Genomic DNA, 116,611 nt, shown 5'->3' with positions numbered 1-116,611 from the left:
AATACAGTCTATTAGTTGGATCAGTTTCGAGCATCTTGACGGCAGACTTGGACAACTAGATTTTTTTCAGCTTTTTAAAATTAGATTAGAATTAAAATTAAAGCATTTCAGTTTTTTCAAATTAGATTAGAATTAGATCTTTTTGAGTTTTCTCAAATTAGATTAGAATTAGAATTACCAAATTCTTAAAAAAAATGGAATTGGAACTACAATTACATTTGAATATTCACAATCAATTTCAGTAAATCGCAAATTATTCTAATAAGAAAGTATATGGTACATATATGTTTGCTAATTTTGATGCCTTTTAGCATAGAATATGCTTTTCAGACTGTAAAAATTACGTTCCAACCAAAGAGTTTAAGTTCAAATTTTTTGTTTTGACTGAGAGAATAAAAATGCCTTTGGACAAAGTAGCATTTTTTGGTAAAATCCGAATTAGATTGAGAACTAGAATTAGAGCACACGAGCAATTCACAAATTAGATTAGAATCAATTTCACAAATTAGATTTGCGACGTTTCGGCAGAAGATACTAACTGACGACATCAGGGTTAATAATTAAAACGAGAATAAGCTTATTTACTGCAGAAATAGTGGAATAAAAAAGATATCGCACTAAAGTTTTCATTTTTTTTCTGCACAAGGACGCTGTTGCCTCGCGAACGCTTTAATTTAATGGTACTGCGCAGCAGTTGAAGGTTCGCGAGTTATGTTTAAAATCAATCTTATTCTAAACACAAGCAAGCAACATCTTGGATTGTGGCGTACAACCAAGTTATCACTTTCCAGAAAAACTTTTTTTACCCATTTTTCTCTAAATTGAAATCGCAATAAAATTTAATAAAATACTTATTCATACAATTGCCGACCCTTGAAAGCAAACAAAATGTTTCACAGGTCAAATTGAATGTGTTTTTTTTTTTCGTCTGGGTAAAGAGCAAAACTACCTGGCTTCTCTCAGTAAAGAGCAAACTACCTGGCTTCTCTCGTGTGATCATACAGCATTCACATATATCCTCGTTAAAAAGCGCTGGACTCGTTTTATTGATCTACCCAATTCAGCCCTTTCTATGTCTGGCTTGTTTATTGGTGGGGCTCTACTGTGGCCTTTATCAAGCATTGCATTATTACTCTACATTGCTTAATTTGACGTCACTATGCACTTGACTGGTGTTCACTGAGGTGTGACCCAAGAGCCGAATCGACCGTTATCAAAAATATTTGGAAACATTATTTTAAAAATATTATTTAAAAGTGACAAAAAATAAAAAAAAATCCTGCCAGGATGATTATTGTCCGTTATCAGCGTTTCGCGATGGATTCTACTTTATACGGCTTTAATACTATAGCGGCTTGAATCACCGTGTTACGTTATCGTGTGTACTGAGATTTGTGAATCAGTGAAGTGACTCTGTCTTGAGTTCAAGAAGTTAAGGACGGGTAGTTTAGCGGCCTGCTCCTTTAAGTCAGAAGGAACGTGTGGAAGACTTAGGCAGCCATCGGCTCTCGCATGAAGCCAGTGCTACTTACCCGTGACTACATCCCTTAATCGCTAAATGCATTGCTGCCAAACGAATTCGGCCATTTTCCAACCTAATCTGTTCCAAGTGTGCTGAAATAATCTACAGCTGATTTTAGAACGACAGAGTAAAAATGGCACCAGAGAGAAAAATCGAAGTGAACTTTGGAAGGTCTGTTAACTTTCCCTAGAGGTTTGACAGCTTCGATGAGGCACAAACCACAATGCTTAACTCAGACTTGTGGCATGAGGCAAACGGAAATCACAGTTCTGCAATAGTTTCTGTCTGTGTGATTAATTACCAAGTTATAATTCGAGCATTTCAGCTACGATTTGGATCTAACATAATATTTTAGAAAGTGGTTTAAATATCAACAAAGTTAACCATTATATACCAATAAACAAAAACAGTTCCTCCGGTAACTGTAATTGTTAACCAACGTTTTGGCAACCTATTTAAATCTATGGTGAATGACACTCCAGGGTGAATGACACGTAACGCTCGTAGAACGTTAACTATAATGTACGTTTTTCATCAAATCTTGGCTTCACAGACGAAAGACATTACGCTTGTTCTACATTTATCAGTATTGCTTTTGTTTTTAGGGTGGGACGTTTTGACCAAAGTATAGGATATCGATATTGTTCTAAATCAAGTATCGGGCCATCTCACCTTATCACACACGTTTATAACTGGATAACAATGCAAGTTAGACTTAATCGGCCACGCAATAACTTCCACCAATGCCGATTGATGTCACTGCACGCGGCCGACATATGTCGGCTCGACGACGGAAGCCCTCCATCACATTTTGACGGCTCGCTACCCGTAACAGGACGGAGCGTCGTTGTTCGTGACAAAAATGACGGACAAAGATGACGGACGTGGTGTTGTGTTTATATAGGCCTGATTTAAACTATGGCGTATCACTATTATAGATGTAGTCCTACGAAAGAATCGAATCGAAGCTGAATATTACCACCACGTAGGGTTTATGATACGCTTCCTGAACTGAGGTGGTAGGCCTATCGTTGCTGCCAACCCGCTAGCAAGTTAATTTTAGTCGAATTTCAATGTACAACGCAGCGTTGTTTAACTGGAAAGGTAAATTTCTCAGAAAATTTTAAGTTTTCAATACAAGGTATCTAGGTTTTTAAACTTTCTAACGCTAAATTGGTTATTAAACCTTAAAAATTTACCGTTGTAAGTTTAAATTTGATCAGTTTTCAATAATAACTTTATTTGATATATCAGTACTTTTTGTCCAAAGTGTCGGGTTCCTGTATCGAAATTAAACCAGAAGCATTGGACATTTTCAATTGTATCATGAAAAAGCAGCTTAAAAGGTGCATCCCTTCAAAGTCACATAAGTTCCACTACTCAACAAACGTCATGTGTGGGACAAACGTCATGGCGCCTTAGTTTTGAAAGGAAACCAAGTGCGATAAAACTTGAAGAAAAGGAATATACTAATCCCACGCGACCCGGCGGTGATCAACGATTGGCGACCGCCCTTGTTTTCAACGCTCATTTATCCTTTTTATACGGGACACTACACTCTTGACCTATAGCGCGTTGATATTTTTTATGTATGGAAATGCTTCTCAAGAAACGTTAGTTACGTCTAACGCAGTGGTTCTCAACCTGGGTCTAGCGGCACTCTATAGGGTGACATTTTTCCGCTCAAGGTTGCAGAGTGATATTTCATTTTTTTAGGATTTCAAGTTTTGTTTTATTGGTAAGCTTCTTGTTGCAATAATTCGTGTACGATAAAAGTGCCAATACTTTAAAAGTTTTAACCTCGTTACACAGTTAATGTGCTGTTTCAATCTCGTTTATTGTAACGTTACAGTTAACCACAAAAATACGAGCAAGGGTGCCGCGAACTATTTATATTTTCTATATAAGGTGCTGCAAGCAAAAAAAAGGTTGCAAAACACTAATCTAACGTGTGCAGACCAGGCTTGGTTACCGAAAATGAGGTTACCGAATTTCAAACGTGCCTATAGTTACCCAAGGCCTTATAGGCCCATTTTGCCATTTCAACAACAGCAAATACGAAATTTAAGTCAAGGTAGCGGGCGCTTTTGCAGCAAACAAGCACTGTGAAAAAGACACGTTGGAAAAGGGCGTCTAACCCGGGCGCCAGCTGCGCATGCACCTATACGGCGCAATTAGAGTGGGGGAGCTTTGCGTCAAACGCTTCGGCATGCGACTGGCGGCCGCGTAAGCTTGCGTAGACGTCACAATTTCAGGATGCGCGTGGTAAGGGACTTCCTGGCTGCTAGCTCGAGCTGCCGACGTCGGTGCTGGTTCGACAGTCTACTGCGAAAATCGGTCGTAGCCGCCGCCAGACCATTTGCTGGAGCTAACGAGGCACGAGAAACCTTGCTGGATTGCTTTAGCGCTGTTACGTTTGTTGGTACTTGTGCGCTTTCGAGACGAAGCAAGCTGTTTAAGATACCCGGTCGAACTTTGTAGGTTCGATGCCAAGTTGAAAAGCTTACAAAAAAGTGTGTGAAGCGTTTAGTTTAGAAAGTGAAAGTTGTCGCCCTGTTTGAGAAAGCTTGGGCGCTTTTCACAAACGTACCTGCAGCAACTTGTGTATTGAATTCCGAAGGGCCTTATTCCCATTTTACCTTGCAGTTTTTGTGCGATGAAATAGCCTAAAACAAATTTTCTATAGTGGTATAGGCTACTGATATTACATCAATTCACGGGAGCCTTACTTAACGACCTGTCGGGTGCAAAGCGCTACACGAAGTGTCTTAAAACTGTATTAACATAGACTGGACGTAAATGAAACATTATAAGGCGTAAATATCAAGAATGGCGTAGAATAAAGCGCCAATAAACGAGGACTATATAAACTGGTCGTGGTCGTAACCCCAGCCTTGCCTGACTCGGCTGTTGACTCTTACGAAGCCTTCCCTAAACTGCAGACAAGGAGGAATAGGTGTAGGGCTACATCACTGGCGAAATAAGGCAACAGCAAACGTGATAAGGAATTCAGCCATGCCCCACCAAAAAAACTGAACTTCTGCCCATTTTAAATTACATAAATGAAAACATTTAATATTATATATTGGGTTTTACAATGCCTTATAATATAATCGCCCATTTCAACAACATCGTTTAACCCAAAGGCGTGTGTCTGATAGCACTCTCGAAAATAACATTTGTGCAACTTGAACGATAAAAATGCGTTTTTGCAATTTGCGCCAATTGATAACACCTTGGTAATGTAGCTTTGGTCTTCGAAATAGCACCTCGAAACCTACGAACCGTATGGTGTTAAGGTTACTTACGTCATATTTTGACGTAACTTTGTGGCGTCATCTCTAAAAAAATTGTCATAATCCCCCAAAATAAAATTCTGAATGCGCGAATGGTGGAGGGGTCGTTAACCCCAACACCGCTAAATGGGGTTGATTTTAGGTTCGAAATTTACAAGCCTATATCATGTTAGAAATTGAGGCCCGGGTTAGTCCAATCTTTAGGCAAATGTGTGAAAAAGTGACACCAAGTATGCAGATGATCGTTTTAAACAAGCTTCTTATAGTATAGAAAGATGATAAGTGTTCACACTATTTGCTTGTTTGACAGTGTACTACTATTCTCTATACGAATCGAGGTTGCCATGTATATTTTAATCGAAGTTGTCATGCATATTTTAATGAAAGTTACTATGTTTATAATTATTTCATCATATGATGTTTATAATGCTTTTTGTATAGATCAAAATCGTGATTCTGTAGCGTTTACCAAATAGTTGAGTATCACGATTTTGTGTGGATGTGTTTTACAGCGAAATCCGCATGTTGTAGGTAAATGTTATTTATTGTCAACGACTTTGAAAAGGACTCGCATCCAGCTTTCTTGTGTCACGTTCGCTCGTAACATACGTAACAGACCGGCATTCGTCATCAATGCAAGCGTAATATCCGACAAGTTCAACTTGGCCGCCATATCGGATCAGGATACCGGATACAGGGAGCTATGACAGCGCCGGCAATCAGACTGGCCTTCAATTTCACCGGCTTGCCTTCAAACGGCCAAGTTTACCGCCTTGAAGGCGCGACAGAAAACGTAAGGTTTCGATCATTTCCCTTGATGGCTAGTTTGGCTCTTGGCCTATGGTCGAAAATAGCACGCACTTGCGACAGGCACGCTTGTGGCGAAATAAGGCAATTCTCCCACATGAGTATAGATCTTTACAACTGTTAGGTGGAATGCACGGATCTGTAAAGTAACTTGAATACGAGTAGTGAGGTAAAATAAGCTGTGTAACTTGACATTAGTGTAAAAGAAAACTTTTGATAAATATTTGCATCATCTTCAATTAGAATTGACTACGATGTATTAAATGCTTATTTATAAAATTTGAAACGCATAGGTTCAATGTATTGTAGTCGGTTCTAACTAATGACAATAAAAATCGTATCGAAAGTTTTACCTAAAAATGATTTTGTTTACTCAACCTATTGCACCTTTTTATTCATATTCAACTAGAACTCGTCCAGTTTGCTATATTCCGCTCCTCAGAAGACAACTGTTTTCACCTTTTTTTCTTTGGTTTTCTTAGTTTTGTAAGGCACTTTGTTTCCAAGAATTGATGGTACAGGTTTGATTTTTGGAATTTTAGAGAAAAATCATCCAAGCCTATTTAATCTTGGGTTCAACGAACGAGGCTAATCCCGAGTTTATTTACACTGTGCTTTATTACCGTATATACTCCTTTATCAGTTTCCATAAACGCTTATGAAAGTTATTAGCGTTTTGACGATGAATATAGTGCAGGAACCTGGTAATTACAGATCACATGCGATACTAAGTAATAGTAACGGTACTCGTCCGATACAAGAAACTTATTGTGTTACATAACCGATTTGCATATCCAATTTAACGTTATAGTGACAGGCCGATAGTATATTAGGATCTTTTCGTTAATGCTGATGACAATGAACTGGGCCCACAGGGTTAGCGGAAAGTATAGGTTGATCTTGCCAGAAGTATAAAGAGCTAGCCCATTAATTTACCCTATTCCGTCACGCGATGTAACGCGCACAACTTGTTTCAGCTAAAACATCCGTGATTTGCAAAGGCACGAGGAAGACCAGTGCCAATAGTTTAAAAGCCATACATCAAATCAATTATAAATGTGCGGCCCAAATAGTCATCACTGTCCGTACGACCGTACGTTATTTTGCCAGGGTTGTTACAACTTAAGTTCCTGTTTTTAATTGACTTTTACTTGACTTGAATAATAGTAAAACAACCTGGATTGAAAATAAGTGTTTTTTTAAACAAAGGCCTATGTTGGTGAAAATTCGAATGTTTAACCAACTTTTAGGACGAAAACAGTTATCTTAGTTTTTGTTGGTTTCTATATAAAACAGGGCCTGTACCAGAATGGGTTTATCAGTTAAAAAAACTGTAGTAAACAGTTTTTATTGTCTATTTCTTGATATGCTATGAAAAAGACATTGACTGATACTTTAATTGAGTTAGTAGTGACTCAGACAAGACTGGTTATTATTCAAAAAAACTTAAAACTTTGACTTGAGTCTTTTAAAGTCATTTGTTTACAGCATTAGTTTTCTCGAAACGAAATACAACCCGGTGTTACGTAAAAGATTATGGTCAAAAAATAGTTTCCCGGAAATCCTGCATTTTCCTACAACAATTTGCGACTTTCAATGCCGTTTGGGGTCGTGACAATAACTCTTGTCGTCACTTCGCTTTCAGGTCACGTCAACGTATGACGTCACGTCGTATGCGTTCACCGACAGTCGAGTGACGTCACCGCTGGAGTACGCCACTGCCTTCGTGTCGATCTTCGCCGTTTTCGTCAACCTCTGTGTGTTGCTGGTCATTTTCATTGGACCGCGAGCTTTCAGGTGATTTGAGTTAAAATGCCGCTTACCACATTTCGAACACGAAGAGTGAAAGAGCGCCGCATACCACATCCCGGTTTACCGCGAAAATTTGCGCGATTAACAACTTACGATCGGCGGCTTAGGTCAGGGGTTCTTAAACTTTCTTTATCGCGGACCCCTACATTTTTTTGCCTCGCTTGGACAACGGTAGGCAAGAAATTTTCAACAATGACGTGATAAATTGAAGTCACAAAACCAATAGACTTCAGAGTACGCTGATTTCGGCAAAATAATGTAAAAGTAAAATGGAGTCTAAACACTTTCAGTGCAAAACCGTTTTATGTTTAATTAAACTCTTTTTTAAAAAACGGTTTACTTCTTAAATATACACTAGTATTGTAATTTGGCCTTCACGGACCCCATAAAACTAGTTCACGACCACAAAGGAGTCCATGGACCCCAGTTTAAGAAACCCCTGCTTAGGTAAAGTGGCAAGTTGTTAGCATCACTTTGACCAAAGGAAAATTCGTCACATAAAATCGTCAGATTTATTTCATGGCCGAAAAAAACGTTGAACTTATTTTAACTTGAAAAGGTTTAATTATATACCTAAACAAAAATCTAAAAACGCATTGGCCAGAACTTTATTGAAGAAAGTGTACGAATCGTTTTTGCTTTTGTTTTCAGTAAAACTAAGTTTGCGATTGTCACAATTAAAAGAGAAGAACAACTTAACATTTTGTCAAATGTGTAAAACTTTGTAAAACGTCGGTAAATTGTTTTCCAATTCGCCCGAGATTCATTTATTCGAAACCGACTCAACAACGTTTTCAACTGTTTCAAACAAGACTATAAAGTGCATTGGACCCTTGTTGAAAAGACCCGTGACCACAAATGCGGAAACAATTATCGCGGCTACCTTCGCGTGTCAGACGGTTCAAACACAGGTGCTTGACCTTTGCCAGGCACGCGTCAAACTGGGGCGGTTCGACTACGAGATGTCAAAATTGAACTGGCTTGCAAAATCGGGCGGCTCTTTTTATATACTCTGTTGCAAACTGTCGCTCGACATGGTACCATTGTAGGACTTTTAAGCCTTGTAGATATGTATTGATAAAAAACAAAAATAATAAACAAAACTGTCATTTTATCGCCTGTTGAAATTGCTGTAATTAAGCAAAAAATCCTCTTGCAAGTAATTACAAGTGTGATTCGAAATTGCAAACTTGGGTTTACTTGTATGCAAAAGTAACACTAAAAACTTTATTTAAAGCATAGCAAATTGGCATTTTTTTCCTTTTCTTCTTCTATCAAGGTTTTTGGGTCGTTCATTTTTGTACAAAGTCTTCACTTTTTGAGATTTTTTTACGAATTTTCCAATATATTTATATTGTAAACTAAATTCTGTCATTAAGATTGTAATTCAAAACTGCGTTAGAAGTTTTACTACGACAAAGCGTTTATTAAAGCATATTTAAACTTATAAAAAAAACTCCGCTAGACATAGAAACGCCATGGATTGGGCTGGTAAAAATATGTTGTGTCTTAATAATAAATTAATCAATGCATTGTCTTCTGCGATCTTATAAAGGACACCCCAACTATAAACAATTTACTTCCTTCCAAACAATATTGCCATTCTAATATTTTTGAAAGTTTGGCGCACAACATATTGGAGCCAAGAAAGATCCGTTGGTGTGGGTTGAAAGTCAGACCAAGAATCCATGATACCTTCAACGTATTAAATAAAGTGTTATAACCACCTTTTTGAACTAAGCTACTGCAGCACTGTGTATACTTGACATTTCCGAAAAATCGAGTGCTAAAAATGTTGTCCCATTTTTCATTCACTGTAGCGGACTCGACATCGAGTCGCAAACATCTTCACTTTTAAGGCCGCATAAAAACAGATAAAAAACAGAAAAAAAATTAAAAAAAATAAACTTAAAAATTTTGACGTAATTGCATGTAAAGTTAAACTAAAAGCCCCCGAACCGTTTATTAATATAAAAAATACATAATTAAACAGATTAGCTTTGTGCGAAACCGAAGAAAACATTAGGGAGGCGAGGCAACCTCTACATACCACATGGAAATTAAGTAGCATAACAAACGAATATAGCTCATACCACAATCTGCCGAATTCGCGCAAAATACCGCATAACGCATATTAACTAAAACCGATTAAATAGAAGAGAAACTGGCGTGCAAGAAAGCGACGAGTACTGCATAAAGCATAACTGTAGTGGGGGCGCTATCTGCATTGATTATTCAGCAAAAAATCCCATTCTAGGGTTGACGTCATCAAAACGATAAATATCAATAACTTTAAATTTGTACGTCATAAAAATAAAAAACAATATACAGGGTGTCCATAAAGTCTCTTTACAATTAAAAAAAAAATTAAAAAATGAAATGGTGAGATATTGCAATGAGGTTTGTTTTATGTTAATCAGTATTTCATAAAGTTTTTATTGACACTAAAATTTATTGTTTCTGACAACATTTCTAAATTAACCATTTAGATGTGCTTCGTGCAACTAATGGTGCCCATGTAGAAGTGTATTAAATAAAGTAATGATATTTTTAATTATTTTTAATTAAATGTTGATTAAATGTTTAGAAGTGTATTTAATGTGTCAATAAAAACATTATGAAATACTGATTAACATAAAACAAACCTCATTGCGATATCTCATTATTTCACTCTTTAATCATTTTTTAAATTGTAAAGAGACTTTATGGAGACCCTGTATTTTTTAAACGATTTTTTCACTCTGGTTTGTTTGAGACCAATTCAATCTAATTTTGTTTAAGGTAAACTTTAGGGGTTTAGGGGTCATACTCGTGGGAATTAGACCGAAATCGAGTTAGGTTTGGGAAAAGTCAATATAAAACGCCAAAATGAACATCTGTGCCAATAATCTCACGTCTACCAATCGTATGCATGCCAGAGGGTTTTGACACATAGCTGTCCCACTAAACAATCGAAAATTGATATAAACAACCGCCGTCTTTGCTCGCAGAACCCCCACTTTCTTCTTCATCAGTAGCCTGGCAACGGCTGACCTACTGACCGGTGTAACCGTCCTCTTTGCAATTTTTCTTCCCATCAGCGACGGGGTGTGGGAAAGAATCGCCCTGAAGGGCCTGGCTGTGGTCAGTTTCAGTGCTTCGGTCAACAGCCTCGTCGTGGTAGCGGCGGACAGGTGAGAGGTCAAGCCCGGGGTTACTCAGGGTCAACGTGCTTCGGGTATGTCGGCTAATGTCGAATCGGATCAGACACCGTATAAATAGACCAGTTAGTGGTTGTGGTGCCGCTATAGCCAATCCTGAGGTTGCTTAATATCCGAGATCGGGGGCATTTAACCTGGTCTAGTGGTAGGCAATGAAGTAGGTTGAATTATATACCAATGTACTTGTTTGATACTAGGATAGTATATTGTATAACACCCATTGAGAATTTAACAAGCTTATTTGTGTATTTTAGCCTGCGTTTTTAATCTATGTGTTTAACCCTATACAATTCTGTTTGTAAAACTATGTTTTCAATTAAATGCACTTAAGTTTCAAGATTTGAAGCAAATTTTGGCCTAAAAAACTGGAAGATATACATTTGCATGTTCAAATCGGTTTATGTTTGTTTTATAATGGTAATGATATCCTTTGGCTTCGGATGGGGCGTTCATACTTTTCTCTAAAGATTCGATATTCGATATCGGAATAAAATGGAAGCATCACATATCTCTGATTGTCAAATAATATCGGACTATCCGAAACCCGATACCTGATACCAGGAAAAAAAAATACTTGTTTCATCTATTTTTGACCGAGTGATGACAACCATTTCAAGAAATAATAGTATTTTTTGTATAGGGTAAATTTAGAAGTAAGCAATAATGTGGGCACAAAAGCGTTCTGCCTATTATATTAAGAGCACGCCGTCAGGGTAAAACAATAGCTTTATTTAACTGCAAGTTTCGTTCCCTTACAAAACGGTTGGAATTTCCACGCGCTATACTCGTAACGAAAAAAAAATAGGATTTACTGTTGCCTGTGAATGACCAGTTTTACAATAATGGGACGTTGATGATTTATCGTGGGACATTGAAAACTAATTTTGAAATGCCCATATGACCTATTATGAAATATTTAGTTTCGCTTGAGAAGCCCGCTAATGTATAGCTTTCGCCGTGCGAGCTGCGAATTTTTGTAGTAAACCTTTCTCCACAAATAATAATTACTCCACAGTTGTCTGTAATTTAAGCGTGTATAGAGAATTCTTGAAGTTCTAACGTAAGTTTGCTAGCCCCAAAGGGTTAGTCAGTTGTACTCAAAAGACTTCGTTGTTTGGGTGACATTTTGCTTTTTATCCTAGTCTCTTACTTAGCGCCAAAGTATAACTAAATCAAAAGTATATTCATTAAATCAAAAGTATAACTAAATTTCCACATTCACCGAAACCGTTTTTTGTTCAAATAGGTTTAACGAACAGCCTCGTATAGAACTAAATGCGGTTCTTGCCTTAGTTTGTTAATCATTTGTATCTCGCAGGCCTCAGGGTCCGAGCAGAGTTATAGTTGGCCGTTTCCGGTGCTGTAATATTTGCTTCAAATCGACGCGCCGTTTCTTAACTTCTTTCTCTAGAAAAAACGAAATTTCGTTTCAAACATAAAATAGATATTAGGATGGATGGCACTAAGAGAGCAGTAAAAACCTCAATCTAATCACTGTGATAGAAAACTGTAACAATTTGATCGACATAGCGGCATAGAATATGGGGTTGTGCTGGGCTTTCCGTAGTATGATCAATTAGCCAATTCATGAAAACCTCCACAGCAAGCAGAGAGGTGATTGGAGAACCCATTGCGACGCCGTGGATCTTGCAAATTTTTGCTTAATTTGAAACGTGGTGTCATTAAAACTCCAATTCAGCACTTTCTTGAGCTCAGATTACTTAACAAAAAGTTCTTTTCACTTTTAAACGAACTTCAAGCACCTAATCGTAATTTTCACCTCAACTGAGACAAGTCTACCTCGGTTCGCAGTTGGTTGGACCATGACATTAATCAACGCCCGGACTTCTTGTATTAGGCCGTCAAGTTTTTCACCCCGGAGCCAAAAGGTCGCTTCCTGGCCGGTCATCCCTTGTCGTGCTTTTTGGTAAACAGTGGCGGCCCTGGGGTGTTTCCGAAATGCGGCGTTAGCCATCGCTCGGCAGTACTCTATTGCAGTGGTCTCAAACATTTTTATTACCCGACCCCAATTTAATTCAACTGAAATCAACATTTAATTGCGACCCCATTAGTTTGTTTTCAGATAACTATGATAATGCTTAAAACCAGTGCTTGTCAATCTGTTTTGGAACAGTACACACTTTTACGTTTACTGAAGAACTTGTACACCCCAGAGTATGCAATGCACTAAAGTACCTCACAATAACGATTATTATAAGAAATAGTTTGTCATGTTGTTACAAATAGAGTAGTATGTTACACGCTACGTATACACTTAAATACATATTGTGCTATTTATTGCACCCTCCAGTCAGTCTGATAATAAACCTAATTATATATTATGGTACCTGATCGTAGGCTTATTGTAATGCGGTTTGTTGTACATCCCAGTACACACCATCAATGTGGTACACCCTTTAACAATCCTGGTACACCCTGGGGGTATACAATAAACTCGGTTGAAAAGCATTCGCAGTGTTGCAAACAAGTCACTGTAAATGACCCAAGCCTCACAGTCGAGAAGTTTGCAAAATCGCCTATGTTCAAGTCCAATTGAATTGCAACTAAATACAATGTTGCTTGGTATTTCAACTTGTGTACTCGTCCAAACCCGTGCTATAATTGGAATAGACGTGTGAACCACCTGTAGGCAAAATTCAGGTGGGGCATAGATGGTTTGTAAATGGCCGTAAAAATAATGATCACGTAAACGCAACTTATACAAAACCCAGAAAAGTCCTTTTTCGCGCGTATAAAAAAACAGAAGATTTTAGGCCGGTTGTTTGCGCCTTACTGAATCCAGCGGATATCCGCGGGCGCACGTCATGCGAGGCGTCTGCTATAAACGCGCGTCACAACCCCTGCCGTGCGCACTTTCATTGTTATTGTTATTTCTGTCTCCATTGCTGCTAATGCAGCGTCCCTAGCCCAGGCTTCGGCGCGAAAAATACACACGCTTGAAGCGCACTCTTAATAGAAGCGAGACTCCTTTGTTATTTGTTCCCTTTGCTTCCCGCTTCCTGATCTCAATTATTGTCCCCCGAGGCCGTTCAGATGAGTAACGCTTCCTGCAGAATTGCATGATCCCGCTTCTGCCCAGCAATTTTTGTTTTTGTTTGTTGTAAATCTGTAGCAAAGCGGGTGTGACCTTCACTGACAATTAGCGTGCTGCTGTTTTACTTATACTTTCTTGAAAATATACCGTTTATCCGACAAATGTGTTTAAATTGTTTAAAATTGTTTAAAATGTTGACTTTTAATCCGAGCGGATATTTAGAATTCCATGTTTGTTTTTGCATTTAAAAAAGGATTTCAATTGTTTTTTTTGCACATATGCTGCTCACATTTTTCTTATCGCGTTTAGTGTTTTTTAACCCCAAAGGGCTCCGCTTAAAATTGGGTTGCCGATTAATTTCTTTGGGCCGCCGACTGCAGTAATTTATATGGTTAGAATTTAGATTTATCGATTAGTCCTGAGCAGGGTATTTTTCTTTTTAGGACACATTTCGGAAACAATACGAAGAGATGACTTATTTAGAATAAAACCTAACTTAATTATGGCCATGTCATATGCTTCGTTTGCTTACAAAAAGTCCAGGAAAACGAATTGGGTCACCAAAGCTTCTTTGCTATATTTTACTTATCATTTGGGTCGCCGCGAAACTCTGACCCGAACAAAAAGCATTTATCTCGCACCAAGGTGTTAACCGCTTGCTTAGCTTTCCATTTTGTGCTTGTCAATCAAAAAGTGTTTTTTCCTTTAGCCTTTCTTTATTCTTGGCAGCATTTGCGTTGCCTTAAAACGTTGTATCATAAAGTTTTGGACATTTGTTTTGTGCGACTTCATTTTGTGACCATGCCCTCCCGGACATACTTTAAATGTGGTGCCTTAACAAGGTGTTCTAATGATTTCGTTCCGTTTTGTAACGTAAATTTGAGTTGAGTCGTTTAATAGAATGGCTTCACGGGAATGACTTAAGTTCGCAACATTGCCTTTAATAATATGAATGATTACAAACAAAAACTCATGCCGAAGCGGCTTCAATCGGATGCATCCTATATCAGTTAGTGTCAACATTCAGTTAATCCTGTCTACCAAGGTTTCAACTGTTGATCTTTTTTTGGTAAAGTTGCTGGACCTCTGTCGCTTTTTACAACATAGTCGGTTTATTGGCTTGAGTTGAGTAACACATGACTCGAAGAAGACCACTTTAGTCCGGCGTAGGAAATGCACCTGCGCAGTTTGAAGTTGGGAACCGATGAACAGGTATACTGTATAAGGGTGAAATAGTGGGTGGATGAGTTATATGAAAAGCGTAAGAATCGATTAATGGTAATCCACACTAGTTTAGTTATCCAAATGCGCCTGAAGGGCTGCGGAATAGGAACCGGCTTATAGACTCGAAAGAGTAGTTTATTTGGTTAAAGTCAATTTTATCGCTCGAATTTATTTGTAGGCAAGAGTCGGACTATTGTTGTTTTTAAGTCAATTCATCAGCATTGTTTTAAAGCAAGGGGTTCACAGCTGTTTACACCGTGGCCCCCTTTGAAATTTTTGAGAAATTAATGGACCCTATTTGTTTCAACCGTTTGAACAAATAAAGAAATGCCATTTTAATTAAAAAATGCATGGTTTGTATAGTATCTGGCAGTTAAAATGATAAAATGATACAAATACAACATAGAATAAACACGATACATTAATCAGTTATTACATATTAGTTAGTACATATTGCTCCCAAGGGGGTTGGGAATTTCCCTGGTGGGAAATCCCCTGTTGTTAAGTATCCGTAATCGTACGCAAAAATAAAGGCGTGTTTTAATGGTTTCTCCATTCTCAGGTACGTTAAGATCCACGACGAGCGTCGCTACGGGCGCATATTTACCAACCGCACGTCGGCGCTGCTGATCGCAGTAACGTGGCTCATCGCGGTCGGCGTCTTCCTCGTCGCGCCGTTGCTAGGCTGGTCCTGCGCAGACGGGCGGTGCGCATGCGCCAAGGACGGCATGTGCCACTGCGACCCTGACTACTGCGCACAGAGCTTCACGCCCTTCACCCTGTCTTACATTGGAATGGGCGTCGGCTACTTCTACGTTAGTCTGCTGCTGATGATAGTTCTCTACTCGGGACTCTTTATTACTGTTAAACGGCGCGCCGGATCGCAGCAGAAACGTCACGGCGGCAGCGTGATGGGCTCGGTGCCCAACAAGGGACCTTTCGTCATGATTCACAGGTGCAGTTTTAAGGTGTAAAATATTTTCTTAGTGTGCCAACACGACGTTGAATTGTTGGAAAACTCCGCAGAGCATACACTTGACTTAAAAGGTAGCCAAATTACTCCTTAAAACAGCAATTACCAAATAACTAGTTTTTATATGTTTTTTTTAAAGTGGAAAACAATTAAACTGGAAGTAATGTATTTCTTACCTGAGCAACTGCAAAACAATACCGGAAATATTAAATAACACATATTTTTTTTAATTAGCTTCTAGCCGAGCATTGAAAGAGATTTTCCTTAATTTGAATATATATAGGCGCTATAATGTTGTGTCTTTTTCCAAATCTCGTCCTCCTAATGTGGTCGATTTAAAAAACAACAGTTAAACCACATTTTCGTGACATTTCAACCCTTTTTAAGTAAAAGTTTGAAAAAATGGCCAATAAAAAATTGGCCAAATATGGCGGAAAATTCGGTTCATCTGATGCAGTTCTTATCCTGTAGGTTGGCTATTTTAAATGATTAATTTTACTATGATATCATACAATCTTTATCTGCAAAAAAGCAAACAGTAGAATCCAGACATTTAATAGTGTGACGATTTAATGTTTATTTTTATGTAAATTGTTCGATCACTCTTGTGTGGTTTATTTATTGTTCGATTGTAGGCCATTACATCAATTGAAATCCATTAGGCTTGTCTTAAGAGTAAAGCCACTAAACGGGTTGATAACCAATCATTTTAAAGGCAGATTTAACGGATTTTCTAGTCCTTTTATTATTTTGTTTCCGAAGCTTTGGACATAATGGTTGTAGTAAGACGTAGTAAGAATATCAAAGCCCATACAGAATAAGTAGCATTTTGAACGTTTCGAATATATCTTTCTTCCTTGTCAACATAGTTGTCTGTAGTTGACTGTGTTAAAAAGAAAAAAAATATATATACGAAACGTTCATAAAATGCCACCCCTTTCTGTAGGGCATTGATATTTGTTCTATGTCTAAATACAACCTCCAGCCATTAATTTGAGATATATTCCAAACAATAAAATCCAGACTACTTCTGTATGAGCTTTGATATTCTTACTACGTTTTCCAAACCTTGTTTTCTCAATCACGCCTTGGGCAACATTTTACTCTTCCTCTCCGTAAGACGCCGTGAGATCCGACTCGCCAAGACACTAGTGATCGTGATGGGCGTCTTCTTCGTCTGTTGGCTCCCGGTGACGTCACTCTTCATCTATGACGTGGCGACGACGCGCAGTGACATCATTCGTTGGTTCGACTACTGTCTGACGTCAGCCGTTATCCACCCGCTCGCCAATCCGGTGATTTACTCGATGCGCCTTCCAAGGATGTGGATCACCTTTAAGTGAGGATTTTTTAGAAAAAGTCCGATAATATCGGATCGGAGTCGATACCCGATGCCAAGTGGTAATATCGGTACTCGTGCTAAACTAGGGTGGTTTGGTGTCGATCCGAAAGTAAATTAATATATAGAATTTCAGCCATGTTTCACAATCCAACAAAAAAAAAAAAATTATCGGAAATCAGCAGGTTTACAACTCGAAGTAACTAAACCTAAAAACACTAAAGCAATTTTTCGCATCCTAGCCTGATTGCTTTCAAAAGTGTCAATTCCACTTATTTTTCCTATTTGAAAATAGCAATGACGTCATTTGCTATCGGATCGAATCGCAATAGTTATTGCTTTACATATCGGATATCGGAATGGAGTGTAAAGTATCGGACATCCCTATGCTTCGTGTCGGTTTAATCTCCATTCCTATATCCCACATTGAGAAAAGCCGTCTTATCCCATACAAACTGACGTAACTACTGTTAATTAGTAACTAAATTGACGACTTTTTTGTTTCAATATTTTGCAGGAAGTTTTTCGTTTTAAGATAGGAAATGTTACAATTAAACTTCGGCTGAAATTCACAAATCAACTTAATATCGGAATAGCATCGATAAGTACACTCTGCTTTCGAATGAGTAAAGCTATACTTAGTATTGCGTATCGGCTCCTATCTGATGAAATTTAACAATCATAACAAATTTTTTTTTTAGGTTATTTTTAACCCTCGACCTTGTCCTTTATTAATTCAAAGTAACCTTTATTTAACTTGAGTTTCTTTTTGCATTTAAATAGATTATTCTATAAATTTGGTTCACATTGCATTTACCATGTTAGTGTGCTACAAAATGAATTCAAATCGCGCTCGTTATTATTTCTATAGGCACCTCGCCTACGCCCTCTGGCGGCGAACGCTGCGCAAGCCCGCCATCCCGCGGTCGCAGTACTCGCTGCGCCTCTCGCGCACGCCATCAACACGCAGCTACGTCACCGGCGTGACGTCACAGGCCAGTTTTCGCGCCAACGGCAAGTCACCGGCGTCGAGCACGAAAAAGACGCCCTCCGTGACGCAACAGATCTCGATGGTGACGCAATTGCGCGACGCACGTCAGCAGGATTCGTCCGACGGGAGCGACTGCGCGTTTTTGCCTCCGCACAGTGGCGTTGCCGAGCTGAAGCGTTCCGCCTCGGCTCGCGGGGCTTCCCCCATGTCGAGAAGGCCGGCTCGCGACGGCAGCTTCCATGGATCACTGGTTTGTCGCAACTCAGACCGCTTCGTGGTAGGTCAAAGGTCACGCAGCACCACGTCGTCGGCGTCGGTCAAAAGGTCACGCAGCGACTCGGTGAAGCTCTACGACGGACGCGTGGTGGCGCGCGAGAGCGTCGTTATCTCTACCCCCTTTAACGCCGAGACCAAACTGACGTGGAATTGACCAGGGTCACTTGGACCGACCGAGGTTAATTAGGACTAGTCAAGGTCATTTGATGCTGACCAAGGTCACTTGGACCGCCCGAGGTTAATTAGGACTTGTCAAGGTCATTTGATGCTGACTTGACTTTCATTGGACGCTTTCGAGCTGAGTCGTCACCCCTTACCAGTTTATGTGATTACAGTATAAGGATTAAGCATTCGGATATTCTTGTTTATTTTTTGTAAGTTGGCTGGCCAAGATGGGCGGTCATACAAGCAGCAAGTTCCATTATTCAACCTCATTAACCTGTTTAATCCTTTGGTTAGTTTAATTGCCGATTTCCTGCCAATCACAACGTTACAAATGTAAGTTAGTATTAGATTTGTTTTTTTCAGGCCTTTTTACCTGTCTTAGTTTATTTTTCATGATTTTTGCATTCCGAACTTTTTGGACCTTAGTTTTCTTTTTTTAACAGAGGTTTGTTGCATTAAACTTCATTATTTGAAAAAAAAGGTCTTTGGGATTTGTGTTTATAGTCATTGCGAAGAGATATTTAAACCTTGTATCTGGATAATTTAAATCACTTTGCCGTTGTAAGAATTTATTTTCCTCTTTCAGACAAAACAAAAATCCGAAAAAGTTTATTTTTATTTCAACGTTAAAACCTATATGTATTTACTTTTGAACAATTCTTCACCTAATACTTCAAGATTTCGTTTTTATACGTCGTATTATTTAAACATTTTTATTCAACAAGTTCAAACGTTCGTGAATGATTTTCGGTTTCGCTTTCACTCTGTGATAAAAGGTAAATTTTCATTACCATTAGGTTGTTTAGGAAGTTTATTTACGCTCGGGTAAAGATTTATTTTGCTTTTTATAATTATGTTCCATTTTTAGTACGGAAAAGTGAATTTAATCTTTGTTGAAAAGCTGTCCATTTAACTTGAAATATACCATAAAGGCGTTTTATGACCGATAATAAACGTTTGACTCCGTAAGCCTGGACTTTTTTGCCGCCTTCACCGTTTTAAAATTAGAATCCCGACTCCGACTCCACAGCCCTGATCTGATCACCTGAACGGCCGAGCTCGCTGTTTTGTGAGTTTTAAGGAAAACAATGTTACGGCGTACACTGCAGTTTGAAAAAGTTGGTGGTGCTTCTATCGCATCGTTTCTGTCAACTTTGTAAACAAGTCACAAGTTATTTGACAAATAATCTAAGTCCAAGACCGGTCTTTGGCGAAGAATTACACGTTCCAGTCAAGTTCTTACTAGACCAAGTCTACTTTAAAACAAGTCATCAGCATAAAAATAAAACGTTAATCTATTAAAATTGTTTACTCGTCCGTGTATGAGCAAATCTAAACTACAAAAAATGTAACCTACAGCAAGTGCGAGTTATTTGAAAACAGTAAAATAAGTGCACTTAGATGGAGCCATTACAATGCTGGTTCCTGTGTAACATCAAAAAATGAAATAATCTTTCTTAGTCATTTTACAAGTTAGCAATGCAGAAAGGAAAATAAAATTGCGCCACATCCATGTCTATTCAATATTTTTGATTTTAGTGACCTTTTATTTTAAATATCCATATTGTCAGGCGAAGATCTACTAAACTTGTGTTAGAGCTAAAATAAAGTTATGAAACCCTGATATTTACCTAACTGGCTCAGGAAAATGTTTACGAGGGCGTTTTTCAATAAAGCGGAGAAGTGAAATTTTTGACACTATATAATGAACTTTAACAACTTTAATAGATATAGTCGTAAAAGTCTAATTAACATTAAAAATGAAAACAATTCAAGTACATTGTAGTGTTCCGCAGTCAAAAATAAAATCGTATACAGTGTACCAAATTACTCCCTTACACTGATGGTTTACCGCTTCGAGGGTAATTACCCATAGGTTAAAAACACTGATTCAAGCAAAGAATAAATATTACCCAATTGATAAATTGGTACGACAGGGGCAATCAATAAACCTCATGCGTTAGTTTAAGGATCATATTTTAAAAAAATGAGATCGATATCCCAGCTATAGTAAATTAATAAAACGTCATTATGATATGGGCAAGAACAATCCCCTTACAAGACAACAATGACAATGGGGCCTTAAGTACCGATGGAGTGTCCGACCACTGTTTTTTTAACTGGAGTCCGTAGACCCATGGTATCCATGGGCCAATTGCATTATTTTAACGCACTATGGTAGAGGATATTAAATAAAAACTGAATTTTTGTATAAAAATAAGGCGATATCTTACGTTTTCAGAAAGCGACTGATCACTTTTGTTGCTGGCTTAGCATCGGTTTCTGACGTTTTCTGTTGGGAATGTTCCTTGGAAATGGCAAAAGCAAAAAAAATACCACGTTAATATGATGATGACAGGCTACAAAGTGGATTTTTCTTCATTTCTGCACATGTGCCTTTGGTGACCGACCCGGAACAATTGTCAGAAGTAATGGTGGCCAATTTTTCGGGACCAATGCTTTTGCCGTTGAATGGTTCTGTCATGACCAATGCGTCAAATCGAAGTTCCGTGAGGTCCACAGAGTTAAAAGTAACGTAAAAAATAATAAATAAACAAAAAGGTTTGTAGGCCTAATCAAGAAATCAAAAGGCTTCACTGCCTTTTTCAATTAAAATCAAACTGATGAATATGCGATTAGGATGTTTAGTGTTAGCTCTACGGACTGTTAATCGTCTTTCGCACACATTATTGACAGGACATGGGATAGATCAGCAACATGAAGTTCCTATTCAAATAATTATATCGTTCAATCGACGAGACAGGGCGTTTAATTTCATTAATCCGAAATCGGCCGCAATAGCGGTAATAATATACGCAGGGTGTGAAAATCAGGAAAACACCCGCTGACCGTTACTGTTGCTTGTGTAAGACAGCGAAAAGACTTACACCGACAGCTTGTCATTTTCGATTTGGCTAACGTCGGCAATAGGTTTTAATTTTTTAACTTAATAGGAAAACGCTTAATTACCATCATTTGTTGGGTAGCCCAGTGCTTCTTAAACTTTTTTAGTTTCGTTCACCCCTAGCATCTATCTCCAGATTTCATTCACCCTTGTCTCATGATACGATAAAACTATCTCGTCTATATATAACAGCACAAAATGACTTAGATTGTTTCTATTTTTGTTAAGATCAGCTCAAGCTAAGTTTTACCATTGCAAATCTACAATTTCTCGAGTTCAGAAATATAAAGCAACACAAGCACGAAACAAAGTCACCAAATTGTTGTAATTATACTGGGGCTACCATATTTTTAGCACCCAAAAAGAGGACATTTTTTGCCTGAAATTAAAACGAAAATAGAATTGTTGCGTTTGAGAAATACGTGCCATATCCACAACTTTTTTCAGCAGGGGCACACTTTATAATTTTCCTATGATTTGCACCCCTACGAAAAGCAATTCGGAATTTTTAATTGAGGTATCACTGAGACAACATGAAAATAGTGAAGGCTGTTGTCGGTCGCGCGAAGCGCGAAAAAAATGGATTTAAGTTGTTAAATTGGCGCTAAACTGTAAAATCAGGAGGCTTTTCGCAAAACATTTGGTCCCCCTGTTGCTAGCCTGTTATCCAATTAAATAAAATATGGATAAAAAATTGTTCAAGCGGGGGATGACTTTTATCGTTTATCTATAAGTTAGATAAATTATAAATAAATAGGGCCTTTATACCTTCGATGATATGAAAACATGTAATGGCACTCAAAAATACTTTGTGCTCAACAAAGTAAACAAAATTAGATAACAGAAGACTCGCAAATTTTTCTTGGCACTTTTAATGTTAAAGTTGGCAAAAAAAAAGTTTGTACAGCGCTGTAGGAGTGGTGTACAACCAAAACAATACCATAACAATCATAGCAAAAAAATTAAATATTAACTTAGAGCTCGCCCCCCTCCCCCCCAAAAAAACAACAATTCAGCATCTTTCATTGCTTAAGTATTTTTTGGAAATAAAAACAAGTTCCCGCACCTAACTCGAAATGCGAAAAAAGAGGACATTTGGACATTTTTGAGCGTCCTCGAAGGACCATTCATTTTTCTTAAGAAAAGGGGACAAATCCTCCTAAAAGACATATGGTAGGCCTAACTTCTACACTTCGTGCAAACCAACTTAACTATTTTATTACAAATGACGTTATTACTATGGTCAAATAGTCAAATCAAATTAAAAAACTGTTCAAATTGAAAGAAATAAGCCGTAATGTTTTTCATATTTATAGGTCAAAGTTTGCGTCAAAATTTACGTTAATCCATTTGTAATCTATTGTCCTGTAAGAAATTTAGTTCTAAGTATAAAGCTTTACGTTGGACTAGAAAACAAAGTGGAAATGTCCTAATTGATTCCGAACATCGGACGAGTACTGTTAATTGGTTTTGGCCACCGGTTCCGAGAGGGTTATGTCGGAAAAACCTAGTTTTCCCATTATAGGCTTGAGGGTCGTGGTATCGCCTTCATGTCAGGATTTTGTCAGTTGTTAATACGAGGTAACTTCGGTTTTACACAATAAAGCAAGCAAATAGTAATTATGCACTTCAGTGACGAATTATGCTCGCTTGGAAGCCTTAAAAAGAAAGCTCAAAAGCGCAACACTTTATCCACATTAACTTGAAAACACACAACAAACCTTGCCGTTTATTTTAAAAGGTTTTTATATCTGCTATACACGGCCAGTCGGATACAGCTATACAGGAGTTTTCATTTGCGGTTCCGCTCAGCGCAGCCTATTCAATTTACAAAACTGTCGAGAGTGCTTGTTTGAACCGTTCTGCGACTTGTATGAACCGTTGGCGACACTCTGGTGACCTGACTGCGCAGTATAGACAAAATTCTGATAGGGCAAATGCTGAAACTATTATATTTAAAACCCGCTTCCGAAGTTAGTCCTGTTATTGCTGACTTTTTTGTTTTAGTCTGTATACTATTTATTTTAGCGTTAAACCTCAAAACGCCTTATGTGGTTTGGGCTTACCTAAAATGATGTTACGTTAGTCTATAATCCAATGGCAAACTTTATTTTGTAAATGAATGAAGAAATGTTTTAATCGGCGTGAATAATCGCAAACACTCGGTTATATTTCTTCTCGATGATGATGTCATTTAACATAGTTCATAGAACTAAATAGAACAGCCTTTTTATGAAAGTTCATATAAACAAAAATGAACGCGTGTCTACCTCGTTCGCTTTATTATGTTTGGTGCGGTGTCATCAATGTGCCTCTATAGTTTAGCCTACAAATTGTTTTTATGATCAAGTGCCCTAAAGTGGTCTTGTGCCCGTGATATGTAAAGGAATAGCAGTGTAGGTTTAAAGCACCTTTGTTAAGGTACCGAAGGTTTATTAAACGTTTTAACTTCATAGAATATTCGCGCTAGAATTTGTTCAGTAGACTACATAGAAATTGGAACTGTTGGATGCGCGAGTATATAGTGTGTAGACAGACAGCATGTTGTTGTTATACAATAGTATATTTGAAAATTTTTCTCGTTGTCGATTTTCCACCTATAACCTTTATTCAGCATTTTAAAATAATAGATGAATTGAGGGTAAAACTTTACAGCATAATGATTGGAGGTTGTAGTAGACGTAATAAGAATATCAAAGCCCATGCAGAAGTATAGGTATCATTTTGAACGTTTTGAATAATTCTTTATTTATTTTCAACATAGCAAAACTAAGGGGAAATTTTTTTTATTATTAAGGTTGTAAATATTTCTAGAATGACAATAATTCCTTCAGTATCTTAGTTTGGCTATAGTTAAAGTTTCCTGGCTGAACCAACCGAAACAAAATAAAGAGAGTTCGTTATTAATCTGTTGCTCGCTATTCGATCAAAACTTAGTTTAGGTAACTGCAAACACAACATTATAATTTGTTTACTAGCCGAAATACTTGGCGCTGCCCGTGATTCGTTAATACCTGTATAGTATAATGTATAGGTGTGAAAAGTAACACCTTTTTATGAGGTAAAACTTCTTTGTAACCAAAAACAACAAAATTAAACTGTGTGCTGTTCTTAAGGTTACCTCTTCATAATGTCACGTTTTAACGTAACTTTATAACGTTACGTTATGACGTGTACCGTTTCTGAAACAAAATTATGGCCGCCCTAGCAAAAATCCTAGAAGCGCGAGACAAAATCCACGAAACCATTTTTATATTTCGTGAAACTATCAGACACGCCTTTAAGATGAATTACATTTTGTCGGGGATGCGTTGACCCGCGAGTCCAGTGTATCCCCTATAATGTGTGTCCAATAAAAGAAGAAAAAAAATGGATTACTATATAGGCAAGATAACTGCGAATATTGCCTTTGTTTATGAATTTAGTGTTGAGAGGACATGATAGGCAAACGTACAATTCTTATGAAAACTTATAAACACAAGGAAAGTTTTTTTTTGTTTTTTTTTTGTAGGCATGCAAATTTAGTTTAATAAAATTCTTTTTAGTTTTACCAAAAGTATTTCTAAGTTTCGGCTATAAGGTTAAATGTTGCAGCCCATCAATGATTAACTGTTTATTAACCGCGACCTTCCCTAAATATGCGGCCTAAAGCACACAGTCTCTAACTTGGCAGTTAATGTTGATTTGTTGGCTTTGCAATGTCATACTGTAAAAGCTCGCCTCAAAAAGGTGCTAAAATGCATGTTAAGCCTTAATTATTTGTTAAAAGTTTTGTGCTTTGTATTTAAGCAATGAGGTTTTTTCACAAGCTCTGGATGATGATCGTAAATTAAGACTTCTTCCAAGTTCTGTCAAATTTATCAATAAGATGAAACTTGGTTCAAGACTAAGGTTCGCTACTTTCTTTGGTCTGGTCTGCATTGCTGTGTATGCCACCCTTTACCACTACCAACTCAAGTAAGTGCTATTTAGTTCAGCTTTTTGTCCAATAATTACTTCGTGTGTTTAAATGAATCTCGAATAGGAAACTTAAATTCGAAGAAAGGCCTACGGAAATGCACAATTTTGACCAGGATCATAAATCATTTGAAATCGTGTACTAAATTGTTGCAACTTATTTAAGGATAATGATTACACTGGGAAGCGTTGAAACGAGTAGAGTGCTGCAAAGTGTCTGTCTAGTTATTTTAGGTTTAAAATATGACTGTACATTAGATTTAGAACAGGGGCCCGAAACTGCGGCCCGCGGGCCAAGCAGGCCCTCAGAGTTAATTCTACCAGCCCGCAGCGTATTTCCTTGATCAAGTTAAAGAATAGTTAAAATGACGGTAAATGCAATTTCGAACTTCCATGAAAGTTTTAAACTGAGCGAGAATCTATTAAACCTCGATCCTGTTTTTTGATGCATTTCCTCCATTTAAATATAATTCTTCCAGGTAATAAAGTTTGACACAAAAGTGTATATCCTGCCTATTTGGTGACCCCTAGAAGTTTGGTGACCTCTAGAAGTTTGTACGTTAAATTAACGCATTTAAAATGGGGTCGTGTCCCTGTTTATGTCGCGCTACGACCTTTAGAGTCCCAATTAAGCCCCAACAGTTTTGCACAAGTGGTACATCGATTGAGATCAAGGGTTCTTAAACTTTTGGGGCCGCTTCTCCTTGATACAATTTATAGAAACCCGCGCCCCAATATGCGAACAGGCTTTTATGTATCATAGGCACAATAATTTGCACACAAGGCGGTGTTTCAAGTAAATAGAAATATCGTTCAGATAGTGAAAAAAAACGCTCATGTCTTTTGGGCAAGTGACTTAAAATTGAACAATTTATCTAAATTTTTGCACATAAAACAATTTGGTTTACATTTGTTGCGTTTATGATATTTTTTACTTGACTTATTGCTTATATATACACGAGTTTACCAGTTTTACACATTGTTTTGATGACAAGGACTTAAGGTTGACTTGCTCGCCTAATGACTTGACTGGGACTTGACTCACTCCGTATTCCTTTATCACCTGTTCGTGTGAATTTTCTAGCCTCGTGGTATAGCCCATGATTATAAAAAAATGTTGTAATTAACATCTTACCAAGAGTAATGTTAAGCATAGGATAACATATTGGTCAGAGGGCTAAATAATGCGAAGACGTTTTTCCAAATGACACTTTTACTTATGCCTAAACGTGGGCACAGCGTGCCACTGAATGTGTCTGAAATGGGTTAAATAAATGTTTTCCACAATTAGAGTAACTACTTACAGCCTATGTGGAATCGGCTTTTAATAGAATGACGTAAAATTAATTATTAATAAAATTAATTATCGCATTTATCTCCGTGACTGTAAAAAGTCTATCTTTGTAAACTTAGTTCCAATAATGTTTTTTATTTGGGTAAAAAAGTATGGATCGACAAAATAAGCAGCCTGATCCTTTACAAACAGGGAAGACGACCTAATGTCAACCAAATCCATTAAGCTGGGACCTCTTAATCACTAATATGTGTTGTACCATCCTTCTGTAAACTTGCTCAAGCTGCATTGTTTAGCCGTTGATTTTTAAAAAATGTGTCATTTTAAAATTTAAAAAAATTGCTATGTTGTGTTTTATTTGAAATAGAAAGACTAACCCCCCACCCCCCCCCCCTCCCCCATATTTCATACGTAACGAAAACCCATGACATGTATTGAATCACCAACAGACGTAAAACCTTTAGTTGTTTTAGCAATTGTTCGAACTTTTAAAGCAAATACGGAATCCAGGTACCATACTGCGACCAACGTAATAAAAGTCCCTTTTGAAATTTAAATTTGCTTACTCTTCAAACTGTTGCAATGCACGCGATATTTGCAAATTGGGTAAAAATTTTCCCTTGTATATGCATTTAAAGCGGTTGATGCTTTATTGCGTAGCTGCGACATGGTTAAGTCAAGGTAAAGGGGTAGCAAAAGCTCAAACACGCGTTTATAAATGTACAATTGCGAAATAGGAAAAAGGCGATCTACACGCTTCGATGAACGTGGATGCACATCGGTAGGTTCGCTACAGAACCCCCCTCCAGAAGCGGGCATGTGTGAAGTTGCGTAGGTTGCAGGGAAGTTCGTCGGGTTGCTTCGTTAGTCACTTTTGAGAACATTGGCCATGGTCAAGCGACTAAATGCATATGGGCGAGTTCAATTCGCTCTCAACTACGCCACGTCGGTGACGTAGTGAATATATTGCGGGTTGCATCGACGGCGAAAATAGTTGGCGAGCTTGCATAGGCTGTCTTGGGAACGGATCCTTTGAAGGGTTTGTGCGACGTTCGAGACGAGCGAGGAAGAGCTAGCACCAAACGCAGGTAAGCTAGCTTCCATAAGCGGTCTTAAGAACGGAACCCTGTGGATTGGTGCGACGTTCAAGACGAGCGTAAAAGCACCAGCTTTCTTCAGCGGCCTTGCCAATCGAATATCCTCCGGCATGTGTTGTAATAGCCACCAGGGACGAGTGTGCCAACGAGAAACCGTCTCGAGCAGAGCGGGCATCTACTCTCGTGAAACAGGTGTTTCTGTTAACCCGAGAAAACGTGTTTATAAACAAAAAGTCGCGCTGCCGTTCCTGCCGGGAAGAATAAACAACTAAAGCGAAGAGCATTGCGTCTTGGTTGTCCCAAAGTGAAGGCATGCTGATTAGCTGCTGCGTTGCGCGTTCCTATCAGGAAAGCGCAGATGCCGAAAGCAAGCGCTCTTCGATTGCGTTGTGTCGAGCCAAGTAGCCAAAATCCTAGCTGTGTTCCCCAGAACGTGGGAAGCTTTGTAGAACAGGCGATAGTCATTCAACTAACTTTGCTTAGACTCCAGTTGTTCAATTTCTTCTTTTGACCTTCAAAAATCGTTTTGAAGATGCGGGGTCACCAGTAAAGCATCAACCGCTTTACTGGTGACCCCGACGTGATTTGAACACGCAACCTTCTGATCTGGAGTCAGAAAAAAGGCGATGTGCATCCACGTTCATCGAAGCGTGCAGATCGCCTTTTTTCCTATTTCGCAATTGTACATTTATAAACGCGTGTTTGTGCTTTTGCTCCCTCTTTACCTTGACTTAACCATGTCGCAGCTGAGCAATAAAGCATCAACCGCTTTACATTTTTGTTTAATTTAACGTAAAATCCTTCTCAGAGGTGCATATTTAGAACCAATAATATAATGTTTGTAACTGATAAACCGAAAACGTCGCTTACACTTATACGAAACTTAAAAGGGTCGCAGCTGAAAAGCCCTGACTTTGACAACCAGCAAAGCACAATGGTAATGAGTTGTACCTATTAAAATTAATAAATGAAACATCTGTTTTGAGAACATGTCCCTTAAATTCAGCTTTAAATAAAAGAGCAGATTGTAACTGATTTAATTTACTGGAAAAAAAATCTAATAAATGTTTTAATGAGGGTTGTCAAAAAGGTCACTGTCAAACTGGGAAGGAAAATCATTCGCGTAAACGTTGAGTGCAAGTAATTGCTTACCGTTTTCGCCCACTCTACCCACTAAAGAGTACTTATGGCTCTGTAGAGCTAAACATAGTTGGTCTGATATGAAATGTTTTAAGATGCTCGAAGCGGTTGTTTGCTTTTTAATTAGCTCTCTTATCCTTAAGAACACCAGCACCATTAAACACACTAAACTTGGGATGTCCTTGATCCACACCACATCTCTTAATAAATGGTAACGTTATAAAAATAAATGTATATATATATAAATGGTAACGGATAATAAATGGTAACGTTTGTACACCAGTCGGTCGCTAGCATGTGTTAGATTTAGACAGTCGAGAAAATATTTAGTATAACCCTTTCAGACAAAATAACACTCAGCGGTCATCTGTAAAGGGTTAATTATTGCCTTTTCTGTTTGACAATGTAAGTTACATGTTCTTTGATCACACCGAAACAAAAAACATACACCACATTTTGTGAAATTTCTAATTACCGCACGTGTAGCGCCACGAAAAGTTCTACGTTTGGGCATAACTAAAACTGTTATGCCATTAAAAAAATAGTTTTACATGATTATTTAGCCCTTCCGTAACATCACATTTACGAATCCGTAACATCACATTTAGGTTACATGTTAATTGCCACATTCTTTCATAGCATTTAGTCAAGGTATTTCCACAAGCCAAACAAATTTTTACACGGCAGCAAATTTTAACGGACGTGTTACAAAGTAATATGTAATGATCAATTTTCGTTTACAAACGGGATTCTTTGACGTAGGATGCAGTTTGGTGGCACACAACATTACATTTTGGTTGCATACTTTTTGCATTGTACAAAAAACTGTGCCGGAAAAGTATCTTAATAGCATCACAAGACGAAGAATTGAATTTGAGTTTTTAAAGCCACACAGATATTAGCGATAATTATAATTTAACCGCGCCAGTTGATTTAATGTAAATTTCACAAAGACCTTGTCCTAATAAGTAGATTCATAAGCTGGGAAGCATTAAGTTGCCCTGTTTCAAGCACAACGACCAGTGCCCTTGCTGTTTTACAATAGGCTACACGTAAACTGATGTTGGGCGCATTTTTTTCGTAACCGCAAAAATCAAATTAAAGTCATCACTTTTGCGAAGTTAGGAATTATATGATCAGTGTTTAGAAAACAGTGTGGAGTTATAGTTATAAAGCGTTTTTAGTAAATTTGCGAATTAGTTTGTCAGTGGTTGCTTTTCAAATAGCCTATATATTACGGGGGTTTAAAAAAACTTTTCCATTTACCAACCGCGTATCGTAATGTAGATAACTTTAAGGGGAATATATGTTGAAGGCCGTTCGCGTTACCACCTCATTATTAAACATACCCGAGAATAACGTAGGCCTATTATACAATAGTGCGCGTATTGTAATTTATTTGCTTAACAGGTTCAACTATACATTAGTCCTTTATCAGTTGGCAGGCAACTTCTCCGGGGCGTGCAACTTCTCCGGTCGGCGGGCCAGATATGGCCAAATGAAGTACTTGGCGGGCCGGATTAAGTACTGTCAAAGCTTGCATGTTTTGTCGCATAATAACGACTAACGTTGTACTCGTTAAACACGGCAACACTTTAAAACATTTTATAAAATAACCAGCGTCTTTGTTTTCTTCGGCAATTTATAGTTATTTGACTTTTTCAAATGACAAAAATATCAACTAAGGATTTCAATAATTTTGCATAAACCCGAAAAATAGCTGATTTGAGTTAAAAAAAATACCTGATTTGTGTTCGACTGATAGTCAGTAAAAAATGAAAAACGTGTTGTTGACGACGCCAAGACACTAATGCTATTGTTTAAAATAATCAACATATTTATAATAGGTCAAAATTTTGCCAAAAAAATATATGTTTAGGTCAAAATTTCATTTTTTAGGTCAAAAAATAATCGCCCTCACTGATGCTTTTATTAGCGAAATATATTTATCTATTAACATCCAAACATTCTTTATTATCATTGATGTGCAACCGGAATCATTTGTTTTTCACCATTCGGATTTTGTTATTCAAAAGAAAAAACTGATTCTTGCCGATTTGAGTGAAAAAGTACTTGGGCATTCAATCCTTGTTAAATTCGCGACACCCCTTCTCAAACTTACGTTTCTGGGAAAATCCATGGGAAAATATTTTAAAGAAAACGAAACAGTCTATAAATTGACGTAGTAAGCAAGTAGTGGGGGATTGTGGCAGAATGTGGCCGCGGGCACTGTCTGCGGCCGCTCAAAATCTCGTCGCGGGCCGGACCCGGCCAGCGGGCCGTATGTTGCCCGCCCCTGAGTTAGACAATCTATTTAACCTGGGAAACGCCCGGTGTTTCATTTAGCTTTTGTTTAAACAATAGCATAACAATAATAAAGCTTACTAATGTTAATCGAACAGCTCTACGTTTTGCGCGAAATTCTAAAAAAATTTTTTACAAGATATTATACTAGGCTTAACTGTCGAACGTTTTGTCAAAAATATTGGTTATCGGCATCCGAATAAAATACAAGGTGTTGACATCCCTGACCAAAATGCTTCCCCGTGTAAAATATTTACAGTTTTCTTCAACCAAATACCTTAAATATTTTGTTATTTGATAAAATTTTAGCAAACATCTATTTGCGGCTCGGGTCTGACCACTCTAATATTTTATTACATTGCAGGCCGTACGTGCAAAAGACAAAGTCATGGATTGAAATCAAAATGAGCGAAACTGAAACCGAATTGACCAGAATTGAAACTGAAGAGACCGTAATTCATCTGGAAGAGGTCAGGATCGAAACGGAACGGACCAAAGCGGAAATCCCAGTTGATAAAACGTAAGATTGTGTGAACTCGAGGTCCAATTATCATTTATTAACAAGAACGTATTACATGTTAAAAGTAAAATTTTTTGTAGATTGTCATATGTTTTTATTATTCCGTGACGTTTCTTGCTTCATTGTTCTTTGGTAATTTATTTCATTGTGAAAGAAGAACATCGTGATCTGTAAAAAAAATATGGAGGTGTTGTTTTAAATTAATTGAGCTTCATTAACTCTCTTTTCTTCCAAGATAAGTACAGATTGAATAAAAAGTTCGTTTAAAAACAGCTGCGCGTTGGCAAGTCAAAATCAAATAGGTTTATAGAAAGTGAAATGTGAAAAAATGTTGTCTGCCTCTCATTTTTGAACCCAGTTTAAGTTCACGTTCTATTTCCCTACTTTTATTCTTCCTCTTGCTGTGAAATACACCCATACGTTGTACCGAAGTTTCATTTCGCAACAGGTCTAACTATAGGTGATGTTATCGGTAACTTAAAAACACCCAAAAGACGGACAGGACTCACATTGAAATGACTGGCCACGATTCTTTTGTAGCTAAATAAAACAAAACAATATGTTCCACAAGCATGTATAGCTAACTACGGGGCATTCATTGAACTCCAGTAGTAAGAACGAAATTAGCAAAACAGAACTGTAGGCCATAGCTATGGTCGAAATAAAATATAAATCGGAAAAGACGATTAACTAGTCAGAATACTAGTCAGAATAGGTTTGAACAGCCGGAAAAAGCTAACCTTAAACCTCGCCCCATCCCTAATTTCATTGATAATTTTAACCCTAGCCCAAGTTCTAACCCCACCTAATACCAGAGTTATAATAAATTTAGGCCAATGACTTTATTTAGGTTTACTTCAGTCGCTGTTTTGAAATACGTTACTTGACTTAAGTCGTTATAACTAATCAATTGATTTGATATTCATTGAGTCAAATTACTTGGGTTGAAATTAAGTTGTTTTGCACGTAAACAATTATACTGCTAAATGTCGTTTTTTGTCACTTTTTTAGTTGAAGATATGATATCTACCGGCACTTAAAGGTCATATATATAGGCAGTGTTTTAGGTTTTTCTTTTATCCACGTCATGTTGACAAAGGCTGTCCTTGACAATATGGCCTATAGTTTAATATGTAACCGTCTGTGCGCTAATAAAAATTGCGACGCTTGTGTTTACCGAGGTAAAATACATAGGGGGTTCAATATGAAAGCTATTGAATGCACAGTTCGCCCAAAAACGTTAAATCTTGTGCAAATCACAAGCTGTATTTTCCAAGGACGTACAATCGACAATATGTTTTTGTCAACTTTAACGCAATGTATCTTACATCTTTTCATACAATAAAGATTAAAACAAATTAGTTTGAGCAAAATATCACGTGTTAATTTGTAGGATAAATTCATCTGTGTTCGAAGATTCTTGTAAGTTTGGGGCACTTGTTGATAACACAAAATTATATGCCCAGCGTTGAATTTGTTCAAACATATCACTGTTTGCATGTGTCAAATTGACGCGGATGTAAAATTGAAAATCGCGCTCAAACGTTCACTATAGGAAAGACAACTTTTATTTTTAATATTTTGGTTTTATAAGCAGGGCTGGGTTGTCGGTTAAAACTATTCCGATTTCGACTCCGTGTCGAACTAAAGGCAAACTAAGCCCACCTTCGTCTGTTGAGCTGTGTTTAAAAAAAAAAGTGATTCCATAAAAAGCTCTAAAAATGACGGTACACAAAATATGTAACGTATGTGTTAACTCGACGATTTTACGTCATAAATTTGCTTTTGGAGCATGAAATACACCAATTAAGTGTAAAATTTCGTTATCAGCCTGTTTACCACCGCTTCTCGGTTTTCTTCATTTATTTGTCTTTACAGAAACTACACGGAGACAGCGCCTACTCCTTTATCTAACTGCAGCGCACGTCGGAACATCGTTTTTCTCAAAACCCACAAAACAGCGAGCTCTGCTGTTCAGGTGAAAAAGCTCAAATACATATATTAGAAAAAGTTGGTTTGCCTACGCAAAGCGTAGCGGTGTTGAAAAGAGTTTTTTTAACAACAATATTGAAATACGTGAAGACTTTACTGACCAGGATATGATTGACTTGCCATGGATTTTAAGCCTCATATTGTAGTACGAGTTCGCTATACAAGAACAAAGAGTGTTTTATTACTGGTTGTATGTTTGTGGCGTCACCACTGAACATTACAAGCATTTCCACAACTGCTTCGTTCCACCGCTTTGATGCACGTACCTCGCCGATATAAACAGTTTTAAGAGAATACAACACTAGGCTGAAGTGTAGGTGTATTTACTTTACAAACAATCACTTTCATTACCTTCGTGACACCAGATGGTTTGTTATTTTTGCTTTGCCTAGAACAAAGAGAAGCCGTGCGCAGTATTGACTGTTGTTAATAATTTTTACCAGACTGACCTTTTTGGCATCATTTCAACATTGCAGAAACCATCAACGTTTAAAGGCCCTAAAATAAGTTAATGTCAAGATCCCTGTTTGCGAGCCATTGCTGAGAACAGTTCTTTATATCAAGTTAGCCAAACGTTTTAAAAAAAATATGGTGTGGTACAAATGTACACCTGCAAATTGAATTTGTACCTCAGTTTAGAACTAGGGATGTCAGATACTTTGTGATTTGTTCAGATACGGCCATCCGATTCGACACCAAAAGACCCCGTCACTGTTACAAAACAGTTTATGATAGAGTTAAAGCTAATCAAAATTCATTTGTTAATTCACTATTTTAAAGAAATCTGTGTTCAAAGATAAAAAATGTTCTGTTATGTCGGAGACGATGGCTAACATGCACAAAAACGTTCTATCGATTAAGTAGCATTGCTTACACTTGGCATATGGGGTAAATGCTTTGATCGGTTATTTTAGGACATTCCTAGATGGAACTTAATGTCCTTATAATAGAGCCAACTACATTTTGAAGCTGCTATATGTACACTATAGTATTACTTTTGTGTGCAGAACCAGCTTTTTCGTTACGGCTTGAAGCACGATCTTCGAATTGCTCTACCACGCAATAAGCACGACTTCGGATTTCCATCTTCATTCCGAAAAGAAACGGTGAATGGTGGGTTTAAACGTTTAAAGTTGTTTGTTTTCTATTGTATTGTAGTACGAGGTTGGTACTTATGTTCTTTTTATAGGATTTAACATTTCGAATAATCCAGTGGTTTTCAACCTTTTGTAGGAGCGTATCACCTATAGTCGCTACTGTGAACATGTATTAGAATAGGGAGCCCGTTTCTCTTTTTTATTTTTTACATTACCAAATAAAATGCCCATAAATCACACTAAAACACAGATTATAGTAGGAAAGTTCTTAGGCAGCTAACGACCATTTACTTTTGTGTATCACCATAATTTGTTGTTATCGCTCGAAAGTTCGCACTAAAGATCATATCGCAAAAAGCGTAACTATTAATAGTCTGGGCACTTTCGACATATAACATTAATAAATGAAATACCTTGCACACAAAATAACAAAGTTCACAAATGTTTTGCACGTATTATTATTGTGCACTCCGAACCGTAATTGCTCAGGGAAAGAAGTCTCCTTAAAAGCATAGTTGCGCATTTATCACCACCTAGCGTTCAGCAAAAATTTCACTTTTAGCGGTCGCAATTTTACAGACAGCTGTTAACCTGCCAAACGTATGGACCCTACCTTAGAACTTAATATGTATCTATAACGTACTACACTCATTAAACACATTTTCCGAAAAATCTTGTATCTATTAATATTCACATCACAACGCTTAAGAACCACTGAGTCATACTGTAGAGCAGTGCTTCCCAACCTTTTTAGTTTGCGACCCACTTTTAATACAAGTTTTATTGTGCGACCCACAATGAGATATGGCCAAACAAATAAAGTTACATAAAACCGGCATCTTTACCACTGGCGTACGTACTGAAATAGTTAATGCGACACATTACAACTAGTTGTTACGTATTTGTAACTTTGTTGCATAAATAAAAAAATGGCACAAACATTTATTTAAAGACACAGTATTAAGATACTACATGTTTTATTTGTGACAACATAACCAAATATTTCTCGTGATATTAATTGCTATTGTGATGTAATAATAATCGGTATTTGTGATAATTAGGGCGATTTTTTTTTGACTTGTCATAAAAAGTCACGTTGGTCAAAATTTGTCAACTTTTTTTAAGTCAAAATCGAATAAAAATACACATAATCGGTTACAATACTAAAAAACAATAGTCAGCATTTCGAAATTGGTCGTTCATTTTTTTTTTTAATTTATCGTTTAATTTAAAAAAAAAATAGTTTTGATTTATGTTCAAAGTCATTTTAACCGTATTATATCTTCATTAGAGCAATATACGTTATAAAAATGTATGAATAACGACGCCTGGGTTATTTAAATCAATGCATTTCTAACAGGTCAAAATTTTGTTAAAATAAATTATTTTTAGGTCCAAATTTGTCAAAATTTTAACTTTTCAGGTCAAAATTTCCTAATTTTTTGGTCAAAAAATAATCGCCCTATTGATAATTAATCTCGTCACAACGTTCATATTTTTTTTGCAGTAGAGTAAACACTTGTTTAGGTTGTGAATTCTGTCTTTAAAAGGGTGTACTGTTCCCAAAGGTCTATCTCGCAACTTGCCTTCTGCCTGCTCAGTGTTTGAATATTCAACTGTTTAAACAATCACTAATATCATTACAGTTATTTTTTTATGCTAATTAATTCGCATTCTAGCACTAGTGGTTTGTATTTTTGATTGTCGTCTTCGCGATACCCAGAGAAAAGGCAAACGACCCACCTGGGGGTCGCGACCCCCAGGTTATAAACCACTGCTCTAAGCTAAAGGTTGGCTAGCTAGAATGGTTCTGAGGTAAAACAAGCAGTTAAACGATATTTAGTGACGTAAATGTACTTCAATTGGTGTAACTGTTTATATATAATATATCGCATCATATCCACGACATTATAACTTAATTGTTGCCTTAAAAATAAATTAAGTTTAAACTGCTTTTGTAGGCAAGGGACCGTTTAACATAATTTGCAACCACATGCGCTTCAACGCTGCGGAAGTGGAGAAGGTGATGCCGAAGGACTCTTTCTATTTCTCCATCGTCCGAGAGCCAGGGGAACTCTTCGAATCCTGCTTCGATTACTTCTGGGGGATAGTCCCGGCATTCCAGCGCGTTCCGCACAAAAACTCCACCGAAAAGTGGCTGGACAAGGCAAACGAGTTTGTTAACTCTGCAAAGAAGGGTAAAGGTTACTGGATGTTGGCCAAAAGCCCGACTGTGTACGACTTCGGCTTCGATAACTTCAACGAGAACTCGGACTACATTAAAAGTACGATCGCAGCCATCGAGCGCAGATTTGACTTGATAATGGTCGCTGACCATTTCGAAGAGTCCACCGTGCTGCTCAGCGAGGCCCTCTGCTGGCCGCTAGAAGAGCTCGCCTGTCTGACTCTCAACGCCAGAAACAGGGCGAAGATCGACCTCGAAAAGAAGGCAAGAATCCGCTCGAAAGCGCGTAATTGGAACAAGGCCGATGCAGCTTTATTCGACCATTTCAACGCCACACTTTGGCGAAAAGTCGAGGCTTACGGAGTCAAACGTATGGCTGCCGACTTGGCCAGACTTCACAACGCGACTGAAGTGTTGTCTGTTCGGTGCATTGAAGGCGGCAATTCCGTAGATTCGAGAAAACTAACAGATAAGGCAATGAAAGGACATGTGTTTCGGCCAGGAGGTGTCGATGTCTTGGCGTATAATTTAAAAAAGGGTATGGAAGAAGATCCTCTGTGCAGACAACTGGTTCTGCCTGAAAACGCCTTCAACAACTTAGTTTTTAAGCATCAGTTTGGGAATTGATGTTTCGTCGGCGTGCTTGTTATGACTGTAATTATTGTAATGCACTTTTTAATGATCATACTTATACTGTTGAATTTAATTTAGAGACGCACAGGCATGTTTAATAGCAATTTTACAGTTTTGATCGCGTGTTTATGCATATATCTTAGAACTACTATTTGCAACATTTGATAAGCTACTATTTTTTCGACAACCAATTCTGTCCCATTTTGTACTGTCATATCATTGCAGTACGAAAAGAAATGTGTTGGCATTTTTTTTCTGTTAAAATATTCGGAAAGTTTGTGAAGCGTTAAATTTGATTATAGCAATTCATTTTAGTCCATGATTTATTTAGTATACCACTGCTTCATATGTTTCTCCATCGTTTTCCAGTTGCTAACGACTGGCAAATAAGTTGAAGTGCAGGCGATTTATTAAACGTTATATTCGAAAGTAAGTCTAATCAAAATTTTGGTGCAAATAAGGTCGGGCTAGACAAACACTTAAAGCCTGCGGTGAGGTTCGAATGTACAACATACAGCCAAACTGGGACCGTCGCTCTACGAACTGAGCTACACAGGGCAAGACAAGAAACGACCATTGCACCATTACCTGCTGTACCCTGTTCAATTCAAAAGGTTGGGCTATTTATTCTTTTTGCGTTCCAAATATAACAACATGCAGTATGTTTAACGTAAAACGAACACGCATTATAGGAATAACCTTTTAGAAAAAAATATTAAAAAAAACTTCCGTTTATGTAACATAATGTTTTATGTCAAACGCGCAATTTAAAAAAGTGAAACTTAACAAATAATTGGGATATAAACTTTCTGAGTATATAAACATAATATTTTGTGTATCATATAAGTTCATTATATACAAAGTGAAGTATGCAAATAAAAAGAAAAACTAAATTCTGAATATAAAACAAAAGGTTAAGATTGTGTCAAGCATACATTTTTCCGACTACAAACCTAAATCCACTGCGTTTTTGTAAGTTGACAGCATGACGACCTCAGTATAAAGTAAACACGATATTAATTTAAATATTTGAAAATGTCCAATCTCTAAAAAGTTTGCAGTCGCTTGTTTGCAAATTTCACTTTAGCGTTACTGAAAAAGAATTAGGTGGCAAAATTAAAAAAAATCAAAGAAACATGTGAATTCTAGAATCTAAGTTTAAACAATAAACAATTTCCGAATCCCTTTGAAAGTGACAACTTTATTGGTAAAATATTACTATCATTCTTACTGGGACTCAAAAAACATGCCAAAAAATGACTTGTTTATAACATTATGAAGCTTTACAATGTGGTTTAACAAACAAATGATACAAAAAGATATCTGTAACCAATTCAATCGCGAATTACTGTCACATTCGGACGGTGCAAGTAGGCCTACACATATTGTATATACATCAACATTTTTTGTTGGATCAAAACATCATTACAATTCAAATGATTGAGGTTCCTCTAATAACGAGATTTCTTTTGGCTTCTACTTTTAGTGTCCAAGCCTAACACCTTTATGTGGTAACTGTGGCGACTGATAGGTTTATGTATTTATAGAGTGGCCTGCTTATATGCCGACTTTTGGGGTGGCAATGACGAGGGTGGCGCTTTCTTGCTTGACAATGGCGTGTGTGGCGTCTCCTTCGGTGGCAATGTCACCGGCAGTGGCTTGGGTGACGACAAATTTACAGTTTGTCGTCACCCAAGCAATTTTACAGTTTTGATCGCGTGTTTATGCATATATCTTAGAACTACTATTTGCAACATTTGATAAGCTACTATTTTTTCGACAACCAATTCTGTCCCATTTTGTACTGTCATATCATTGCAGTACGAAAAGAAATGTGTTGGCATTTTTTTTCTGTTAAAATATTCGGAAAGTTTGTGAAGCGTTAAATTTGATTATAGCAATTCATTTTAGTCCATGATTTATTTAGTATACCACTGCTTCATATGTTTCTCCATCGTTTTCCAGTTGCTAACGACTGGCAAATAAGTTGAAGTGCAGGCGATTTATTAAACGTTATATTCGAAAGTAAGTCTAATCAAAATTTTGGTGCAAATAAGGTCGGGCTAGACAAACACTTAAAGCCTGCGGTGAGGTTCGAATGTACAACATACAGCCAAACTGGGACCGTCGCTCTACGAACTGAGCTACACAGGGCAAGACAAGAAACGACCATTGCACCATTACCTGCTGTACCCTGTTCAATTCAAAAGGTTGGGCTATTTATTCTTTTTGCGTTCCAAATATAACAACATGCAGTATGTTTAACGTAAAACGAACACGCATTATAGGAATAACCTTTTAGAAAAAAATATTAAAAAAAACTTCCGTTTATGTAACATAATGTTTTATGTCAAACGCGCAATTTAAAAAAGTGAAACTTAACAAATAATTGGGATATAAACTTTCTGAGTATATAAACATAATATTTTGTGTATCATATAAGTTCATTATATACAAAGTGAAGTATGCAAATAAAAAGAAAAACTAAATTCTGAATATAAAACAAAAGGTTAAGATTGTGTCAAGCATACATTTTTCCGACTACAAACCTAAATCCACTGCGTTTTTGTAAGTTGACAGCATGACGACCTCAGTATAAAGTAAACACGATATTAATTTAAATATTTGAAAATGTCCAATCTCTAAAAAGTTTGCAGTCGCTTGTTTGCAAATTTCACTTTAGCGTTACTGAAAAAGAATTAGGTGGCAAAATTAAAAAAAATCAAAGAAACATGTGAATTCTAGAATCTAAGTTTAAACAATAAACAATTTCCGAATCCCTTTGAAAGTGACAACTTTATTGGTAAAATATTACTATCATTCTTACTGGGACTCAAAAAACATGCCAAAAAATGACTTGTTTATAACATTATGAAGCTTTACAATGTGGTTTAACAAACAAATGATACAAAAAGATATCTGTAACCAATTCAATCGCGAATTACTGTCACATTCGGACGGTGCAAGTAGGCCTACACATATTGTATATACATCAACATTTTTTGTTGGATCAAAACATCATTACAATTCAAATGATTGAGGTTCCTCTAATAACGAGATTTCTTTTGGCTTCTACTTTTAGTGTCCAAGCCTAACACCTTTATGTGGTAACTGTGGCGACTGATAGGTTTATGTATTTATAGAGTGGCCTGCTTATATGCCGACTTTTGGGGTGGCAATGACGAGGGTGGCGCTTTCTTGCTTGACAATGGCGTGTGTGGCGTCTCCTTCGGTGGCAATGTCACCGGCAGTGGCTTGGGTGACGACTTTTTAGGTGGCAATGTCGCCGACAAAGACTGCTTAGGTGCCAGTGGCTTGGGTGACGACTTCTTGGGTGGCAATGACACCGGTGACGACTCCTTGGATGGCAATGTCACCGGCGGAGACTGCTTAGGTGCCAGTGGCTTGAGTGACGACTCCTTGGGTGGCAATGTCACCGGCGGAGACTGCTTAGGTGCCAGTGGCTTGGGTGACGACTTCTTGGGTGGCAATGTCACCGGTGACGACTCCTTTGGTGGCAATGTAACCGGTGGCAACTGGTTTGGTGCAAGTGTTTTGGGTGACGACTCCTTGGGTGGCAATGTCACCGGCGGAGACTGCTTAGGTGCCAGTGGCTTGGGTGACGACTTCTTGGGAGGCAATGTCACCGGTGACAACTCCTTTGGTCGCAATGTCACAGTCGGAGACTGCTTAGTTGCCAGTGGCTTAGGTGACGACTTCTTGGGAGGCAGTGTCACCGGTGACGACTCCTTGGGTGGCAATGTCACCGGTGGCGACTGCTTAGGTGCCAGTGGCGTGGGTGACGACTTCTTTGGTGTTAATGGCTTGGGTGACGACTCCTTTGGTGGCAATGTCACCGGTTGCAACTGCTTTGGTGCCAGTGGTTTGGGTGACGACTCCTTGGGTGCCAATGTCACCGGCGGCGACTGCTTAGGTGCCAGTGGCTTAGGTGACGACTTCTTGGGAGGCAATGTCACCGGTGACGACTCCTTGGGTGGCAATGTCACCGGTGGCAACTGCTTTGGTGCCAGTGGCTTGGGCGACGACTCCTTGGGTGCCAATGTCACTGGTGACGACTCCTTGGGTGGCAATGTCACCGGTGACGACTTCTTTGGTGGCGATGTCACCGGTGGAGACTGCTTAGGTGCCAGTGGCTTGGGTGACGACTTCTTTGGTGGCAATGTCACCGGTGACGACTCCTTGGGTGCCAATGTCACTGGTGACGACTCCTTGGGTGGCAATGTCACCGGTGACGACTTCTTTGGTGGCAATGTCACCGGTGGAGACTGCTTAGGTGCCAGTGGCTTGGGTGACGACTTCTTTGGTGGCAATGTCACCGGTGACGACTCCTTGGGTGGCAATGTCACCGGTGGCGACTCCTTGGCTGGCGATGTCACCGGTTGAGACTGCTTAGGTGCCAGTGGCTTGGGTGACGACTTCTTTGGTGGCAATGTCACCGGTGACGACTCCTTGGGTGGCAATGTCACCGGTGGCGACTCCTTGGCTGGCGATGTCACCGGTGGAGACTGCTTAGGTGCCAGTGGCTTGGGTGACGACTTCTTTGGTGGCAATGTCACCGGTGACGACTCCTTGGGTGGCAATGTCACCGGTGGCGACTCCTTGGGTGGCAATGTCACAGGCGGAGACTGCTTAGTTGCCAGTGGCTTGTGTGACGACTTCTTTGGTGGCAATGACACCGGTGACGACTCCTTGGGTGGCAATGTCACCATTGACGACTGCTTTGGTGCCAGTGGCTTGGGTGACGACTTCTTTGGTGGCAATGTCACCGGTGACGACTCCTTGGGTGGCAATGTCACCGGTGGCGACTCCTTGGGTGGCAATGTCACCGGCGGAGACTGCTTAGTTGCCAGTGGCTTGGGTGACGATTTCTTTGGTGGCAATGTCACCGGTGACGATTCCTTGGGTGGCAATGTCACCGTTGACGACTGCTTTGGTGCCAGTGGCTTGGGTGACGACTTCTTTGGTGATAATGGCTTGGGTGACGACTCCTTGGGTGACAATGTCATAGGCTTAGGGGGCAATGACGTGTGTGGCGGCTCCGTGGATGGTTGCTGATTGTTTTCCGGGTGATTTTTACGCTGTTCTTTAATCAGTCGAACAACGAACGTCGGCAGCCATCCTGATTCGATGAGATGACTCTCCCAGTCTTTCCTGGGCTTCTTTTCTCCATAGCTACGCTTGTTTTCTGCAAAAAACGTTTGATTTTATTTCTGTGAAAGACACTTGCCTGTTAAAACGAAAAACTGATTAATCTTGCCGACCAACTGGTAGGAAAGTATATGGAGCATGACAAGTTAAAAGGAAAAAGGTAAATCAGACTTTTGGGAAACATTTATTATTATCGATTTAAAGTCAATAACTTAGAAACGGTTGATCGACTTACCACATTCACACGCTTCAGTGAAGTAGGCGACCAGAATCAAAATCAAGAGAAAGCGCATCAACTTGGTCATCTAAGAAAAATAAAATAACAGTTTGAAAGGGAGCAAATAGCGGAAGTTGATATGTGGACTGTTATATGAATGTAGGCGCGTACCTAGCTATAACTTACGAACGGACTTATAGGACACACCCAGCGGAATTAAATTTTTCAAAAGTAGATCTGTTCTCTGTGTTCCGTTATACTGTTTATACTTAGCGTTTTAAATATTTCGAAACAATATTTCCGTTTCTCATGTGAACCCCCGTAAAAAAGAATTACCCACTCCTTTCCGAGACCCTATAACAGTTGTTTGCAACTTTTCAGTCTCTTTAGCCCTTAAAATAACTCGATTTGGTATAATTAAACAACGCGAGAATGACCTAGTATTCACACTTAAATAAACAATAAATATTTTAATAATTTAAAGCAGGGGTCGGCAACCTTTTTCTAGTCGCGGGCCAAAACCAGAAAAAAACTCGAAATAACGGCGTTTATACTATAATTTAACTGAAATTGGACTGTTAAGTTTGTGAGTTACACGGTGCAAGATGCCATGAATATGCACTTTGGGTTTGCATTTACGAAAAACGGATAAAAGTTCGCACGAAGCCCTAAAAAATTGCATTTTTTAGAATTTTCCATGGCTAATTTATAGTTTAGGGGGAGATGGCCTGGTGGTCGCCTTGTGATATAACAATAAGCAAATATAAAACTCTTAGCCACACTAACTTACTGTACATGAATGTGCGCAGTTATACGGCTAACACACTGCCAACAACCACACTGAAATATTAAAAAAGCTCGCAACCCAATGAACATAGCTAAAAGGCCCACTTTGAATCGCGGCCCACAGTTTGCCGAACATTACTTTAACCTAAATGCATAGACATATGTTGAACTGTTTATTTCTTACTAACCTTGTCATTGATGCACTTAATCACAACAAAATGGTTCGAAATCAGTTGACTATACAGGCCTTCTGTCTTTGAAGTTTTGTAAGTCCGACTGATAACCTTCGATGGAATATAGTTGTTTAAAATGGGTAAGAAAACTTTGAGCAACCTATTTAGTATTAATTGAGACGCAGGAGTAGGACAATGCGATAAAGCTACGTTTTCCGACGAAAATTGTCGTAGTATTGTAACGGTAGCAAGCAGGTTTGATGAAATACAAAGAAAATGAACCGCATGTCTGTTGAAACCTTTGGGACAACATCCTGGGCTTAATCCGGCCAATATTTCGTGTTTGAGGATTGTTCTCTTTAACTCTACACGTAAGTTTCTAAATGTGGAAGAACGGGCTTGTATTTCCTGCCTGTTTCGAGATAGAAAGCCGACTTAGAGTCATGCCCCCTTCCCCCCGTGTTAGTTTCAATGCTAACCAAGCCACGCACGCCATCTGCCTTGTCCTCCGAAATTCGACGAAGTCGTATGGTTTGCAAAAAAACAACGGCAACACCAACAGTAACAAGCCTGACGTATTCTTCTCCGCTCGCACTTACGAAACTGTTTACATTACATGAACAGCTTACTCTAAGATTCAATGCAACGTTTAAGATGCCAAAAGCATATAACATTTTGTTCTAAGCGTTGCATAAATTTTGCGATTAATGAATCCTTATTGTGTCGAAACAACTCAACAAAAACTAAAATAGCGGAATAAAGTAATGGAAAAAAGTTTTTTCACTCATTTGACATTACTTTAACACCTTTTGTTTATCGCGTAATTTTGTTTTACTATAGTAGCGTATATATGCAGGGGCAAAGCGCGGATTGAGAGCCACATGAGACTTTTTAACCATGCGACTGTTACGTTTAGGTTGTATTTCGGTTTTTGGTATGTTGTCTATTATCGTGCGTTTAAATTGTGTCTATTTTAACTAAATTTGAATGCAAATTACTTTCGGGCTATATATGCTTGAAACTCTACAAAATATCTTTACCCGCATTGAAAAACCTACCTAACTATAAAAACCCCGCGCGTCTCATGGCAGTTTGCTATTAACTAAGGAGTGAAGGTTTCTGTCGCCAAACCCTTAAATATATTTATGCTTATTTTGCGTTATATATATGAGCACCAGATCTATTTTATGTCGCCAGGTTTTTACCATGCCCCTTCAAACAAATGTACAGAACGGTAAACAGAATGGCCACAAGTACAAGTCTTAAACAAGTCATTTTGAAATGACTTAAGTTCCAGTCACGTCTTTTCTGAAAAGACTTAAGTCCGATTCAAGTCATTTTGAGCCCAGTTATTATTTGAGCAAGTCAATTTCCAGTCAAGTCCTTGTCATAAAAATCAAACGTTAAACGATTAGAATTGATAAATCAGTTCGATTATGAGCAATGCCCTAAACTAAAAATAACAAAAACCCAACATATTGCAAGCAAAGTGCTTCCCTTAAACAATTGAGATGAATAACTTAATTTTAAATGAAAAATGCTAATTAAAACCTTTTATTTCAACCCAAGTCATATTTCCTTGGTGTGATAAAAAATATAGGTTAAATGTAGCCTATAAGCAAAATTGTTCGAGAAACATCTATACCAGACTTGAAAAGAGGTTCATGCGGTACTTAGTTGTTTAACCCGACGTTTCGGATACCTCTCCAGAAACATTATGCGTTGGTTTGGGCGTGGTGTTGTTACATTCCCTGATGAAGGCTGGATAGGCAGTCCAAACGTCGGATAAAACAAATAAGTACTTATTGTTAGTAGGCTATATATTATGCGTGGTATACCGACAGCATATGATTTATCCATAACAGACGTAGGCAAACTGCGGCATTTTTAAGTGTTTTGATGGCTCTCCTACTTAAAAGAGTAATATCCAAAATATAGATAGAAAAGTGTAGGCCTACGTCATTTTTTAATTTTATGCTTGTTCATTCAGTTATGTATCGTTTATTATTAATAATTTTATTGTGACAAACTTTTTTTGTTTTCATATTATAAAAATCAGTCATTATTATGCGAATCTCTAGGCACTTCAAAAAGCGGCTCGCGTTGCTGTAAAGTTAAGTAAAGAAGAATAAATTGATATGCCTTTCTGTCGAAAATGTTTTTGTTTTTTGTGGTTAACCGAGTAGAAAATGTGCTTCTTGGTCTCTGATTGGCTGGATACGCTCGTTCTATATAGCTTGTAGTCTATTTTTGACATTGCTGGATATCAACAGTGTTAATGAAGTTTACATAATATAGCAGACTTACGTATCTATGTCATCCACACATGTAAAAGGCCGGTTAGCGTTTGTGGATATTAAAAGCTATTTTTGCTTCGGACGCGATAACAGTTTAAACACGAGCGCCGATAAAGCAACGGACAATGGTAGTTTATCTAAGAAACAGACAACCGCAGGCCACATTCCCACATAACATAACGATCGCACCTGCTGGCGTTTCTGCAACGTCGGCAAGTGCTACTGGACATTGCAGCAGTTTGATTGCCAAAGTTTAATGTACGCATATCTTTGCAGCTCCAAAAGCGCGCAGTTTTTCTAAAATTAAATAAAATTATTTTCCGCATATTTCTGTCATCTTAAACCTCTTTCGCCTTTGTAGTAAATGTTTTATTCGCGATTTGTACCGTAAAGTAAACATGCTGACCATTTAATTATTAAGTATAGTAAACTGTACGATTTCTGAATGTGTTTTCAGATTCCACGTAATATCCTATGTAAGTGTGGCGGCAACTCTGCCCTTTCCAGTAAACTTCATCAGGCGTGTTCAATCGTTAAACAATTTTCAGTGGCAGTGAAATACCCAAGATACGATCCCAGCCTTGCCTATACAGAGAAACCTGACAAGTTCGACATACCCAACTTTATAACACTGGCATATGACCCCCTCGGAGCATGCAAATCTCTGTACGGTGACGGTATAGAATGGTGTGGGTTGTGCATCCCTTTAGTAACAAAACTTGGCGACCTTAATCTTTTCACCGAAGTCTCTATGAGCGAACCAAACATAAGAAATTTCAATTAATACATTTAAATTTAATTGAAAAAAATGTAAACGACTATATTTGGCGACCCTATACCAAATCAAACGGCGATCCAATTTCGGGTCGCGGCCAATGGATCAAGAAACACTGGGTATAGGCAAAAGTAGGCGTTGTCGAAAACGTGCACAGTCAGCAAACCTTGGGAACCAAGTTACAAACACCAGCCGTTAGTTCGAAGTGGACGCAGCAAATTAAAACTTTGTCGATCTGTTGGGCTGTGAGAAGATTGCACCTGCCTGAAAGGAGTGTATATAAGCGCACTCATGGCCCACCAAAGACCAATCTGTTTCTCTCACAGAGCTGAATTGAAACCAAGTTGAAAATGATCTCAATCGCAATTCTCCTTCTCGCCGCGGCAGGTAAGTCGGTATTTTTTTCCTTTTTTTTAATGTTGAACTATTTGAACTGCTGTTGTCAGGATAGTAACGTTTATTTAACCCGTCATAGTGTTATCTTATTTTTTTATTTTTTTTAAGCAGCAATTTGTGCCGTTGTCTTGTATATAACTCGTGCCGTTTCTTTGTCTTTGGGTAATTTCCGGGGCAGGGGTTTGTGTGTCATAGGGTTGTCAGTTGATTATCGGGTTGTTTGTGGATTATGGGCCTGTTTATGGGTAAGCTGGTTGCTCGTGAGTCGTGGCTGTTTGTAGGTCATGGGAATGTTCGTGGGTCCTGGGGGTTGTTTGTGGGTTATAATTATCTGTAGTTCATGGGATTCTTTGTGGGCCTGGAGATCTTTGTGGGTCTTCTGGTTGTTTATAGGTAACATGTTCGTCAGTGAGTCACAGTGTTGTTTGTTGTTAACGGGGCTATTTAGTATTTGTATCTGGGTTATGAGGCTATATTTTTGTTTCTGTTTTCTGTTTATAAACCCACCAGCGACGCACCATTTCTCTTTTTAGTCCCCGCCCTCTCCGACAACCGCATCGTCGGCGGACAAGACGTCACCTCGACGTCATTCGTCCCTTGGCAAGCGTCGCTTCAGGTCAGCGGAAGCCACTTCTGCGGCGGATCCCTCATCAGCGCCACCAAAGTCATGACTGCCTGCCACTGCAAACAAACGTAATATATTTTTGGCGAAAGAAAGGCTCGAAAGTCCATGTTTTCTGGTCAAAGTGCCTCGCTTTGTAAACCTATTAGCAGCCGTGTAGGACAGATAAACAATATAGACAAACAGAATAGAAGGGGTAACATAGACCGTTTAAAGGTTTGCCAATTGAGGCTTGGTTCACGCTAACAAAATAAATAAAACCTAAAAAACCGAGGTTTGAACAATTATCATCCTTGTTAGCAGGGAAATCGCCGGTTTTGGCTGTTTAAGACTGTCCAAAGCCACCCAGCATTTTGTCGTTTGTGTCAACAACGTGATTTAACGACTTATCTCGTTTGCGTACAGGTCTCTCAATGTGATCTTGGGAACAACCGAGTACAAAAACCCCGGACAGACCATCTTCACCAGAGATTTCCTCTGCCATCCAGATTACAGCCGCTTTACCATCGACTACGATTACGCCATCATCACCATTGCTCCGGCTACGCTTGGTGACGATGTAAGTGATTGTCATTGCACTTTATATTTGAAGGTTTGAAATAGACCAAAATACACTTTGATGTCATCATGCCCCCCTGAATCCGCCCCTGCATTGTAAATTTTGGAGTTGTAATAATCCACCTTGGGGTGAAAATTTGTAAAACAAAATGGTGTTAAATTCCACATCATGTAAAAAAGGTGGAAATAAAACTCCTAAGCGTGAAATTTTCCACCAGCAGCAATAGCATAAGGTTTATAGCGTGAAAATGTCCACGCTGTGATCCGAAAAGCGTGGTGAAAGTCAATTTGAAACGGTATAACATTATCCGATATACGTTGAAAAATACTGTGCGTTCAATTTCCGTAAAATTTCTTACAAGACATCTGTTGATACAAATAGTTTTTTTATAAAGAATCAAAATTTAATAGTATTATTTTTGTGCTGTGTATTCAACTCCCGATCTGTATAAAAAATTATATTTACACCGAAAGAAAAACCTTGTCGTTATACATTTCTGTGAATCTCTTTTTTCAGGTTACTCCCATTGCTGTTGCCAACAAAGAATACCCCGCTGGAACCGAAGCCCTCATGTCTGGTTGGGGAAGGATTTATGGCAACGGCCCCATCCCCGATACCCTCCAGCACGCTTACACCTATCTCATTTCGAACATCCAGTGCAGAGCCACTTGGGGATCTCAGGTCACCGATCGTATGCAGTGCGCCAATGATGACACCAACAGCGCATGCAACGTAAGTAGCTTGACTGACTACACGGGGGTGTCTTAAACTTTTTCTATCGCAGGCCCTAAACATTTTTTCTGCTTCGATTGTAGGCAAAAAAAAATCGAAAATGACGTCATAAATTGACCTCATAATCAAATAGAACTTCGAAAATATGCTAATGATTTAAGTAAAATGGAGTCTGAATATTTTGGAGCATAATGGTTGGAGGTTGTAGTAAGACGTAATAAGAATATCAAAGCCCATACAGAAGTAGGTATCATTTTGGACGTTTCGAATAACTCTTTATTCATTTTCAACATGTTGAAAGGCTTTGATATTCTTATAGAGTCTGAATACATTCATTGCTAAAAGGTTTTATTTTCAATTCAATTCTTTTCTTTAAAAATTTATTACTTTTCAAATATACACTGGCCTTTTTTTTGAACCACCTAAAATTAATTTGCGGACCCCAAGGGGTACATGAAACCCAGTTTAAGAATCCGTGGACTACACTGATGTTGCGCATAATTAACAAAGCAAGCCGCACGAATTTGGCGAGTGTTATAGGTCAAGTGTTGAATGTTTTCTAGTTGTGAAGAAAGTTTGAGCAAAATATCATGATAAAGTGTTGACAATAAACCACCAATAAAGCTTATTTAAACAATATGTGAACAAAAACTTCATATTTTTGATGCTGTGTTATATATTTCAAAAAAACTTTGACGACATTATTTTACGTATCACACATCCATTTTTCAACAACTTAAAGTTTAAAATATAGGTTTAAAGAAGACCGAAGATATATTTTTTGGCCCGACTTGGTTTGAGGAAATGCGGTTTTAAAGTGCTAAATAATTTAACTCGAAATGTGACTCAAGGGTCCAAACAGTTTTTCCTCGATATGCAAGAATCAGAGTGAAACTGATTTCAACATAAAATGTGATTAAAAAGTCACGGAATTTTAATGACTTGCTTGGGCCGAATGATAACATGTTTGTTTTAACAGGGAGATTCCGGCGGCCCATTGGCTGTCAACGATGCTGGTACCTGGGTCTTGGTCGGAAACACTTCCTGGGGTGTGAGTGGTTGCGCCACCAACTACCCTTCAGCTTGGTCCAAGAACTCGGCGATCTACGAATGGATCCAGACCAACGCTGGCATCTAAATGTCATCCAAGTTTTGACCGTCTAGCAGTGAAATAAATTCTGCCGTGAAAAACCCGTGATTATTCGGTTCATCTCCTAACTTAGTTCTTCAGTAGTTCTAATCTATGGGTCACGATTCCCAAGGTGGTCGCAAGAAGATGTCTGGGTAAGGGGGTCACTGCTGTGTACTATTTGTCAAACGTAAAACCGAAAAAATAGCCAATATATATAATATAAAAAGTTGCAGTACAGCCAGCAAAACAGCCAGTCTAACCATGACAAACTGAATGTATAAAGTAATAAAATATCTCCTCGATCGTCCTTACTCGTAAATGACGACATTGACCTAAATGGAAGCAACTTTTTTCGAATTAAGGGACTGATATAATGCCTTGTTTTGTGGTGAAATGTATTTCTCTTTTAAATGACTAGACCTTATAAATGACTGACTCTGACAAAAGACAGGAAGTCTGAAGAACATTTGCCAGTCTAACAATTCTTTTTATAAGATTTGCTTCAGTGAACCAGTCGTTTTATGACGTTACCATTACTCGTATTCAATCAATAGCAAAAGCATAGATCCAGTCTAATGGTTTTGTCTAATAGAAATCGCAACGGTGGCCTTTCACCCAGCGAAAATCCTTTTTGCGACACTTGATAAAACTGTTTAATACCATTAGGCTATTCACTAATTATGCAAAACAACATTATTCTCGACTTAAAGAAGTCTGAAAAAACTAGCCCAGTAGGAAAACATATAATTAACATGAAAAATACTGCTACAAAACAACTTATTATTGTTTTTGTTTTGAATTTACAAAATAGTTTCTATTGAATGGTTTAATTTTCTATAAGCGTCAACAGGACGCAACTAAACTTAACCCGTAGGCCTAACTTATAGTTATTTATGTATGCTTTTGACGTAAATAAGATCATTCAACAATCTCTTCAGAAATGTTAACATCTTGCAAAATTGTTTTATATGTGTAATATCAACAAATCTGGGAAGTCGCGTAGGTTTTTCAAAACTAAAAAATATACTTTTAATTAACGGTATTTAACGCATAGCCTTTGGCAAAACAACATTTCCAAAAACTGTTTCATCTAGCTCACGGCAATTTAAAATGCAAATAATTTCTGGGCTTATTCTGCATTATATCCATTACATCATATTGCATACAGTTATTCGTAAAAGGTAAGGGTCATATATGCGAGCTGCGTGCTTCATTTAATTTTTAACGGTGTCGCAATTAAAACCAATTTAGGCGCTTTAGGCAGTGGTGGGATTCAAACTTTTTGTCAGCCGGTTCTATCACAAAAGTAAGTCATATATATTTCAGACGAATCTGTAACAAAAAGTCAGTAATCCGCGAAATAATCAAATACTTGAAATAGTTGCAATAACAGGATGCAGCCCCAGGTTCCAGCGAATGTTGCGAACTGCGAACAGGCTGAATCCCATCCCTGCTAACAGCAAGTGGCTGTCAGCCACACTAAAAAGCAGTAGTCGTCTCGTGACTTGTACTTATGATGCAACAATTATTTTTCAGACAAACAATCACAAAGGGAAAATTACTACAATTATAGAAATTAACACAAAATGCATAAGTGTTACTTGATCATTGCACATTTAAAAAAAAACACGTGAGCTACTTGGATCTCAAACATTAATGCATGGAATAAGATGCAAAAATCCAACCAAAGGGAAGTATAAGCAGCTCGATATTCTTTGCGTAATATTTCCGGAAGTAAACAAATATCGATTAGAAATTTTTACACACTACTCAAAGCAACCTAAGCTAGCCATCAATCATACTTAAAAAAACACATTTAACTAGACGGGGGTGCGGTTGTTGTATATTTTGTCAGGGGATATATTTTCAGGGCTTAGTGTTTATTTTCAATTTTTACTTTATTTTAATTTTTTTTTTTTAAATTTTTTTTTTAATATTTTGTATTGTGTACTTTATATTATATATTTTGTTTTTCATTTTCCTTAACTTGTTTCTGCAAGCAAAAACAGATATGGGCCGAAAACTTCCCCACTTAAAATATGCCTTTGATGCGAAAGGGGTTCAAATATGGCGTAGAATTTGGGGAATGATCGAAACATATATTTGATAAATAGAATTTACTTAGATAATGCATATGGCTATTTTATTCAATTTTGACCAGCTTACGTGTTTGAAAATCAAATATTATCATTCTCTTAAAGACTAAAAATGGTTTAACGCCTATGGTTTGCTATACTTTTGCAAACTTTCACTAGGTAATTTTTTACCATAGCTTGGTCCGAGCAATCACTGTTAAAACAGGCTTTAAATCTGTCGTTTCAAACAATGTGAAAAACACTATTACGTGCCTAATACGCAAACTATTAAATCGAAAGTTTTGCTAGATAAGTTTAGGCCTGATGTTGGTATGCTGGTTGGAGCAAGATGCACAACAGGTGCTAACAGAGAGGCGTAGACTGCCTTAAGATTTCGCATTTAAACTTGCGGCGGTAAATACACCCTATTGACACTTAATTATTAGGCGAAGCTTATCGCGAAGTAATTGGTCGCCCCCAAAAATGCTGACGCCGCATTTAAAGCAAGCATTATAAATGTGTCGCCGATATTCTGCCTTGAACATCCCTACTCGAAATGCTTCCCTCCGTTAATTGTACGGTGGGTGAAACTTTATTCACGGCCTTACCTCTTTGTGTATTACCGCGACAATACGATGAAATACGATTTGGAGAATATTGGAAACATCGTATTTGGAGAATATTTGCTATTTGCACCTGTTCTGTATGTTACTCCAATCCAACATATCTACACACAATTATAAGTTGTGTATAATAATATAATAACTTATGGCTTTGAAGCGAAGGGGGTTCAAATATGGCGTAGATTTTGGCAAATGATCGAAACATACATTTGATCAATAAAAATTTACGTAGATAATGCTTACGGCCATGTTATTACATTTTGGTCAGCTAGCATGTTTAAAAAGTCAATATTTTCATTCTCTCTAAATGATTTAACGTCTATGGTTTGCTATACTTTTTCCAACTTTTACTGTGTAAATTTTTACCAGGCCTTGGTCTGAGCAATCACTGTTGAAACAGAGTTTAAATCTGTAGTTTTGAAAATATGCAAACACGTTTATGTGCCTAATAAGCCACGTTTTATATTGAAAGTTTTGCCAATTTAAATCCAATAAACGCAAGATTTATTTATTTATGACGCCATGTTATGACGTAGCTTTGTAACGTCGTCGTTAAGAATGCGTTAAACTTAAGCTTTTTGTTGTTGCGGCCCTTGTATAATTATATTTGCTTAGACCTGGTGTTGATATGTTTGAATGGTGCAACAATTACAACATGTGCTAACAGAGATGTGTACACTGCCTGTAGGATTCGCATTTAAATTTGCGGTGGTAAAATATTTTGTGTTGTAAGAGCAATAGGTTTTTTTACTTAGAGAGGCCTCTTCATGAAAGGTCGCATGTGCATAGTTTTACTAGGCAAGCCACTTCCAACACAAATGTTGCACGCGCGGGACAATAGGGCGCAGCAGGGATGCCAGCAGCCGCCTCGTCGCGACGCGAGCTGGACAAAGCAAGCGAATATGAACGAATTCTGTATGAAAGTTTTTCTGCTGCTAGATGGCTGTCGTTAGCTACAAAGTGCTAAAACGCAATATTTCAGGTTTTTACCCCCCAAGCAAAGGCCCCTGGGAGTGCAGCCTCATAAACTTTTACAAAGCACCTACATACCACTCTACGCCATGTCTGAAAATTTGAAGGTTCTACGATGTCTACTTTTTCTATAAAGCTTCGGACAAAAGTCGGTCTGAAACAAACCATAGGAAACCATAGGAAACCATAGGAAACCAAAAAAGAACAAGATATGTCCCGAAAATAAATTTTCGGCCCATATAATAACGGCAAAAACAAGATATGTCCCGAAAATAAATTTTCGGCCCATATAATAACGGCAAAAACAAGATATGTCCCGAAAATAAATTTTCGGCCCATATAAATAGCGGCAAATACAAGATATGTCCCGAAAATAAATTTTCGGCCCATATAAATATTAATATACTTATTTTGTAATATTCGGCCATTGACAGTAACCAGTAATGCTAACCGGTTCGCTGATCTCATAAAATTTCGTTAGACGGTTCTAAAGAACCGGTGCGAATCGGCTGAATCCCACCACTGGTTTTAAGCATTATATTGTGAAACAAAGTTGGATTGCTGTCTAAAACACGTAGGTACTGTAGCTGCAAGACTCCTATTAAAGTTATTTGATTAATAGGACGCAATACAAAAAGCACTTATAAGTGAAAAGTTAGGACATACCCTACTTGGGCCAGGTTAAAATGCTATTTCTCGGCATTAGATCAATTGATATATATTTTTAATTGACTACAATTTTACCATTTTAGGAGATAATGTTGTTGTTCTTTTTATGTTAAAAAATTGCACTATTAAAATTACGGATATTCGATATTATTAGATCGGAGCTGATACCCGATTTCAAGCACTGATAGCATCGGTACTCATCTAATGAGAGGGGCTCAAAACCGAAATGTGCACATTGTGCGCACAATGTGCACTTGCTATATGTGCACCGCATTCGAAGGTGCACATTGTGCGCACAATGTGCACTTGTCATATGTGCACGAACCAAAATGTGCACATTGTGCGCACAATGTGCACCGCATTCGAAGGTGCACATTGTGCGCACAATGTGCACTTGTCATATGTGCACGAACCAAAATGTGCACATTGTGCGCACAATGTGCACTTGTTATATGTGCACCGCATTCGAAGGTGCACATTGTGCGCACAATGAGCACTTGTCATATGTGCACGAAACAAAATGTGCACATTGTGCGCACAATGTGCACTTGTTATATGTGCACCGCATTCGAAGGTGCACATTGTGCGCACAATGTGCACTTGCGATATTTGCGCCAAATGTACACTAAATCTGCATCTTATGTGCACCTCACTTGAATTTGATGTGCTATTAATGTGCCGGTGCGGCAAAGGTGGCTAAAAAGTTGCACACTCTGTTTTCCGTGATCACTTTTTCCACCGCGTGTGATGGTAAGGCGTTATTTGTCCGGCAGCCGATTATTATTATTGAACTTAAAAACAGACAGACAGGCAGATGTAGGATTTGTACTTTTCTTACTTACCAGAAGATAGACAGATTGTCACAAATTTAATTATTGTAGACCCTTTGTTCCGGACTAATGCGTTTGTCCGCAGGAATCGCCGTTCGGGTCAGCTACCCACCGACTTGGTTTTCCCTCAGGGACAGGACTTAGTGTGAATTTCGAAGTCTCAGTTTTTCTAGCGCTGCTGACAACTTTGTGTGCGGTTGCGTTTTGGATGGCGTTGTGTTGCATTGTCATTCGTCGGGTTGATACCGAGAGAATCGGACGCATTTTGAGCACTGTTTGCAATTTCGTTGGTTAGAGGCAAGAATAATTTTTGAATTGTGAAGTCATTTAAGCTAAGTTACGTGACGTATTAAAAAAACAGCAACTGATTGATAATATATAGAAAAAATGAAAAATCAACGTTTTATTTAATCAATATTCATATTTTTGTCATAAAATTACGAACATGGCGTTAACTTTACTCTGTAAAATACAAGTTGTGACGTCATGCTGGAGTGAACCGCTTTTGTTTACAGGTTGGGGTTCGGTTAAGGTTTATGTTCTTTCAAATTATTCCGTTCAGTTCCGGTTCTGGTCCTTAAAATTTTACAAAAAACGGTGATTCGGTAACAGTTCAGCATTCTTTACCTTTTTGGATGTTGCATAAATGTAGGCCTATGCCTTTACTTTTTATTTTCAGTAATTATTTTTTTCTCTGTAATCTAACATTATATATTTTTTATGTTTCTGTAGCATTTTTTTACGGTCGTCTTTAACTTTTCTTTAGTGTATGGATTTTTAATTTTTTTATTTCGATAGCCTTTCCTTTTTTATTCATTTTTTATTTACTTTACTATAATTTCATTTTCCTTTGTCATTTGAGGTTATATTTAATTTGTTTCTGTCGCATTTTCATATTACCTACCTATCGATAGTATTTCGTTTATAATCTTGCTTAAAGTATTTCGCAAATATTGCTGCTGCAGTTTTCCGTTTAAAATTTTTCTATTCAACCATTTCCAACTTTATATCTTACGAATAGAGTTAGCTCCACCAGGCAACATATCAATAAATATAAATCGCTCTTCTGGTGTAAACGAAGTATAAACCCTAGAATCTACATACCTTAAATTCAAAGGAAAACATTACAAACAGATATTTGGAACAGCTATGGAATCACCGGTTTCAGTAACTGTGGCAAACTTGGTTATGGAGGACATCGAACAACGGGCCATGAATTCATTCCATACCCCCCCGCGAATGTGGCGAAGATACGTAGATGATACGTTTGTCATAATAAAAACAAACTTGATACAGCAGTTCCTGGACCACTTGAACAGCTTGGAACCTACCATTAAATTCACTATGGAAACAGAGAACAAATGCTCAATTTCATTCTTGGATTCATTAATCACTCGTAACCGGTCAGGTAAATTATCTTCCAAGGTATTTAGAAAATTAACACATTCAGATCGCTACTTGAATTTCAGATCAGACCACCCTTTACAACACAAACGCTCGGTTGTGAGTTCCCTGCTACACCGAGCTTCAAAACTTTGCAGTAACTATCAGGACGAAGGCAACGAAATTAAACATGTTAAGAAGGCCATGAGATTAAACGGATACCCCGACTGGTTGTTCAAACCTCGTAACAAAACCAACCATTTAACATCTAAACCAGAATCTAAAGGTCTGGCCATTATTCCCTACATTCCAGGTCTGGGAGAAAAAATAAAACGCATTTTGAAGGGCCACCACATCTCTAAAGCTTTTAAACCAGCCAGAAAAATTGGAAATATTTTACCTTCAACTAAAGATCCAGTCAAACCAGAAAAACGTCAAGGGGCAGTTTATGAGATTCCCTGTGGAGGTTGTTCAGCAACATACATAGGGGAAACTAAACGTTCCTTTCATACCAGGAAACTCGAACACATGCGTGATGTCCGCCACGAAAAGGCATCCCGGTCAGCTCTGGCAGAGCATGCGGTTGAACTCCGACACGGAATTGATTGGGATAACTGTAAAATTCTAGACTGGGAACCGCACTATTACAAAAGACGGTTCATTGAATCATTCCGGATTGACAAATCTCCTAACACCATGAATAAAAAGGATTCATGGTATCCGGCAATCTACTCATCGTTGTAGCTATACGCAATAGCTGATAAACGCCCGTTGTCCGACGGCGCAGTTCTGCACCGGATGACTCCGGCGCGTCACAGCTTATCGCATACTTCAGCGACGTCTAGAATTATTAATTTTAATCTACGTTTTTACAATTTTTTACTTCTCAGTATATAATATGGCTAACGCACTCTCGTTTTAATTATTAACCCTGATGAGGTCAGCTGGTATCTGCTGCCGAAACGTCGGTTTATACTTCGTTTACACCAGAAGAGCGATTTATATTTATTATTTATATCTTACGATTGGTATTTCGCCCTGAAGTGAGTATTGTTTTGTACCCTAATTGCTTTTGTTCTATATGTGTGCCGTGACGCCTTCAATTTTCTGGTTTTATAAAATAAACTTTAGTGTTGAAGTTTTTTAAATTTGATAGAGCCACTAATTACGAGGTCGATAGAGCCACTACTTACGAAAGCTATTTTTAAGATTCATTGATCATTTAAAAACAAACACAAACAATCTAAGCAGACGTATCGCTATTCAATGTTCAACTAATTCTAACCAATTTTTTTTAAAATGCAATAGTGCAGTTGAATTAGATTAAAAATGGTCAAACATAGATCTTTAAATACAAGAAGTGTTGCCTTACGTTTAAAATGTCCTATTAACATGCAATTGGGTAGGGGTGCCCAAAACGTGACATTTTTTCCGATAACCAATATCGTGAACAAAAAGTATCACAATCCGATACCCAATGACGTCATAACCATGCCCACATAAGCAGAGTAGTTAAAAATTATGAACGTTTAAAAATACTTTTACGGGTTTTAAGGCTAAATTTGCAGGTATAGTTACCTCCAGTTGTTGACTTATTTGTTTGGTAAATTTAACCCATATAATCGAAAATCCATACAATTGGGACTCAATTAAAAAAAAAGAATTATAAAAAGAATCGATCGAAAAATAACATGCATAATAAATCCACTCCATATAATCGGAAATCCATAAAAGTGGAACTCAAATAAAAAATATATCATAATAAAAAGAATGGCACGAAAAATAACATGTATTACTTGGTCTTTTCCATACAAAAACATCATCGGAAAAATCGTTTAATATGAAGTTATTTATTTTTCTGTATAACGTTCACTGATACAATGTAAGTTGCACATTGAGCGATAGTGCACAATGTGCACTTAATCGTCGCATATCGCAAGTGCACATTGTGCGCACAATGTGCACATTTCGGTTTGCGTACATATCACAAGTGCACAATGTGCGCACAATGTGCACTTGCGATATGTGCACGGTTCGGTGCACATTCCAAGGTGTGCACGTTTTGGTTTTGAGTCCTGTTGCATCTAATACCACAGTGCAATGGATACCGATCCGACACCAACTTGGTGTAGAAATTTTACCAACAAATTAATTTGCTATCTATTGCGATCCTAAAAGCGATTCCTACCTTGAAAGATAGCCTATACATTTTTAATATAATATAAAAATAACTGAACTTTTTACTCTAAATAAAAATTCGGCTTCATGTTGTGGAAAAAATCACCTGTGATTAATTCCATGTTATTGAGTGTGCTTCTAAGAACATAGTCATGACGTCACTTGGTTTCTAGTCGTAAACATGGGTTTGCCGCCTCTGTGGGCAATTGTTTGGTTGCATATACGGTACTCTTTTTATAGTTTGCTTAGTTTCACCAAAGAGATTATTATAATCTCTTTGGTTTCACAGAATGTCGCACAGTAGCAGCATAGAGCACCAATCTACAGAGGCTGGTCGAATAAAAAGGTGTCGTAATTCTTTATTTGTTTAATTTTTGCAAAACTAAAACTTTATTCCAAAGAATAAAGTTGTTTATTACCTTATTGTTTTAAAAATATATATTTTTTGCTAAACAAGAAAAGTTATGATTGATTTCACGCTTGAGTGAACAATCAGTTACCTCTCTAGTATTAGTGCTCTATGGTAGCAGTAAGACATATACCAGAGAAGGCTGATTGATGTCTGAATGGTCGATTAACTCTTAGCGGTAGTAAATATAAAGTATTTAAACAAACAAATGAATAATGCAGTTAACACGATATATGTCTACAATGTGAATTTATATTAACAGATAAATCGACCGCTATATAACGGTAAAGAAATATTCGCTACAACTGTTTTAAATAGTTAGTTCACCAGATTCTAATTAATTAGTTAATAGTATTGATGTTGTTTAGCTTTTTCCATGGTGTAAAAAAAAGATAAACTGCGTAAATTTTTTATATTAAATTGAGCCTTGGTTAAGAATTGTATGAATGCAATTCATGTTTACTAATTTCTACCAGTTTCTATTGTTCTGATTTATAGCTTTTTTAAAAGGTATTTATTACAATTTTTGACCTGATCGTAGTTAGTAAACATAATGCAACGCCGTATGATGGTCAACTTCTGTTCTTGTTGTCTTGCAAGAAAGTTTTCAGGTATTTTTAACTCTGTGACTTGTTCCTAACACTTACTTCGGAAAACAGTATACTGTGTGTTGTGAATAACCTAACCTAATAAACAAAATATATTTGAACAATGGAAATGACTCTCAAGGTTCCACTTTTCAATTGCGTTATTATGTAGCCCAGAATGATAAGCTAGTGGTAGCTAAGATCTGGTGGCACTGGCATACAGGTAAATCAACACAAAACATCTAATTGACTGCTACACAGGTAACACTAATTTACGGAATGATGAATGGTCGGAACGCTCACAGTATTATTATTAAATATAATAACACTTGACCCACCTTCACCCAAACGCTAACCCCCATCCTAACCCAAATATTGTGTGTTAGTTTAATAACTGTTTGAACAGGGTAACACTTTTTAACGAGCGTTCCGACCATTCTGACCATTCATCATTCCGTAAATTAGTATTAACCCTAATTGACATAACCTGCAGGGAAGTATATTGGGCGCTGGTTTAGAATATGCCATAATGCACATTATTAATTTGGGTATGGGTTAGGGTTTGGTGGGTCAAGTTTTATTATTAAATAGAAATATAATAATACTTTAGCCCCACGCACCCAAACCCAAATATTGTGCTTTGATTTAATAATTATTTGACTGCTGTGGTAGGATTCTAGGCCAGCACTATATTGGTAGCTAATGCAATACAGAGGGCTCACTGTTGAAAGTATGGCATCAGCATACGTTTACATTGCAATGTATGCAATACAGAGTGCATCGCAAATCACAAATTGCACCCGGAAATTTGGAAGTGCAGGTTTTTAGATTTTTTCTTACCTTCTAACCTGGGATACCACCATGAAGTGCAACCGTGATTTTTTTTAACAGACTAAACCTGGAGCCGATTTTGGCATAAGTATTTGCTCATAGTATTGCACATTTGACATCTTAGTTTCACCCGTACACCCGACTTATTCCGCTGTTTAGCTGAGAGATCTCATCGAGATATGCCCTGATTTTCAGACGGGCTTTGATATATATTGTACACAAAATGTCCAACGATCGCTACAAGTCTAACAAGAGGGTAAAACTTGACCCTGGTCCAAAATTCCACCATACGTTTAATTAATTAAAGAATCAACGCTTATTATTTGAGTTTGAGTAGGTCAAGTTTTATTAAATTTACCATAATTTAAATTTTGGTTGACTTGTTTTCTTAATGTACCTTAAAATACGGTAGGATACTAGACCAGCGCCCAAAACTCATCAGTATGTCTAGATTTTTCTAAGGGTTTCTTTCCTTAAATTTCTAACAGGCTTTAATCATAAGAGTATATTATACTTTAGTAACCCAAAATACCCAAGTGTAAATTAAGCCTCATTTTTTAAGCCTGGGCCTAACTTTTCAGTTAGTAAGGGCTGTCTACTTTTATTTTATCCAGTTATCAACAGGACATCCTATGATCCTGCAGTTTTCATGTTTATATATATAGAAATTTCAATCAATGTTTTGTAACTTTTGTTAAGCTATCAAACCATATAATATGCATAGTTAAATTGCTCTGCCTAAGTTTTAATTTACTAATGAAATGGTTTTCAACCTTCCATATGTGGTAGCCCCCTTTTATAGCTTCTAAAAAGTTTGTTAAATCAGAATGAAAAACACAAATTTTAATAAGACCGACTGATAAATAAAATAATGTTGTCCCTGGACTACTGCTCTGTCCAGCTTGACTTAATGACCATAGGTTCCTTTCACTGTCTATGTGTTATTTTTCATGCTCTGTTTTGTTTATGTTTGTAAAGATGCGCAAAACTAGTTGAATCTTGTCCACCCCCTCCCGGGGCTACAAAGGTTACATTTCAAAGATTCTGCTTTAGTGATTTGATATTCACGGTGGCCATAATTGTTTAAATTTGTTTGTTTTTAATGGCACTGTCACTTTTAAAGCTCATTTGTGTCATCCGCATTTAAGTATTGTTAGATATAATTTGAGTTTGTACATAATCAATTCTAAACTTCAAATTAAACTGTTTTATATTACAATAAAGGTATATTACAATAAAAATATGCACCTGTATTGTAGCTCGAAATAAGACATAAATTGTAATAAACCTAACGAAAATAGGTATTGAACACGTTCAGAATAGTATATTAAGCCATGAGAAAAAGACTTAAACAGCCAGAACAAGATTTAAACAACCTTTTACCCGAACCCTACAGCTAACTTCATCACTAACTCCCACAATATTTCCAACCCCAACCTGAACTCTAATCTCACCCATTACGCACCCCTAACCTTAATTAAACACAGGCAAACAGTCCGGTGACAAAACCACCATGCCCAAACATTATGCAATTATTTTATTTCTTTTTTAGTGCCTCAAAACCCACTCACTTCGGTGAACAGGGGTTTGAAATTGGCAGCAATCCTGCAAACAACCAACAATAGCAGTAGGAGCAAAGACAGCATGGCGACCGAATGGAAAATGTATTGGCACAACAAAACAGTGCCTATTATAAGAAATGATGTCAGTGGAATAAAAGTGCCCTTTAAAAGGGCTGGAGTGTGGTATAATTTGCAGTAAGTGTTGTTTCCTAAAATTTGTGTTTGCGTTTTTGAACTGCAAATTAGTTAATTGCAGTACTGAACGTGAAATTGAACCATAAGTCATTACAATAAAATTGCACTTCGTTTTTTTTACCAGGGCTGTGGTAAAAACTGAAAAAGACCACTGGTCCTTGTATTACTTATTTTTTCAGCCTATTTACTTTTACTGCACATATATGTGTAATGTGTTGAGCTGGTGCACATCTTAAAACAATTTATTACAATCTGCCTATGAATAAGTATAGCTGAAAGTATGAAACTTCCTCTTAACCTGTTTTATTCATACCTGAATTAATTTAAAGTGATAAATAACGTGATGTTGCTTCAGAAGTATAGAAAATCCGGAAATAGTTTGCAGAAGTGCACATACAAAAGTAAAGTTTAAATAGATGACAAAGTTAAGGTACACCGAAAACAGAGAAATGAAAAACAAAATTATTATTTCATATGTTAGCTGATTTATGAGAATGTAATGTTTTACCTCATGCATTCTTGCCAACCATAGTAGATTTCTTCAAAAGTTAACCTTAAGTATTTTGTTCGGAAACACAAACACTATTTTAAATAACTGTTGAGTCCACTATTCAGCACTCACCGAGCTGAAATGAAACTAGCAAAAAATGTTGACATGCCGTCATTGTCAAATCGGTGTGTGCAAAATTTTAATCCCATGCATATCAACCCCCTAGCCCAGTGCTACTCAACCTATGGGTCGCGACCCCAAAATTGGGTCGCTGTTTGATTTAGTTGGATCGCCGACCGTAGTTGTTCATATGTTTATTGAAATTGGTTCTGAGAAAGATTTCTCAATTAGAAAAATTAAGGAAGCAATACAAATAATGTCTTATAATAATTATTAAAATTCGAAATTTGTTATGCTAATGCCTATTTTTTCTTTGGAAAAAGCTAGTTTTTACTTCGCTTACAAGAAAAAAACAATTGAGTCGTCAAAGCTTTGTCTTCATACTTACGCTTAATATGTGGATCACCACGAAAAAAGGTTGAGAAGCACTGCCCTAGCCCTTAAGTTGGCGCTAATTTTGTTAATTTTATTACGCCAGCCCCCCAAAGAAGAAGAAAGACCCGCTGACGGAATACGTTGCTCAAGCTGGCCAAGTAATGTTTCAGCAGACATCCACTGATGATGTATACGTGGCAAACAAATTCAATGTCGATAGCTACAGTGTGAAAGATGCACTGGTGAAGCTTCGGCACGTCACCAACCTGGACATGACACCGCCCAGTACACCTGTTTTGCTCAAGTTTGACCTCAATGAGCTTTTAACTGGAAAGGGAAAAAGGGTAAATTCATTTTAAATTTTAGAGTGCCTACTAAAATTGAATTCCTTTAGAAGTATTTGCATGTATAATTGAAGAGTCTTTTAAAACAGTAGATGTTTTTCCAAAATTTTTTGAATAGTGTTTCCAGCTTAAGTTATGTGTTTTGGTTAGTGTAGTTAAAATGTTTTTTAAATATGTTGAAGATGGCATTTATACTGTTTTCTTTTCAAAGTATATTAAAAAAACAATTCAATTTAAATTCTTTTAAATAGCTACTATTTTTCTTCTAAAATCTTAAGTATATATGGTTTTAAATCTTTTTCATAAAATTGTGTGGCAACCCGGTAAAATCTAAAAATTTTGGAGTCCTAGATTGCTTTTTGTTTCATATAATATGATTTTTTCACAGAAAAGGCCATATGTGTTTCGTCAGCTTGTAACCTTACCAAATAGGACCAGGTTTACCAACAGTGTTGGTGTGTTCACCAATGACAATTTGCTGAAGAAAATGGCGGTTGAAAAAGGTGCAGCAATTGCGGACGATCGTCCCATGATAATGGAAGTAAGCTGAGATACTTTCTACTTTCCTCGTTCTATTTTTGGACACATATTTGATTTTGACTTGATGTCATGTGTGCTGCATCTACTTTATTTTAAATTTTTAAGCCATTTGTCGTATAAAACAGCCTAACAAATGTTGTTACAATGACTACTCACTTTTAAACTGTAAAACAGGTTTATTCATAGCTATTCAATTGCAAAGCAATTAAATTTTTTCCAAAATTTTAGCCTAAATATGAATTTTTAAATTGACGTAGCACGGTTAATGCTGACCAGAAGTGCTTAAATTTGGTTTGTGGGGTTTTTAGACGCAACCTAACAATTCCAGGGGGGTCCCCACTGAAATTTAACAAAAAAGTGATTTTTTGAACAACCATAATATATATAAATATATACAGTCATACAGTAGCTGTATACGCACACTGTTTTTTACCAAAATAAAGTTGTCAGCTCAAAAAACTGCCCTGTGAAGTCTCCCGCAGTTGAGCAGATATCGTTGGAGAATTTTAACACTTTTCACCTTCAATTGCCCTTCACCACCCCCAAAAATAGCTATTTGCCCAAAGGCCTCGGAAGGACAACTTGATTGTGACCTTTTCGCCACCACTGACGATTTTCTGCGTGAGATGAAATCGAACACCGACTTGCAGCAATCTATGGGTTACCGCTTTCCCACCAAGGAGACAATTTACGACAACCCTGATCAACTGCTCGCCTCCCTTGCCAGGCTCATAAACGACACAATTTTCACCAACATGAGAGATCCGAAGACCCTTGAGGCCCAAATAGGAACGGTAGGACACACTGCTTTTAAACGTTTGAACTTTTTATGCATCCAAGGTTCCGAAGCCTTTTACCGCAAGTTAGCAATTTTAGGGCACATCCGGCTTGCCCTGGGGTGTAAACTTTGGCAGAAAATCGCGAGCTTTCACTGGACAAAAGTTTTTTTTCACTTATACCTTTTAATCTATTTACGTAACGCAAGGTTGTGGCCTAGAGCAGAGGCCACCAAACTATGGCGTGCGGCGAATTTCCAAAAAAGAGTTGTTTTCAATGCAATTCTAAACGTTTTTCATGAAATTTTAAACTGAACGACAATTTATTAAAGCTTATTACAGTTTTTGTTGCATATAGCTATTTCTGTTTCCCTTGTTTAACAATAATCAAGTTAAAGAAGTTCGACATAGAATGTTATATCCGACCCCAATCGTCAATTCTTACAGTTAACTGACCCGCGATCGTGTTTTATCAGGTCCAAGACCTCTGACATAATGTTTAAATTATTTTTTTATCCAGGAAATTGTTACACTTTTAACTGACGCTGTGTAGTTTATCGGTATCGGTAAATGTAGACCGATACCTTGGCCGATATTTTAGTACGAAAATATGTTATAATTTTTCTTGTAGAACAAACGTCTTACCCATTTTTCATAAAAGAAAATTGGGTTTTAGCATCATGCCAAGTTAAAATGCAAATTAAGATTTATTAATTAATAAAGGTGTATAAACTAAAACGTTATTTGGATTTTATTTTTATTAATTCAAAGATTTGAATTGGCATCGCTATCTGTATCGGGTATCGATTGACAAAATTGTAAAAAATCGGTTATCGCTATCGGTCCAAAAAAGTGATATCGGTCGATCTCTAATCATATGTACCAAAATCTTAAGCAAAAGCGTAACTGCAGTCGTGAAAGATTGAAAAAAGAGTTGATTTGACCAAGGTTAAATCGATTTTCTCGTTATGATTCCTAGCTTTAAAAAAATCTCGTTCTTTCAGCTTCATATCAACTTTGCCTTACCAGCTTACGGGGCTTTTCAGTCAAGTGTTTCCTACTTTAAAAAGAACAGGAGCGTAGCTACACTGGTAAAAAAAGTTAACCCTCGCTATTTTCTCCTGCGTTAACTGAACAGTACCCTATTATCTGAGACTATGAAGTCGCTCGTTGAGTTATTTTTTGTCTTTTTATTAGAAAAACGCAAAGCCTTGAAGCATTGATTCTCGAACTGTGTGCCCTGTAATCTTATGCGCCTGTGATACATATTTACGTAAAATACGTTATCCTTAAGACTACTTATAATATTATGGCATTAACTTAATGCAGTGGTTTCTGTCCTTGCTGTTGTCGCGATCCCCTTGCCAGTTTTCAAAAATCTACGCGACACCCAATTATTTTTAAAATAAGATTAAAGGTGACTCAAAAACACGACTGGTTTACTAAAGCAAATGTCGTTAACATACTTGTTAGACTGGCAAACTCTTTTACTCCTTACACTTCTAATTTGTTTGTATTGTTTAATTTCTGGTCATTTTTTCGTTTACCAAATAGCACACGGCGACCCCCCTGACAACCTCTTGCGACCCCCAAATTGGGAACCACTGACTTAATGCAAAGTTGTATACAAGTGCGCCTGTCCAGTTATAAAGCTTTAGTTTTGTACAAAATGTGCCGAAAGCTAGAAAAGTTCAAGAACCGCTAGATTTAAAAAAAGAGTTTTTCTCTTCACAACAAAAATCTGACAGCCTTTCTCTTTTTTTTTCTCTCTCTTTAGCTTGAAATGGACGACGAACAGCTGGCGGAAAACGTGGAGGCCAGCTACGAGTTCATGTTAAACAGCACGAAAAGAAAGGTCAAGAAGTCTCAAACCACCGCTTTTGTCAACGCCATGTCGCTCAGTTGCGAAACGGAGGAACTCAACCTCAAAATGCAGCAGCTTATTAATGAGGAGGACCTATCGTAAAGCAACACGCTGCACCCTTAGACTGTTTATGCGTACCTACACTTTCGTCGACTATTTTAATAAAAGCTGCTCCGACCTTCGATCGGTTGTTTTATTTTCTTGCCGCTTCACTTACTTTTTTGGTCATTTGTCCTAATTTTATATTTTGTTGGGTACACATTTTTTAAATCGTCAGGTTTCGGTCTCGGTCTTGGGCAAGATTGGAAAGTATAGGGATGTCCGATGCTGTATTTTATTCCTTATACTCGGTATTTTAGGCAAAAACCTATCGTGATCCGATCCCATACTAAATGACGTCATTACTATGCCCAAACGAGCAAAATTGATGAAATGGAAACGATTAAAGGCATTTTTTTTCCAGATTTTAGGCCCAAATTCGCTTTGGCGTAAAAAAGTTGTATGTTCTCCAGATATTTTTTATTAAATTTCGCTTCAAGGTATAGTTGGTGCGTTAAATCGCAAATCACGGCTGACATTTCTGTATTAATTTGGTATTGGATCGGCACGGATACCTTCGTGTAGTATCGGTCGGTACCCATACTACCACTTTTTATCACGTATCGGCTCCCGATACGATATTATCACGAAAATTTTTACGACAACCCAAGTAAAGCAAATTACTTTCCAGGAACACTATACGTTCTTTTTAGAAGATGGCAGTATTTTTGCGAATATGTTGCAATTAACATAGCGAAATCAAGTTTTTATACTCGGCAGACTATTTGCTGATAAGCAAAACTGATAAGGTCAATTTGCTGATAAGCAATAGTATTAAAAGAAAATCAAAAAAAAAAATACTAATTGGTGGCCGTCAAAGTTGGTTGAGGGGCGCAATGTTTGTTAAAATAAAAAAATACAATCTGCAATAAATCTAAAGCTTGCTACGTTTACTAACCAATCTTACACACATTTCAAAATGACTCAAGTCCAAGTTCAGTCATGTCAAAACCAATCCAAGTCAAATAATTTTCAATCTCAGTCCAAGCCACAGTTACATAAGTCAGGTCGCACAAAAAAGCAAATTACAGTGTTGTAATGACTTAACACAATAAATCGACTTAGGTGCATTTAAGTTATTGGTTTTTAATGACTTTATTTGGACTTAAGTCATTAAGTAAAATGTCTTGAGTGGAAATTAAGTGTCTTTATTTAACATTTGATAAACTTGTTCGTACGAGTTTATCGATTTCATTAGTTTGTCGTTTTGTTTTGATATTAGTGATTTGATCGGAGATGACTTGCTCTAACAATGACTTAAACAAATGTTTGGCTCTAACAATGTTGACCTGCTGGGCAACTGATAACCTGGACTGGGACTTGACTTGCTTATTTTTTTAAATGACTTGACTTGGACTTAAGTTATTTCACAAAAGACTTGAATGTAAATTAATTCATTTCCAAAGGACTTGTTTACAACATTTGACAAATAAAGTGATTGAAATCAGAAATGAACGTTAAACTATTGAAAGTATAGAAGATATATTCGGCTACAAGCAATATTTCGTATAGCAAACACAAAAAGCGTAACAAATAGCAAGCAATTTTTTTAACGTCCAAAAATTAGGCTATTGACCCCTTTTTTATTAACTAAAACACTAAAGAAAAAATCATTTGCTTCCGAGTTGATTCATTTGTTCAACTTACTTTAGTCACGTCAAGTCAAAAAAGTAACTTTTAAGTGTGCTTAAATCATGCCATTGACTTATGTCATTACAACACTGGATTTTGCGATGCAAAAAACATAAATGTGAAATGTTTGCAACACCTCTCATCCTTTGTTTTTCCTTAGGGATCTAAAACAAGTTTGCTTCGACGTCAGTAAACAACGTTGTTCATTCGAAATTTTTGACGTTATAAAATTGCGTGTGACTCAACGTTAAGCTAGAACGTAAATCAAAGAGGTTTCAAAAGCAGGTCTAAAAAAAGTTAGCTCTCACATCTGTAACAATCGTTGTTTGTACGTCAAGTTTGTTGTTAATAGGTTGCATTAGAGTTTCACACTGTGTTAAAAAATAACTTCAATTAAATGTTTATAATCACGTCCAAAAGAATCTAAAAAAAGTTAGCTTTGCCACCAGTGAACAACGTGTTTTGCAAGTCGATTATGACGTATTAAATTGGTTACATTGTAGTTTGTCTTAACGTTATAACATTACGTGCATAAAACGTTCGAAATGACGTCCAAATTGATCTAAAATATGTTAGGTTCGACGTCTGTAATCAAGGTTGTTTATACGTTAAACATGACGTTAGAAATTGGTGTTGGTCGCAACGTTAAGAAAAAAACAGTGATACAACGTTCGAAAAGGCGTCTTAAGTAATCTGGAACGAGTTAGTTTTGACGTCAGTAATTAACGTTGGTTTTACGTCACGTATGACGTTCCAAAGTTGGTTGCATTGTGGTTTATCCCAACGCAAAAACTTCAGAAAAGATATCTCTTCTACGTTAAAACACAACGTTGTCCTAACGTTATTTATGACGTTTTAAAATTGCTTGCTTTTTGGTGTGACACAACGTTAAGCTAAAATGTAAATTAGAGGGTATAAATGACGTCAAAACCGGTCTAATAAAAGTTAGCCTTGACGTCAGTAACAATCGTTGTTTCTACGTCATGTTTGACGTTGTTAATTGATCGTATTATAGTTTTACGCTACGTTAAAAATTAAATACAGTTTAACGTTAATAAATACGTCCAAAATAGTCTAAAAAAGTTAGCTTTGAATTCAATTGAACAAAGTTTTTTAAAAGTCGATCATGACGTAATAAAACGGTTGTATTGTAGTTTGTCGTAACGTTGTGACATAACGTTAAAAAAGGACTTCCAAATTGATCTAAAACATGTTAATTTCGACGTCTATAATTAACGTTGTTTGTACGTTACAAATGACGTTGAAGTTTGGTCGCATTGCGGTTTTTCCTAACGTTAATTTTGACGTTACAGCTACGTTTTGCATTACGTTTTAATGACACGGCCTCGACGTATTTTCTTAACGTTCGTTTGAACACATTTCCACAACGTTTACTTCTATAAATAAAAAATTCCGAACCTCGAAAAAACGTTGTGTGTTAGCTGGGAAGTTACAAAAAGTTATCCAGGTCCTAAAGCTTTTATTGTAAATGCAGCAACAGACTAATAAAACCAAGCGCACTTTTTACACAAAAGGTATAGTCCTACAAAAATTGTAACGAAAAATATTAAATTGGAATTTCTTGTCGAATCTTTGTGTTTTGATAAATATATATTGAACAGAGAGGCTTCAAGACAGAACAATTCGGAAGTTTTAAAATTTCGTAAATGGTTGGGAAAAATGTCTGAAGGTTTTATTAGAATATTTGGTCAATGTTTTGAAATATGTCAAATTTCACGAAATACGATTGGAAAAGTATCAGAAAGGTTTTAACGTCAACTCGTAGCTTAGGTTATGTTAGGTGTCGATTTCCAGCCTTAATAATCGGGCGGCTGTTCACCGTAGTTCGGGGAGCTATAGATCGAATTGACGAAGGTGCTTTTAAAGCAGATTCTCGCTGATACATCCTTTCGCGTTGGACAGTTTGCCGGGTCGTAACCGTACAGGAGTCCTGCAAAAATAAAATAAACGTAGCAATTCAAAAAAGTAAACTGAAAAGTACTTGTGTTCTAAACAAGTCGTTTTGAAATCATTTCAGTTTCAGTCAAGTCATTGGCATTCCTAGTCAAATTTAAGTCAAGTTGTTTGCATTAAAATAAAAGTTAAATTTACAAAATAGGTGAACGGTTTTCGTTTTGAGCAATGTTTCGCAACAATAGTGGGTTAAGAATTGGCCCAAATAATGCCATTATTAAAATATATTTAATTTAGGCACTTAAGTGTAAGTCAATCATTTGTGTAAGTCAAGTGAAGTAATTATGTCCGAAAAAAATAGTCAACTTAAATAATTTAAAAACTGTGACTGAAGTGCATTAAGTCATTGACTTCAGTTATTATACCACTCAGTTAGGCCTACATGGTTTGTTAACAGTGGCGTGTTTTAGAACACCTCATAAGACTATTAGGCCTATTTACCACTGGCAGTTTATACCTACAACCAGTTTACTGTAAGAGCACCAAGGTAAAAAATGAGTTGTTTATACCTTCTTTGTTTGCACGGTAGAAATAAAATATGTAGGCCTAATCAAACGGACTTAGCAGTAAATCATGTTGTTTACTGTAACTTTTATTTGTAATGTTGGTTTAATTACGTAAAGTTACGAAATACCAAATTGGATAGCTGTCAGCAGTATAAAAACATTGGAATTGTGCAAGACGAAATATATCAGAGTCATCCTACGGTTTCCACAAAAATATAAGTTTAATTAACTGACTACTTAGCATTTAAAATTATAAATTATTTATACGTCTGTTCAGGTCTTTTTTTTTCGAGACATTTTTGTAACTCCTGTCTTTAATAAGACTAAGAAAACAACTAAATCGGCGGTCTTCGATTTACCCTAGCCTCAACCAATGTCTTCTCACCTGGGGTGTTTACGCTCCAGAAGTCTTTGTTCTGGCTGAAATAGACCACGTTGCGCGCTATACCTTGAATGAAAGTGGTGTCTTTTCGTATCATCCCCCAAACGTTCTGCGGCACAAAAGGTCTGATAATTTTGCAATAATGATAGTGACCAGCGGTAGTATACAGTAGGCCAGTGATTTTTAACCGGTGTTCCGTGGAAAATCGTCAGAAGTTCATGAAATATTTATTAGTTTGACTATTGTGCCATGGAGCAATGATTGAAAATGACTGGTTTATACAATATAGGGGTAAGTGGCTTATGTGCTATAAAAGAAGTTCCACCATGGTTTTCTTAATTTATTGTTTGTTAATATTGCAATAAATAGGATAGTACACGGGCCAATTTCTGCATAAATGATATACAGTCAGAATATCCTTTTTTAGCTATCCAAAAAGGCAAATTAAGATATCGCACTTGGAAATAAATAGTATCATTTTTTACTTATCCAACAAGGCCAGGATATCGCATTTGGAAAAAAATGAACGTCGGTAAATTGTTGTTGTCTTGTTTATTTTAAGAAATCATTGCTATAGACTTTTGCTTGGTGTTCCGCAAATTTATTTAAAGCATATAAGTGTTTTTTTTCCTCAAGTAGGTTTAAGAAACACTGGGGTAGGTTAATGTACTTTCCCGAAAAAACGGTGGCATGCGTACCTATCTGATACTAAATAAATGTTTGCATTACAAGATTACAGCCCGGTTTACGCCTTAACGTAAAGTTCCAACCGTTTAAAGGAAATTTTTCGAAAAAAATGCATTGACGGTCGTAACTCACTTATAGTTATTAATGGAAAGATGTCCAATGATTTTATTTCGATTCCGATAACCGATATTTTGGACGAAGAGTATCGCGATCCGATCCAATATCTTATGACGTCATTGCGAAATCAACAAAATTGAAACTCCGAAAGGTATTTTTTCGTGTTTAAGGCAAAATGTGCCTCATAGTTTAGAAGTCTAGTTACCTCCAGTTGATAACTTAATATTTTTGAATAAATTTACCTTTTAACATAGATATCACTGCGTTGGATTCAAAACCATGGCTGAAAGTTATATTTTAATTTGGCACCGGATTGGCACCAATTCCACTCTAGTATCGGACACGTACCGATATTAACACTGGGCATCGGATATCGGCTCCGATCTAATATCATCGGACATCCCTAATTAGGGGTATAGGCTACAAAACACGGGCAAACAACTTGAAAACATTACACATTACTTTCACCTTTTGTTTCTTAATTTATTTTTTTTTTTTAAATAAATGGCGTCATGTGGTATCGGCAGTGTTTTAATAACTTAAGTCCATTACTTGATGACTTGACTTAAGTGCACTTAAGTCTCTGTTTTTAAATGACTTGACTTGACTTAAGTCTTTTGAGCAAAATGACTTGACTTGACTTAAGTCATTTGGACAAATGACTTGACTTGACTTAAGTCATTTGGACAAATGACTTGGGTTAAAATAAATTGTTTTAATTAAGCAATTATTAATAAAATTGCGTTATTTATCCCAATCTTTGCACATAAAAGAATTTGCTTGTAATATGCTGTTTTTATGTTATTTTTTACTTGAGTTGCTCATAATTATAATAATCGGAGGAGTTTGCCGGTTTTCATGATTTAAATTTTTGGGCTGGACTTGAAGTTGACTTGCTCTAATTATGACTTGACTGGGACTTGACTTGGGCAACCGATGACTTGGAATGGGACTTGACTTGCTATTTATTCAAAAAGACTTGGACTTAAGTTATTTTACGAATGACTTGACTGGGACTTGAGTTATTTCAAAATGACTTGTTTACAACACTGGGTATCGGATCGGACCGCCGTACGTTTAGCCAAAATATCGGGTAACGGAACGAAACACGAAGTAATGACATCACTGGTAACTTTATTACAGCAGTAAGCCAAGGGTTTTGTCAGGATCACTACCCAATAATTGACTTTTTACAATAAAATAAATTTTTGAAAAAACGCCACCCCTTGTTTTACTGGAAAGTTTTACTTTAGTGTTTAGCTCATGGAAAAACCCAAATATTTGGCTTTCAGACAAACAGTATGTATATTCCCAAAATATGGATCCGGCCATCAGAATGATATTTGCCGACGAAGACCAAAAAACTGGTAAAAAACATGTAAAGCTGACGATACGCAGCCGTTCAAAACATTAACCATGTAATTAATACGTTTGTTCTTGAAAAGCTGTAGGCCTACAACCGACTTTACTCACGCTTATAATGAGGCCACCCTGGCATCCTTCACCACCACTCAACTCAATGACGTAACCTCCTGGTTCGGGCTTCCTCGAGCTGTTCTCTCCAACTTTGTCGTTCTGTTGCAGTTTTTCGGTTGATTTGTTTACGGTAAAACATTGTTCTTAAGTTATTTCAAATAACCAGTCAAAGGCCAATTAAGCCAAAACAAAAGCCTTTTTTCGATAACTGTAGAGTAGTATATTATCAAAAATTAATATTCTGTTGCTACCAGGCATATTTATACTAAAAATAAGTTCTTCTAGTATATATTTGTCAGAAGAACTCATTTTTAGTGGTATGTTATCAAGATTTTAGAGAAAAAATATGTATTCGTTACAAGAAGCAATACATTTTTTGTGGAAATCAGGTAACATTTATTTTTTTGTATTAAAACCTTGACAAGCTTTCGCACAACTGTGCTTTATCAGGTTATAGTAGAAACCAAAACGACACGGTTGTGCGAAAGCTCGTCATGATTTTAATACCATCAAAAAACCTAACATTGAATGTCACATACTATACCTCATTTTGTTTCTAACTAAAATATAATTGTTAGTCGATCCAAGGTTAAATGTTAACATCAATTCTCTGTTATTCACCCTGAACAAAGGTGACTTGAATAGGTTGCCGAAACGAAGAAATATAAACACTCGAAGATCTGTTTTTCGATTATAAATGTATTTGTTTGACAGATCAAAGAATAGTCTTATGACAAGTAGTATGGTTCTGATGGCGTCCATCATTTTTTAACAAAAGTGGGGCCTGATGCAGATTAGGGAGGTTGTGTAATAAACTTGGTGTTTGGAGTTAACACTTACGATGTTTGTTCCGTGGTACATTTCGTCCATCATAATGCTGATACGTCCTGCATATGGTGCTACGCGATTAACTGTAGTTGTCCACTCGTCGCGTTCCAAAGGTATCTCTAAAAAAACGGTGGCTGGTAACTGAAAAGAGCAATGTTTAAGCCAGTCAGTGCCGTAAAATGGTCCTTTTAGCATCTTAAAAGTATTAAGTCAGATACAAGACAAAATCTTTCAACGGTTAGTGAAGCCATTGTCTTTACTGTATAAATAAATAAAATATTTGAAACCTGGTACCAACAAATTAGTAAAAATTTAGGCTTATGCTTAAAAAAGTTTTAAAATTTGATAAACTAATTAGAGTATGAATCAAGCAAACACAAATATTTAATTGCGCATAGTTTAAGTATGGAAGGGTTGTGCATTGAGGTATTTTACCATTCTTAAGTGTTAGTTTTTTTACCTGAAAAGCTGTTTTTATCCACTCAAACAACTTACCAACACGGGACCATTTAACCTGAAGTCCATTAAACGTTTATCAAATTGCGCAACTATACAGTGCATAGGGAGTTAAATTTAAGTTAATGTTGTCTAATCGAAAGCCAGATTCTCTAGAACGATAATGTTTGTTCATTTTGAAATGCAATGTTTTGTTAATCGCCTGGGTCGTGGGCAACAGGTGATTTTTTTGTGTTATTGCGTGAAACTACAAAAATGCAACATTGATTTTAAATACATAATTAACCTGGTTGTTTTAAAAAAATATTTCTACCTGTTTCGAGGAAGGAAACAATGCAAAATACACAAATAGCCAACGTAAAACTAGCTCACATTATTAGAAAAAAAACTGTGCGTTCATAAAGGAAGTGCAGAAAGTGAGAGGAACTAGAAACAAGGGTCAAGCATCAAGGAAAACACCAGGTTGTCGTCTAACAGCGTTCGAAGTTTCGAAACCTACCTTCGCAGTTGATCTCCATTTTCGGCGCAATGTCGTCGCCGAAATCAACAGTGACGTTTTCGCCGATAGATTCGCACTCCAAGCTTCATTAAAAAGAGAAGATAAAAATAAATTACATTTTAATCACCGAAACTCCTCGAGAGACCAACCGAATCAGTCGATAAATAATGCAAGCAACGCGTGTTAGAAAACCAACTAGCATGTGTTGAGGTTCGAACTCAAGACCTCCGGACATATCGGGACCGTCGATCTACCAACTAAGCTACACAGGCTCAGAGGGTATAGCGAGATACAACAATACACCAATGGTTTCTGTATCCTGTTAGAAGTGTTGTAAAGACTTAAGTGAATGACTTGACTTAATTGCACTCCAGTCACTATTTTCAGGAAACTTGACCTGCCTTAAATCTGTTGGGTAAAATGACTCGAATTGACTAAAGTCTGAGTGGTAAAATGACTCGAATTGACTTAAGTCTGTTGGGTAAAATGACTTGTCTTGACTTGGGGCAAATGACTTTGAGTTATTTTCATTATGTATTTTTTTCAATTGGGTAAGTTTTGCACAAACAACAATTTACTTACTATCTGTTTCATTTTTGTGTGATTCATTCAAAAAGGCTTGACTTAAACTTAATTTCTTTTAAAAATGACTTGATTTGGACTTAATTTCAAAATGATCTGTTTACCACACTGCCTGGAAAAGTACTTTTGCAGAGTTAAAGAACTCTGGCTATTAAATGTTTTTTGACAAGACGGATAGCTGTAAAAAGTCTAAGTAATTGTTTCGAGTTCTGCATAATGCCCAAATCGAGAAGTAGGTTCAAATACCGGTACAGTCTAAATAATCTAGTATACTTTTTAACCAGTTCCAAGATCGGAATAGCCGTACAAATTCTAAGCAATTGTTCCCAGTCCGAGTATTAAAACCGAGTCCGGGTACTAGGAAGTCCGGATAATGGTTTTAATCCCCAGTGCTCGTGCTGAGTTCAAATACCCCCGTATCCTGGCCAAACCCGCGTACTCGGACCCGCATAAAATACTCACGCCGCAACTCCGTAATCAAAGATCACTCCAATCTCGGTCTTGAGCCACATCCACGTCACGTTCTGGTAGATAAGGAAGAATCCGTCTTCGGGACGCGACGCTGTGTCGTTAACGTACGCGTTCCAGAACTAAAGAAATTACAATTAAGTTTTGGGGAATGAGATTAAGTGTTTGAGGAAGTGTGGTTCAAATGTGGGGCGACCATGAATGATTAATCAGTTGTATAAGGATATTGTGGAGGGGATATTGCAGCTATTGAAGGTAACATGGGTTGTGGGATTAGGGTACCATTGTGTGACAAGTGTCATAATTTAAGAGTAAAATAGGCTAATGGGGTTATAGAGGCCGATACGGTCCGTACGATCGTAGGGGCAGATAGGGGCAATATGCGTTGATAATGGGTTTATCAAAGAAAATAGGGCTACAGGAGAACATGAAATAAATTAGGCCAAACTTGATTTCCAAACTTTGGCTTAACTGTATGGCTACTGAAATCAATGTAGAGCAGGGGTCGGCTAACTTTTTCTAGTCGCGGGCCAAAACCAAGCTCAGAAAGGTCTCTGCGGGCCGCACAAAATGTTAACTAAGAATTGTGTTATTTAATGTTAGGACAACTTTTTTAAAAGCGGGCCTCGTATCGTTTTTTTCACTTAAAAGCGTGTTTAATTACATTTGAGGAGGCAGTGAACTGTTCGCGCAAACGCGAAAATGTCGTTTGTTTTGTAAAAAATTCGAGTTCACACGTCGTCATCCACACTAATAATGAAAAATGTAATAAAACTACTTTGAAGAAACGAGATAACCTTAAAAGTTAATGCAGTTCAGTGTTATTTACCTTTTCTGTCCGGGCCCACCTGGCGAGCGAAACGAGCACGATTATTTTTTGGTATACCGGCATTTCATTTAAATTTCTTGCAAATTTTTATTAAAATGCCCAAAATAAAAAAAATGTTAAAATATATATGCCTAATATTTTTAAATAAGTTTTCCGTTTGTCCGCGACATCCTTGGCAGCCTTCAACAGCGTAAAGGTATAGAAGCGCTGATCGATTTTAAAAGACAGCCTCCAAACGTAAACGAACCGGACGTAGAAAGATCATTCGCGCAAAGCGCGAAAAATTTTAGCATTTACGGAGGTCAAATAGTCAACAAGTAGGCCTATTTGAAATAGACTCGTGTCTAGTTTGTCAAAGAGGCAGCGGGCCGCGGGCCGTAAGTTGCCGACCCCAGATGATGGCAGTAAAGGATTTTCGTGATTGTCCATAAAAAAAGTCACCAAACCTGAATAAGGTTTCCTTATATAACGTCGAATCGCGGTTTATAGGAAACTTCTTTCTCTTTTAGTTTATAGAAAAAATATATTTATTGATATTAAGTTGCTTCTCCATCCACTTACCGTATGGTTTACTACTGGACACGGAAATTGAATACGCATTCTGTACAAGCCGACTGGGATCGCTAACGGCCTGCAAAACAGAGGATTAGGGATTAGTGTACTCTTATGTATTAGAAAGTAGCCTATAGGTTTACCTTGAAAAAAAAAAACAAATATGACAGACAAAAGCAGACTGTATTATGTTAAATACACTATTATGTTAAATATTTAAGTGTAGGACCTATTTTGAACTACCCAACTTGGTCGTTTAAACCGCTTCTAAATATTACTTTATTATCTTCGTTTGTGTTTATCGAAAATTAGAATGTAAAGAGACGGCAAAAAAAATTAGAAAATGAATTTACGGTTTAAAGGGATTCTACACGGAGCATTGTGTTACATGTGTAACAATGTTATAGATCAGCAAGAAAACACAATATGCAAATCTTCGTTGATATAAGATAGCTAGAAATATTCCTTCGGTCGCCTATACCGTTCCTTCGTCAAAACATAAGTAAGTCTACAAACGCTAAACCCTGAACTTACCTCATAATCATTCCTCCACCTCTCAGTCCCCCATCTGGATACTCCCACCATGCTATCAGCCGAAATCCGGAACCGCCAGTTCGCGTTCTGTTAAACAAAAAACATTTTCAATTTGTACTTCCGGCAAATTTTTTTTTTTTTTAAGTGGCAACGTCTCCTATTCGGGCAATCTTCTTCAGGGCAATATAATTGCAACTATAGGCGAAAAAATATGCATATATATATATACTAGACAAACATTAAGAAAAACAACAATGGACCACGTTCCAAAGTTGTTTGAAACAATGGCGTTTAATTTTTTTAAAACAGACCGATAACAGTCACTTGACGACAAACTTAAAGTAACTATACGAATGCAAAATGACTCAACTAAATAAGTCATATAATTCGCGGTCAGGCCAAATAAAATGTTACGAGTTTTCTTATTAGTATTCCTTTTGATAGATACACAAACGTCTGCCGGAGACAACTTGCCATATTCTAAGAAGTATTGTATAGCCCCCACCCAAATAATTCGCTTGTAAATCAGCTGTTCTTATCAACATACTATGGTGGCCAATCACGTGGTCTGAATGCGGTGATCAAAAAAAGATTTTGGTCAACGCGTTGTTACCAGCGTTGGATAAAAAGACGAACCGGTAAAATAATATTTTTCGTCTTATAAATATTTAGTCTTCAATTCAAAACCAACAAACGAATTTCCTCTTCGCGCAAATGCATTTAAGACAACGATTTTAGTTGCATTAGCGTACGAAGCCGAAGTACAACTTCAGGTTTTCTGAGGTTAATATAGGTGTTGGAGGACGTTCAATACGGCGTAACTTTGTGACGTCATGGTTAAGCATTTCGGTAAAGACATTGTTTAACTTTCACTCCTGGTGCAACCGACAGCAAATCGCGTTTAAGAGTGGTAATCAAACGTAAGTATAAATTCACGTCTGTTTTTCAAACGTTACGAAAACATTAGTTTATATTCTATTGTGAAAATACAGCAACACGAAACAAATTAATAACCAAACTCAGCCCTGTCCTAAAACCAAGGACCTGATTCCAAGTGTACAGCCTTTTGTGTATATATTTTTAATATCGCGACAATGAAATCGATTACCTTGAAACGTTTAAAAGGATATTACTGAGCTAAATTTGTTTAAAAGTTATTCATCTTTTTATTATACCGCTACACTGACAACTAGGAATGTTCAATACTTGTCATTCGTTCCAAGATATTTTGGGCAAATGAACGGCAGATTAGATCCGATGCCCATAAAGTGAGTAAATTCCTTAACTTAAAGCGTTTAAACTGAATGTTTTTAAGGATATCAAGCTAAATTTGCTTTGGTGTTTGCAATCTTTCAATTTTAAATTTATTTTACAAATGTAAAAGTAGAGGAATACATAAGAAGGCTTGAGTGCACAATTTAATTATACGTATATCAATTAGGTACCGATACCACAATAGGGTCGAACGAATACCGATAACACTTTATATAGTATCGGATTCGATCCGATATTATCGGACATCCCTAGTCTCAATTTGCGGTAGAGTCCTATACGGGGTTAGTTGCATTTTGCTTTCAGAAACCCGATTACAATTTCTCGTTTTAACCTGGTCTCAGTCTCGTCGGAATGACTTCCATCCGCCGCCACTGCTCTGATGAAGATCTTGTAGTAAACCATGGACTCCAGGCCTGTAATGAACATCGTGTTTTCGAACTGAGCCATCTCCTCAGGTACTGCATGACAAAAAGATGGTGTTTTTTGTATTGTATTGTGGATAAGCTTAAATCAATTTTGATGAAATACTTAGTGTAGAATTTTTAAACTCACTGTGTTTTTCAAAAGGATTTAGATTTCGACAGCCACGCTTAATCTAAAAATTGACTCGTGCCATCATTTGAGGAATATAATAATGATTTTTTAAGTATATGTTACACAAAAAACATCGTATACGCAATATATTCAATTATTGATCAACATTATTTCTGTAGTATTTTTACATTACAGCACTTATTTTGAAGGTTAATCCCAGATGTTTTTTCTGCTTGTATCTACTTTTACTGTGATTTTTTTTTATTTAGAATACAGACCAAGGTAGAAAAGTCCCAGTCAAGTCATAATTGGACCAAGTCAATTTAATTTCAAGTCCTTGTTAAAAAAGTCAAACGTTAAACTCTTAAAATTGGTAAATGTGTCCTAATATGAGCTGCAACAAGCAAATTGGCTATCTGCAGAAATTAGAATAAATAACCCATTTTTATAATAAAAAATATATGCGAAAAAACAATCCATTTCAACCGAGTGATTTATTTGAAAACATAAGTTTTGAACTGACTTAAGTGATTACAACACTGCTCTCAAGCGGCGAAATGAAAAGTAGCAAAGGTGTAAACTTTCACAGAACGTTTAATGTTTACCGAAGGGCTTGTCGTCGTCGGTGGTCATTCTTGCCTCATACCTCACAGCACCGGGCGTCGGCTCCCACGAGATCTCGATTGTTCCGGAGGTTGCCTCCACCACTTTTACGTCCTTTACCCGGGCTATCCCTGGAAATAAGTCAGTTCAAGTGATTTCGGTTCTGTGGTAAAGCAAAAGAGTCTTACAACTGCAGTGAGCAATATTTATAAAAAAAAATATGGCTGATACCTAACTCGCCTATGGCCGTACCTTATGAAGCTTAAGTACATTGGAATCGGAATAAGAATTATTTGGGATTTACCTCGTGTAAATGCATACATTTAAAAAAAAACAGTTGAAACGAAAGGTTAACCTAATAATACTAGAATTTGCTATTTCTCTTTATCTAAAAGATACCGCTCTAAAAGCACATTGGCCAATTAAATTACTTGCCAAACGTTTATCTGTGGCATGTGGCGTTGCTTTAGGACACAAAACCGGTTTAACAACCTTTTATGCGGTGCTTCCTTGGCCAATTTTGGGCGTAGTATGTGGAAACTCTGGGAATGGCCTTCTTTGCGAAGTACATGAGACGAAACTAGTTGTAATTTACAACGGGAATTTTTAAACCTTGGTTATAATTACCGATTGGCATATATAAACAAAACATTTACCAAGGCAACAGAATAACTTTATGCTTCCATTTACCAGCTGGGATCGTATGTATCTTATTTGTTCATATCTAACACTAATACACGTTTTTTCTTGGCATTAGCCATGCCGCAGGCCAAATAGCGTTTTAAGGAAATCGCTTAAAGCTTTTAACATTTTCGTATTTATTTTAAAGTATTATGTGATTGCATGGTATTATGTTAGTGATTTCACATTCATTTGATTTTATCGGAACAAGTTTGTGCCACCTTCCTATTAATTTCTCTGCGGTGTCAATCTTCACACGTTAACGGAGACTAATTGGCATTTTGCTGCCGTGCCGTGCAACTGTCAAGTTCGTTATGGCTGTCGAAGAGTTTCGCATATCACATTAAAGCAGTGGTGCTAAAACTATTGGTGGGCACCTTTGCTTACGACGATGCAATATTTAACCTGTCATTTACATCAGTATACTCATACAAACTATTTAGACCTACGGCACCCCAACTGTTAAAAAGGTTTATATTGTCAATAAAACTGAATAACAAAGATACGCCATGTTTAATATGTTTGAATAGTGAACAAATCTAAACGACGTGGGAGGATCAATTAAACTTACCGGCCGTCAGTTGTCAGCGGGCCCCTGTTTGAGCCCCACTGATTTATTTCATTTAAGAAGTAAACAAAACAAAAACCGAGGTGCGGCAGGTCTTTAATGTGAAAAGATAGTATCATATGGAACACTATATGCCGATCTGTTCATAAGTTTAATGGTGAAAATAACGACCCAAATAGACGTAAAAAGCGACATGCTTTATTGTTCAAACGTTTCGGCAAATGCTCACGCCATCATCAGTGATATGAAGGCCACATCAGTTACACCCGTTTATATACACTTCATTCGCATAAAGGAATGATAAAAAGGTGCGAAACAACAATAGTATAATATGTCTACTAGTAGCCACTTACAATAACTAATAGGGATGCCTGATAATATTCAGCAAGATCGATACCCGCAAAGTTATAGTAATGGTAGTCGTCAGATAGTTGTGTAGTATCGGTGCAGTTCTGTTGCCAAATTTGCATTCAAGCCATGTTTTGCAATCCAACTTAAAGCTACTTTTAAAGTTAAATTTAGAAAAGTTTTAAAAGAGTATAGGCGTATCCCAACGTCACTGGAAATTGCAGCAAATATCACTAAAATTATTACAACTGTAAATCAATTAATCATTCAATTTTTCACGTTGGCCTGTAGTAACAGATATTAACTATAATAATAACGTCATTGGGAAAAACAGTTCGTATCGCGGTAATCTGTACCTAAAATATCACTTATCGGTATCAGCATAAAATTCCAAATGACGGACTACTCACAAATCAAAATGTGCCAGAACTTACGCGTGGTGAAGGGATGCACGGTCTCGGCGCCCAAGGTCACGTTAAGGTCGCTAGCGCGGATGGATGCGCTGTAGCTAGTCGATGGCCGCAGACCTGCAAAAGCTGCCTCGGGGCTCTTTGAGTTAGTTTGTTGGATTTGCTCTCCGTCCGAAACGTTGGTGAGAGTTATCTGTCAAAAACCGAAAAATAATGTAAACGTAATGTTTCCTTGGTGGGGTTGTGGGAGGGGAGACATATCAGGTCATTCAAAAATAGCGATTAAGTAAAGTCAAGTTATTTCCAAACAGTCCCTTAAGTGGATTTAATGATTTAATGCACTTAAGTCAAACCAAAACGATAGGCTAAGTGTACTCAGGTAAAACTAAGCCAATTCTATTCCAAATAGGGATTAAATTGCACCTAAGTCATGAGCTCATTTTAATATTATGAGTCATTCAAATATAGTGCTCAAACTGCCCTAAAGTTAAATCCATCTTAAGTCAGTCAAATATAGTGCTCAAACTGCCCTTAAGTTAAATCTTTAAAATTAGTCTCTTAAGTCTACTAATGCCCAGTCATATAAAAATAGTAACTTAACCGTACTTTAGTTAAGTTATCTTATTTTCTCATATTTTTTAAACAGAGTTGACTTCAACTTACTTAATTGCAAGTAACATTCAAAAAATATTTTAGGTTATTTCACAATGCTGAGCCTACCTGGTACCCGGCTGCCCCTGGCACATCGTCCCATGTGAGAAACACCGATTGAGACCTTGTATCGCTGACCACATTCTGGGGCGCCGTAAAGTTTCCGCGAGCCAATTGACAAAAAACCAGCAGAAAAAAGGCGCTTAGCTTTAGCATCCTTAAACTGTCAAATTTCCCGTGAAAACCTCGATCTTCACAAAAAGTAATGCACTAGATCAGCGGTGCCCAACCTTTTAGCTGTTGACGGCCGCATTGGCCGTCTTTTTTGATCTCACGGCCGCCAGCGAAATTCTTAGAAATAACGTTAGAACGTTAAGTCATAACGTGACGTCATAGAACAATTATTGTATACTGGATGTTCTCTAATGTTCTCGTGCAAAAATATAGAACTGAAATATAGTCTAATCGCGCTAAAAAATGTGTTTATTGGGTTTTTCAATGTGACATGTGACGCAGCTGAGCGGCTGATCGTCGAAACGGCGCGCATGCGAGGGGTGGTACCAAGTTCCTTGAACTGTCTGTGCTTTATGATTTAATCATTTTTTGGCCTATTAACGAAATACAAATTGTTTTGTGTCTGGACATTTAATCCTTAGTATATTTTATCTCCATATGCTCAATAACAGTTTAAGAAACACTCACACATCTTATTCGTTTAAACAAGGCTTTCTATTAATACCGCTCAACCTGCCCCACAGTTTTGTCATAATACTCGCATAACACATGAGCCGTTATGTATCATCAATTATTATGTATGATCAATTCTTATTTTATCTTTATGTGACATTACCGTCCAGATTGTTACATATCTTCTACACTGATTTCTTTTTGGATTAGTGGTAAACAGTTCCAAGCTGCATTTAGCTTATCAACCATAAACGCATGCCAGCACGGGCACGGCCGCCAGCACATGCTTATTAAAATACGTGTTAACTGCCGCACAATTATTCATCGACGGCCGCAGGTTGGACACCGTTGCACTAGATAGATTTTTGATCTGATCTTATAGTTTTCATCCTGAGCTTTCTTTAAAGCTTCTGTATATCTTTGCTACATTCACTTTTATGTAAGTGTCAAATCTCACTGTTTTTTTTTAATGAGAGACTTGTCTCAATACTAAAAAAAGTATAACGGCGATTGACGTTGTTTTACTCTTTGTGTGTGGTGACTGCTTTGTTAACTTGTAACAAGAAACATGCTACAGATTTGTTCATTTACATGCTGAAACTAAACCTGCCTAACAATTGGTAAAATTCAGTTTTAACAAATATTTGACATCCATCTCTGCCAGTTTAGGCCTTGAAGAAAACACGCTGTTAAAATGCCTCGATTACTTCGCACTGAGGAGTCACAGAACGTTTAGGCAACCAGATTTAAAATCCTTGAGCGTTTTTTGTGCGTCTGTGCGTTTGTAAACGCTCCGAGCTAGTTTTCAGGCTCAATCGTCGCGATCTAGGCGCGATAAGAGTAGGTTGTTTGGTGCTGGTCGTACCAGGTTAAGAGGGCCTAGTAGGCCTCTACGCAGGTTAAACGTGTTAACGGATTACAGTTGACATTTATATGGTAAACTCTACGTTTTTGGCTTTCACAGAATTTTCAAGAAGTGCAACCGCAACAGCTGGAATCCCAAGTCTGACGCATTGGTTGGTTTCCTCGTTTAAGAGATAGGAAAATCCCGCGAAAAGATTTTCGGCTTTACATGTGCAGTACTCATAACAGAAGGACTGTGTTTTAGGCAACCTCGGGTAAGTAAAGGAATTCCTTCTTTCGGGTCAACAACTACAAACTTACAGACGGCAAGTCAAACCAACTGAAATCTTGTTACTGTGGTTTACTCACTACGAAAGAAGAAAAGCGTGTAAACACATTTCAGGTTAGAATTCAAACGGGTAAACGACTGTAGAAAAGTTTTTTTTTAACATACAGTGTTAGCATGAAATTAAGAAAAAACGAATGTTACAATGCGGGCTACACACCAAAAATATAATGGGATTTACAAACTTTTATATATTTTATTACGGTTTCGAAAAGCACAAGGCCCCTTTTTTCATTTTCGAGTTGGGTATTTTTTTCTTCTTGAATTTGCCATATATAGCTGTTGTTTGACACGAATATAAAACAATTGCATGTATAACGGATATTTCAGAGGAATGACTTGAAAAAAAAATAATCAATTTCTAGGACAGCTTTGCTGAGAGCTGTGTTCCATAAAACGGACAAAATAATCCTGTTTGAAAATCAATTAGAATCAATCATACTGAAAACTTGTTTCAAATGTTAACAATAATACAACAGGGATATATATGTAAGGATCGTGGTAGGTTAAATATTTATCTGATATTAGAAACACTTCGTGATCGTTTAACGTGTGAGATAAGCTAATGAGAGCAGTTTCCATTGTAATCCGAAGGCATGTGCTCAAAAGTGACTCAAATTGCCAATTTTGGTTAAACAGTTGTTTAACCATAACACATACTATTTTTGTCAAGCATTATAGAAGAGGAACACAGTTTGCCATTCCTCTTAACCCATTGAAGTTAGCATGTCTTGAGAGTTTTATATTTTCTTTACCGACACGACACGCATACATTAATGTATAACGATCAACAACGACTATATACTACGGTTCCGCGCGAAACAACGCGAAACGCACGGCTAAATTCCGACGGTCGGCAGTTCGAACACCGAGTCGTAATCTTCCAACTGAGGCGGTGGCTGGACCTGGCCGGGAAGAGGAAACTCCCCCCTGCTGACGTAGTTGGGCAGGGGGGCTTCGACGTCCACATTTCGCTGAGGTTGTTGGTTTTGGGTCGATCTTTTAGCCTCGGCCTTTTTTCCACCCAGATCGCTGGACACTTTCCAACGTTTGACCTGTAAGAATTAGAATAGATTGCTCTCTGTGTCCTGGACGCGAAGAACACACGAAAACTGGACTCTGCGTTTTCGACAAACAATAACGTGTCATTTATCATTATATCAACCCAGTCGGTTAAATACACGTATCCAGGCCGTTTATCAGTTTTTTTGTAATTGGTTTATGTTTTAGCATCACGTGCTTCGAACCGAAAGAATCATATTAGCACCTACTCCAAAATCCTTAATTTGTCAACTGACTTCGATTAGCTCTTCTTAAACTCCCGGTGTGCTAGTTGTAAAAGTTCGTCTTTTAAATAATACTTGAGTAATCATTGACACGGAGTCCGTTACGTTTACATGTTTGGTAGGCTTCCTATATTCTTCAAGGACAAAAAGGGGTACCCCAAGGCAAGCGGGTAGCTATAAATGTAAATACCTCCAGCTTTCTAGCCGAGCCATTCTTACCGCCGGCACTATCACGTGGGTCAAGCGCCACCACTGTCGAGTCATTTCTATTACCAACTGGACAAACTCGCTGACCGTCACAAAGCTGATTCCAAGCCAGAGGCCCAACAAACCACCGATATCGCCTGTGAATGACAAAAAATGGCGCTCGTTAATCTGTTGTCATGTTCAAGCAAAATAACGCCTCGATTTCAAAAACTTACTGAGAGCAAGCAAGCACAACTATCTCATTAGTAAATTAATAAACATATTATTTTCGGAAAAAGTAACTGCAGTTTGTTTGCAACGCAATCTTGTATTTGCTTGGGTGCAAGATTATACCAAATTAATTTTTTTTTCAACATGGGTCGCCTTACAACGTGTTGAGAACCACTGGACTAGGCCATTTTTTTGTATTTGAATTACCCCGTTACAACGCTTTCAGTAGTGATGACGCACTTGTCCATAAAATCCGTGTAAATGTTATTAGCCTATAAGTCCTTGACCGCAACTGATTTTTTTCCAATTGAAAAAAAATTGTAAACGATCAATAATGGTATGTGCCAAAATCCAAAAAAAGAGTGTGCAGGCCTACTCGTATATTACACGTTTACCGATTAATATGTATTATTTTGCAGACTTCTTTAGAAATTATTATACTGCGACAGAAGTCATTCCAATTGATGAAAATATATTGGACAAATGCAAGTTATCAAGTTGTTCTGCCAAAAGTTACTTGCGTATGAAAGCTGAGTTATTAATGTTAATTCAATACTATCTGATATCTTTACTTTTAAACGCGGAAAACTTGAACCATAAGGCTTATATGCACAGATAAATTTTAGATCAGTACCGTTACCACCACAGTATCGGATAGGTGGCGATACTACCACTTGAAATGGGGTATCGGCTCCCACCCCATATTTATCGTGAATCGCGAGGCTTACTCATCAGACTGATTTCGCTGACTCGTTTTGTCTGCGTGGTTCGCTGGAAGCTGAGAGAGTCGTAGTAGATGTCGATCATCAGATGGTTCTCGCGATATTTGCGAAGTTTTTGCAAGCCGGGATCGAATTCATCGAAGTCCAACATCTTATGCTTGGCATCTGCATGAAATGAGAAAGTAAGATGTTTCCTTTCATTATTAGTTGTGTTATTTTAGCACTTGTAAGTTGTGCGCATTTATCAAAAACATGCTAGACACAGATGAATAACTTTGGCAAATCACTTTTAAAACCCAATACTCGTGAAAACCAACCCTTGTTCATTTTCAATACGGTGTGAGCAGATTTGGACAGCTCCAAGGTTTTTAGCTTTTCTCAAATTAAATTAGAATAAAAATCGGAGCTTTACAGTTTTTCGTAATTTTATCAGAATTACCAAATTTGGCAAAACTAGAAATTAAACCAAATCTGAACGTTTTTACTTTAACGTAAAGGAATTTACCTTATTACAAAATTTGGCACTTTTAAGCTGTCTATTTTACTTGCATGGCTAAAATTTTGTTCCAAATTAAAAAGTTGAAAAACGTTGTTTGAGAAAAGTTTCCGCTAAATCGGAAATTAGAATAGAACTGCAATTCGAACACAAAGGTACATCTCAAACATGATTACAATTAAAATAAGCAGCAAATCGCTTTAATTCGTCGAAAAGGAAAAAAAAATTATCATCTTGTCCTAGTCTGGTGGATTGATAAGCACTTTCGATCTCAGTTGTTTGTGCGAATCCTTTATACGTCTTACCACAGGGCTACTACCTTACGCTACAACCTATATGAAGTCAAATATCCGATCAAATAGAAAGGGATGTCGCACCTTCGCTAAACGTCGGGTTGCGCAGGTAAGCCTCTCCAACCTCAATGCTGGGGAAGGTTGTATAGCTGGTTGAGGTCGTGTAAACGTCGAAATAGCAGGGCTCACTGCAGCCGCAAGATCGCAGTGTCGCCTTCGTTACAAAGTCGCCTGCAAACAATACGCCCCCAATCAACAAAACATTTATAGGAATTTGGAGACTGATTGATTTTCAGTTGGCCAAGGCCAAGAATGTTTTAAGTACCTTTGGTTGTGCAGTATTGTTGACTACGTTTACAAAGAATAGTTATCTATGTAGATACAGCGCAAAAAAACATAACATAGTAAAAAGGCAATGGCTTTCGGTGTAGTAAAAGAGTTAATAATATTTTGGAATGGAATTTAACTATTCGTGTTAAGTTTCAAAATGATTGCACAATATAGTTTATGCTTTTATCGTTAAAGTTTGTGTAGACCCATAACAGCACACTACTCATCTTTCTAAGATGAAACACGGTTGAGCAAAAGTTTGTCCGCAATACAATGCAATTTGTCAATCAACACTACCACCTGTTATGAACTTTTACGTATTCTCCAATGTATTTCCATTGATGCGTTTGTTTGGGTATCGGAAAATCGCACGGTCTATAACATTACACAAATATCGACTGCGCATAACATATTTTTATTTTTTATTTTAGTGAAGATTTCGTATTATTAAAGAATAAGCTCAGACCTAAATTAAAAACCTGAATGTAGAAAACCTTTGCTTTACTGATCTTAAAACTATTTTGGTCTTGTCCCAACAAAAAAAAAACAGTTTGGTCTTTTGAGATTTACCATTTAATAAAAACAAATTAAAAGAATCTTAACATATAGCCACTTGAGAAATTACATAAAGTAAACCGTGGCCGTTAACGTGTATACAAACTGATTTAAGTTTTATGTTAGCTTGATATTCTAGATGATTTGACCACTCAGCTCTGTCAACTGTTTTTCCTAAAGAAAGCGCAAAGCTGCAACAATGCGCCTGGTTGATGTTGTAGTTACCTTCAGCATCCCCGGCACATTCGAGTATCTGGAAAGCGTCGCACTCCCTCACATCGTGCACTTCCTCTGCCCAGTACGGCTTGCAGTTGCACTCGGACGCTATATGGGTCGCTCTGGATTCAGTAAGATTACAAGTTAATGCCTACTTTGCCATAGGAAATTTGTAAAATCAAAGAAACTACTGTTAAAACCAAAACCTATTTATATTGTCCACTGAAACTACTGGTCTTAATCTGTAAGATTTCGGCCCGAAACATTTTTTCAAATGAATGAATTGATAAAGCTGTACGTTTGCCAACCGTCTTGCATTGATTTAGGTCTTGAGGACAAAGTGTAACGCTTTTAAGTAATATAAACATTTTTTTGTTTCAATGCACACGATACTGTTTACAATCTAAATGTTCGGTTTTGGAGTCTGCACGTTTACAAAATTAGAATATGAAATTGAAACTTTTACAAATTTAACTGTACAGTTCGTTTTTATGAGGAATTTTACAGAAAATGCCTAAACTTTTCCTATACAATCCTTACATGCTTTTTTACCACCGCAAACAAAACAAAATTAGTGACAAAATAGTATTAATATCAGCAGTTTATCATGCTCTTGTCTCAATTACCTGCATTCCCTCATGCAAGCCGCGGTGCTGTAGTGTTTGTGATACTTCAAAACCTTCGTGTTTATCTCGCAAACCCCCCAGGGCGGATACATCAGGTTTCTCTACAAGAACCAAAATAAAGTCGCATTAGATTCTGATTTTCAACTAAATTTGGTTCGATTGTGAGTATAAAGCAGTGGTTCTCAAACTTTTTTTAAAAAAATTACGCAACGGTTCCCTAGAATTTTTTTTTAAAAGCAACGTCCGGAATTTTCAAAATAACACATTGTTTTTAACGGTATCAATAGGACGGGTGCAAGCTGCGTCACATGCTGCCTCGGCTTTTAAGGTAAAAGACCGATCGTGGATTCGTGGTGGAAATCTCTACGAAAAATGTAAAACCTCTAACGAATCACTTTATTTGAGTGAAGCAATCACGCACAGTTTAAAGTGAAATAGCAATACATGGCTGAATATTTTCCAACTATATGTGTTGTGGGACGATAAATAATATAACAATCCTATAATGAGTGGTTTGCTGAATATCTAACTTATTTTAGTCGCGTAAATGGATGAACTACACTACAGCCTATAGAGTCGGATCCGGACTCGAATCTCGACGAAATCTCACATTTTGCCGTAGTCGAACTAGGGACTCTGGTTTTTATCCAAAGTCGGACTCAGGAGACGGACTCTGTTATTTGTAAACGACAAGGCATCCCGTAATTGTAAGACATCGGCACACTTTTTTTGTCGCGGCCCAAAGTACGCTTTTCGGAGCTATTGAAGGCCCAGTACGTAAAACCACTACGAAAAAGTGATTGATTCAGGATATTTGATTTTAAGATGAATTATAACCCAAGGCCACTGTCATATCATAATGTAAAACATACTACAGTTTAAAACGAATAATATACGCGCGAAGCGACAAACTTTTTTGATTTACATACAGTTCGACACGCTCTCAGGACCGCATTGGGCACGTGGGCCTTTCCAAGTTGTACCAATTTAAAAATTCTATGCCACACGAACTTATAAAATAAAGTGAAATGAATGTACGACTATCACGCGGCCCACAACTATATTATAACACTAAGCTGTTCAAAAGTAACTCGCAGCCCACTAAAATTGGCTCTGCGGCTCATATTTGGGCCGCGGCCCACAGTTTGCCGACCACTGTTGTAAGACATACTGCTTGCCATTTAGCCTCTTCTTACCTCAATTTTCCTGAGAACGGTGTGGCCCGCCTGGCCACTCGGAAATCCCTGGCCAAAGTTCTCCACCTCGGGTGGCTCATTGTGGTTGTGCACGTGAACTTTGACCCCGGCGTTCGGGTTTCCAAAGGCTGGATGCTCGGTGTATGTCGTCTGAAGCATGACAAGGGTTTAAACATTAAACGAGTCAGTGCAGGTCTGCGGAGTCGACTTGGGACTCGATACTGAGACTTAGTAAGACTCCGTATGACTCGGTAAGACTACCCGAGTCCCAAGTACCATTGTGCGCATGCGCAGTACCTGATTCGAAACCGATGTTAACACGAACTGTAAATTGTAAAGGTAGATATTATATGTTGTGGGATATTTTCCAACTATAACTACTGTGGGTAGAATAGTTATAGGACACACCTATTATTGGATTGCTGTATATCCGCCCTATTTTAGTTTGAATACAGAATGTAAAGTCGGATCAGGAATCGCGACTTAACGGAATCGGCAAATATGGGCTGGGCTGGGTCGGACTAGGTACTGGGATACAACGGACACATATAAGCCGTATTTAGTGCTCCAATTAGTACACAACCAACATTATACTAAACACTACAAGGGTATCATAGAATGGACGGGCAGGCTTTAGAGCTGTAAATTGTAATGATCTTAAATGCGAAATATTTTCGACTGTAGACACAATAATACATACCCTATATAGTGTTTATTATTCTATGGCGTTTTTTTCAAGATTGTTTTAAATTATAGCCTTACTTTGTGATTAGTTTTTTATATTTAAATGTAGTGAGTGGTGATTCTATCGTACGGATGTACAAATTTAAAACCAAAAAATCTTCTTTTTACTTTTTACCAAGCCTTCGAAGCGTCAGAAGACCAATCAACAATTAATTAAACGATATACAGCTAGTGTTTGGAGCCTATTTCAGCTAGAATTTTACATTCCAACGGTACTGGTTATAGTCGAACGAGTTCAAGTTTGGATGAGATTTCACGTGGTAGGATAGCCTTTTTTAGAGGGGAACACCGAAAATCAAATAATCTGACCCTCCGTTTCAAAGCAAAACTATCCTTTGTTAATCATTGTCGAAGTACACCTTTTGTAAAAACTATTGGAGATGAACTTATATTCCATGGGTCAATATAGCTGAAACCTTTGTATTTGTTTCTACAAGAAAATAATTTTGTCCCGAAAAAAAAAAAACTACCACAAGTAAAATATCAACAAACGAAATTAAAGTCTAAAGCCAAACGAAAAGTTACCTGTGCAATGTCGAACTGCACCACCAGCCCGTGTCCGCTTCCGGGAACGCTCTGTGTGATTTCCGTCTCGGACGTAAAAGTGTAACAGAGGCCCATCGGCGTCAGAATGCGCGTAAAGTTCTGCGCCGTCAAATAAAATGGCACTTATAAGAAGAGTTCGATCAATTACATAAATCCAGTTAAATTTCAATTATAATTACTCCGGTTAATGTTTCAATTACATTAAAATTACAATACATTAAACACTGTAATTATTACATCAAGTACAATTCTTAGCTTTGGAACGATTTTTTCGGAACGACTTTCTCAATATCACTGTATTGAGCCAAAAGTTTGCAAATTACAATTAGAATTACACAGAATGAAAATGCCTCAATTACATTGCAATTAGAATTACATTATACGCTGTAATGGATTACATCAATTGCAATTACAAATTAATCCAACTCTGCTTGTAAGAAGGTTTGTCTATGACGTTTTGATCCGGCACCAACGGAGTCAACACTTGTCCGCACTGTACTGTCCAGATAAGTTCTTCTTAACTTGTGACGCACAAGTTCTACGAGTTGTAGGCAAGATTTTCAGACGGTAAGCGAGCAGCTTTTGAACGTTATACGTCTTTTGCTGGGAGCTAGTTTTTTGTATAATTCATTTATAGGTTGAATAATCATAAGTAAATTTGAGCAAAAATGGTTGTTTTAGGCTGTACGCGGCGACAATGAAAGCCATCGGCAGTACGCCACCAGAAAAAAGTAAGAATCACTCGGCCCTAAGTCATCTTTGACGGCTGTTTGAATAAGTTGTGCACGAGGGATGGTTTATGCCAGGGGCTCTGCATTTGTAAGAGCTGTCAGTTTAAGACAAAATTATATAACGACCACTTTAGGAAGTGTTAGAGCCACCATTTTACGTTTGATCATCTTAAAATGTGCCAGGGCCAGTTTGGAAAAGTACTTTTGTTTCAATTTTAATTCATACAGACGAAAAAGTCGCATTCAAAACACGCCATTTATTTACTCTTATCCACCCGATGGTCATTTTACGCAATGTCAAAATGCCAATGTTGTAAACAAGTCATTTTGTCCCAGTCAAATCATTTGTATAATAACGTGATAAAAAACCGAGTATTTTCCGATAAATAGAAAGTCTCATTCAAGTAACAATCAAAGCAAGTCAACTTTAAGTCAAGCCCTTGTCATAAAATCAAACAGTTAACTATTAAAATTGGCAAACTCGTATGATTATAAGCAATAACTCAAAAAAATAACAACACCGAAAATAGATTACTTTTTATTTGAAAAGTTTGACTTAAGTCATTACAACACTGGAAACTGCAGGATGTTCATCTGAACTCTAATTCGACTTAACGGCGACATACCTATTGTTTTCACCCTGTAACCAAAGCGCAAGTAACACGAATAGAAATAGCACAAAATAAATCCGTCGGCCGTTTTTTGTAATGCAATCAACTGGACTAACCAAAGCGTATTTTCCGAAAAAAACATAGCATTTATCACTATTTAGGTCCATATTTAAATTGATTAAAACGTGCTTTACATACGTTTATACTGCAAGGCTTCTTTTGGAAACTGCAGAAGCGCAAAGTAGTGTCATTGAGCAGCCATCCCTTCGATAAACTCTTGTCGCTCAGCAGAAATCGGTTCATTCCGTGTGAGTTTAGCTCCTTCACATAGTTTTCAACGTATGCTTCCCACTTTCTGTCATTTTCCCTGGAAATTGTGCTGACAGTTTTTTCCAACCGGGCCGCCGCGGCACCCTGTGCCATTTCTAATGCTACAGCATGCCGAGAGATATTTGGCAATCTTTAGGTACTTGATTTTTGCTCAATTGGGACGCCTCATACAACTCTTAGTGTGCGATTATAGTAGAAAGAACCAAATTATTATTCCTACATTGTGTAGAGTTTTAATGTGTATTGTTCAAGTTTTGTTTATTGCGACATTATAGTGAATTACTTCAAGAAAAATTATTTTAAAGGTGCCGTAATAAATCTTTGAATAACATTTTTGATTTACTATATTCAATGTCAACAACCAACGATTTTTATTTGTTTTCTTAGAACTAAGTCTGTCATTAGACTGATCTGAGTCACTATTCTGAAGAAAGTAACTGCATTAAAAAAACAATATTCTTTATTGGTGAAAATAACGGCCCAAATTGACGTTAAAAGCGACATGCTTTATTTTCAAACGTTTCGGCAATTTCTAATGCCATCATCAGTGATCAGAAATTGCCGAAACGTTTGAAAATAAAGCATGTCGCTTTTAACGTCTATTTGGGCCGTTATTTTCACCATTAAACTTTATGAAGATCCGTATATAGTGTTCCAAAATATTCTTTATGTTATGAGTTTAGTACAAAGAGTGCTAAGTTTATTTAATGTGTGCCCGTATAATAAAGTAAAAGTCATCTAACGTACTCAGCCGGTTTACTTTGATGACAATTTACCAACCTTTAGAAACACATAAAACACGAATACCGGTACACTATAGTTTGACGTTAGATAATATACCCGCGGGGTAACAGGCTATAATTGCTATAGATATCTTTATAATTGAACCCGTGCTTATTGTTTCTTTAACTTACTTGTTCCTTGCCGGGGTTGAAGCCCGAATCAAAGCATCCACTGTGGCCAGTTCCTTTTCGTCTTTAACATCAAAGAATCTGTATAAAACTGTTTTGTTTGTACGCACAAATACCACAATACGTTTACCAGTTTAATAATGGACATAAAATCATCACGGGGTATGAATTGCAAGTTTTGCAAGGGTTGCCTTATAGGAACAGCATGAAAACTGAGGGTTATTTGATTCACAAATAGAAATATCACCCAAACAACCATATACAGCAAATACAATTCAGTTTACCTTTGTTCCTTATATAACGACATTATAAAACAGTGGTTCCCAACTATGTTGTTCTCGCGACCCCCTTCAAGTTTTTGACAACTTTCGCGACCCCCAAACTATATAGCATTTAAAACAAAACCAGGGTCAATAATAAACACATTTCAAAATTCAAATTGGTATAACATCTAAATGGATTGTACCAAAATTTGGCTAGCACAACATGCTAAAGTTACGGTTTGATCATCCATTCATTTTTACTAGACATTGTTTGACTATAGAGCTACGCTTGAGTCGTTAAATGAAAATTGTAATATTGATGTCATAAACACGACTGGTCCATTGCAACAGAAGCCACATAAACACAAATGTTAGACTGGCGGTTGGCTTTGCTTCTTTCATACTGCTTAACTTTTAGTTCATATTGCTTATTTCTTTTAAAGATTTTTTTTATTAAACACTACACGGCCACCTCCAGATAACCCCTGTGCCCCCCTTGTGGGTCAAGACCCTCAGGTTAGGAACCACTGGTCTAAAACTATGCTTATATAAATCTGATTTTGCTACCAGACATAGAATATGCTGAGAATAAGTTGGTATTTGTTTTATCCGACGTTTCGGCTGCCTATCCAGAATACCTTCATCAGGGAATGTTGTTGGGCTTAGTGTTGTTACCATTGCTTTACCTGTTGACGTTGCAAATCGTGACGGCCGGAAATTTGATCTGCGATCGATACTCCTCGGACAAATCGGTGCTGGTGTCATACTTGGTGTATTCGAACACGGTCAAGGTGAGATGCCAAATCACCCCACCGACCAATGCAAACACTAGAAAGGTCCAGATAACCCTGTCCAAAACAAGTTATCTTGTTAGCCGTTTTCAAAAACTGTCGTCATAGCCAAAGTTGGGCTGCGAAAGTATGTAGTTTAGGCTTTTCGAAATAGATTAGGATTAACAAAATCGTGAAGCTGAAAATTAAACCAAAAAATTAAACAACTCCTACAATGAATTTTCGTAAGACGGCTAAAATTTGATTTTTATAAAAAAATGTATATTGCAATTTATTTCAGTTATTAAGAATGGCTTGTGATGCACATTACATACTACAAAGTCGTTTTCCCTACACAACAATGCGTATTTTGATACTTGATCTTTCAGCGGCAGACATTATTCAATCGACTATAGACTTCAATGTTTATCATCCTATTATTAGTTTACGCTATACACTGCCCGCGTTTTTATGTTTCAAACATGTTAGAGGGTAACTGAATTAAAAAAGTCAGTGCTTTTTCACTGTGCCGTACTTTGACATTGTATTTAGAGGTATCATGATTGTATTTTTTGCATGTTAAAACAACATTTGCATTCTGAAAAAAGACGAACGTAAGATTTAGTGCGGTTATTTGAAAAGTTTTACTATAAGTTGAGAACGTGAATTTATTTCGTTCTGTATATACTACATTTGTTTTATCCAATCAAAATCTTCCGCTATACTTCTGATTATGACGTCACTTTTTTTAGTGGTAAAAAGGTCATATTGTGTTTTAATGACGTCATGCTTTGTTGCAGGGATAACGCCTTTTATCTTGTTTTGCATGCTTTCATAAAGACGTCATATTTTGCTGTAAAACAGTTTTAGTTAAATGAGCTTGGAAAGCTCTCCTTGGATTTTTTTTATTTATGATCACACGGCACCGATGACGCCATCACCGGATGCAATCTTTGGTCAGCGCCCTCTCGTGGTGGTCTAACCTCAATTTAAGTGACTTACTTGGTAATTAGTCTTCTACCCGGCACCAGGATTTGAGATAAACCATGGCAGGTTGTTTTGCTGGCGAAGTCTTCGAGAATGTTCCACATCGACTTAAATATGACTCGAAGCATGATGCGCGATGCGGTACCTATAAACGATCAACTGATTAGTACGGGTTTAACACGTATTGTAAGCGAGATAACAGGTTTGTTAAGCGGATTGCTAGAGATGTACCGGTATGTGTGAAACCGCTCTTCTATCTAGTCTTTCGTAAGTTGTTTTTTATCAACCAATACGGCTTACCTATCATAGTCAACCGGGGGCCTTACTACTAACCGAGTCTATCGACAAATGATGCAAGAAAAGCCAGTCTAGAAAAATTGCAGAGGTCTTGAGTTCGAAGTAAGTTCGAACCTCACCGCAAGCTAGCTGTTTGTCTATCCTGGCCTTTGCTAGAATCATTAATCGACTGGTTCGGTTAGTCCAGTGATTCTCAACCTTTTATGGCTTACGGCACCCCTCAAAAGTAATAAAAGAGCAAAAAACAGATTCTTAAAATTCCCAAATACATATCGGCACCCTTAAGCATTAGAAACGGCTCACCAGGGCGCCGCGGCACCCCGGTTGAGAACCACTGGGTTAGTCCAATGAGACTCCCGGTGTACAGTGATTATGCGTTAATGAAAGTTTGCTATGTATCAATACAAAACTTTCGCTTGTTTTAACTATTAAGCTGCTTGGTCAGCACTTTTAACTAACATTTACTTTACAAACGGAAACATGCTTTTTATGAGAGATAACCTTTCTATGAAGTGGATTAATTCAGATGCATTAAACTTCAACCTTAAAATCCACTGAACGCTTCAAGCTTCACCAAGTCTACGTTAAAAATAGTTTGTTCTGTTCCCCGCACATTAGCAATATGCTGTTCTTGGAATACTTTCTTGTCGAATGGTAGCCACATAAATGCCAAGACCTTATTAATTAGGAATCCCGTGTTAATGTGCTTTAGTGGCATTGTCGAATTCCTTCTTCGAATGTCCATCACAAAAGAGGCACTTTTATGCTTTATGCTAGATGCAATAAAATATTGATTGCATTTAACTTCTTAATTGTGATCGTGTGCTTGAACTGTTGAATGAAAGAGTAACCTCTACAAGCAGTATCAATGCTCTTTTGTAGATAGCTCTATTGTCTGGTGTAATCCAATAATGGGAATTAACTCAAAGGGAATTAATTAGACTTTCGCTTTCTCCGAAAGTGTAAACCGACTCATGGTTGTTTGGCGAATAGTTAATCCGATTACCGTTAATAACGTTTAGCGGCAAGAGTAACTCAGTAAAAAACTTGATCAACATTTAGTAATGTCCGATAAAAAATGACAGCGTTAACTATATTTAAATACAGATATTTTATCCTCCTCTGTTTTTTTTTCAAATCACTTTTTCAAAGATTTGTAAACCAAACAATTTTTTTTTAATTCCTCTTTACGATTGAAGCCTGTACAGTCTAGTCGTAAAGAAGAAATGCCACTTTTACCAAATTTGTCAGTTCAAGTCTCATGCGTAGGCTGTTTTTTACAAGCATTTAAGCCTTGCACACATTCTATTGGGCTCCAAATGTTTCCGTTATCTATGACCTCGTATAGGGGTTTACAGGATAAACAATCGCGTGGTTGTGTAATTGCGTCCAACCTCGATTCGCGTGCTGGCCCTTAATAATTAATGCAGGTGACGCGCGGCCGTAATACGTACTATTTTCGGGCAATTAAATATTAACCGCCACCGCGTAGTGGCGCTAGATTGCGCGCCGTTATAACGCCTTTAAGCTGCACAGATTGCGGTCTCTGGGGGAAAGCTAATCACGCTAATGCGAAGCAATGACCGGTGCCAATTTGTCAGCGCGTGGACAACTTTGTCCTTTTTCTAGTAGTGGGTGTCATCAGGCACAGGTGCTGACCCGCGTGTGTTTTTCCTATCGACCGTTACATCTCTGCCCAGCGAAGCTAATGCGATTTATTCCTCGGGCCGCTACAAATGGATGAATGTAGGGTTGGGAGAAGCGCACGGCGGCTAATTGATGCTGGGCCAGCAGTGGTGGCTGGGCAGATGTCGGGTGATGAGTGATGTATGGCGTGACCTGTTATGTCGGAGGGTATTGGCGCCTCCAGCCTATAGGGTGAAACCTAGAAGGCAGAGGCTTCGGGTTGAAAGATGAACGCGCCTTATGCCAGTTTAGGTGTGGTTTTCGCGGGAACTCATTTGAGTCGTATATTATCGATTGAGTGGGCCCAGTTCGTAGTCCAATCGTTGACGCATTGCATGTCAGAATTTTTACTTAAATCCTGCGGCTATACGATAGCTATACGGGCGGATCGCAGTAATTCAATAGTCGCTTTGAGAAACATGTAAGCCCTTAAAATTTAGACTTATGGCAAGTTGTAACTCGTCTACTAATGTAAAATTAGTTTTCATATATTTTCGCGAGCCACTTGAGGGGATGAGTTAGGTATATATTGGAGTCTTGTGAATGCTTTGCAATCTTCAGGTATAAGTATGCTCATTGCATTTCGAACTTCGGTGTGTTGCTGCGTTAGTTTGTTTTTTATTAACAGACAGTGATCTTAGCTCTGGCCATTATTTCATATTGAAATCGGAAAATGTACAAATATTATTAAAAAAAAAAAAAGCCACATTGCTAAATCTGACATAGGCTATATATTGTAATTTTAGTAGTTTACCCTTAAGAAATGTTGTAAGGTAATGGTGATTTAATTTTACAAAACACATTTTACTATGTAAACCGGCAATAAGGATGTCCTATTGTCCTATCTTTATCTTTCAAACTAATATCAATACCTGATATTTTTATGAGGTAAAAAGCGCACACAACAAATGTAATTTAGCCCTATAGAGTTAACCTAAACATAGCTCAAATTGAAAACATATTATTGTTGGAACACGTGTACGTGATATGTCAAACATTGGGCATGTTTTATTCGGATTAATTTATTCTATAGGCTTTAATTAAAAACACTTAGACTGGAATAGGTTATTCGGTTCCGAAATTATGTAATTGTTTTTTCGAATCAACCTTAGTACAAATCGAAACAACAAGATTTATGAGAATGTCAAAAAATGGATTTAAATGGTTCATAAAGTTACCACCAAACGGCGCAAAATGTAAAATCAAGAGTATATAGAGCAAATATTAGGGTAAAAAGTTGACAGCTTTATAACCTCTGTAATGTACCCCTAGGGCAGGGGTTCTCAAACTGGAGTACGCCAGAGATAGTTCGGGAGCACGCAAGCAAGTTTAGTTTACTGACAATTTAATAATTTTTCGTAATGTTATTTAATGAAATCGTTACCAACGTTTAACTGACGAGAACAGTTATTTAATGAAATCGTTACTAGTGTTTTGCTGACGAGCAAGAAAAAAAGTTTGGAAAAATCCACGCGCGCCACTGGGTCGCAAATGTCTTATGTCTAATGTTTACCCTTAAAAAAATTTTTTTTCCTACATGCAGATAAATCGAAAGGATTCACCGCTTAAAGTTTGAGAACTTCTGTCCTATGGTTGTATTTACAGGTTAAAAATTCAGATGACAATATAGTTTCTGATTTTTTTAGCATTTTGAAATTTTTTAGGGTAAATTTTGTATTTCTTTCCTGAATTATTTATTTTCTACACTGGGTCACACAAAATGTGACGGTGTGGTTTTTTCCTAATTCTGTGCGAAACCGCACAATATCCCGTTTCCCTTTAAAATGAACGGTCGCATTCGATACTTAATATAGCATTTCGTATCTTGTTACGCACTTACTATTGTGGAGACAGATGGTGACATTTAACAGCAAAATGATGCATCAGGAAACCCTAAACAATTAGCGTTGCTTTGAAACCTAAACATTTTGTGCCGTTTCACAGAATCGTTGTTTTCCAAGATGAAATATATTGGCCACAGGCAGGGTGGAAAATAGTAACAGGCAAACTTAATTGCGGTATAGGTCAGTGGTTGCTCGCCGCCATGTTTTTTTGGGCTCCCAAAGAATTGTCAAGGCTGCCAAGATATCGTTTATGAACGTTTCTCTCTTTTTCTTTTCTTTATTTAGGCCAGCATTTCGTTTATGCGTAACACTAGACATAGAATCCGAAGAGTAAGTTAACAAAAGACGGATATTGATAAAAATTGTGCGTGTTATTTTGTTATTACGGTTGTTATTATTATTGTGTAAATTATTGCTGTTTTGGTATACTACAATTCTGTTATTGTTGCTGAACTTACATTATTTACCGTTTTTGTATTGAAATAATTTTGAAGCTTTCTGGTAATTTTATTTTCTGACAATGGCTCTTCCATTGAATACATTTGCCCACCCCCTGCTATAGGTGATGTTAACTAGAATATTTTACAGAAAAGCCCATGGCCGCAGAAAGTATGGTTAAAAAAAGTATTTTGCATTTTGGGGTGATATTGTAAATTAGCACCGCCTAATGACTTTATTAAAAAAATAAAAATACGGTAAAATAGTCAATAAAAGGTTTAGAAGGCATCAACTAAGTTAATAAACCAGGGTGCTATTTAACTAAAACTCTGTCTGTACAATTCTGTAGGAAATAAATCTTAAGGGTAAATTAATTGCCAACAGATAACATGCAATCAGTTCAAAAGGTTTTTTTTTAAACAATTAAACTCTACCTGAAAACAATAACGCAGTGTGCAGCAAAATACCTAAATAAAGTTGTGTGAATTCCAAAAAAAGGGTTTGTTTAAATTTTTAGGTTTAGTCGTTATCAAATATGGACCATCAGCAATGTAGGGAAGGTCTCATGTTTTATTTTTTCGTTAATCCATTTTTCAGAAAACTCAAGAAGTCTGTTTTTTGCTTCAGAAGTCTTTTATTTAAAACATCTATACCTGCCGTTGTCGGAACGCCAACGGGCGAGTATAATGGCAACGACAAAGCAAGTCGTGCTGGACTTTGCAAATGACACGACCTGTCACGGACTCTCGCAAATCTTCGCGCCCGACAGAAGACGATTACACAGGTGAGCATCCAATCATATCGGATCGAAATCGATATCCGTTTTTAAATGGTAGTATTGGTAGCGGTCCAGTTGTAAAGAAAGAAAATTATTTAGAAAAAACAGGAAATTTGGCTAGCGGGAAAACCCTGGGATTATTATTGTCAAAGTAGGTTTTGTCTCATCTTTGAAACACGTTTAATTTTGTCACTTTTCGACAAAAATATTGGGTAGTGGTATCGGAATAAAACGCAACGAATAACTTGGTTTGTTTCAATTTGCAAGTACGTTTTCACCGTTAAATACGAAACTAGAGATGTACCCCAAGACTCTTTACTAACGCGTCGTGCGCTATAACTGCCTTTCAAGTACAAAAGCATATGTCGCTGTTCTCTAACTCATTCGGTGGTTAGTAATGCCCGAAGAGTGAAACTTAAGCGACACCGGTATCTATACCAGGGGTAGCCAATCAGTAAGAGGCCAAGAGCCGCATTTGCTACTTGGTTAACCGCAAAGAGCCATACCTTTCACATGGACAGAGATGAATATCACCCATCAGTTTTTTTCTTACCACCTTTCCTAGCTAGATTTATTATAAATGTTACACACTAACAACAGTGTTGTAATGACTTAAGTCAATGACTTGACTTAAGTGCACTTAAATCACTGTTTTTAAATGACTTGACTTGACTCAAGTCTTTTGGGCAAAATGACTTGACTTGATTTAAGTCATTTGGACAAATGACTTGGGTTAAAATAAATTGTTTTAATTAAGCAATTATTTATAAAATTGCGTTATTTATCCCGATCGTTGCACATGAAACAATTTGCTTGTAATATGTTGCTTTTATGTTGGTTTTTACTTGAGTTGCTCATAATTATAATAATCGGAGGAGTTTGCCGGTTTTCATAATTTAAAGTTTTATTTTTTTGACAATGGTTGGACTTGAAGTTGACTTGCTCTAATTATGACTTGACTGGGACTTGACTTGGGCAACCGATGACTTGGACTGGGACTTGACTTGTTATTTATTCAAAAAGACTTGACTTGGACTTAAGTTATTTTACGAATGACTTGACTGGGACTTAAGTAATTTCAAAATGACTTGTTTACATCACTGACTAACAATATTATATGGGCTAAAAACTTAGCGACTTTTTCAGCACTGCAGGACTTTAATAAATGCCATCAGGCTGTCTAAGTTTTTAAACGATAAAAATGTTTAAAAAAATGAGCTAGATAAATAGATAGATAGATTTTATTTTTTTGGAACCGAAACAACTAGAACGCAATACAAATTTACCAAAAAAATTACAGTTGTTTGTTCCAGGATGCAGCGAAAGACCGTAAGGTACATCGAGTCAACTGCTAACTAAGTGTCTTACCGCTAAAGGAAGTTGTAGCCCAATACCCTGGATAAATTACCTTCAAATGTCCCAATTTCATCAATTTTCCTCTGTGTCCATAGAAATGACGTTTCGTATCGGATCGCACGTCTTTGCTTTTTGCCAAAATCGCGGTTAGCGGTATCTGAGCGTTATACCTCAACTTTACTTACAAGAATGTTGCGTGATGCATTTTACATCAGGGCCGTTTGGGCTGTGTGGATTCTCTCGCTGACCGCCGGCGCAGTTTGGCAGGTGACTGGCAAGATTGCGGAGTACGTGTCGTTCCGCACTAGCACGGAAATCCACGAGGAGTACCAGACCGACATGCACTTTCCCGCCGTCACCATATGCAACTTTAACAGGTAGATTGCAATGTGTAGACTTCTTGCATTCAGTTTCGCCTTGAGTGTTTTAAAACAGTTTAAAGACCTTAACCTGGTGTTTCTCCAACCTATGGTTCGTGATCTAAAATTGGTCTTCGTTTGATTTGGTTGGGTCGCCGTCTGCAGTATAACATGGTTAAATTTATTGATATTATAGCAAGATTGTCCCACAACATTGCGTTCATTGGAAGATTTACCCAATGCAAAAAAACATTGCGGATCCAATGTGAAGACATGAGTGATATTAATTATTGTCGGAGCTAAGTATGCCATTTGGATTGTGCTTTGTTCACTTACTAAAAGTCCATTTAAGGGAATTAGATCGCAAAAGCTTCGCTATTTTATTATATACTTATAGGCCTTGGCATTTGGGTAAAACAGTTGAGAAACACTGTTTTACCAAATGGTTTTAAACTGTGCGCCTCGATAGATTGTAAAATAATTCAAAACTTTCGGATGTTTGAAAAAAACCTTTTTAATGTTCCGATCGAATGGCTTGGAGACAAGCATGCGAGACTATTCGCCCACTATCCATTACAAAACAGATGATATCATAGTTTCCTGTTGCCTTAGTTAAGGCTGACTGTCAAGTTATTATCGGAAGTGTGTCGTGAATATATTGTGGTTTTGTAATGTGCCGCTAGCCATCTAGTTTTAATAACCACTGGCCCTGTATTGAATTTGACCATTTAAACCACAACTTTAGCACATAATTTACGTGCGAGTAGCATTGTTGATATAAATAACATAGGATGGATGTAATTTCATGCAGAAAATTAATCAGCGTTGCCTGGGTTGTATTGAGTTACAGTTTTTTATGGTTTGTTTGCAGTTTGTTTGACATCAAGTCGGAGCTTGAGCTTGCAACGGTTGAAGCGCTAATCAGGGCCCCTTCTCCTTATCGCAGAAGGTAAGCTTTTTTATTTACCTTTGCATAGGGTTACCGTAGGCCTAATTAATTCTAAAATATTCGTAACTGAATTGGTTGATATTTGTAATTCAAATTATGAAGTATGTCGTCAAACAATCCTTCCGAAACAACTTTAAATCATTTAAAACGCAATCCTGAAACTATTTTAATAGGGTTTTATTATTTTCATTAAAGACAGATATGACAGATAAAAAAAACGTTGATCACGTCATGAGTAGGGCGAATATATTTTGATCTAAAAATTGAAGAAGAGGTTGACCATTATTTTCACAAAATTTTGATCTATTTTGAATACAGTGAATTAAACAACGCATTGTTGTAAAGAGTATCGCATTAGTGTCTTGGCGTCGCCAGTCACTTGTTTTTAATGTTTTACTGAAAACAAGTGAAACAAAAATCGGTTATTTTTCCGGTTCATGCAAATCTTTTGAAAATGCTTAGTTAATATGTTTAGCATATCAAAACAACGAACAACTTTGACAAATGCCCAAAAAGTTGCTGACTGTTCTAGAAAATTGTTTAGTAAACAGTTACTCAGCAGTCGCCTTGTTAAAATACAACGTAAAATGAATTGCGAAAAACTAGCACGACATGTGAAGTAATAAAGTGCAAATAGCACTGAAATTAGATATTCGGTTAATTTTAACCAAATTACCTATGTTTGTCAATCATTCGTGTATTGAAAAAGGGTGTTCCTTTTCGTTATGATAAGTGCCTTGTTATGCTCATGTAGGGCTTTCACGCGGGGTTATAAACCTTTTTCAAACCTGTTTATCCGTTTGTGTTTTAGCTTTTAAGCCAGCTTAAAAAAAACACGAACCGCTAGTTCACTTTTCGTACAAAAGGCTGCGAAACGTGCGGGTTACTCAATGTTAAGGGAGGTTCTTCTAGGTGAAGACTACATTGATCCAGAAACCGGATTCAAACCAGATTTACAGCTATCTACAATTCATACTTCGTGCCAGTTGGTGTACAAAAAGGTCGCGTCCAACAGCGAATCGTCAGTCACAATAAACAAGTAAAAAGGACACAATTTGAACCAAAGACAAGTAGCATATTAGACAAATAGTAAATAGGACAATTGCAAACTACCACTGGAAAAGTACACACTAATTACTGTTTGATACGTTTGTCGAAATCATACGTTGGTCGAAAGAAATACACAATTATTTAAGCTAAAACGAAGTTCGAGCTTAACCTAATATGCTTTACCTGCACCGTGTGTGATTAATTCTTCCGGATTGCGTATTACAGTATATTGCTCTAATAAATATATAATACAGTTCAAGTGTTTTTACATGCAATTAAAAACAAAATTCTGATAACAATTTAAGCTGAATCTTAAAGCTCATTGCCGGTTTTATGCTTTTTGTAAACGATTTTGACTTGAAATAGTGTTTTACGATTTTTGACCTAACGCGTAAATTTTGACAAAATTTTGAGTCAAAAAATAATGAGGTATTAGACATAGACTACAGAAGTCAAATCACAAAAACACGTGTTTGAATGTGCCAGTTGCAATAATTTGATCGCGTTAAAAAACAATAAAGTTGCACATTTACCTCGATTGCTTTTAAAGATTAAGACAGGGTATCTCAAATGTTATAGGCTCCCCCCCCCCTCAACATAGTTTAACTGTACTCAGTCTGTAATATTTGTCCCTTTTGGAAACGCAGTTTGCTGTGCATATAATAATGCTTGTAGACATTTTTACAGAGTGATTATAATCTGACACATCTTGCAGGCCGGTCGGTGATAATAATGCGTCATTACTTAGATGCACTTGGGTCACTGTTGTTAAATGACTTGGACTTTAGTCTTTTTGACAACTGAATTGATTGACTTGAGTCTTTTGACAAATGAGTTAAGCTTTTTTGTCATAAAATTCGGTTGTTTATTTTATTTTTTCACATACCGGTACAGTAAATCAATTTACTTCTGTTTGTGCGTTTTTGTTATTTTTTAGTTGAGATATTACTCATAATCGGACGTGTTTATCAATCTTAATATGTTAACGTTTAATTATGACTTGACTAGGACTTAACTTGAGATGAGTTGTATTTGATTATCAAAGACTTGACTCAGGCTTAAGTCATTTTAAAATAATTTATTGTTTACTACACTTGTATTGTCAACCTCAACCTAACATCCCAGATATCCGTAATAGTTCAAATGTAGACTTTTGAGCTATTTACTCACGTTTGTATCAAACGAAGCGCACTGGACTTTCTAATATTGTCTCGAATTTGTTTTTCCATCGTTACAGGAAACCCGATGGATCTCCGCTTTCCCCAAACCAGTACAAGTAACTTTAACATTGCATGCTGACTGACGCACTTAGCTTAAAAGTCACACGATCATTCTACATATCCAGTTATACATTAGGACAGTCTTTCCAAACCTCTTTATGTCAGGGCGCTTCCGTGTATCTTTAAGTTTAAATAGAGCAAAGGCGCGCCAGGTAAGCGCGATTGTTTTAGGGTTGACTTAAAATTGCTTGCAATCTGTTATTAGACTTCAAATGGTTGCATTATTGTTGAAGTAATGAGGACGCAGGGACGCAAGCCGATATAGAAAGTACAAACATAATAAGAAATGTATGTAGAATATATTTTGTTGGCCAGAGGATCACCAGTACATGGCAGTGGTTAGTAAACGCTGCATTATAAACGTTGGTTTAAATGAACCCAATTTTAAACGACTTTATCAATCTTTGGTAACTTTAGCTGATTCTGAACTTTTGCAGGTTGTCGGCTTGTAATTACACCTGTTGATAGGTTGCACTAACAACATGTTAAATTGTGTGTAATGTCACGTTAAATTAAATAGCCGATTCGGCGATCTTATTCGCAGTAAAATCAACATTGGACAATAGTCAGTTTCTCGTAAAGTTTACATTTTAAACGTTTTAAAGAATCCGTTTTTGTTTTCAGTTAAAAGAAAAAATCGTGCTTTTCTTTCTTTGACACCACTTCCATAACTTGTCGTGTTTATGTTTACTTTCATCCATTCGCATGTTTCAAAATTTAATTTTTATATCCTTTGCATTTTCATTTCATGCAATGCCTATCGATCTTTGTTGTACCCTAACAAAAAATTGTTGATTTACGTCCAAGGAATTGTTCGCTATCGTAGTGTAGTAGGACTAAAAACCTATATTCTAGTAGAACTAATAATGTATATCTTTATTTTATTGACGAAATATTAACTAAACTACATATTTCCAAATTTTACTGGAAAAATCAGTCCTGAAATCTCCATACCGGTACACTTATAAATGTTTGGTTTTCCTAAAAATGCGACCAGTCTTGCTTCCGCAGTGTAAAAAAGTGTTATTTGTATATGACCATCAAATCACTAGAACAGGGGTCGGCAACCCACGGCCCGCCAATGTAATTCATCCGGCCCGCAGCCTCTTTGACAAATTAATTGGGCACGAGTCCATTTCACATACGTTTTGAACATTTTAACTATGTAATTGCGAAAATTTTTTATCGTTCTGCGTCCGGTTTATTTACGTTTCATGCGCAGTGGAAGGCTGTCAAAAGTGCGCCGCGAAAGAACGGAAAGCCTATTCAAAAATATTGGACATCTTTTTTTAACATTTTTTATTTTCGGCAATGTGATAAAAACTTGCAAGAAATTTTCAAAAAATACCGGTATACCCCCCAAAAAAATCGCGCTCGCTTCGCTCACCAGATTTACGTAGTTTTATTACACTTTTCAGTATAGTATGGATGACGACGTGTGGACTCACTAACGCCTTTTTTCGCGCTTTGCGTTAAGACTTTACTGTCACTGTAAATGTAATTAAACACGTTTTTAAGTGCCAAAAATATCCGAGGCCCGCCTAATTTACAGTTGTTTTAACATTTCAATAACACAATTCTTACAGTTATCATTTTGTGCGGCCCGCAGAGACCTTTCTGAGTTTGGTTTTGGCCCGCGACTAGGAAAAGGTTGCCGACCCCTACACTAGAATATGCAAGTTTTCGGTTAAATTTCCCCTTTTTGGTTACTTTTTGGCAAAGCTTGGTATTTAAAAGCAGTGTTTCTTAACCCATGGGTAGTAGTTCACTTGGTTAGATTTACTGGGATTTCAGAGCAAGATTGCTTCCGAAATTGCTGAAGCAATAGGCTACAAAGAATTGGCCCGTCATAATTTAATTCGAATTTATTTGTGTTATTTCTCTTATTTGTGGTTTACTCACTTTAAGTTTACAAAAAGTCCAATAAAGATATCCGAGTCGATAAGATCAAACGCTTCACTGTTATGCTTACGCTTATAGTATTTAAGTCGGCGTAAAAGAGTTCACTGACTTAAAACGACCGAGATACGTCCAACACTGACTTAAAGCGACCGAAATACGTCTCTCAAACATTAAAAAACCTTCCTGGGTGACATTTATTTGGCAGGAGTTACGACGCTTGGTGGGAACATGAGGTGACAAAGTACACGGAAAGGTTGAAGGAAATGGGAAGGGATAGGTTCCTTCTGAGCGACGAGATGTACGACAAGGGCTGGCAGCTGAACGACAACACACTCAAACACTGCCTTTTTCAACAGCGACCGTGCAGCATTCAGGTGCTTTTGTAAAAACAGCGCTTTGTAAAGTAAAAATTATGTTCCAGTGTCTTAGACTTATAGATCTATCTATTAGTTCACGTATATCGCTGTTTTAATGTAACTTAACTTGACGTAAGACAAATGTAATTTTGTTGGTTCCGTTCTGTTTTATATGTCAAGCGTTTTAGGATTCAAATGACGTTTCTGTTATAAACTTCTACATTTATATTTAAAAGAAAAATTTAACTTTATACTAAACGTTCAATTATAACAATAATATAGTTGAACCTAAAAATGCGAAGACTATGACCATGACAATAAGCCATGGGAATTAAAAAAAAAAAGTTGCACATTTAAAAATTAAAATGTATTTTTTTTTCGATAAAACAAAAATGGTTCACGTCCTCAGATGAAATAATTATAATGGCTGAAAATTGGTAACGGATTTTTTGTACTCTACGACCAGTCATGAGTATCTGCACCGATTCGATATTTATAGACATGAACTCATGGCATTAGCAATACACGAAATCGTCAGAATGCTTAACACGAACGTGTGTAGATACATACATATTTCAAAGTCCATTTAATACAACGGTTTTGTCGCAGAACTTCACTAGAAGGCTTACGCCGATGGGGCTCTGCTACACTTTCACGTCGGCAGACCGCATTATCCAGAATATTCCTGGCAGTCGGCACGGCCTGGTCTTGTACCTCGACATTAACCAGGTGATTTCCAGTGTTGTAAAATTGTCACTCTGGATATACAAGTTTAATATGTGTTGTTTGCAAATGATTTTGGATATGATAAAAGTGGTCATTTACAAAATATAGTAAGTTAAAAACGCAATGCAGGTCATTGGCGTCGCAAATAAATGTCAAACTTTTCGTTATAGGGTGTAATTTTACTTATAGTATTGATGGAAGGTATTAATTATTTCCCACAATACCTCGGTGAATTTTAATCAAAACGTCTTTCCCAGACAGCAAATACTCCGTTTTAATAACATCTGCTTGTTTGTTGCTCACGATGCGAAATCCACACTTCGTCAAAGTAAGGCAACCCACGCTTACAATATATTTGAGTCATGACAACCCTTTGAAATCGGAATAACTCTGGGCATTATTTTGCATTTATTAGCATGCGAAACCAAGCAAGGGCAAACCGGGAGTTTTTAGCAAACTAAATAGGGGTGAATAGGCCTCTTTTATCCAAGCTTCGTTCAACAAAACCATTTAGGTCATCATTTTGCCAAACTTTAGTATATGTGTTTAGGCTTCAACAAGAAGGTGGCATTTTAGTTTCGTTTAATAGGGAAACTTGAATAGTAATCCTTTACATACCGGCTTCGATTTTTTGCTTTAATATTCTAAACTTGGATATCTTGACCCTCATAAAGTTTTAAAAGGGATTATAGAGCACACATAGCTAGCTTTCCAAAAGTATGTTTGTGCAAACAAATTACAAAAATAAGCAATAGTTTTCAAAATAATAAACAATCCTAATAATTTATTTGCCCAGATTCCTGTATTAACAGACTCAAGATAGGCCTTAATATCGTTCTTTACTTTTATTTAATCGCTTTTTGCCATGATTTTGGAGAAACTATCATAAAATATGTTCAGGGAATTTGTAAATGGCTAAACAGTCACCTAAAATAGCTCTTCTTCTAATTGATAAAAGTAATACATAGTAGATTTTACTTATCACTGTGACACAAAGGCATAATGAAAGCGTTTCACCTTGGTCAGTGTTGTAGACAGCTCATTTTAAAACGAGTCCCAGTCAAGTAATTTGCAAACAAGTTAAAGTTCAAGTCAAGTCATAAGCGAAAATATCAAGTTGCTTGCGTGTCCAGTCATTATAACACTGCCGTTTTTAAGCTGCAGCTGTCAAACTTTTACAATCTTATATAGCGGCGAAAACAACGATGTGCAAAGTGTCGAAATACTATGAACACGCCAAGCTAGAAATAAGATTTTATTCAGTTTAATCTATTCGTTTTTTAAAAATTATTCCGGGCATGAAACAAAACGCTTCCATTGAGTCTTTAGGCCTATACATGAACCTCATAATTATAGGCCGCGTTTTCCCTAGGGCCGATCAACTTATGAACTCCTGGTCTAAGCCAGTCAAATTAAAAACAGTAACTTAAATCAGGTCAAAGTAAGTACAACACTTGTGTCACCAGTTCTCCCTCATTTAAAACACCCTTGGGAAATTTCATTCACATTTATACACATGTTTATTATAGACTGATAGCATTTGCCAAGCACGCGAAGCCAACTCGTGACTATAGGCTCCGAGTATTACCCTCATTGTAATAACGTGATGTGTTTTAAACTTTTCTTCATATTCTGACTTTACAAACTCGAATCCCTATGGCGACATTTTTATTGTTTTTTGATTCGACAGTGTTTCTCAATCCGTGGTCTGTTACCCAAATTTGGGTTGCCCTTTGACTTGGTCAGGTCGCCGACTGTTCTAGTTGATATGATTAGATTTATTAAGTTAAGTTCCGAGCAAAATTTCCCGATGCTTGAGTAAAATTCGAACACTGTACAACGAAATGGCTCATTAAATTGGAAACTTATTTTTGCAAAAATGGTATATTTCATTTTCGTAAATAAAAAGCTTGAGAAACACTGATTTACGAGGTCATTTTTTGCCGTCACCTACGGAATAAGTATAGGTGACATCGCTAAAGTAATGTCGCAGTTTATCTTACGTTATGTTACGTTTTACATCTGGCTTACTTAGGTCAGTTCTTATGACAATTGCGCCTCTTATTTGATTTTCGGCCAGTATTGGCGCCAATATTAGAAGACATTAATAAAGAATTTTGGCCATTCGTAAACAAACCAACGATATCTCGTTTTAATATTCTTATAAAAAATAATTTGCAGGAAAAATTAAACCAACCCTTGTCGTTTAAGAAAATTATTACTCGATATAAGTAGTTCGTATCGGCAGTTGCGAGTCCTAATTAACTCACGTTGTTTAATTAGCCGAACGAAACATCAGAGCGACCGGCTGTACTTTAAACCTCAACTTTTGGTTTAGGCGGGGTACAAAATACAAATTGTCGATGTTCTAAACAAGACATTTAAATTGACTTAAGTCTCTGTCGAGTAATATATAAAAAAAGTCCCAGTCCAAACCATTTGTTGACCAAGTCAAGTCCCAATCAATGTCAGTTAGAGAAAGTTAACCCCAAGTCAAGTCATTGATATAAAGCAAAACGGTACACTACAAAAATTGAAAAACTTTTCGATTATTGGCAATACCCCCATCGAAAAAAATGCGAAAACCCTACATAAAGCAAGCAAAATGTTCTACGTAAAAAAATGAAAACCCAATTTTCTAAAAATTTAACTTTAGTGCAAGTCAAGTCATTTGTCCAAACGACTTAAGTCAATTCAAGTCATTTAAAAATAGTGTCTTAATTACAAAAAACTGAAAATTGTTACACAGGACAACTACACTTCACACCCCGAATACGGGAACCCAGAAGCAGGGGTGAAGGTGCACGTTCACAACCACGACAACCCACCCCAAGTTGATAGGTTCGGGTCTTCAGTGCCCGCCGGCATGGCAGGACATATGGTGCTCAAGAAAATAGAGGTAAATTCAGCCGTATGCTTATAATACGGCCCGCTATAGTTAAATGACTATATGGTCGCACTGTAACAGCATAGCCTAGAGAAAATTTTCAGAGATGTCGTGACAACGCTATGATATAACGGACATCACATATAGTTACGTCGAAAGGTTACGTCAAAATGTGAGACGTCGCAAAGTTATATCTACACGTTACGTCATAAAAACCTAACCTTATGAAGCTTTAGATTGCACAGGTTTTACTTTTAATAAAAAAGCTATAACGATGTGATCAATTCGCGAAAAGCGCAAAACGCCTTTTTATCGTTTAAATTGACCAAACGTTGATTTTCTATTTTCATAAGGACGTAGGCCTTAGGGTTAAAACCATTTTATCACAATAGGCTAAGACATTTTAACACCTTAAATATTAGGTAGTTTGCACGTCGGACTCGTGTAGTCGTATTTAGTCCGAGTACCGGAGAGTTGGGTTTTGACTCCACCGGCCTGTTCCCCTATACCTGGTAAAACCTAAACAAAGCGTGTATCACGCTGATGAACGGTGTTTGTTTTTGAATGTTGTTTCATTGTGACGTCAGAGAGAGCTCATGTACAAGCCGTGGGGCGTTTGCACGTTGAAGAGCAAGGAGCTTCGTCATCACACGTACAGCACAGCCGCCTGCATGCTGGAATGCAGGTATAATATATTTCCTTTTCAATTTACAAAGCTATCTCCACATTTTACAAGAAAGGCTAACTGATGAAAATCCTAAATGAAAAGTGTTTATGTTCCTGATAAACACAATAAGTACTTTCCCTGATAAGTACGCGGTTTCTATAGCGACTTTAAAATACAAGAAAATGAATGATTTAAGGCTGTACGGTGTATCATGCAATTTCACTGTAATGACAGGCTTTAATATAAAATGGCACCTACAGCTTAAACCACCTGGTCACACAAAATTATCTCTAGTATTAGATTAAACTAACTTGATATTCAGAAGTCGGTGAACTGTGGGCTGCGGCACAAATCTGAAATACTGTGGGCTGCGACCTAAATGTGGACATTTTAACAAGTTTTAGTGGACCGTCAATTAATTATTCATTCATACTTTTAGCCAAGTTTTATTATGCAAATACAATTTTGTTTTGCGCTTAGCGCGAAGTTGAATCTCTTTTAATTATAAATATATTCGACTCAAATGCCCGGTGTTTCTAATTACAACAGCGGTGAATTATGGGGCCGTGAATGGGACTTAAATGTTTGCTAACGTACAACATATGCAGTCTGTTGGGAACACAGAATAATAACTGCAAGGCAACAATGTCTAAAGCAGAGTAGCCTAATCTATAATATTAAGATCTACGACATAATAACGCCAAATAGGCTACACAGTAATATTCCCTAAATAATAGAATTTAAATTGTCTGAATAAGACTCAAACCTGTCGAAATACATCCTAAATTCGATTAAGCCTAATGGCCAATATAACGCATGGAAATGTAGGTAGAGGGTATGGGGTGATCGGGGGCCGTCGGTCTGTCATCAGCCGTTTGGATGTGGACCTTTGGACGCCCTAGTTTGACCGGCGTCGTCACGGCGCCGCTGTTTTGGAAGCAGATTTTTCCCCTGTTTGGGGTTATTGGGGGGTAATGGTAGGTGGTTATAAATTGGATTAGGGTTAAAATTATTAGGGGAGTTAGTGATGTACTTATAAGTGAGGTTTAGGTTTCTCACCATTTAGATCTTATTCCTTAGGACTTCGATTTGGACATTATTACGACTATTAAGTAGTAGCCTAGTTCTATTTTGGTCTTATTCCTAACTGTGTTTTTTGACATCGACGTTGGTCTTATATATGTCTTATGGCTGGAGCCCCAATCTGTAGTCATTCTGTGGGATGTAATGAGAAAATAGGCATTCCAGTTCGAGTTTCCTGAGAAATATTAAAGCGAGAAAAGGCTTATGAGCTATAGAGTTGATGTTCATAGCGGAACTATGATGTTGTTTTTTCACAGTGCTTTTGGATATATTTTAGTGCGATATTTGTATTAGATAATGGAAAAATATATGCAGGCCTATACTATTATATGGATGGTTTACCATATCACGTGGCGAATCAAAAATAACCAGACGAAAAAGCAAATCTAGTCTTGTTTTATTAATGAGCAAGGGTCACGATGTACACGGTCTCTGTAATTGGTCCCGATTGCACAAAAACCACTACTTCAGGCAAGAATTTCCAACCAACCAATTGCCTTGAAGCGCAACGTGAAACCATATTTCGTTGTTTTCGCAGAGTTGATTACATCTCTTCATTGTGCAACTGTCGGCCTTACTGGGCCGAAGTTTATCAAGAAATCGAGGAATGTGACGCTTTTCAGATCTTACGCTGCGCTGGTGATGCTGAAGGCAAGTAGCAATACATTATGGAGCGCTCGCTTAGAATATTCCCAAACTTTATGTTAAATAATAAGGTAAAACACGTTTATATTTTATACCTAAAATGTTTGTTGGATAAAAATCCGGCGGCTTTGCCCTTATTTGTTATTAATTTAAAAAGACTTGACTGTGACTTGAGTAATTTCTAAATGACTTGCTTGCAACACTGCTAAAGTGTCGTTTAGCCTTCTTAGGTCAGATCTTCTGATG

At 37.3% G+C, this 116,611-nt stretch overlaps 8 protein-coding genes across 8 annotated transcripts; 5 read left to right on the top strand and 3 right to left on the bottom strand.

Annotated features, from left to right (window-relative positions):
- Positions 1-5,335: 5,335 nt before the first annotated feature.
- LOC146135997 (cannabinoid receptor 2-like) lies at positions 5,336-19,578 on the top strand. Its single transcript, XM_083395410.1, has 6 exons — positions 5,336-5,611; positions 7,271-7,422; positions 10,428-10,610; positions 15,479-15,871; positions 17,010-17,228; positions 18,100-19,578. The coding sequence occupies exons 1-6, from the start codon at positions 5,522-5,524 to the stop codon at positions 18,647-18,649; spliced, it is 1,587 nt and encodes a 528-aa protein (XP_083251536.1). The 5' UTR covers positions 5,336-5,521; the 3' UTR covers positions 18,650-19,578.
- Positions 19,579-31,756: 12,178 nt separating this feature from the next.
- On the top strand, positions 31,757-38,131 carry LOC146135996 (galactosylceramide sulfotransferase-like). The gene is made up of 4 exons (XM_083395607.1): positions 31,757-31,877; positions 33,756-33,855; positions 34,877-34,982; positions 36,928-38,131. The coding sequence occupies exons 1-4, from the start codon at positions 31,762-31,764 to the stop codon at positions 37,776-37,778; spliced, it is 1,173 nt and encodes a 390-aa protein (XP_083251733.1). The 5' UTR covers positions 31,757-31,761; the 3' UTR covers positions 37,779-38,131.
- Positions 38,132-40,921: 2,790 nt separating this feature from the next.
- On the bottom strand, positions 40,922-44,231 carry LOC146135995 (uncharacterized). The gene is made up of 3 exons (XM_083396121.1): positions 44,145-44,231; positions 43,189-43,258; positions 40,922-42,990 (listed from the first exon to the last, which is right to left on the bottom strand). The coding sequence occupies exons 2-3, from the start codon at positions 43,256-43,258 to the stop codon at positions 40,922-40,924; spliced, it is 2,139 nt and encodes a 712-aa protein (XP_083252247.1). The 5' UTR covers positions 44,145-44,231.
- A 34-nt stretch (positions 44,232-44,265) lies between these two features.
- On the top strand, positions 44,266-50,648 carry LOC146135994 (chymotrypsinogen B-like). Its single transcript, XM_083396120.1, has 6 exons — positions 44,266-44,269; positions 46,975-47,113; positions 48,108-48,290; positions 48,625-48,778; positions 49,295-49,510; positions 50,490-50,648. Exons 1-6 carry the CDS (start codon positions 44,266-44,268, stop codon positions 50,646-50,648), a joined length of 855 nt encoding a protein of 284 aa, XP_083252246.1.
- Positions 50,649-62,755: 12,107 nt separating this feature from the next.
- On the top strand, positions 62,756-67,665 carry LOC146135993 (uncharacterized). Its single transcript, XM_083395849.1, has 5 exons — positions 62,756-62,956; positions 64,045-64,285; positions 64,674-64,826; positions 65,392-65,619; positions 67,379-67,665. Exons 1-5 carry the CDS (start codon positions 62,844-62,846, stop codon positions 67,565-67,567), a joined length of 924 nt encoding a protein of 307 aa, XP_083251975.1. The 5' UTR covers positions 62,756-62,843; the 3' UTR covers positions 67,568-67,665.
- A 1,415-nt stretch (positions 67,666-69,080) lies between these two features.
- Positions 69,081-84,504, bottom strand: LOC146135992 (uncharacterized). The gene is made up of 12 exons (XM_083395442.1): positions 84,226-84,504; positions 83,530-83,698; positions 81,501-81,629; positions 80,693-80,819; positions 79,087-79,173; positions 78,562-78,631; positions 77,166-77,293; positions 76,122-76,204; positions 75,179-75,285; positions 74,336-74,437; positions 72,062-72,167; positions 69,081-71,147 (listed from the first exon to the last, which is right to left on the bottom strand). Exons 1-12 carry the CDS (start codon positions 84,370-84,372, stop codon positions 71,014-71,016), a joined length of 1,389 nt encoding a protein of 462 aa, XP_083251568.1. The 5' UTR covers positions 84,373-84,504; the 3' UTR covers positions 69,081-71,013.
- A 2,367-nt stretch (positions 84,505-86,871) lies between these two features.
- Positions 86,872-98,190, bottom strand: LOC146135991 (bile acid-sensitive ion channel-like). Its single transcript, XM_083396119.1, has 12 exons — positions 98,078-98,190; positions 96,992-97,153; positions 96,046-96,123; positions 95,000-95,168; positions 93,439-93,558; positions 92,170-92,319; positions 90,974-91,074; positions 90,357-90,469; positions 89,329-89,477; positions 88,464-88,614; positions 87,538-87,662; positions 86,872-87,087 (listed from the first exon to the last, which is right to left on the bottom strand). Exons 1-12 carry the CDS (start codon positions 98,188-98,190, stop codon positions 86,872-86,874), a joined length of 1,647 nt encoding a protein of 548 aa, XP_083252245.1.
- A 4,823-nt stretch (positions 98,191-103,013) lies between these two features.
- On the top strand, positions 103,014-116,379 carry LOC146135990 (bile acid-sensitive ion channel-like). Its single transcript, XM_083396118.1, has 8 exons — positions 103,014-103,111; positions 104,677-104,838; positions 105,692-105,769; positions 110,207-110,375; positions 110,967-111,086; positions 113,833-113,982; positions 114,558-114,655; positions 116,259-116,379. Exons 1-8 carry the CDS (start codon positions 103,014-103,016, stop codon positions 116,377-116,379), a joined length of 996 nt encoding a protein of 331 aa, XP_083252244.1.
- The last annotated feature ends 232 nt before the right edge of the window (positions 116,380-116,611 follow it).

This window comes from Ascidiella aspersa, chromosome 8 (genome assembly GCF_963924565.1).
Source record: "Ascidiella aspersa chromosome 8, kaAscAspe10.2, whole genome shotgun sequence".
NCBI classification, from domain to species: domain Eukaryota; kingdom Metazoa; phylum Chordata; class Ascidiacea; order Phlebobranchia; family Ascidiidae; genus Ascidiella; species Ascidiella aspersa.
The sequence above is the reverse complement of the archived record's forward strand: the minus strand, read 5'-3'. Positions and strand labels throughout refer to the sequence as shown.

Bases quoted from the DNA above. Each gene is read 5' to 3' on its own strand.
- LOC146135993 (XM_083395849.1), top strand. From the start codon at position 62,844: ATGGCGACCGAATGGAAAATGTATTGGCACAACAAAACAGTGCCTATT. The intron at 62,957-64,044 runs GTAAGTGTTGTT...TTATTACGCCAG, and splicing joins GGAGTGTGGTATAATTTGCA to CCCCCCAAAGAAGAAGAAAG. The intron at 64,827-65,391 runs GTAAGCTGAGAT...ATTTGCCCAAAG, and splicing joins ATCGTCCCATGATAATGGAA to GCCTCGGAAGGACAACTTGA.
- LOC146135995 (XM_083396121.1), bottom strand. From the start codon at position 43,258: ATGACCAAGTTGATGCGCTTTCTCTTGATTTTGATTCTGGTCGCCTAC. The intron at 42,991-43,188 runs GTAAGTCGATCA...CGTTTTTTGCAG, and splicing joins CACTGAAGCGTGTGAATGTG to AAAACAAGCGTAGCTATGGA.
- LOC146135997 (XM_083395410.1), top strand. From the start codon at position 5,522: ATGACAGCGCCGGCAATCAGACTGGCCTTCAATTTCACCGGCTTGCCT. The intron at 5,612-7,270 runs GTAAGGTTTCGA...CTTCGCTTTCAG, and splicing joins TTGAAGGCGCGACAGAAAAC to GTCACGTCAACGTATGACGT. The intron at 17,229-18,099 runs GTGAGGATTTTT...TTATTTCTATAG, and splicing joins AGGATGTGGATCACCTTTAA to GCACCTCGCCTACGCCCTCT.
- LOC146135990 (XM_083396118.1), top strand. From the start codon at position 103,014: ATGGCAACGACAAAGCAAGTCGTGCTGGACTTTGCAAATGACACGACC. The intron at 103,112-104,676 runs GTGAGCATCCAA...ATTTTACATCAG, and splicing joins GACAGAAGACGATTACACAG to GGCCGTTTGGGCTGTGTGGA. The intron at 105,770-110,206 runs GTAAGCTTTTTT...TTTATTTGGCAG, and splicing joins CCTTCTCCTTATCGCAGAAG to GAGTTACGACGCTTGGTGGG.
- LOC146135996 (XM_083395607.1), top strand. From the start codon at position 31,762: ATGAGCGAAACTGAAACCGAATTGACCAGAATTGAAACTGAAGAGACC. The intron at 31,878-33,755 runs GTAAGATTGTGT...TTGTCTTTACAG, and splicing joins GAAATCCCAGTTGATAAAAC to AAACTACACGGAGACAGCGC. The intron at 33,856-34,876 runs GTGAAAAAGCTC...TTTTGTGTGCAG, and splicing joins CAGCGAGCTCTGCTGTTCAG to AACCAGCTTTTTCGTTACGG.
- LOC146135991 (XM_083396119.1), bottom strand. From the start codon at position 98,190: ATGCTTCGAGTCATATTTAAGTCGATGTGGAACATTCTCGAAGACTTC. The intron at 88,615-89,328 runs GCGACATCCCTT...GCAGATGCCAAG, and splicing joins ACCCGACGTTTAGCGAAGGT to CATAAGATGTTGGACTTCGA. The intron at 87,663-88,463 runs GTAAGCCTCGCG...TGTCATTCACAG, and splicing joins CAGCGAAATCAGTCTGATGA to GCGATATCGGTGGTTTGTTG.
- LOC146135994 (XM_083396120.1), top strand. The intron at 48,291-48,624 runs GTAATATATTTT...GTTTGCGTACAG, and splicing joins GCCTGCCACTGCAAACAAAC to GTCTCTCAATGTGATCTTGG. The intron at 48,779-49,294 runs GTAAGTGATTGT...CTCTTTTTTCAG, and splicing joins CGGCTACGCTTGGTGACGAT to GTTACTCCCATTGCTGTTGC.
- LOC146135992 (XM_083395442.1), bottom strand. From the start codon at position 84,372: ATGCTAAAGCTAAGCGCCTTTTTTCTGCTGGTTTTTTGTCAATTGGCT. The intron at 79,174-80,692 runs GTTAAAACGAGA...TTTGTTTAACAG, and splicing joins TCCGACGAGACTGAGACCAG to AACGCGAACTGGCGGTTCCG. The intron at 78,632-79,086 runs GTAAGTTCAGGG...TCTGTTTTGCAG, and splicing joins GGTGGAGGAATGATTATGAG to GCCGTTAGCGATCCCAGTCG.